General features: G+C 41.5%; 1 long non-coding RNA gene across 1 annotated transcript; it reads right to left on the bottom strand.

Annotated features, from left to right (window-relative positions):
* Positions 1-52,746: 52,746 nt before the first annotated feature.
* Positions 52,747-107,911, bottom strand: LOC122477481. Its single transcript, XR_006295703.1, has 3 exons — positions 107,562-107,911; positions 68,131-68,260; positions 52,747-53,096 (listed from the first exon to the last, which is right to left on the bottom strand). It is a non-coding gene; the product is annotated as an uncharacterized LOC122477481 (long non-coding RNA).
* Positions 107,912-144,179: the final 36,268 nt, after the last annotated feature.

Below are 144,179 nucleotides of genomic sequence, written 5' to 3'. Positions count from 1 at the left end.
AATAAGGTATCATTTTAGAAAAGAAGCTTTTGTCTTCGTGTAGGGACAGAAAATGTTCCCCCAAATGCTCCCTTTACATTTATAAGGAGGGTCTTCTCTCTTAGGAACTTCAGACAAACCACCCTTACCATGGAGACTTCCCCGGGAGGGGCCATAGTCTAGAAGCCACTGTAACTAGAAGCTCAAGCAGCCAGAGAGATGCTCCCCATTTCTCAGTAACTTCTGTATCGGTGTTGTGCTTGGAGAAGTAGGGGTGAGGATGTTCCTTCCAGCCCCAAACTCCCTGTTTCTATGTAGACCAACTGCCGTGCGGTTTGGCAGAACCTTGCTTATATGAGAACTCAGCCACACTTTCCTAGTTTAAAAGTTCCAGAGACCCAAGTAAGGTAAGCAAGCAGACAAAACCTCAACAACATCAAGTCCTTGCACCCAATGCAGTAAGCCAATAAGTGGTCCCCCCCACCCCCATGTAGCCAGCACAGTAAACTAAGTCCACACCCCTTGGTTGAAATTCTCTGAAATTGAGATTATCAGCTAGTAAACTTGTTGCCTGCCATTATCAAACCACCTTGATAAACTCACCCACCCTTTAAGTATGACTAGCACTGGACCAGGAAAGCTGGGTATAGGCCATGAATGAGCCAAGACTACTTAACTGAAATAAAAATTCCACACCTTAAGCTCTCTTCTGAAGAGTTTAATTTAAAAAGAAAATTAGCACAGAGGCAAACATAAACGAAGAGGCAAGGTTATTGCATGCATTTAGCACCAGATTTATCAACGGAATCATAATTAGAAGCCCTGCCACTGAAATAATACAATTTGATGCTACATTTATTCTTGAGAGATATTGATCGTCCCTAAAGAAACAAAGCTAACCTCAATAACGTCACCAAGTATTTTGGAAACTCAGTTTCACTCCTACAAATGGATTTATTTATTTTCCCTGGTTGAGAGTGGGTGGGTACAACCGGTTCCTGAAATAGAATTTATGGTGCAGGCACTGAGAACAGTGACATTTTTTTTAAGTTTATTTATTTTGAGGGGTGGGGGGAGGGAACAGGTGAACAGGGGAGGGGCAGAGAGAGAATCGTAAGCAGGCTCCACACCATCAGTGCGGAGCCTGACATGGGGCTCGATGGGACAAACCATAAGTTCATGACCTGAGCCGAGTTTAAGAGTCGGGACTGTCAACTGACTGAGCCACCCAGGTGCCCCGAGATGGTGCCATTTTTAATCCTTTGGAATTCCTGGGCACCACTTTGGGCGCAGGAAGGATTGAAAATCATTTTGCAACAATAAAATAAAACGTTTGAATTTTCTGCTTTTTCCTAGTTATTGCAATCCCTTGCATCTGGAAAACTTTCACTGATCCAAATGAAAGATAGTTCCAAAGAATCATTTGAGGTTGCTGAGATAGTTCATAGCTTAAATACCAAAAAGGAGGGCAGCCAGTGGAAGCAGGTGGGGAGTACCATGGAAGATAGGAAGCCCGTCTTCATGAAGAGCATTACAAGGGTATGGTTAGTACAAAATGATCAGTGCTGATGATGAGCCATCTCCCAAGAGGAAGAAACCATTCTTTTTTATGATCCATGAATAACAAGGCCAATCTGGAACCAGCAGCCTTTTCCACAATTGGTGCAGATGTCTCCACGTTAGACTCTGGGGCTGGCACGTCTATCGGCAGTGTTTATCTTTCCCTATCATGGAAAAGGGTACCTGTTTCTGGAGCGTGTGAGCCCTCGACTCGTGTGCATTATATTAAGTGATATTTGGGGGCCTGATCTTATGAATAATCCACAGGTATTTGGTGCACACCTGCTATGTGCCAGGCACCATAAGGTGGCAGGGAAGAAAGCACTGTCTCTGTGCTCAGGGGAGAGACAGATTATAAAGTAACGAACAACTCCATGTGTATGCCATGAACGAGACTTAGGATAATGGGGATGCTACTTTAGCAAGGGTGGCCAGGAAAGGTGACCCTGGTGAATGAGGTGGAATGTGAGCAGGCCGCTGAATGGAGCGAGGGGCAAGTCCTGCCAAATACGTGACTTCCAGGCAAAAGAGGATTTGGAGAAAGAGTAGGCCAGGCAAAGACACTGAGGAACGTGCTTCTTGGGTTCAAAGCAATTTGGAATGTTTCTTATTTTATCCTTCAGTGCCGTTGAAGACCTCCCTTTGTTCACACAGAACACTATTTGCTTTGGGTGTTTAATACCTTAGTCCATGATTTGAGATGCCCAACTCAAAGAAGTGAATGTTGAAGAATTTCATTGCACATTATACAGCTGGGGATTCCTCCATTAAAATGACACGGCCATTTGGACAGCTGACTGATCTCTTACTTTTAATAACATTTTCCAAAAAACTTATTGATTGATACTTTCCCCTCAGCATTTTGTATACTTTTTTGTGTGATGCCCGAATCATTAATATAACCAGTACCATTTAGGGGTGCCTGGGTGGCTCAGTCAGTGAAAAGACTGACTTTGGCTCAGGTCATGATCTCATGGTCTATGAGTTCAAGCCCCGTGTCAGGCTCTGTGCTGACAGCTCAGAGCCTAGAGCTGCTTCCAATTCTCTGTGTCTCCTTTTCTCTCTGCCCCTTCCCTGCTCATGCTCTGTCTCTCTCTATCTCTCTTTTTTTTTAAGTTTATTTATTCATTTTGAGAGAGAGAGACAGACAGAGAGAGAGAGTGGGACAGAGGCAGAGAGACAGGGAGAGAGAGAATCCCAAGCAGACTCCACATCATATCAGCACAAGGTCCAATGCGGGACTCGAACCCACAAACCACAAGATCGTGACCTAAGCAGAAGTTGGACACTTAACTGACTGAGCCACCCAGGCACCCTACTCTGTCTCTCTCTTAAAAAATTAAAAAAAAAAAAACAACTGTAGTATTTAATTTATAATAGTAAAGCAATCATAGTATTTTAGGTTAGAAAATGTATGACTTTCAGGATTCCTGTCATAGGAAAGAGAAACAGGTAAAGATTAGAAACAGGTAAGCAAAGGACATATGATTTATGAATGCAGAATTGTTCAGTCAAGATGAAATGCATATATATTGATTTAAAAGCTTTTTAATTTTTTGAAGTTTTTAAGTGAATAGCTCATCTTTCTTAATTCATGCTGTAGCAGTTTTATCTGCTAGATTAGAATTCATAAAAAGAAACTAAATGTCATTAGTATTTCTTTATAATGAGTATCTTGACTAAATGGTAAGGGGCAAGCAACGGTGTCTTCCTGGGCCTTAGCATTGTGGTATGTAAATACACACACACACACACACACACACACACACACATACACCCCTCCTGTAATTAACAACACAATTGATTAATAACACCACTCTAGGGGCACCTGGGTGGCTCAGTCAGTCGAATGTCCAACTTCAGCTCAGGTCATGATCTCGCGGTTCGTGAGTTGGAACTCACATCAGGCTCCGTGCTGCCAGCTCAGAGCCTAGAACCTGCTTTAGATTCTGTGTCTCCTCTCCCTGCCGCTCCCCGACTCATGCTCTGTCTGTCTCTCTCTCTCTCTCAAAAATACATAAACATTAAAAAATTAAAAAAAAATAACACCACTCTATGCTGACGTTATACTCTTAACCAGACAAGAAGCTTTTCTCTTTTTCCTAATCTAACCCTCAAACAATACCTCTGGGCAATGTCAGTACCATGCCCATGTTATTATCAAATTCTCTTTTTAAAGTAACGTAGACATTCTGAAACATGCTGACTTTGCGTGTGTGTATTCATGTATTCAGTCTAGTCATCAAATATTCATTGAATACCTACATCGTGCCTCTTCCACTCCCATCTGTTCTGCTGAAGGAAAATGATATAAGTACAACTTTTTGCAAATCGCCTTGAGATGGACTTCAAGATGGCTGCCCATTCTTTGTCTTCTCCCATCAAAAAATGGAGGTTATGGGGCGCCTGGGTGGCTCAGTCGGTTGAGTGTCCAACTTCGGCTCAGGTCATGATCTCACAGCTTGTGAGTTCAAGCCCTGTGTCAGGCTCTGTGCTGACAGTTCAGAGCCTGGAGCCTGCTTTGGATTCTGTGTGTGTGTGTGTCTCTCTCTGCCCCTAACCCACTCACATTCTGTCTCTGTCTGTCTCAAAAATAAATAAACATTAAAAAAAAATTTTTTTTTTTAATGGAGGTTATTTCTCCTTCCTTGAGTCTGCTTTACTGTGACTGCTTTAACCAACAGAATGCAGCAGAAGCCAGGCTTTCCCAATTTCAGACCTGGCTTTTCAGAGCACTGCCAGTTACCATTTCCTCCCTCTTAGAACCCCAAAACCACTATGTATGAAGCCCCTCTCCTCTTCTGGAGAGACTTCTTGGAGAAGGCAGTTGGAGAGGAGAGGTGCTGAAACTAATTGGCAATCCCAGTCCAGTGTTCCAGCTCAGCCTCCTGATGACTCTAGGCTCGGCATTATCTGACGACAACCATGAGAATTCCCAAGGAAGGCCCACAGAAGAGCTGCATACCTGAGCCCAGTCAACCCAAAGAACTGAGACAGAATGAAAGCGCTGCTGTTTTAAGCCCCTATGTTTAGGGACAGCTTATTATACAGTCATAACTAAACAAGTCTCAGTGGAATTTGAGGGCTCACCCATGGGACACTCCCACACACACACTGCACTCGGAATATTTCTGAGGTCAATTTTCCAGAAGAGGCAACGTACAGCCAGATGATTGCAAAGGTCCTGCCTTTTTCCAGAAAAGAGGCACTAAAAAGAATTCATTCCCCTCCCTCCAGTCATGAACTGGTCATTCTGGGAGCTAGACAAAGGCAGCCCATTAAATATCCCCTGAGAGGGCGCCGGGGCAACTCACTCGGTGGGAAGAGGCCATGCAATGTCATGGCCAAGGCACAGCCAGTGTCTCTAGAGGTAGATGTTTCCGGTTTAGCTCCACTGCACCGCAGGGCTCACCCATAGCTCATCACCATCCATCTCCCTAAACACAACCAGACCGATGATAACCACCCGATACCCTAGAGAGCCACCAGAGTTGCCTTTCTTTCTGACGTACAAATCAGACTGTATCACTTCCATCTTCAAGATCATCAATATTGCCTCCTCTACCCATCCCCCTGCTCCATGCTCCTCAGCAAGATAGAACAGACTTTTCATATCCTCATGTATTAGTTTCTTGTGGTGGTCACAACAAATTACCATAAACTTTATGGCTTGAAACAACAGAAATGTATTCTCTCAGTTTCAGAGGCCAGGAGTCTGAAGTAAAGGGAGAACCCTTCTACGGGAGAATCTTTCCTTGCTTCTTCCAGTTTCTGATATCTCCAGGTATCCCTCAGTTTGTGGCTACATCACTCCAATCTCTGCCTCTGTCTTCACATGGCCTTTTCTGTGTGTCTGTGTTCTCCTCTTCGTTTTTATTTATTGACTTTTCCACCCTCCCCCCATGCCCCTGCTTCTTATAAGGACCCTTATTACTGGATGTAGGACCCACCTGGGTAATCCAATATAATCTCATTTTGAAATCCTTCATCTATTCACTTCTGCAAAGACCCCTTTTCCAAATAAGGTCAGATCCACATGTTCCAGGTGGAAATATCTTTTGGGGGGGGGGCACCATTTAATCGACTATACGCCACTTCCCCATGTCATTTCTTTCTCTCCATTGTCCCTGGCCCAGGGCATGCTGTGATCTGGACGCTCTTTGCCACTTGGACTTCCCACGACACACTGTGTTCATTTGCATTTCTACATGAGAGTAATAACGTGCCAGTGCCCTTCTGACTAGAATGCCATTGGCTACATGCCTTGGCAGAAGAAAAAGTCTTTGGGGCCAGTTCAGATGTCACCTCTTCCATACAATCTTCTTAATACCTCACAGGCAAAATTAGCCACTCCTCACTTTCCACGGCACATTGTCCAGGGTCTTACGTGGTCCTAGCTAAGGGCTTAATAGATACTTACTGAACTAGCTGGGTCAAGCTTAGCTTATGAATGGATGCATGTAGGTTCTATACCCATCTATCAGGTAGGTTACTGGCATTTTATTCCTTGGGGTTCACAAGGCTTTCTAATCTTTAAAGTCCTTTTTTAAAACAGATATGTATCTAACACTTTATGCCACTGTCAGTTAATACCCTGGGGGTATTATTAACAGCTGGGAGAGAGGACCCCTCTCAGGAAGTAGACATTGAGGATAGATGCTTAAGCAGATGGTGACAAAATGCTCACCAATATTCCCTTTTTTGGGCATTCTGGAAAACCGTATTTCTAAGCTTTCCTTACATTTAAGTTTGGACCATGAGATTAATTCTCGTCAACAAAAAAGAAGACAAGAGTGAGATATTCCATTTCTAGGTCTGTCCACTAAATTCTCCCAAGAAACCACTGGCTTTCTCTTGCCTCCATCTGTATGGCTAGAAATGAGGACAAGATCACAGAACTCTATGATGCAAGGAGCTCAGATTCCTGAGACACTATTTGGAAAGAGAAACATAAAGGAGAGATATCCAACCTGCATTAGACTATAACTGAACAAGAAATACATTTTTTTAAGTTTATTTGTTTATTTTGAGAGAACGTGTTCGGTTGCACGTGCTTGCCTATGGGGGAGGGGCAGAGAGACAGAGAGAAAATCCCAAGCAGGCTCTGCAATGTTAGCACAAAGCCCAATGTGGGGCTCGATCTCACAGACTGTGAGATCATGACCTGAACTGAAATCAAGAGTTGGACATTTAACCAACAGCCACCCAGGCACCCCAAGAAATACATTTTTATGTTGTTACATGCATCAGCTAGGCTTTGTTAGGTTATGCTGTGGTAACTGCTCCCAAAGTCTCAGTAGCTTACGACAACAGATGTTTATTTGTACTTCATATTACATGATAACTGCTTTTTGGCTATGGCGGTGCTCCTTACATTTTATTTATTTCAGAATCCAGGCTGAAGGAGCCACTCCCATTTGGGAGAAAATGAGCCAACAGCAGAGCTGCCAAGCAAGGCTCTTCAACCTTCTGCTCAGATATGGCAGCCATTGCATTTGCTTGCATTCCATTGGCCAAAGCTGCTCATGTGGCCCAGCCTCAGTTACGAGGGTGGGAACTCTACTCACCCCTCATCCCGCAAAACTCATAGGTTGAAGCCATAACCATCGATGTGACTTTATTTGACCTTTATTATGGCCTTTAAAGAGGTAATTAAGGATAAATGAAGCCATAAAGGCAGGGTCCTAATCTGGTAAGACGGGTGCCCTTATACCAGGCAGAGACACCAGGAGTAGGTCATATGAGGACACAGTGAGAAGGTGGCCACTTGCAAACAAATGAGAGAGGCCTCAGGGGAACCCAAACTTGCCAGCACCTTGATCTTGGACATCTAACCTCCAGAACTGTGAAACAAATAAATGTCTGTTGTTTAAGCCACTCAATCTGTGGCATTTTGTTGTGGCGGCTCTAGCAACCTAAAACACCCCCACAGAGGGGCATTACAAGTTACATGGTGATGGATGAGCATGACAGTCTTCTTACAAAGTAGGAGACTAAACAAACAATAGGGGACAATTAAACCATCTACTACATCATGCCACTAAAATCACGGGATGTTTGTTAAAGCAGTGAGTTAGTATTACCCTGACTTTTCAAATGCCCCAACAGGTCCAGATCAACACATGGAGAAAGGTAGTTTGGGGGGCACCAACAGCAAAACATTCTTTTCTCCATTTGTCCAGGGCTGACTCTGCTCCTAAACCTTATAGAATGAGCTGCTGTCCCAGTGGAAGAGATGGGTGTCATAGCTATAGCACTTTGTCCCTGGAACCTAATTTCAATTCATTGAGTTCTATTGTGTTTGCCAAATAGGAATAATGCTGCTTCTCAGGGTTGCTGTGAAAGGTAAATGAGAGAAAATCCTACCACACAGTAGGTTTTCAGCAAATGTTATTTTCCTCTCTTCCTACAGTCTTCTTAGGAACTGAAGAAATCCATCCTGAAGGGAATTTAAAGCTTAATATGTATCAGTTTTATCAAAAGAGCCATTTTCCTTTGTTCCATAAATCATTATTTCAAATCAGAGCTCATCTTACAGGACTAATTACTGTACAGAAGATACCGTGATTAATTGTTTGGGGACTGGAGAGAGTGGAGATGGGAAAGGAAGAAGGGAGGCTGTTGGAGCCAACCTTCAGGCAAGAAGAAAGGTTCATTGCATTTATTTAATAGGCCACTATGCAGCTGACTGGTGTTTACTTGTCATAACAACACTGGCATTTAAATAAAGATGTTAGCATTAATCATCAATTGTGATTGAAGCCCATAGCTACTGCAAAAGCTGAAAACATGCTTCGCTTTTTTCTCTCCCTTATTTTCCGGCTGGTCTCAGCCATACAGAATCTCAATGGTCCAGAAGAAAAATACTCTGTTTTTATTAGAAACAAAAAGAGGAGGGTGGCTTTGGAAATTATAGGAATATAGATGGTGGGAAGGAGGAGAGTTTGGTGTGTTTGTGTAATGTTTCATAAAATGATGCCAGCTGTATTGTTTTTAATTCAGGAATTATAGGCCTAAAAAGAGATTTACTCACTAATAAATATCCATTTCCTTATTCTTCATCGCCACATTGTCCTTCAGTCATTCAGTGCTCATTCCGGAAGAGTTTAATATGTATCCTGCAGAAAGTATGCAAAGCCATCAAGGATCCTGAGCTGTGTACCATGTACGAACAGATAATCTCTGAAGAGAAGCAAGGAGGATGGAAGGCCTGTCTGAAAAGATGCTCTCTCTGTTCAGGCTTTAAAACCTAGAGAATTGACTAGAGTGATGTGGCTTCAATGACTAGCCTTGAATTAGAAACATGAACTAGTTTTCATGGTGAAATTCCTGACGAGGGTAGCATTTTCTCTGAACAGTCGTCCCCAAATGCAACTCTTGAAGTAGGAAGGAATTGTCGTTGGATCGATCCCTGCAATGGTAACTGTCAAGCATGATTTTATGGAGCCCACTATTGACTCTAACTCCCTAAGAATTCTGTGAAACATTCCAGCCAGACCAATCCTCCCTCCATAGCACCCATGATCTCACCCAGCCCGCCTGACCCTTGTGCACAGCCTCCCACCATCCATGGGGGCTCTCCTCCCCACCAACCAATCTATTAGACTGATAGATTCTCAAGGACTCACCAGTAATTCATAACAGATATTTGTGTAGTCTCGATTATTTGCTCTTGAGATTTTGCCATATAACTAAAACATTTGCCTGGAACAGCGATCCTCAACTGGGGGAGAGTTGGCATCTAAGGGGACATATGTAAGACAACACCAATTGAAAGGGGATTTAAAAAGTGGTAGGAGGTGAGAGAAGAAGGGCAGTGCCATGTTTGATCCAGGACCAACAATTTCATGGTAGTCAACTTCTTTGGTCTATTCAGATTTGCCTCGTTGTGACAGTATGGTGGCCAGAGCTCTGTAACATTTTCACAGAATAATGTCTTAAAGCATTCTGTTTTTCTCCTCTGTTAAACTTTCTCCTCTGTTAAAGAAGAAAGTTTTTGCCCAGCCTCAGCTCCAATGGTTCCCTCAGTTCACACTGGCCAGGACTGAATCACTTGCCCAGGTCCATGCCTTAGCGGCAAGAGAGGCTGGGAACACAGGTATCTGGTATTTTAGTGGGAGGGTGTGTGTTATATAGCAAGAAAGAGAATGTGGGACGTTCCACAAGACGGAACAGGACAGTGCTTTCACTGCCTGGTCCTCTCTACATGGAACTCACAGCCTATTGCAGAGAGAATCCGATTAGCACAGGGTAGCACTGGTGGCTGACAGCAGCTGCCAATTAAAGTTAGAACGTAAGGATGAGTGGAGACACCTGGGTAGCTTAGGCAGTTATGTGTCCAACTTTGGCTCAGCTCACGATCTCATGGTTCGGGAGTTCAAGCCCCACATTGGGCTCTCTTCTGTCAGTGCAGAACCTGCTTTGGTCCTCTGACACTCTGTCTCAAAAGTAAATAAACATTAAAAAAATTTAAAAAAGAATGTAAGGATGGGGGTTTTGGTCCAACATGACAATATAGGAAGACTCTAAAACCACTTCCTCCACAGAATACACCAAAGTACACCTATATAAAAAAACAATTCCTCCTGCAGAAGAGCTGAGAGCTGACTGAACAGTTTCCGAACAACCAAAGAGAGAGAATAGTTTCTCAAATAAACCACTAAACCAGCCTTAAAAGAAACATTAAAGGGACTTCTTAAGTGGAAAAGAAATGTCCATAATTAGACATAAAAAAAACTGTGAATGGAAAGATGTAAAATATGACAACATATACGTAAAATGTGGAGGAGAAAGTAAAAAGGGAAAAGAAGAAAAAAACAGAAAGAAAGAAATGTTTTTTCCTTGTGTTTTTTCTGTCCTTATTTTTATTTATTTTTTTAGAATGTGTTTGAACTTAAATGACCATCAATTTAATATAGACTGCTATTTACTTAGGATGTTGTATACGAACCACATGGTAACCACAAATCCAAAATCGACAATAGATTCACAAAAAAGAAAGAGAAAGAAAGTCAAATATAACACTATAGAAACTCATCAATCACAAAGAAAGAAAGAAAAGAAGAACAAAGAATTATAAAAACAACCAGAAAACACATAACAAAATGACGATAAGTACATACTTACCAATAATTTTTTTTAATGTCTATTTATTTGAGACAGAGAGAGTGCAAGCTGGAGAGGGGCAGAGAGAGAGAGGATGCCAAGCAGACTGTGCACTGTCAGTGCAGAGCCTGATGTGGGGCTCGATCTCATGAACCATGAAATTATGACCTGAGCTGAAGTCAGATGCTTAACCGACTAAGCCACCAAGGCAACCCTCAATACTTATTTAAATGTAAATGGCCTAAATGCTCCAATCAAAAGACACAGGGTAGCAGAATGGATTAAAAACAAGACTCATCTATATGCTGCCTACAGGAGACCCACCTCAGACCTAAAGGCACATAAAGACTAAAAAGTGAAGAGAAAGAAAAACTTTCACCATGCAAATGGAAGCAAAAAAAAAAAAAAAAAAAAAGGTCAAGGTGACAATGTTTATATCAGACAAAATAGATTTTAAAACAAAGACTGTAACAAGAGACAACAAAAGGGGCATCACATAATGAAAAAGGGATCAATCCAACAGGAGGACATGGTAAATTGTAAATATTGTACAATTTACAATTGTAAATATTTATGCACCCAACACTAGAGAACCTAAAAAATAAAACAAATATTAACAGACATAAAGAGAGAAAATGATGGTAAGACAATAATACTTAGGGAACTTTAACACCCCACTCACATCAATGGATAGATTATCTAGACAGGAAATCATGTCTTTGAATGACACACTGGACCAGATGGACATAACAGATATATATGGAATATTTCATCCAAAAACAACAGAATACACATTCTTTTCAAGTGCACGTGGAACATTCTCCAGAAGAAATCACATATTAGGCCACAAAACAAGCCTCAATAAATTTAAGAAGATAGAAATCATATGCATCTTTTCTGAACATAATTGTATGAAACTACAAATAAATCACAAGAAAAAACTGGAAAAAACACAAATACATGGAGACTAAACAACATGACACTAAACAACCAACGGGCCAATGAAGCAATCAAAGAAGAAATAAAAAAAAAAATACATGGAGAGAAATGAAAATGGAAACATAACACATAACAGTCCAAAATCTTTGGGACACAGCAAAAGCATTACTTAGAGGGAAGTATATAGTGATACAGGCTTACCTCAAAATACAAGAAAAAGCTCAATTAAACAATCTAATCTTACACACCTAAATGAACCAGAGAAAGAACAAACAAATCCAAGATAAATAGAAGAAAGTAAATAATAAATATCAGAGCAGAAATAAATGACATTGATACTAAAAAAAAAAAATAAAAATTAATGAAACCTTGGTTGAAAAGATGAAAGCCCTTAACAAGACTTACCAAGAAAAAAAAGAAAAAAGGTCCTAATAAATATTTTTAGAAATGAGAGGAAATAATAACTGACATCACAGAAATACAAAGTATAAGAGAATATTATGAAAAATTATATACCAAAAAATTAGACAACCTAGACGAATTGGATAAATTCCTAGAAACATACAATCTTCTAAAAGTGCATTAGAAAGAAATAGAAAATTTGAACAGACTGATTACAACTAACAAAACTGAATTGGTAATCAAAAAAGTACCAAAATATAAAAGTCCAAAACCAAACAGATTCACAGGTGAATTCTACCAAACATATAAAGAAAAGTTAATACCTATTCTGTTTAAACTATACCAAAAAATAGAAAAGGAAAGCTACATTCTACGAGGCCAACAGCATCCTGATACCAAAACCAGACAGACACCACAAAAAAAGAAACTATAGACCAATATCCCTGATGAACACAGATGCAAATTCCTTAGCAGAATATCACCAAACCACATACACAATACATTAGAAAGATCATTCACCATGATCAGGTGGGATTTATTCCAGAGATACAAAAAAAGTTCAAGATTCACAAATCAATCAACATGATACATCATATCAACAAAACAAAGGATAAAAATCACATGATCATCTCAATAGATGCATAAAAAGCCTCTGACAAAATTCAACATGCATTCATGATAAAAACTCTCAACAAAGTAGAGTGAGAGGAAACATACCTCAACCTAATAAAGGCCATATATGAAAGACCCATAACTACCATCATACTCAATGGTGAAAAATGGAGAGTTTTCTCTCTAAGATTAGGAATAAGACAAGGACATCCACTCTTGCCAACTTTATTCAACAGAGTACTGGAAGTCTTACCCACAGCAATCAGGCAAGAAAATGAAATAAAAGGCATCGATATTGGTAATGAAGAAGTTAAACTGTCACTATATGCAGATGATGTGATACTATACATAGAAAATCCTAGACTCCACCAAGAAACTACTAGAAGTAATAAATGAATTCAGTAAAGATACAGGATACAAATTTAATACTCATAAATAGGTAGCATTTCAATAAACTAATAACAAAGTAGCAGAAAGAGAAATTAAGAAAACAATCCCAGGGGTACCTAGCTGGCTCAGTTGGAGGAACATGCACCTCTTGATTTTGGGGTCATGAATTCAAGCCCCACAATGGGTGTAGAGATTACTAAAAATAAATAAATGAATAAACTTAAAAAAGAAAGAAAGAAAGAAAAACAATCCCATTTACAATAGCACCAAAAAGAATAACATACCTAGGAATAAAAACCAAAAATGTGAAAGACCTATACTCTGAAAACTATAATACATTGATGAAAGAAATGGAAGATGACACAAACATATGGAAAGATATTCCACGCTCATGGATTGGAAGAATTTATATTGTTAAAATGTCCATACTACCCAAAGCAATCTACAGATTCAACGCAGTCCCTATCAAAATACCAAATAGCATTTTTCACAGAACTGGAATAATACTAAAATTTGTATGGAACCACGGAAGACCCCAAATAGCCAAAGCAATCTTCAGAAAAAAGAACTAAGCTGGAGGTATCACAATTCCAGATATACCACAAAGCTGTAATCATCAAAACAGTATGGTACTGGCAAAAAATATGCACATAGTTCACCAGAACAGAGAGCCAAGAAATAAACCCACGCTTATATGGTCAATTAATCTATAACAAAGAAGTCAAGAGTATACAATGGGGAAAAGACAGTCTCTTCAATAAATGGTGCTGGGAAAACTGGACAACTACATATAAAAGAATGAAACTGGAGAGCATCTAACACTATACTCAAAAAACAAACTCAAAACGGATTAATGACCTAAATGTACAATCTGAAACCACAAAAATCCTAGAAGAGAACACAGGCAGTAATTTCTCTGACATTGACTATAGCAACATCTTTCTAGATATGTCTGCTAAGGCAAGGGAAATAAAAGCAAAAATAAACTATTGAGACTACATCAAAATAAAAAGTGTTTGCACAGCAAAGGAAACAATAAACAAGACAAAAAGACAACCTACTAAATGGTAGAAGATATTTTCAAATGATATTCGTGATAAGGGGTTAATTTCAAAAATATATAAAGAATTTATACAACCCAACACCAAAAAAAAAAAAAAAATTCTGATTAAAAAGTGGGCAGGGGACCTAAATAGACATTTTCTAAAGAAGACATACAGGGGCGCCTGGGTGGCGCAGTCGGTTAAGCGTCCGACTTCAACCAGGTCACGATCTCACGGTCTGTGAGTTCGAGCCCCGCATCGGGCTCTGGGCTGATGGCTCAGAGCCTGGAGCCTGTTTCTGATTCTGTGTCTCCCTCTCTCTCTGCCCCTCCCCCGTTCATGCTCTGTCTCTCTCTGTCCCAAAAATAAATAAACGTTGAAAAAAAAAAAAAAAGAAGACATACAGATGGCCAACAGACACACAAAAAGATGCTCAGTCTCACTAATCATCAGGTAAATGCACATCAGGTAAAACCACAATGAGCTATCACCTTACACCTGTTAGAATAGCTAAACTAGAAAAGACAAGAAATAAAAATTGTTGGCAAGGATGTGGAGAAAAAGGAACCCTTGTGCACTGTTGGTGGGAATATAAATTGGTACAGCCATGGTGGAAAACAGTATGCAGGTTCCTCAAAAAAATAAAAACAGAAATACCATATTATCCAATAATTACACTATTGAGTATTTACCTCTCCAAAATAAAAATGCTAATTCAAAAAGATATATGCATCCCTATGTTTATTGCACCATTATTTACAATAGCTAACATATGAAAGCAACCTAAATGTCCATAAATAGATGAATGGATAAAGGGGTGCCTGGGTGGCTCAGTTGGTGAAGTGTCCAACTTCAGCTGAGGTCATGATCTCACAGTTCATGGGTTTGAGTCCCACGTCAGGCTCTGTGTTGACAGCTCAGAGCCTGGAGCCTGCTTTGGATTCTGTGTCTCCCTCTCTCTTTGCCCCTCCCCTGCTCACACTCTGTCTCTCTCTCTCTCAAAAATAAATAAATATTAATAGATGAATGAATAAGAAAGATGTGGGGTATGTGTATGTATATACACATATATTGGGGCGCCTGGGTGGCGCAGTCGGTTAAGCGTCCGACTTCAGCCAGGTCACGATCTCGCGGTCTGTGAGTTCGAGCCCCGCGTCAGGCTCTGGGCTGATGGCTCAGAGCCTGGAGCCTGCTTCCGATTCTGTGTCTCCCTCTCTCTCTGCCCCTCCCCTGTTCATACTCTCTCTCTCTGTCCCAAAAATAAATAAAAAGTTGAAAAAAAAATTTAGAAACACATATATTTACATATATACATATAAATATAATGGAATGTTACACAGCCATAAAAAAGGATGAGAACACGCCATTTGAGATGACATGAAAGGACCTAGAGGGTATTATGCTAAGTAAAATAAGTCAGCCTGAGAAAGACAAATACCATATGATTTCACTCATAAGTAGAATCAGAAAAAAATGAATAAACAAAGCAGAATCTGACCTATAAACACAGAAAACAAACTGATGGTCACTGGTGGGTAGGAGGGGAGGTTGGACAAAACAGATGAAGGGGAGTGGGAGATACTACAGCCTTCCAGTTATGGAATGAATAAATCATGGGAATAAAAGGTACAGTATAAGAAATATAGCTGATATTGTAATAGCAATATTTCCAGACAGATGGTAGCTACACTTGTGGTAAACATAGAATGATGTATAAACCTATCAAATCGCTAAGTCGTATACCTGAAACTAATATAATATTGTGCATCAACTATACACAAATAAAAAAAAATAGGGGTACCTGGCTGGCTCAGTTGGTGGAGCGTGCGACTCTTGACCTTGGGATTGTGGGTTCAAACCCTACACTGGGTGTAGAGATTACTTAAAAATAAAATCTTTAAAAAAGAAGGAAGGAAGGAAGGAAGGAAGGAAGGAAGGAAGGAAGGAAGGAGAGAGAAAGAGAAACACAAAACAGGAGCAGTCAGTGCTATCTGGAGAGGTTAAGGAAGGCTTCTTGGAAGATGCATGCCTGACCCCCATCTCCCCACATGTGATTCACCCCCAAGATTTATCAACATCCCTCTCTCCTTTACTTCCAGACTTTCAGCCTTAGTTCACAATTACATCATCTCCTTTTTCCCTTTCTGATTGTTGGACCCTCACTTTAATTCATCTTCCACAATATCACCATACTTATCTTTTCAAAACTTAGATGTGATGTCAAAATCCTTTGTTGGCTCCTTATTTTTTAAAAATATTTATTTATTTTGAGAGGGAGGGAGAGAGAGCGAGTGCATGTGTGAGCAGGGGAGAAGCAGAGAGAGAGGGAGAGAGAAGCCCAAGCAGGCCCCGTGCTGATAGTGCATAGAGCCTGATGCCACCAGGCTCCACCTCACAGTTGTGACATCATGACCTGAGCTGAAATCAGGAGTCAGATGCTTAACTGACTGAGCCACCCAGGTCCCCCTCTTTATTTGTTTTTATAAAATAAAATCTGGCCTCCTTAGTGTGGCATGCAAGGCACACTGCACAGTCTTTCTTCACCTGCCTTCCTAATTTCACCTTCTGCTTTCCCTTTTTCCACACACAAGGTGGGCAATTTGCCATTACTTCAATGTGGCACAAAATTTCATGCCTCCGTGCCTTTGCACAGCCTGAATACCCTGCCTCCCCATCCACTTCCCTTCTTCACTTGTTAAAATTTATCACTCTAGGTCCAACTTAACTGCCACCATTTCCATGAAGCTTTCTCAATCTCTGTGTCAGAATTTGCTGCCTCCTCGGGGAGTTCAGAAAGTTCCATTGAACCTCTACTGAGGTTCCTATTGTATACTTCCTGTGGGTGAAGTATTTATAAAAGAATTACATATGATAAACTCATTTAATCCTCACAGCAGCCCTCTTATAACTATTATCCCCATTTTACAGATGGGGATGCTGAGGCACAGTGATCTTTAGGAACTCTTCTTGGTTTCAAACCCAGTTAGGCTGACTCTAGAGATGAGTTCATGATTTCTACACTAGTGCTGTCCAATGGAACTCTGTGATAATGGACATGGTATATATATCTCTGTTCTCCAACATGGTAGCCACTAACCACATGTGGCTATTAAGCACTTGTAATGGGGCCATTGTGATGAAGGAACTGGAATCTTAATTTTATTTCATTTTAATTAATTTCATTTACATGTAAACAGCCGCATGTGGCTCTTGGTTACCATACTGGACAACACAGTTCTACATCATATTCATCTCCATATGAGGGCAGGGACTACAGCTTGTTCAGAATCCACTTTTGATGTTTGTTAGATTGAAACAGGCCTATTTCCTTTTTGGCCAGAAAAATGTAGGCCAGTTTTTTCTACCCCTACAACTGAGAGACAAGACCATTTTCCCGAGTTCCCATTTTGTAGCGTATGTGGAACAATCCCTATTATTGTAAAATCTGCTCAACCACTCTAACTGAAAATGCTTCTCAAAAAATTGTTTTATTACTTTTGATATTACAAGCAACTTCATGCAGCTTAGAGAAGAATCTGACCTCTGTGTTCACAAATACAATTCCACTTATTGACAATTCTTAGTTATATTTATAGATCAACAATAACATTTATAATGTCAGCACAATGTGCCTCAGAATAAGAAATAAAAGTTAACTACAGTAAAGACAAGCAAATCTTAAAAGCTATTTGTGTTGTGTTGCTATAAAGCTCTTTTTTTCTTTTATCCCTAAAAATACATACATCCTGGGGCACCTGGGTGGCTCAGTCAGTTGAGTGTCCAACTTTGACTCAGGTCATGATCTCACAGTTTGTGAGTTTGAGCCCCATGTCGGGCTTTAAGCTGATAGCTCAGAGCCTGGAGCCTGCTTCAGATTCTGTGTCTCCCTCTCCCTCTGCCTCTCCTCTGTTCGTGCTCTGTGTCTCTCTCTCAAAAATAAATAAACATTAAAAAAAAAAAAACATGCATCCTGGGGCACCTGGGTGATTCAGTCAGTTAAGCATCTGACTCTTGATTCTGGCTCAGGTCATGATCTCACAGTTCCATGGGTTTGAGCCCCGCATCATGCTCTGAGCTGACAACGTGGAGCCTGCTTGGGATTCTCTCTCCCCCTCTCTATCCCTCCCCCTCTTGTGCACGTGCAGATGCACACACATTCTCTCTCAAAATAAATAAACTTTTTAAAAAGTATAAAAAAAATATGCCCTATGTAGATTTATGCTTAAAAACGTTGGCAGATATCTGTATCAAGAAGTTACATTAATATAAATTTCTGAACATTATTCACAACTCAGTGTAAAATATCTAAGTGACAAAGGCAATATATATTTTGTCTATGTCATGTTATTTAACATATACCTTTTAAAAAGTTTATTTTTCTCCCCCATTTGGCACAGTGTGCAGAGAATGATAATATCCATGGAAATAATTTTCCCATATGTTTAGTCACCAGATGCTACAGTTTAAAGAACACACGGGGTTGTTTGTGTGTTTGGGGTTTTGTTTTCTTTCCCAGGGAGAGAAGAGAGCCTGGCAACAAAGTGGTATGTTCAAAGTTGTAAAGAATTTTCAAATAATTCAAGGGATTACGGTCTTAAACCTATACAATATAAGCCCACGACCGGATACTAATTGGTTTTGCTTAGATGAGGGGTTGCAAAGTGGTGGCCCTTGAATGTGTTTTATTCTGCTTACACAATGTTTTTTCAGAAATGTATATTTGAATGCTTTCAGATAGGACTTGCATGTTCAAATATTCCATTGTTCCCATTATCCCTTCTTTTACATCTGCTTGGTATTCCTATCTCCGTTACCTGCCTGGATCCCCATAGACACTGGAGTTTGCAACCCGGGGTTAGGCAGCATTCCACAACAGGAACTCAGAGTGCTCAAGCACTTTCCAAAATGTCATATTCCTACCTAGTTATGTTCAAATGACATCATAATTGAAAGACACTGTGCAATGTGCTGTTCACTTTACCATGGTAGATGTATTAATCCCTTAAACAAAAAGGACACATTCCCTTTATGCATCTATGAACCATTTATAAACTTGGAGAAATTAGTTCATCCAGGAAATACTTATGGATTACAGAGCTGTATTTATGGGATACGGAGGTGTAGACCTGTGTTCTTCAAGACCTGTGTATTAGCAGCTCTCATAATCTACTGTAGTTAAAATGATTATAATTGCCAAATCTAAAAATACTGTCATTCTCTTTCCTCCATATATGTTTTTCTCCAGAGTTTGTTGAGCATCCCATTGAAATGGGAAACTTGACCTGGGTTCACACCCTGCCTCTGCTCACTCACTCTATCTACCATCTTCGGCCCTGTCCTTCTTCTCCCATTCTATTTCATATCTTTGAGAAAATTCTTGATCTTCATTCTACAGGAAGTATTGAAACAAAATCAGATTTCACCAGCAAATATTGTATTTCTCCTTATTTGCCAAAAGGAAAATGATATTTAAAATTTTAATTCCAGAAAACCATATATAGTATACTTGGAAGTTTTACTGAATGATGAACAATGCATCCAATATCAACTAGTGTTCCTCTAAGACCTGGTTTTCTGGAAGAGATCTTCAAGTTGGAGAGTCCATGTATTAGTCAGGGTTCTCCAGAGAAACAGAACCAATAGGATATAGAGAGATACATATAAGAGGAGATTTATAATAGGAATTGGCTCATGTGGTTATAGAGGTCAAGAATTTGCTCTTGCTGCACCTTTTTGTTCCATTTAGGCCTCCAGTGGATTGGATGATGCTCACCCTCATTGAGGAAGGCAGATCTTCTTTACTCAGTATACCGGTTTCAACGCAGATCTCTTCCAGAAACACCCCCACAGACGCAATTCAAAATAATGTTTCATTAGCTACCTGAGTATCCCTTAGCCTAGTCAAGTTGACACAAAATTAACCATCACGGCCTAATACCTTATAGAGGAGGAAGGACTATCAGTGATCATGAAATTACTCTAGAAACACCTAGACCAGAGATTCACAACCCTCACCGTCTGTCAAAATGACCATGACCCAGAGGGGGCAGGACTTTATTTTTACATACTAATGCCTGGGCCCCACTCCAGAGAATCTGGGGTAAGATGGCAAGCACTGGTACTTTGTCAACTTCCTACATGATCAGTGTGCAGCCAGCATGGACGACCTCAGGTCCAAACCAACACTCCTCCAAGTACTGTGTTCAGACAGTCAGCATTACCATCATAGGGCATGCTTAGAAAATGGGAATTTCTGACTGTACACCCTAAAAAGCAACAGAATTAGGATCTCTGGGGCCAGGGTTCAGGAATCTGCATATTCCCAGCTCCCTCTGAAATATGTAAGCCCAATAAAGACTGTGAGCCACAGGCTAGACAAAAGTACAGCACTACAAGGGCAACTGGCTTTGGAGGCAGATACAGATATTAAGTCCAACTTGGCCATGGGCCCCCTGTAAGTGTCAGTTTCTTAACCTTTAGCATTAGTTGTTTTTTTTTTAAAGTTTATTTATTTATTTTGAGGGGGGAGGGGCATATGGAGAGAGAGCTGTCAGCACAGAGCCTGATGCAGAACTCAATCTCATAACCATGAGATCATGACCTGAGCCCAAAATCACAAGTCAGGCATTTAAATGACCGAGCCACCCAGGTGCCCTAGTTTCTTTATCTCTAAAATGGAGTAGTGGTAATGACTTCAGATAGAAATGAAATAATATGAAGTAATAACACTATAGCATCCAGTCCTATATCTGGGGCAGAGTTCATGTTCCATTAATTCCCTTCCCTCTTTTGCTACTATCTAGAAGAAGCCTCTTTTTAAAGTAAACTCTATAGATGCTGGAGAGGATGTGGAGAAATGAGAACCCTCTTACACTGTTGGCAGGAATGCAAACTGGTGCAGCCACTCTGGAAAACAGGTGGAGGTTCCTCAAAAAATTAAAAACAGATCTACCCTATGACCCAGCAATAGCACTGCTAGGAATTTACCCAAGGGATACAAGAGTGCTGATGCATAGGGGCACTTGTACCCCAATGTTTATAGCAGCACTTTCAACAATAGCCAAACTATGGAAAGAGCCTAAATGTCCATCAATTGATGAATGGATTAAGAAGTTGTGGTTTATATACACAATGGAATACTATTTGGCAATGAGGAAGAATGAAACGTGGCCTTTTGTAGCAACGGTGGATGGAAGTGGAGACTGTTATGCTAAGTGAAATAAGTCAGGCAGAGAAAGACAGATACCATATGTTTTCACTCATATGTGGATCCTGAGAAACTTAACAGAAGATCATGGGGGAGGGGAAAGGGGAAAAAAAGTTACAGAGAGGGAAGGAGGCAAACCATAAGAGACTCTTAAAAACTGAGAATAAACTGAGGGTTGATGGGGGGTGGGAAGGAGGGGAAAGTGGGTGATGGGCATTGAGGAGGGCACCTGTTGGGATGAGCACTGGATGTTGTATGGAAATCAATTTGACAATAAATTTCATACAAAAAAACAATAAAGTAAACTCTACCCTCAACATCGGGCTCGAACTCACGACTCTGAGATCAAGAGTCACATGCTCTACCAACTGAGCCAGCTAGGTGCCCCAGAAGCTTCTTGTTTTGTAATCTCATTTATTCTGCTATATCAGAAAATAAGCAATTTGGGGGCACCTGGGTGGCTCAGTCGGTTGAGCGTCTGACTTCGGCTCAGGTCATGATCTCACGGCTCGTGAGTTCGAGCCCCACATCGGCGGCCTCTGTGCTGACAGCTCGGAGCCTGGAGCCTGCTTCGGATTCTGTGTCTCCCTCTCTCTGCCCCTCTTCTGCTCATGCTCCGTCTCTGTCTCTGTCTCTGTCTCTGTCTCTGTCTCTGTCTCTCTCAAAAATAAATTAACATTCAAAAAATTAAAAAAAAAAGAATTAAAAAAAAAGAAAGAAAATACGCAATTTGTTGTCATGTCCTACAATTGTGATTGGATAACAGAGTACCTCCACATATAAAAATATTACAAGAATTGATGGGGCATTTTAAAGTAGTCTGTTCGACCAAAAGGAAATCCTCAGGCAGAGTCCCAAATCTTGTTTTGTCATCATGTATACATAGGATTTTTTTTTCTCCATAGGTCAGAATAAGTTCACTAGCTTGTCAGACCAATGGACTCATCTGTCAAGTGGCGTTTTTGTCCTCAGAAGAATCTGAGCCTTTATATTTCTTTTATGTGTTATTATCCCAACAAGCCATTTGCTATGGAACCTACAAGAGCAGCAGTAAACTAAAATTATCTGTTCATTGTATCAGTCATTTAGAGGGAAGACAAGGAGGAAAATATATTTCTGGTAAGTGATCTCCTTTTTGATTTCTGAGAAAAGGACAATACAATTTGTCCTTTTTGTTAAGCAGGAGTTTCCATTTTCGAGGGTAACATCTTAAGGCTAAACTACGAAGAAAGATGTGAGGCCAATCTGGTTTTATTAAAACTTTGAAACAAAGAAGCAAAGAGTAAGACAAGAATCTGGGAGTAGCTCACAGAAACTCACTTTCTCCCTAACTACCAGCTTCAATGGAGAAGGCCAAGGGGCATGTTCTTCCTCTTTGGGAGGAAGAAAAATCAGCTTCTGCAGCTCAAACAGCCAGTGAAAGCTTTTCCCTCTCCGTACTGTTAATCTCTTCCTGATAACCAGCCAGTCCGTTAAACCCACAAACGGAGCCCGAATATCTCCTCCGCGCTACCACCAAAGCACCCTGAGGGAAAGTATATAGGTCTTCCCGGCCCATCTTCTCTTCTCTGGCCAAATCTGGCTGTGGCACCACTTTGCCTCATCTTGGCTCTTTCCTCTTATGGCTTACATTTCTCCTGGCTCAATAACACTCACTCGTAAAGCAACTGGACAGAAGTCCCAGCCCTCTCTCCTACCATTATCATCACAGTATCTCTCAGTTCTCAAGAGGATGCTTCCCCTGTGTCCACAAAAATGTCTGCCAGCTATAATCCAACTAAGATATCTACCCCGTCCTTCTTTCTTGTTTTTGTGAACCTGGTCTCCATCCCCTGTCGCCAAAAGTCTCCCTGCTGCCAGCACATATCAGGCCCCACCAAAATTAAACCACAGTCTCTCTCTGGATGCTCTCCAAAGTGCCAGAATGGAATTGGAGTCCATTCAGAAGGACAGAGAAGTCCTTTGCCACAACACGGTGCCATACTTTGGCAGTTAGCACCCCAAAGCTTCTGCAATTGGGCTCAGGGTCTCCTAAAGTACTTGAATGACTTTGTTAGCCTTGGCACCTATATTGCTTTCACTGCAGGGATTTCAAAACCAGCCCAAGTTGCCATCCTAACCTCTTTCATCCTTCTTCCTCTCTACCTGTCACCCTCCCTGAACAGTATATCTTACCTCTCTGTTACCAAATATACGTATGGAGATACACAAAGGCAGTGTTTGAATTGAGGGAGGGGAAAGTCGATGTTATTATCTACAGCAGAGACTGGCAAACCATGGCCCAATAGGCCAAATCAGGCCTACTACCTGTTTCTGTAAATAACGTTGTATCGGAACACACCTGTGCTTATTCCTCCACATATTGTCTATGGTTGCTTTTGCACTACAGCAGCAGACTTGACTGGTTGAGAGAGACCGTAAAGCCTAGCATATTTCCTATTTGTCCCTTTACAGGAAGTGTTTGCTGACCCTTGTGCTAGACTAACAACAAGCCAAAAATATGCTGTTACAACATTTAAACAGAACAGACAGTCCCTCTACAGGGATTCTTGGCAGACTTTATTTGAGGGCTACATTTTCACTTCTTTTTAACAGCAAAATAAACTACATTGCTTTAAAAATAATGATGAAAATGGTTGATTCTGAATGTCTATTATGGATGTTTAATATTAAATAACAAAAGACAAACGCTTAAGTCCTACCAGGCATCACCCTGTGTCTTAACATGTCGCATACCTATGAAGAAGGCTTGATACTTTGGTAGGAGTATCATATTACAAATGCAAAGGTGTGTGTTCTATTACTATATTATTAAATTTGTGTGTTTATGCTTATGCAATGTTGGAAGGTGGGTATTAATGAGATAATACATTTACACAGTGGTATATGGTTTACAATGCTCCTTCCTGATTTATCCATTTTGGTGAATACAGCAACCCTCTGAGGTGGGAAGAAAGAGAATTATTAGCATTTTAACCATGAAGAAACTGAGTCCCATGGGCTGAAGGGGTTTGTTTACAATCATGTAATTAATGAGAAGAGAAGCTTCACATCTTTAATATTAAGATTTCTTGAAATGGACATATCAAAAATTACAGTCCCAAGTTTCGAAATTTTTTGTCTTGGAAGTTGAACAGGTAAGCAGAAAATCAGTAGTGACATAAAAGCCTTGACCAACATTATCAACCAACTTGATAGGATGGTCATTTATAGAACCTTCCATCCAACAACAAAAGGATACACATACTTTTAAAGTATGTAAGAATATTCACCAAAATAGACCATATTCTGGGACACAAGTCTCAGTAATTTTTAGATGATTGATTAAAAAGTATGTTCTCTGACTATGACAAAACAACACTAGAAATCAATAAGATAGATACTGGGAAAATCTCTCACATATTTCGTTAGGCAGCACCATCCCAAATAACTCGTAGGTTGAAGGAAAAAATCACAATGGAGGTCAGAAAATATTTTAAATTAAATTTTGAAAGTGAAGATACAACATATCAAAATTTGTGGGATGAAGCTAAAGCAGTGATTAGAGGGAGAATTGTACCATTAAATAAATACATTAACAAAAGAAGAAAGATCTCAAATCAGTATTGTAAGTTTCCACTCCAGGAAACCTGGCAGTAGAGGGGGAGGGGGGCAGAGCAAAGCAAATGAAACCCAAAGCAAGTAAAAGGAAATAATAAACTAAAAAAGAATGGAAATCAATTAAATAGAAAATAGACAATAAATAAATTCAATGAAACCATTACTGAGAAGTTAAATAAAATTGAAAAAAAGTTAGCCAGACTGATCAAGACAATAAGGGAATACAAATATTAACAATATCAGGAATGAAAAAGGAGATATCACCATAGATCCTACAGACATTAAAGGATATTACAGGATTATCATGACCAATGTTATAGCAATATATTTCAAAACTTGGATAAAATGGAAAAATCCCTTGAAAGACACAAACTACCAAAGCTCACTCAAGACGAAATGGAAGAGCAATTTGTAGTTTAAAAACCTTTGCCAAAAAGAAAGCCTCAGTGGAGGGAATTATAGGAGCCCAGTGCAGGCTTCTCTAAGATGAGCCACTTTGGCATAAAGATTATTCCAAATTGAAAGTAATCAAAACCCAGCAGATTCAGGAAAAGCTCTCTGCTTGCCCCTCAACTGCCTACATTTACATTGGAAAGGAGAACCTGTGCTAGGACGACAGCTATTAACAGACTCTCTCCTTTACCTAAGAGACTTATCTGCATAACAGGGCAAACTTTGTTTTGTAAAACATCTCTCACCTTTCAGTTAATTTCCTAACTCCCCTTTGTATACTCTGACTACACCTCTCCTTAGCTTATATAAGCCTCAAGTTGCCTCATTTTATTCAGAATTTTATGTCTGTGTGATTCCCCACACATATACCTATGAAATTAGATTGTCTCTTGTTTGTTTTTTTTTAAAGAAACCTTCCCCCCAAATAAACTCTAGACCCAGATAGCTTCAATGGTGACTTCTACCTAACACTTGGAGAAGAAACAAGACAATTACACATGAACTTTTCCAAAAACTAGAAGATAGGGGAATGTTTCCAACTAACTTTTTGAGGTTAACATTACTCTGATACCAAAATAAACAAAGATAGTACAAGAAAAAAAAAAACCCCTAGAGACAAATATCACTTATTGTTAGGGAAAAATCTGTTACATGATGGCCAACAGGACTGATAAGGGAATTTCAGTCCCTGCCTGAAGACTTCCCTTCCAGATTCTTGTTCCCACCCAGTTTGCCTCAGGAACCAAGTTACTACTGTTGGGAAAGTAAGTAAAGTTCTGCACCATAAGGTGGCTGACAGGACTAAAACCAGCTCTAGTTCCCAGCTTAGAGACTCCTCTTCCGGGTTCTTCCTGCCCTGTTTGCCACGCGCGAAAGCCTCCACGAATGAGGAAGATGACGCTATAAATTACCCTTCCCACCTGCATTCGGGGCTCAGATCTCTAGAGAATGATCTCCTCTGAGCCCACCGGTGTAAAATAAACCTCCTTCCTTCCAAGATCTCCGAGCGCCACTTGGTTCTCCTGCCGGGTGATCCAGACCAGTTTCCGCAATATTATGAACACAGATAGGAGATTCTTAATAAAATGTTAGTAAATCAAATACAGCAATATAAAGAAGTATAACATATCTTGACCAAGTAGGGTTTATTCTAGGAATGTAAGATCTAACATTAAAAAAACTAATCAATGTAAAAGCAAGACCTTCAGTGATAGCACAGTAAAGCAGTCAGCAAATCTCCTCCCAAAATCCAATTAGAAAACTGGACAATTGCCCAGGACAACCATTTTCAAAGCTCTCAAAATCAGCCAAAGGAAGGAAAAAAAATTGAGAGATATTTATTCATGAGAAACTGGTAAACTTTGAGTAGAATAATAGGAGCCATTGGCATTCTTGCCTGGAACGGATCACACACACCCCGATCTACTCACCCAGATTATTAAGCGAGACAGTAATACACTGTAGTAGTATCAGGTGGGTTTGGTTGTATAAAACAAAACACTTATTGCTAGATGGAGCTGCCTTGATCTGGAGCAGAAGGTGGAAAACCCATGACCAACAGTGGTATTGTCAGTAAAAATTACAAGTATGGTAGGAAACCAAGACGGAAAGTCCACAGCTATATTACCCTATAAACCCACTGAGAGTGAGTGACAGTCCAGCTGGAAAGCCAGAAATTTAACGGAGAGATCCGAAAAATTAAGGTGCGTAGAGGGGCTAGAATTGTGTACAAGCACGGGGACAATCTAAGTGGGTCTAAGCTCTCCATACATCCCTAGATGACCAGGAAGCTGCTTGCACATGCAGAGAAGGCCTAAGTGAACCCGGCCAAAAATTAAACAAGATTGAAAACTACCTAGACTCTGAAAGTGTTTCCATACACGCACACATATCCATCAGCAGAAAGTTGAATCCTTACTGACATAGGTTGTTCTAGCACAATTTCTATCCAATCACTGACTGAAAGCAAAGCTATATAGACAAAAGAGTGACTCATAGGAAGCCAAGTTAAAAATAAATGGGGTGCCAAGGGTGTCCATAGAGCATGCAACTCTTGATGTCAGGGTTGTGAGTTCAAGCCCCACATTGAGCATAAAATAAATAAATATATACATACATACAAAAATATAGACAAGCATTGGCGAGGATGTGAAGAAAAAGGCACCCTCCTGTTCTGTTGGTGGGAATGCAAACTGGGACAGCCACTGGGGAAAACAGTATGGAGGCTCCTCAAAAAGTTAAAAATAGAATTACCACATGATACAGTAACCATGTTACTGGGTATTTACTAAAAACATTCAAAAACACTAATTCAAAGAGATACATGCACCTCTATATTTATAGCAGCGCTATTTACAATAGCCAAATTATGGAAGCACCCATCAATAGATGAATGGATAAAGAAGATGTGGTACATATACACAATGGAATATTATTCAGCCATAAAAAAAACAATGAAATCTTGCCATTTACAACAACATGGATGGAGCTACAGAGTGTAATGCTAAGCAAAATAAATCAGTCAGAGAAACAGAAATACCATATGATTTCACTTGTATGTAGAATATAAGAACCAAAACAAACGAGCAAAGGAAAAAAGAGTAACAGAAGCCAAGAAACAGACTCTTAACTATTGAGAACTGATGGTTACCACAGAGGAGGAAGGTGGTGGGATGGACACAATAGGTGATGGGGATTAAGGAGTGCACTGAGTGATGTATGGAATTGTTGAGTCACTACATTTTACACCTGAAACTAATATAACATGTTAATGACATTGGAATGAAAATAAAAGTTTTAAAAAAGTAAAATAAAAATAAAAATAAAACTGGGGTGCCTGGGTGGCTCAGCCAATTGAGCATCTGACTTCGGCTCAGATCATGATGTAATGGTTAGTGGGTTCGAGCCCTGGGTCAGGTTCTGTGCTGACTGCTCAGAGCCTGGAGCCTGCTTCAGATTCTGTGTCTTCCTCTCACTCTGCCCCTTCCCCGCTCATGCTCTGTCTCTCTCTCAAAAATAAATAAACGTTTAAAAAATAAAAATAAAAATAAAACTTAGAAGTGAAAAAACAAAACAACAGAGACATTGCAGCCACAAACAAGGGAAATAACAGGGGAGGAAAAGATTCCACAGATCACAGCAATGCAAAGTTTTGCTTTAGCAAAGCAAGTTACTAAATAAAATAAAGCTAAAAAAGATAAATTAGCAAAAACAAAAACCCTAAGAGCAAAAAATAGGGAACCCATAGTTTCTACAGTATATTACCTAAAACATCTAGCTCCCAATCCAGGCTGCAACAACAACAAAATGAGACCTACAAAGAAATAGGAAAGTATAACCCATACACAGGAAAACAAAAGGAGTTTAAAAAAAGGGGGGTGGGTGGGTTGAGGCTCTGATTGGGTCCAGATGCTAGATTCAGTGAAGATTTCAAAGCAGTTATTATAAATGTGCTCAGTGAATTAAGAAAAACCATGTTTATTTAAGAATTAAACAAAAATGTAATGACTATGACTCAAAAAATGGGGAATTATCAATATAGCAATAGAAATCATATTAAGAATAACCAAATAAAAACTCTGGAGTTGAAAAGTACAATGACAGAAATGATAAATTTGCTAGATGGTCTTAGCAGCAGACTTGAGATGGCAGAAGAAAGCATTAATAAACTTGAAAATAGATCAGTAGAATTATCCAATCTGAATAAAGAGAGAAAAAAATGGAAGAAAAAATTAGCCAAGTATCAGAGACTTGTGGAACAATATCAAGTGTACCAATGTACATGGAATGGGAGTACCAGAAGGAAATGAAAGAGAGAAATAAATAGAATATTTGAAGAAGTAATTATTGCAACCTTCCCAAAGTTGAAAATACACATTAATCTAGAGACCCAACAAGGTGAACAAAACCCAAATCAGATAACAGACAAAGAGATCTGTACCTAAACACACCATAGTCAAACTGTTAAAGGCCACAGAAGAAGAAAAATCTTGAAAGCGGCAAGAGAAAAACAACTCACTAGAGTAGGAATAAAATAACAAAAAGCTGACTTCTTATCATAAATAATGAAGACTAGAAAGCAGTGAGATAATATATTTAAAGTACAAAAAGAAAACTATAAACTAAGAATTCAAATTTGGCAAAATTAACCTTCAAAATGAGAGGGAACTAACCACATTGATTTGACATTCCAGAAAAGGCAAGATCGTGGGGACAAACTGAAAGCCAGTGTTTGCCAGGATCAGAGGATTGGGGGACAGGATTAATTGCAAGGAACCTTTCAGAGTGATGTACATACTCTGTATCTTGAATTTGATGGCTGTTACATGACTGTACATAAAATGTACATTTAAAATTGGTGAATTTTGTTTGTAAATTACACCTTAATAAAACTTATTTAAAAAGAAAAATCAGCTTCTATTCAGAAGCTTTCTCTGTGCCTTACAAAATAGAGTCCATAATGCCAGCTTTTGCTCCAATAACTTCTAGTCGATACCTCTGTTGTTATACTTGACTCACTGTATCAAAATTATCTATTTAAAGGCGATATCTCCTACTTGTTTCTAAGATCCTTTGTGGTTAAGAGCACATAGTATCAATCTTAACATCCCCAATATGTAGCACAGAATCTGATGAATAGTCAGCATTCAAATATAAGTGTTGTAAGACTAGGGGCGCCTGGGTGGCTCAGTCGGTTAAGTGTCGGCTCAGGTCATGATGTCGCAGTCCATGAGTTTGAGCCCCACGTTGGGCTCTGTGCTGACAGCTCAGAGCCTGGAGCCTGTTTCAGATTCTGTGTCTCCCCTTCTCTCTCTCACCCTTTCCCGTTCATACTCTGTCTCTCTCTGTCTCAAAAATAAATAAACATTAAAAAAAAAAAAGACTAGAGACCAAGTCTGGGCTAATTCAGGGCTCTCTTTAGTAGGCAAAACTTGCTTCTGCAAAATGGAGTATATGGGTAATTTGCCTGAAGAACACAACAGAAGCTGAATCAATAAGAAATGTTTCTTTTTTTTTAATTTTTTTAAAACGTTTATTCATTTTTGAGAGACACAGAGAGACAGAGCGTGAATGGGGGAAGGGCAGAGAGAGAGGGAGACACAGAATCTGAAGCAGGATCCAGGCTCCGAGCTGTCAGCACAGAGCCTGACATGGGGCTCGAACTCACAGACCGTGAGATCATGACTTTAGCTGAAGTCGGAAGCCCAACTGACTGAGCCACCGAGGCAACCCCAATAAGAAATGTTTCTTATTAAGGAAAAGAATTATTAACAATGTGAAAAACAAATATATTTTATTATCTCAAAATAAAGGAAGGCAGGGAGTTGCTGGTTTGCTGCCTTAAATCAACAAAATCACCAAGGTCTCAGGATTATTGTTACTTTTCCATTTCACAATCTTCAGCATTTTCCCTTAGTTTGTAACCTCGTAGTTTCAAGAGGGATGTTGCAAATCCAAGCATCACATAACCACATTCAAGGCAGGAAGAAGGGGGAAAGTGCAGTGCCGAGGAGGTGCTCTTCTAAACTCTCTTTTTTCAGGCAGTAGACTCTCTCCTGGATATCCCTCAGCAGTCTTCCCCGTAAGACTGTCTGCTTGGCCAAAAGTCACCGAACAGCCTAGTTTGCAGGAGGGGGTGGAAAAGGGAGTATTTGTCCAAGGGAAATGGAATGACCATGCACTTATTTAGACCACCAGTTTAGAGCACCGGTTTAGATTCATCTTCCAGGGGGTGGGAATGTATATTGCCACCTAAATAAAATCGAGTTGCCGGTGGCAAGAGGAAAGGGGAAACGTGATTATGGGTAGAACTAACTTTGCCACAGAAAGAAATAGGAAAAAAATACAGTCTTGCTATTTGAGGAGCTCCTTCCATTATCACCAAAAATAGATTTATTCTCTACATGTCGATATTACGTTGTATCTTTAAAAATAATCATATTATAAAAGCTCCAGAGCTTATGGGGACAAGGTCAAGACTTCAGAATCCTAACATTAAAGTGAGCACAGTAATCAAAGGTCATTGTTGATATTCCTAAAAGGTGGCTGATGAGTATTGACCTCCCATGGGTCTGGGAAATCAAGGCTGACGCAGTCAATTCCAACTTGCTTCCTGAGAAGGGTGAAAGTGAGGACCAAGACAGGAAATTCGATATTGACTTCAGCTAATTGTGTAAAAACCACTTGACTCAATGATGGTTGGACAGAATTGAATGCTAAATTTAAAACCCAAATCAAGCTCTTATCTTCCTTGCAGCCAACATTTTAACAGTGTCCCTTGCCCTTCAATTGAAAAGGTCAAGGATCAACAGGATTTGGTGAAAGAGACAAATACCCTTCCTTCACCTCAAACTTAGTGGCAAAGTCTCTCCTCAGTTTCCTGAGTTCAGTGGGTAAAGCAGCACTTTATGAAGACTACCTTTCATGATGGAGGGTTCTGTCTGCTTTTTCTAGAAAGACACTGTGAGACATAAAAGTGACAATGCTTTAAGCCAGATGATGACTATTTATATCCACCTATTTGAAAACGAAAGACAGAGGGGATAAATGTAACCGTTTCAAAATAAATGAACAATGCTTCTGCAATATCCAGATGTTTCACTTAATAGTCTCAAAATTGGACTCAAAACAGCAGGATATATTAAAACTCAAATAGCATAGGAATTAAAATAACAGTAATTGTTAAAAAGACAACTTGTAGGGCTACAAAGAAAATTCTATGGAATTTTGGCTGGAGAACATAAACTCTAAATTTACAACTATGATTCAAGTATTGGGATTCTAATATAATATAATGACTTTTAAATTTGTAACTTAAACATTTCTTGGGGCGCCTGGATGGCTCAGTCGGTTAAGCATCCGACTTTGGCTCAGGTCATGATCTCACAGTCTGTGAGTTTGAGCCCCGCGTCGGGCTCTGTGCTGACAGCTCAGAGCCTGGAGCCTGCTTTGGATCCTGTGTCTCCCTCTCTCTCTCTGTCCCTCCCCTGCTCATGCTCTCTCAATCTCTCTCTCTCTCTCTCTCTCTCTCTCTCTCTCTCTCTCTCTCCCTTAAAAATAAATAAACGTTAAAAAAATTATTTACTTCAAACAAGAAAGCATGGAACTTAAAAGGTGGAACTTGAACAAAATGGAATTGTGATTTGGATTTAAATCGGAGAGGAGGAGGTAGGGCCTTAAAAATGAAGAGTGGGTTTCCAAGTGGTTTATTAATCAGCCTCATTATTTGCTGGATGTTCTGGCTCAAGGACTTTAGACTACATGTAAGCATTGTTTGCTTCAATTTGCTCTTCAAAGTTTGATTCAATTTTTCTTCAAAAAAGTATTATATATTAGCATAAATATTAAAGTTAAAAATATCACAGTTTAGAAAACTAGGGCAATATATTCCATTTTGGGGTTGAAGTCTATGCTCAATACTGACATATAAACATGCACCACTTATCTTTCCCAGCATTTTTCATTTATTAGAAAGCTTTGGAAAGTGGCCAGTGGTAGATAAGACTAGTAATCACCCTCAAAGACTGTAGACAAAATAAAAAATGGCAGCTCTTCCTGCCCAATGCCACTTCATCCTTCCAAATCCTGCCTTTCTCAGTTTCCTTTCTATAGGCCTCCAAGAACACCCTGCCTATTGACTTCATTCTTCCCGTAACTCGGGCCCGAAACTTCAGAGTTACCCTTGACCCACACCATATCTTCACCCCATCAGCAAATCCCATTAGCCCCGTATTTACAACATGTCCAGAATGTACCCATCTCCCGTAAGCTCCCCAGCTAAGCACAGTGGTGTGCCAGTCTGCCTCAGCACTCCCCTGGGTGACTGCAACAACCTCCCAACCAGTCTTCTGGCCCTCCTCGCCTTTGCTCTTGGCTCAGCCATTCATTTTCCTTCTGGGAATTCTCCCTCACGGTTGAGTGTGAGAGGAAAGTAAGAGGCTACCACCGTTTCCATGCCAATTCCATTCTAAGAGATAATTTCCCATGCCAAGTGTCAGCAGCCACAGAGCAGATTCCTAGGAATTGTATTTTTCTGAGGGGTGAGTTAAGTAACAAATCTCACTGAAAGGCAATTTGATACTCTGTCAAATTATTACATCTTTCATATAGTATTGCTTACAACTGGATGAAAAAGCAAAAGAGAAACAAGGAACTCAGCTCATGGCAGACCTGAAAGAAAATTGTTCAGAAACCTGGACCCCTGAATCAATGACTATTTTTCCAAAGACCACGCATCTGGATAATTCTTTAATACCCAACACTTTTATATTATTGTGAGATTGTGATAATAGGAGAAAATGATTCAAGGAAATATGATGCTATGCTGATAGTGAATAACAAAGTGATGGGAAGGAAAGAATACCGTCCATTTAGAATTGGGCATTCTATTGTTGGCGCAAAATGACCCAGTAGGCAGTGTAAAAATTCCTTCACGTGATAGTCCATTTCAGTGAATGTGTACCTATATTCAAAACTCCTTATAAATATGAAAGTATTATTGGGTAACTCAGTGATCATGGCTAAGTAACCAATATTTATTCTATTACCTATCATTTAAACCTTAGTCCTTAACTCTCATGAGAAGAGAAAGTGGGGTGGCAATAAAAGGCAAAAACAAGAAAGAGAAGGAGGGCTGGCCCCACAAAGCGTCAGCTGCAAGTCGACATTGCTCCTGAGTCACAGCAATTGAAAATAAGATTAGGATTGATGCCAGGTTTTAGTCTACAATAAACCCTTCAACCATTTTCCTCTGTACTAACAAATTATTCTACAACGTTCCTCTTGCTACAGTCACCAGTCACATCCTGAAAAGAAGCAAATACAGTCTCAATCACCCAAGTGCATTCTAGGCATGAAAAATTAGGATGCTACAGAGAGGAATGTAGAGTATATTGCCATTAGCTGCTAGCATCACACAAAATGTCCCACAAATTTATAGTTCCCACATCATGCATTCCTCAATAACCTCTTCAAATTTGTTTTGATGGAAAAGCCACTTGGTAGTTTTTATGAGGCTATTGCACAAACATAAGTCTTTAAGGTAGTTAGATGCTATATTCACTAAAGAGTGGAGGGTATATCAAGCAACCTTCAAACCCTCACTTGGACACCCAAAGCAGTCTTCCCATTTCAAAGGCAAGTCCATCTTCCTATTTACTCAAGCTTCAACCTTGGAGACATCCTTCACTCACTGGTACTCTCACAGTCCACATACGTTTGGTCAGGAAATCCTGTCGGTCCTACTTTCAACTTATTTCCAGAATTCAACTCTTCTCTCTACCTTGGGAGCTTTCATCTTGTCTGACTCTCCCATAGTCTCTCACTTGGATTAGTGATGGTTATCTCTTAGGCTCCTCCCGGGAGAGGCCGAGGCTGCTGGTCCAGGGACCACACTTGGGTACTGAGGCTCTAGAGTGTGCTTCAAACTGAAGGATATATGAGAGGAGGAGAGAGACTAGAAAAGAGGAGAGCATCCCTACATGCAGCAAGTGAGAGAAAGCACTGGGGACAGACCAAGCAAGTGAAGTCTCCTGCCTGCCAGCCTCTCTTTCTTCCACCTCTGCCCCCGGGAGTTTGTTCTCAAGACAGCAGTCAGGGTCCTATCACTCATAGCTCCAAACTCTCAGGAGGCTGCCATTTCAGAATGAAAGTCAGTCATTACAATGACTCATCTGGACCTATCACCACCCTGATCTTCTTTCTTGCTGTGCCCTCTCCCCACCCCCCATTCAGTCACAAGGGCCTCTTCCTTTTTGCTTCAGTCTCTGGCTGCTCCACCCCGAGGCCTTCTCACTGGTTATTCTTTGCTTAGAATGTTCTCTCCCATTATCTGCATGGGCTAAATCCTTCACTTCCTTCAGGACTTGATGCAAATGAAATCTTCTCAGGAAGGCCTACCCTGAGCACCCAACTCCTCAAGGAGCCCTCACCTGTCTCTCTCACCCTCTCGCCCTTCCACCACTTGTGACCCCCCTTACTCTGTTCTAGTTTTCCCACAGCACTTAGTCTAACATACTAAACAATGTACATATTTATTACCTTAATCACTTATGGCCTGACTTCTGCACCAGAGTACAAGTAATGTGGCTGTAGGAATTTTTTTGAGCTTCATTCATTGATGTATTCCCATTGCCTAACATAGCGCATGGAACATAGCAGGTGCCCAATGAATCTATGTTGAATGAATGAAAGCAGTCACCGGAGATAATAACATCTCTTACCTTCGGAAAAGGCATTCATCATGACAGGAAACATCTCAACAGAAAATTGCCTTAAAAAAAAAAAAGTGTTCTGGTAATATACACACACGCACAGAAGTCAACAACAGTACACTGAAGGCCACATACCCAATATCCAGCTTCAACAATTATCAACACGTGACCACTCTTGTTTTACATACACCTCCACCCATTTCCCCCAGCAGATTATTTTAAAGCCGGTCCCAGGAATCATATCATTCATTTGTAAATATATCAGTGTTACCTCTAAAATATAAGGACCATTATCACCTCCAACAAATTTAGACAACCCCACCATCACTACCAACCCCAGCCCCAGGAAACCAGTGATCTAATTTATGTCACTCTAGATTAGCTTCATCTGTTCTAGAATTTCCTGTAAATAAAATCATACTGTATGTTCTCTTTTGTGTCTAGCTTCCTTTGCTCAGCATAATGTTTTTGCAGTTCCTCCATGGTTCATACCATATCTTAAAGTAGAAAGCTGCAACAATAATTATCAAGGTTTTTGAGGAAAGTAAGGTGGGGTGAATATTAAACAATTTATACTCAGATTAATTCAAATACTGAATTTAGTAGTTTCCAAATCTCCAACCACAAGACCGGTTTAAATCCTCGCTACTCCAGGGGCGCCCGGGTGGCGCGGTCGGTTAAGCGTCCGATTTCAGCCAGGTCACGATCTCGCGGTCCGTGAGTTCGAGCCCCGCGTCGGGCTCTGAGCTGATGGCTCAGAGCCTGGAGCCTGTTTCCGATTCTGTGTCTCCCTCTCTCTCTGCCCCTCCCCTGTTCATGCTCTGTCTCTCTCTGTCCCAAAAAAACAAATAAACGTTGAAAAAAAAAAATCCTCACTACTCCAAGTGTGGTCTGTCCCAGGGACTGGTAAAACATCAGCATCCCTGTGGAACTTGCTAGAAATGCAGAGTCCTAGGTCCTGTCCCAGACTTACTGAATGGGCATCTGCATTTTAACAAAATGCCCAGGCAATTAGTGAGCACCTTCCGGTTTTTGAAGCACCTGTTAAAATACTCTTAGGAGGAGGGGCTCAGTAATGCAGTCGTCACGTCGCACTCTGGCTATTGTGCCTGGGTTCAGCTGGAGCACATTTCACTGCTGCTGGTCACTCGACATAAACTAAGCAACGACTCCTAATATCAGCTTGGCCTCTTTACAGACATCAGTTTGGCACTAGAAGGTGGAAAGACAAGGAGGGAATACTGCAGTAGAAAGGAACGAATGTAGTCAAGTTTGAATTCCCTTTTTAAAAATTTGTTAATGTTTATTTATTTTTGAGAGGTGGGGAGGAACAGAGGGAGAGAGGGAGACACAGAATCCAAACAGGCTCCAGGCTCTGAGCTGTCAGCACAGAGCCCCACGCGGGGCTCGAACTCACAGACTGTGAGATCATGACCTGAGCTGAAGTCAGATGCTTAACCGACTGAGTCACCCAGGCGCCCCTGAATTCTCTCTTAAAAACACATATGCCTCTGAGATCAGGGAAAGCTAATTGGATTATCTAAACTCCAATAGCCTAAAGAGCTCAAGAAGGATATCTGTGCAATTGCACAAGGGAAATCAGTCAGAACCCAATGGCTGGAAGTCCAAAATTGAGAAATCACATCGAAGAGCATCAATAAGGAATAGTTCCTCTAAAAGAGAGGACCCTTCAGCTCTCACGCATTCATCTAAACCAGAAGGGTAGCTTGATTAGAGGGCATTGGAAAATACTGGATCTTGGAACCTAGTGCAACAGCCCTGTGCTAATTTTCAGTCTATTCCAGTGGATCTCCACCAACCAGAGGCAATTTTGTCAGCCAGGGCACATTTGGCAATGTCTGGAGACATTTTTGGTCGTTACAACTAGGGGGTGCTACAGGTGTGGAGAGGACAGAAGCCAAGGATGCCATTCAACATCCTCCAATGCACAGGACAGCCCCACAGCAGAGAATCATCTGTCCCTAAATATCAATTAGTGCCGCTGTTAAGAAACCACGCTCTACTATAATCTGTTATACAAGCAAGGACAAGAATCATCTTGTCCAAATCAACCATTCAGGAATCTTTGCAGTCCTTTGAGTTCATATTTCTGGGGGGAAGCTCTAAGACCTTTCACCAATGAACCTCCCTGAGCCCCCAGCTCTCACATCCAGCCTGGGTCCAGCCATCAGACAGGTGACTCCACTTGCTTGGTCTGTCCCCAGTGCCCTCTCTCACATGCTCCATCTAGACTGCTCCATACCTATTCACAGCCAAGAATACCCTGCTCTTTTCTAGTCCCTCTCCTCTTCTCAAATATCCTTCTCTTTGAAGCACACTTAAGAGCCCTGCTCCCCAAATGCAGTCCCTGCACCAACAATATCATAATCCCCGGGGAAGAGCCTCTTACAAGATGCAGAAGCTGTACCCCTACCCAGGTGTACTGAGTTAGAACCTCCATTTTAACACCATGCCCAGGGGAGTCTCACACACATCAAAGTCTGAGATGTGCCGTTCTATGCTAGCGCAGTGATTCTAGAATTTGGCCGTGCACTGGAATCTTGTGGGGAACTTTAAAAACACTGATGCTTGGGCTTCACCTCCACAGAGCCTGATGTAATCAGTCTGGGGTTCACGCCAGGCATTGGGATGTCTACAACTTTCCATAAGATTCTAATGTTTGGCCCAGGTTGAGAACCACTACTCTGGATTAATCATTCTTCTTATGGTTGATACTGACTACTTTCAATTATACATTTCACAACCTGTAGAAGACCTGATATATATGTCAGTATATATGTATACTGTATACATTTCACAACCTGTAGAAGACCTGATATATATGTCAGTATAATGTAGCAGTCAAGAGCTTGGCTTGGGGATTAAACTCCCTGGGTTTGAATTCCAACTGTCATTTACTGATTATGTGATCCTGGAAAAGTTATTTAATCTCTTCGTGCTTCGGCTTCTCCAGATGCACATGGGAATAACTACCTCATATGAGAAGGCTTCCCATCAGTCAGGGTTCAATCAGAGAAGCAGAGCCAGTAGGAGATTTTGTGTGTGTGTGTGTGTGTGTGTGTGTGTGTGTGTGTGTGTATTTTACAAGGAATTGGTTTATGCAGTTGTGAAGGCTGCTTATGAGACCCGCTGTCTGTAGTGTAGGCAGTCAGGAAGGGAGGATCATAAGCAGGGTGCAGGCCCACGGGCACAAGCTTCAGCTGGTCCATAACATCTCTGACTCAGGGAAGCATAAGCTCTCTTTTAAAGACCTTCCAGGGGCGCCTGGGTGGCGCAGTCGGTTAAGCATCCGACTTCAGCCAGGTCACGATCTCGCGCTCCGTGAGTTCGAGCCCCGCGTCAGGCTCTGGGCTGATGGCTCGGAGCCTGGAGCCTGCTTCCGATTCTGTGTCTCCCTCTCTCTCTGCCCCTCCCCCGTTCATGCTCTGTCTCTCTCTGTCCCAAAAATAAATAAACGTTGAAAAAAAAAAAAAAAGACCTTCCAGGTGGCTAAGTCAGGCCCACCCAGGATAACTGCCCTTTGATTAACTTAAAATCAACTGATTGTGTGTCTTGATCACATCTTGAAAATCTTTTCACTGCAGCATCGAGACTAGTGTTTGAATAACTGGGATAAGACTTATGTGCTACAAAACAGTCACTGTGTCCCTTTCTTCCTTTGACGCCTTTGAGAATACCCCTGGTAGCCTGCCCTAACCAGAAGTACAATTCCCTTGAAGGGAACCCTTGGACTATAGTGGAGCCTAGCCAAGTTGACACATCTAAAGCTATCACAGAGTTAAATGCATTACCATATCCAACTCACTGAGGACAGCACCTCATTCATAGCACTCAGTTAGTGATTACTGTCTTTTTTTAAAAAATTTTTTCTTTTTTTTTTTAATGTTTATTTTTGAGAGAGACAGAGCACAAGCAGGGGAGAGGCAGAGAGAGAGGGAGACACAGAATCCAAAGCAGGCTCCAGGCTCTGAGCTGTCAGCACAGAGCCCGACGTGGGGCTCAACCCCAGGAACTGTGAGATCATGACCTGAGCTGAAGTCGGCCGCTTAACGTACTGAGCCACCCAGGTGCCCCTGCCCTTTCTTTAACTGTGAAAAGTCCCTTCAGTTTCACCATCTCGGAACTCAATTATTGAACAGAGTAAATCCATTCTCTGCACAGCAGGTTTTTATGTACTTACTCATTCTTACGGCTCTGGTTGTATCCTAGTGCACATGTGTCTTTGTGCTTATCCTGTCTTCCTTGCAACTCATGTGGGAGTGAAGGAGCGGGTGGTTGTCAGAGCCTCATGGCCTTCAACAGGCCAAGACTGGGAGACGGCTCACACACCCAAGGAGGACTGTAAAATGATTGCCCTGGCACTTGAATTACAACCGGTAAAAAGAAAATCATGGGCCCAAAATAGTATCACTTAAGGCCCCAAGTCAGTAAACTGAGACTTAATACCTAACCTAAGTCCAGTCTTAACCCCCACGCCCCAGGAATGTAACCTTTAACCCGTCAACATGGAATATTCCAATCAGTACTTGGAAATTTACTGACAGACCCCTTCCGTTCCCCTTAGAAGGGCAACCTTGCCTAACCAATGCATTCCTCACTAATACATTTCTTTTTTTTTTAATGCCTTATCTCTGCCTTTAAAAACCTTTCTTTTGTTTAGCTCAGTGGAGGTATCCTCTACTTGCTAAATGGGATGCTGACCAATTCACAAATCATTTAATAAAACAATTAAATTTCCAAATTTACTTGTTTGAATTCTGTTTAACAAAAGCAAGTGAGCACACTGTTGAAAGACCATCATCAGAGCAGAAAGGCTATACTGTTTCACGTGGCAAAGACCTTGGGTGTACTGTGAGTATGAAAGCTATATATTTCGATAGGTTCTGAGGAAGGATTTTAACACCAAAGCCAAAATAAGAAAGAAAGAAAGAAAGAAAGAAAGAAAGAAAGAAAGAAAGAAAAAGAAAAAGAGGGGGCAGGTAGGGAGGGAGGGAAAGGAAGGAAGGGAAAAGAAAGGAAAGGAAAAAGAAAGGAAGAGAAGAGAGGAGAAGAGAAGAGGAAAGGAAAAGAAAAGAGAAAAGAAAAGATGAAGCAAGTGCACGGGAGAGTGAGGGCAAGAGTACACAAGTGTGCAAGCATGCAAAGGGAAGAGGGGGACAGGAAGATAGCTACAGCTCCAGAAAAAAAGGGCCGTGTCATTTCTGACTAACTAGGCAGCATCTGAAAAATCTCTATCCCATATACATACATATATACACCTGCTATGTATACATGTGCACAAACACAATCACACTCAACCGTTTACACTTAAAGCCATCGAGTCCTCTGATAAAGCACAAAAATAACTGTTAGACTGTCATAGAATATATTCATTAATTCGCTTAAGTCATCCATTCATTCACTCATTCCTTCATTCATCAAATAATGAACAAGTACCTACTATGTGCCAGAAACTGTTCTGGGAGCTGGGGATATGACAGCGAACAAGACAGTTTCTACCCTCATAAAAATTCTAACATTACCAAATAATATTTATCAAATATGTATTAAATGCCAGTTATTGGGCTATGAATCCCTTTACACGTATTTTCCCATTTACCCCTCACAGCAATCATATGAAGACAGAAAATTATTATTCCCAGTTTCCGGATGACAACCTTGAAACTTATCAAGTAACTTACCCAAAGAAAGCGAAAGCATGTAGATTTTCCTCCAGACACGGTAATCACACTACCTAAGCTAGCTCACACTGCACTGTCAGCGTCAGATGGCAAGTGTTAACCTGCCCAGCGGTGGCACGAAGTGCTGACCGGGCCAAAGCAAACATAAATATTGCTCTCTTTACTCCAAGATGGAAAGATTCTGGAGCTTTTGTCCTTGGCCCCTTCTTCCCTCAGCCCCCGGGTCTAGGAAGAGGAGTGCCCTTGCCTGCACTTGCTCCTCATTCCTGGAAAGGGAACAACAAGGAGGAAATTGCCTTTCCATCCCACGCACAGCTGTCGGAAAGGAGCTCCGGCAGGCGCCAAGCTCTCCCGGACGCGGGAATCCAGGAGGAGCCCTGCCCTGTCCCCTGCTCCTTGCTTTGGCTGGCCCGCCTCGGGATGAGCTTCGTCCACATGCCACCTGTTATGTGCGGCTCAAGGTCTGGCCCGGGCTCCCCTTCAGTCCCCGAAGAGCACTCTCTGCTCTGGGTGGAGACCTAGAAGCAGAGGGAAGACAAGTCTAAAAGGGAAAGCAGAAAAAATGCTGGACTGCACTCTCTGAGCAACAGCCCTTGGAGACACTTCAAGAGGCAGCTGCCCAACTGGCAAGGTCTGTGTCAGGCAGCTGTGTGCCCAGGAACAGGGAGCAGGGCACATACGGCAGAGCAGGGTCTCGCCATCTGTCACATGCCCGTGCCAGCCTCTTCACTTTAGGCAAGGTGGGAGTGGGAGGCATCAGGAGAGAAGCAGCCGCTCACCAAGCTGAGCCACATGCCTCGGCTTCCCTCAAACAATCTCTTCCTCTAAACACTTAGACTCCTTCACAGCTGCTATACGGCACTTGCCAGTGTATACGGTCCTGTAATTAAGAGCACGGAGTTTGGAGTCGGAAAACCCTAGGTTTTAATTCAGCCCCACCATGGACGAGTGTGGGTCTCTAAGCATCAGTCTGCTCTTTTATAAAATGTAAATTATAATAATTACCCTTCAGAGCTATTGTGAGAATTAAATTCAATAATAATTTTAAAGAGCTAAGGGAAGTGCTTCAAAAAATATATATAACAGGTATTAAGTAAAACAAAACCTTTGTCGTGCTGAGTCAAGTCTCAGATGGTAAGACATTCTTATTTCATAACTAGGTCTTCTGTTTTCAGTTTTGGAAGTAAAAGGCGCATAAGATCTTTTCAGCACAATTTGATGTGCATTCAGAGCCCCTGGGGATCCTGGGAAAAGGCAGATTCTGGTTCAACAAATCTGGGGTGGAGCCTGAGAGTCCGCATTTCCGGCGAGCTCCCGGTTTTGATGCTGTCGGTCCAGGGGCCACACTTGGTGTAACAAAGTTCTGGGAAAACAGCTATGGGACCTTGGGCAAGCCATCTCACTTCTCTAGGCTTCAGCTTTCTAAGCTGCAAAAATTTTAAAGTGTATCTGGATCATTTCACACTCCTACCACACTATCCTGTTGCGACAGATTATCTGCAAAAATGGCTGCCAACAGTTCCCCCCTCCCTACCTGTCCTTCTGGGGTGTGACTTTACTGCTGCTCCCAGTGAGAGGTGGAGCCCCTCCCCTTAAATCTGACTTGTCCTGTGACCTGTTCGGACAATGACAATGTGGCAGAAGTAAAGCTATGTGACTTCTAAGTCTAGGACTGAGGAAGCCTGGCAGTTTTCTTTTGTCTTCTTAGAACCCAGCTGCCATGTAAACAAGGTTGAGCCAAGGGCATCTGGGTAGCTCAGTCGGTTAAGCGACTGACTCTTGATTTTAGCTCAGGTCATGATCTCACAGTTTGTGAGTTCGAGCCCCACACTGGGCTCCACACTGCCACTGCCAGTGTAGAGACTGCTTGGAATTCTCTCTCCTCCCTCTCTCTCTGCCTTGTCCCCATTTGCACTACTTCTCTCAAAATAAATAAATAAACTTAAAAAAAAAAAAAAAAAGCCTGAGACAGACTGCTGAGTGGGAAAGAGGGAGAGGACTAGTTAGCCCTCAGCTCTAGGCACTGTAGCTGAGATGCCAGGCATGTGAGCGTATCCATCTTGGACATTCCAGCCCCAGCTGACCTCCTGGCTTTCACAAGTGACCCCAGATAAGAGCTCCTGCAGCCAATGAACCACCGTGCTAAGCCCCGTCCACAGAAATTACAAAAAAATAATAAGTCTCTGCTGTTTTAAGCTATTACGTTTTGGGTGGTTCATTACACAGCAATTGATAGCAAATATACATGTTCTGCTTGCATAGGAGATAACAGAAATTTTAAAAGCCAAAACACTTGAAAGAACTATTACAGAGGGGTGCCCGGGTGGCTCAGACAGTCAAGCGTCCGACTTCGGCTCAGGTCATGATCTCGCAGTTCACGGATTTGAGGCCTGCGTTGGGCTCCGTGCTGAAAGCTCAGAGCCTGGAGCCTGCTTCAGATTTTGCGTCTTCCTCTCTCTCTGCCCCTCCCTCACTCACACTCTGTCTCTCTCTCTCTCTCTGTCTCTCAAAAATAATACACATTAAAAAAATTTTTTTAAAGAACTATATAGAAACATGCCTACCAACTAGAAGGCAGAATATATACAAAATCTGACTCACACATTTGGAGTAGATCTTCTTCATGAAAACCTCTTTTCTGTATTCAATTCCATTTAATACATATTTATTTAGAGCTGGTGGATAAGGTGAGAAAAGTTGGAGACATAATTCTAAGAAACTTGCAATAGATTTGGGAATACTAGTATTTTACAAAGAAAACAACTAGAAAATATGCTTCAATCAATAATAGTGCACTAAACATATATTTGGGAATCAAAATATTTTAACATCAAAAACAAAATTCTGGGGCACCTGGGTAGCTCTGTCAGTTAAGCATCCAACTTCGGCTCAGGTCATGACTTCATGGTTTGTGAGTTCAAGCTCTGCGTGGGGCTCTGTGCTGACAGCTGGGAGCCTGGAACCTGCTTTGGATTCTGTGTCTCCCTGTTTCTCTGCCCTTCCCCTGCTCACATTCTGTCTCTCTCTCCCTCAAAACTAAATAAACATTAAAAAATTACAAAAACAAATTCTATGGACACCTAGAAAAAGTTCAGTTAGTATATTCTGGAGTTATCAGGGAACAGTCCCATAGAGGAAGTTCAACTTAAACATAGATAAATGGAGAAGTAAAAACAAGTGTGTAATGACTGAGCAATGGTGATCACATCTGGTAGAGAAAACTGAAAAAAGTCAGCCCTACCGATAAATACATCCTAGAAAGTTCTCCAAGTCCTTTATACAGAGGATGACAATTTTAAATAGATTCTTAAAATTATGAATTGCTATGGCACATGGCATATATTATTTCACTAACCTAGTGAATTGGGAGGATCAAGGATATTATAGAATATATTCTCCAGAAAGAGAAACAGTAGAATTTCAGAGATGTCATGGAGGTAAAAATTGTGAAGGTGTAGTGGTAAAGCCAAAAGACGACTACATAGAACTTTGAGGTGAAAGGCGTACACACACTAGAATTGGGAAATAAAGGATTTGATGTACGTAGTAATCACCTTTAGGCCTCTCATCCACATATCAGTCATAATGTGCTTCATTTGGGAAAATATGCTGTATGAAATGGTTGCTATTTGTCATGTGAAACCTCAGAATTAACATTTTCCAATAATATTCCAATAAAATGAGTTTAATATTTAAGAATAAGATGCAAGAAAATATAAAATCATACTTATTTTTATCATATTTATAAGCATTTCCTGTAAGGAAATTATACACTTACAAATCATGTTTTAACTTTACTGGATAATCAATCAATCAATCTACTTTTTTAGAACAAGAAATTAATCTTGTAGGCAACTTCTCAAAACTCCATTTATCTACGTTATCATTTTGCTACCTCTTTCCCCATGAAAACTCAAGGGGAACAAAACACTCCTGATACACTAGTAATGTGAGACCTCAGAACAGTACCCATTACAGATGAAAGTTTCAATCAAAAATCATAGTTGAGGGGCACCTGGGTGGCTCACTAGGTTGAGCATCTGACTCTTGATTTCGGCCTGGGTCAGGGTCTCTAAGTTTGTCGGTTTGAGCCTCACATCAGGATCTGTGCTGACAGCCCAGAGCCTGCTTGGGATTCTCTCTCTCCCTCTCTGCACCTCCCATGTGCTCTCTCTCTTTCTCCAAATAAATAAATAAACTTAAAAAAAAATCCTAGTCAAGTGTCTACATTTTCACAAAGAGAAGACCAGCTTAGTAATGGTATAATGTTATGGCTCCACTAGCATATAGATCAGTGCCAGGTACAGTGTTAGTAAATAGAGTCATTAAATGAATGAATGTCAACGTGTGCATGCTTTCTCCAAAAAGGAGACATGTGAACACAGACGTGAATGATGAAACATTCCGGGAGAAGGGAACGATTTGCACAAAATGCTGAGTCAGAAAGGAAGGGTGATATTAAGAAATGATTATCACATGACAACAAAAATAGAGAAATAGAATAGTTAAAAATAGAGAAATAGAATAAGCAAAAAAGAAAAAGTAAACAACAAAAAATGAAAGATGTGATTACTGGAGCTGGCATTGTGTGTGAGTGTGCGTGCACGTTCCCTGCTTCGGGGTTTTGAGTTTTGTATTAGAAAGGGGAGACGGTATCCCCCCAGCAAATATATTAAACACACAGAACTTCCAACCCATTAGCCTCAGTCTCCTGGGAGGATTGTGTTCAATCCCATCAGCAATTATCTGTAATACAGGATAACCATCTTTACCTGAGAGTAGGCTCTGAAAGGGCAAAGCACAGTCCTTGTCCGAGAAGGGTCCTTCAAGTACATGTTGAATTGCCTGGAGAAGGACCTTCTGACATCTCTGTTTGCTTTTCAAAGCACTGAGTTTGTCTGTGCTTTGTAACCAGAATAAAAGTGGGGGGGGGCGGTTGTCTAAATCGATCTCCTCTCTGTAATTCCAACATGTTTCCCAGCTGTTTCCTTCTAGAAATCCACTTTACTCAAAGAGTAGAAGACTCCCTAATTACCATCTTTAAAAACCTCAGAAAATAGAAGTGCATACTGGAGGAAAATTATGAATGGGGAGTACAAATCAGTGGGGTTTGAATCATTGATTACTGTTGGATACACCTTCTTGATGTGCATGAGAAAAGCTGAGAAACTAACAAATATGATTCCTCAGGGACGTATGCATCCTGTAGAGTAAGGCACCCTCTAAGCTGAGCATCTCACAAGGGCACTTTGGTTTTATAAGCATTTGGCCATAAATTCATCCCAGCCGCTGAAAGTTCAGATGGAATAATAAATCATGTAAATGAGCCTCAATAAGATGTTTTTTTTTTTTTTTTCAAAGTAGGCTCCACGCCCAACATGGGGCTAGAACTCATGACTCTGAGATTAAGAGTCGTGTGCTCTACTGACTGAGCCAGCCAAGTGTCCCTCAATAAGATTTTGCTTTATTTGGGTATATATTCAACTCAAAACTTTGAAATAATTGCTTTTGTACATAATTAAGTTTATTGTATAGAGATAATTCATTGAGCAGCACTTCTAAGCTTTTTTGGGCGGGGACGAAGTCATATGCCTCTTTGAAGAACTGAAGAAAGCAATGGGCCCTTTAACAGAGAAGAATCCCCCCCCCCCAGAAGAATTCTTAAATAGATAAGAATCTACATCAGGGGGCGCCTGAGTGGCTCAGTCAGTTAAACATCTTACTCTTGATTTCAGCTCAGGTCATGATCTCACAGTTTGTGAGTTCAAGCCCTGCATTGGACTCTGCACTGACAGCACAGAACCTGCTTGGGATTCTCTCTCTCTGCCCCACCCAGGGGGTCTTTCTCAAAATAAATAAATAAACTTAAAAAAAAAGACATCAATTCAAAGGAAATTTTTATAATATTAGTAATTCATTAGTAAATGAATTTTATATACAAAGAATGTATGTATTGTAATATAATATATATTAGATCTGTTAGAAATTTATTTGAAGATTTGCTGTGCAATATGGAGCTGAGAATGAATAAAGACAAACACATTCTTCCTCCTCTTTACTCTTAGTGTCTAACATAACACCAGTCAATAAAACTGAGTATACTCAAGAAGTCTTTAAATAGCAGAGGTGTGTATCCCGGAATTATCAAATGGAAAAGGAAATAAGTCACATTTTTAGTTGAGTACGTGTAATTCTTTGTTATATGTAAACAAGTAGAGCCACTGTAATTTTAAAGGTGAAATTAATTGACATGAGATGCAGACCATCCAAGCTGTCATGACAGCTCCAAAAATGAGTGGGCACTCAGCTCAGAATGACCAAAAGTCCTTTATGAGCTGTGGACAATGGTTAGCACGCAATTCCCGGTCATGGGTAGTTTGCCTGCCAGATGGTACCTGAACCTACCCTTTTGCCTCCCCACTTTTGACTCACACCTTATCCCAGACCCACCACAGGGAGATGAGGCCTTATGATGGAGAAAGGACAACCACTTGTTTATTTCCTGGTTGTCAGAACAGTCGGAATTTTAATGTTTTGGTTTGGGGGGCCACATCAACGTATTCATGGTAGCATGAATACGTACCTGAGTCACAGCAGCTTTAACAACACAGCCGGGTTAAAACTATTTCATTAAAAGAATCCCTTCAAAATACCACGTGCCCGTTTATGCTGTCCAAAGTCAAACCCAAGAATTTGGCCTATGTCATTCCAATTATTGCCAGTTCATCGATAACTGGCTTCAGAACATACTCCTTTTGGGGCGCCTGGGTGGCTCAGTCGGTTAAACATCCAACTTCGGCTCAGGCCATGATCTCACAGTCCATGAGTTTGAGCCCCATGTCAGGCACAATGCTGACAGCTCACAGCCTGGAGCCTGCTTCAGATTCTGTGTCTTCCTCTCTCTCTCTCTGCCCCTCCCCCCTCGTACTCTCTCACTCTCTCTCTCTCTCAAAACTAAATAAACATTAAAAAAATTTTTTAAAAAAGAACATACTTCTTTTCAAAGTCACTGATGACTGCTTTACAACTCTGCCCGTGTATATATATGTACTGTAAGATTCAGCACCCTGAGCCACCCAGAATTTCTATTTGTTTGCTTATGGCCATTCTCAAGCACCATAAGTACTTACAGAGGGTTAAGGAGCTAGCTCTCCCTGTAGACTTTCAGTGTTTTCAGAAGAGGGACCAGGTCTACTCTTTCTTTTCCATCTCCTCCCCATCCTAGAGCTTAGTATAATGTTCCACACGTCAGACACATCTGTTCATTGTAACACAGTCTCTTCTAGAAAGGTTAGAGAACCCTTTGCCAGGATGTCATAAAAAAGGAATCTGGGTGGATGAGCACCCTTGAGATTACAGCATAAGCTAGATGGATCCCTCCTCTTACAGAAAAACAAGTCTTAATGGCAAATCATTGAGAATTTGGGTGAAAAAAATTGGTTTTTTCCAGCTTTATTGACGTATCAAAAGATGGATTATTCAATCAACTTCTAAGGCTCCGATATCTATCTTTGTACCAGTGACCACCAATTTGAATTTTCAGCTCAGACTGGTCTTTATAGCACCTGTCTACTAGGCATTATTACCTCAGAGCCCCTTTACACTTCAAAACTGTCCAAAGCTTAGCTCATTTAGCCCTGAAAATATCAGCTCCACAAGAGCTGGGACTTGATTTTGTTCACTGTTGGATCCCCGGGACCTAAAATAGTGCCTATCAGGCAGGTGGATGATTTGTTGAATGAATTGGTGGTGAACGAATGAGTGAAAAGATCTTCCCAGGAGGGAGAGTCTGCCATTAATGCTACACATGCTACAAGTGTGTTCTCGAGCACTTGACAGTTAAGATCAAACCCTGTACTTCTTCCCATTATCCCACCCCTGCAGCCTCTTCTCGCTTTCATCAAATTGCTGTCTCTGCCGCCTCATCCCCCATGTGCCTCTAAATACGCCCAGAATCCACTATCATAAAACCAAATGTCCTTTTATTATACAAGGCTATCCAGAAACCTGTCCCCGGTCTCGGTTCTCCAGCCACACCTCACACTTCGTACTCTTGTCATCTTGGATACCCTAGGGCCCCCAACTTGCACTCACTTTCTCTCCTCTGTGCCTTTGTCAGGCAACGAGTGCCTTGCTGCCTCTGCCTAGCTCTCTCTTTTTTACCCTTTATTCGCACTGCGGGCACCACCTCCCCTATGGAGGTTTCTCGGTACCTTCCTCCTCCCAGGCGACGAGGCCAAGGGGTCTCATCATACCCTAATCCAGGACCCCCCCAGACTTTTTCAGGTCTTGGTACACATAGAAGACGGTTGAGGGTACAGGGACAAGGCTGCACATGGCCATAAACAACTGGCCCGGGCCTCGGGACCCCACAATCCTTGCGCAGCAATATCTGGGTACGCTTGTAACCCAGTCCCATCAGACCAGTACGGCATGCCACACCAGGTGTTAGCTCTTCTCTCAGCGTGCTGCGATCACTGCATTCACCCAAGTATTTGTGTTTGTCCCTCAGTGCACCTATGAACTCCTCAAGGGCCAAAAGCTGGTATTCTCATTTTTCATGTTTTAAATTATCACATAGTAAATTTGACTTTTCGACATACTGTTCCATATAAATGTTATCACATGTATAGGTTCTTATAACCATGACCAAAATTAGGATACAAAATAGCTCCATTACAGAAGGTACTTTCACACACTTCTCCAACCCCTAACCCCTGGCACCCATCGATCTGTTCTCTGTCACTATAGCTTTGTCTTTTTGAGAATGTCATATAAATGGAATCGTACAGTATATAACCTTTTGAAACTGGCTTCCTGCACTCAACATAATGCCTCTGACATTTATCCAAAACTGTTGTGTGTATCAATAGTTTGTTCTGGTTTTTTTGCCGAGTGGTATTTCATTGTGAGGATTTAACACGGTTCGTTTATCCATGCATCCGTTGAAGGACATCTGCGGTGTTTCCGGTTTAGGGCAATTCTGAATACAGCTCCTCTAAACTTTCGTGATAGTTTTTTTTCTGTGAACGTGAGTTTTCATTTCTCTAGGGGAAATATCCACGAGTGGGACTGTAGGGGTTTTACGGCAAATGTACATTTAGCTTTAGGAGAAGTTACCAAGTGCTCTCCAAAAGTGGCTCTACCATTTTGCGGGTACATCGTGCGGGCAATCCATGAGAGTTCCGGTCATTCCATACCCTGGCTAGCACTTGGCATTCTCAGTGTTATCCCTGTTTGCCATTCTAGTAGGTGAGGTTCCAAATGAATCCTTTTTCCTACTAGAAGATTAGGATCTTCCTGCCAGAAGATATAGCCAAATAACCTATAACTTTCTCTCAAACTTAAACTGAACCTGAACGCCTGTGATCCAGATTGTTTTTGAAAGGCTCCGCTATCACTGCTACTAATACGAATACTAAGAATGACCGTCGGTAATCAGATAACTGGCTGAGGCAGGCACTGTGCTAGGAGATGTTCCTACAATAACTAACTTAGCCCTCCATCCCCATGAGGTAGGCATTATCCTCATCTTACAGACATGAGGACTGAGGCTTAATGAAACTGACAAACTTGCCCAAAGCCATATAGGCAATAAATGAAGGCACCAGGGCACACAGCCAGGTCAGACCCGTTCCGGAAACCTGACCATTCTGTGTGGCTGCTCTACTGGGCAACCAGTTGCTCTTTAATCAACAACAAAAACAATCTCAAGTCGCTTTAATTTTAAAGGTTACAAACTTCAGGAAAGTCAATCATTCTCGTCCTCACTTCAGCCTTATGATAGCTTCTTCGGATCAGCAATGAGCAACGTGGAGAAGGGCTGCAGGGACCTCCCAGACGAGGGAGCCTGCGCTGCCTGACTGGACGACAGACTAAGGATTTTAGATCGTACTCCTGTGAAAAGTCAGCAGGCTCAAATGAGACTCGATTGAGGGAATTGGGCCAGCCTCACTTGTTGCTCTACGAAGACTGTCCCCACCTACTGAATCTCGAACCACATTTACATGGTTCTATACCTGAGAGCATCGTCCACTGCAGAAATGAGCTGAAGTTATAATAATGGTTGCTTTTTGTGTTGAGTCATAAAAATAAAATAGTATTTTATGTATAAAATTAAAATTAAAAATATATTAACTTGAATCATCTAATGACTAAGCACATCCAGGGATAACACGGAACTTCAGTCTTTAGAGACGTATCTAGCACTAATTCTAATAAAACGAGACACACTAGACTTTTCACTGGGTACATGGAGTTAAAAGTATGGCCAACAAACTATCCAACTGGAATTCAGTGGTTTGTCTTTAGTGTTCTGATTTAAAATATTCCTTATCCCTTTCATTATCTATTTTCTCCCAAACCTGTAAACAACATGCTTCAGTGAGCTCGGAGCCGAATCTATTTCGTTTCATGGTACTAATCAGACAAGCAAGAGCCACAAATCTCAGGATCCTGTCTTAAGCGGCTGTTCTCTTTAGCCTAAGTATATTCAATCATTTCATCTCTCAGGTATGAAATCGGGAAGAAAATGTGTGCACTACAAAGAAAAGCTGTCCAATGAAATTACATCATAAGCAAACAGTAGTTTTTGGGAGATCACTGTTGCTCGCTCCAAAACATCAGGCTGTTTCGTATGTTCTAGTCCCAAAGAATGACAACGTCACTTTCTAAATTTTCCTTACAACGAAAGGAAAGAGGTTTCATTTGCACCCATGCAAACTGTCAAAACTGTTTTAAAACACATAGTGCCACCAAGTGATTACTATTATGGAAAATGATGGCAACTCTAAACACATTTGGCTCAAAGTCCCAAGTGATAAAAGTCCAGGGTAATGAATTCTACCCATTTGGAGAGCTTCTCTCAACCTGTGGCAGTTCCTTTATAGGTGCCCCTTCACATAACGTTCTTATTGCAATGCTGCAACACTCGATAATCACAGAATCTTCCGAAAGAATATCATTTAAACAAACTCACAAGTACCAGTGATTAATGAGAAAGCACTGAATAGCACAATGACTGGAAACTTTCCAATTTGCATTCCAAAATGCATGCAGCACTGACAAATTTCAAGAATCTCAAAATACTTGAAACTTAGACGAAATCAAGAAAGAATTACATATTTCTATAAACCATCAGCCACTCATCAAGGATCTGCACTTTGTGTAAAATAGGTTTCCAAGGGAGAAACACTTATTTATCAAGACCACTGAAGATAAGCAATTAAATACAAACTAATTTGTATAGCCAACATAGCATTTTCTGCTTAACAATGAAAAGTTTTCATCTTGATAGATACATTTGTCATTGAGAAGACACCACTTTCAAAAGAAAATAAACACAGCACAACCCAATTTCTCTTGCAAAAAGTGCACAAGTGCAGTCAAAAGTTTACTGTGAGTGATAGCCGATTAGAATACCATATATAAGGATGAGCAGCTAAAATCAGTTTCTCTCTTCCCAAAAGCGTGCCTCTGGACATGTAGCCGTGAGGAAATAAACAGCCAGAGTAGTGTATGACGTTATGCTTTTCTTTTGCAGGATATTCCTGCCTCACCTCCAAATATTCTTTTTGTAAAAATTACAGTTACTGAGACAAAACTCAGAAGGATCTCATCGCTTTTCTATCAAAGGCATCATTTTTGTATAATTCTGACACATGGTTTTCAACCCTTGTCCAAATAAATCCATCCTACTGAAAACCAGGAGCTAATCTCAGGAAGCAATGACAGGACCCCTGCTATTTGTACTTGAGGACTGTTACTCACTGGCATGTATGTCCTCCTTCATCCTCTACTGCCTGGCCGAAGCCCCAGGGAATGGAAAAGGTCTGCCAAGTTTCTCCTTCAAGATCCTCGTCCATGGTAGGAAGGCAAAAAAGCCCACCTTTTCCTAAGGATGGAAAGAAAGAACTCTGTTCTTTATTCGTTTATAGGAAGAATGACCGTCTCGTAGCAAACAACTGCTAGGCAAGAAGAGTGAGAGAGGAAGGAGAGGAGGAATCAATGCTGAGAGGCCAATCATATTTCCTCACTCAGCTACTTGGAAACCAGATATGCTTAGACGATCACGTGTTTTGAGAGATTTGAGGATGCAAGAGAGGAGGAGCTCTGTCTTTTGTAAATTATTAACAGGGACTTTTTTTTTTTCCTGACCATGAGCAAAGATGTACAGGTTACCCATTTAAGAAAAAAGCAATCAGGTTTGCAATAGAGCACACAAACGGGCAAGTCAAGAAACAAGATTTCCGAAGTTTTGCCCACTGACCCCTATTGGCTCAAGACAACCCAGTGCAGTTAGAATCACAGTGGTGTCATACTGGGAAGGAACTGGCACCTTCTGAAGGTCTGAAGAGGTCATAACTGCAGTTTCAGCAATTTGCCTCTGACGAAAATGAGTATTTGCTCTTCCTCATCTGAGAACTCACTATGGGGTATTTTGCGCTATGAGCTGGAATAAAGCCACCTGCACACCATTCACACAGTTCTCTTAGATTTCAAAGTGCCGCTTAACTTCTCTCGTGGCTTTCCTGCATCTCATCCAAATTTGATATGTAACGTGTCTACCTTAATGCAGTTATTCCAAAGTTGCCAATTTTAACACTAGATCCTACCCAGTAATTTAAACTCAGTGGAAAAATCCCGATCTAGAAAGCTTTCAGAAAGCATTGGTTTCTCATGACAAAGACAGGGGACATGTGGGGCATATTGTGTTGAGCAGTGTGGAATGTCTCTTTCTCTCTAGAACAGGATTTCTCAGCCTCAGCATCATTGACATTTTGGGCTGGATACTTCTTTGTTATAGGGCAGCCCTGCACACTGGAGGTTGTTTAGCAGCGTCCCTGGCCTCCAACCACTAGAAGCCAATAGCATCTCCCCAGTTGTGATGACCAGAAATGTCTCTGGACACTGCCAAATATCCCCTTGAGGTAGAATCACCCCCGGTTGAAACTGCTGTTCTAGACCCATTGCTTTAGTGAAGTTGTTCAAAAGAGGAGGGATGCCATTTACATTTGAGATAGGCTCATGCCAAAGACCGGTGGCAGGCAAAGTCAAGTCAAAGTGGGTGAGCCACAGGACTCATATGCAGGTGGCCAATTTGATTTGTCCAAATTGACACACATTTTAAGTGGGGAATATCAAATCTCCATGGACTTTCGCTAAACTGCTCACTACCTGTGATGATTAATTCTGTGTCTCCCTGACTGGGCCGTGGGGTGCCCAGATATTTGGTTAAACATCATGTTACGTGTACCTGTGAGTGTGCATCTCAATGGGTTAACATTTGAACCAGTAGATGGAATAAAGGAATTTCCCTCGCCAGGGTGGGTGGGCCTGCACTCTGACTGGAACTTATACCATTGGTTCTCTTGGGTCTCCAGCTTACAGATGGCAGATGATGGGGTTTTCTCAGCCTCCATAATCGTGTGAACCAATTCCTTATAAGACAGCTCTATGAACCCTTGTCCAAATATATGTGTGTGTGTGCGTGGATGTATTCTATTGGTTCTGTTTCGAAACAACACACTACTATAGTTTGCAAGTCTCCCAAACCTGCTGTTTAAAATACACTAGGGGCGCCTGGGTGGTCTAGTCAGTTAAGCGTCCAGCTTCGACTCAGGTCATGATGTCACGGTCCGTGGGTTCAAGCCCCACGTCGGGCACTGTGCTGACAGCTCAGAGCCTGGAGCCTGCTTGGGATTCTGTGTCTCCCTCTCTCTCTGCCCCTTCTCCACTAGCGCACTCTCTCTCAAAAATAAATAAACATTAAATTTTTTTTAATATGCTAGTTTCTCCTTTGTTACATATTCTTCATTTTACCTCAGTTTCTGTCATCCCATTGCAAGTAGGGTTTGTTCTGGCAAACTATTCTGAGCAGATCTTTGACAGCCAAATCAAGGCAGAGATAATGAGGACATAGATTCCCTGCCTATTCGGGTAACCTTAACCAACCCAGTTGGGATGTTTCCTTATGAGCCTCATATTAGTGCAAAAAAAAAAAAGTCTTTTCAACTAAATACAATAACAGCAGTCTATTTAAATTCAACACTGAGAAAATGAGGCACGTGGTTTCAAAAGCAAAAGTGCAGTTCAAGTCCACAGGCGATGGCGGACATCTTCTCATTAAGAATGGCATGCCTAAGGGAGAAATCTTACAGACGGAAAGTTGTCTTGGGAGAAAGAACAGTGTTCAGAGCCTCAGAATTTCCTTTCTGAGTAGGAGCGGGTGTGATCCCAAGGAAGGCGAGTTGCTCACATGGTCAACTGTGTCTGCACGGCTGTCTGTCCACTCCAGGGCTTATTTTGGAAATTGGTGTGAAGGGGTCGGCTCCGAAGGGCTCAGGTTTGTGCTCGGAGGTTCCTATGAGAAAGTACTGAATAGGCAGGGAAAGAGAGGTGCATGCCCCATCTGCTTTGGGATAGGAAGGAGAAAAAGAGTTTTTAATAAAGCAGAATGGTGTTCGGAATCAGGGAAAACCACGTCCTCCTCTACGGACTGGATTACAGGAGGAGGAAGCTGTCTGCCTTGGGAAATGTCCAGGCTGCTCAATGTGACCTGGATGGGGGAAGGACACTCCAGTTACGCGCTGGGTCCTAGAAGCAGGGGCTTTAAGAAATAAATCTATTTCTAGCCTATTTCCCATATTTATTGTTTGGCTGTGTGCTGTGGATTTTTCTTTTCTTGGAAGCACTCATTTTTTAATAATGTCAAGAGTTACCACCTAGATTATTGCAGTTTTACATCATCGCTGGAGAGCAAGGATTAAACGCCTACTGAATGGTCTGCACGGTGGCAAATGTGAAAGACTCAGATCACATGGTGCTACCCTCGAAAAGCTTATATTCTAGGATTATGTAGAAAGATGGTAAATATCCAAGAGCAGCAGATTGGAAAATGTTCCTTTCATGTTTTCATTTGCTTTTACATCAAACTGGATTATTTTGCCTGCTTCAAAATACTAAGGTCAATTTAATTTTTTTTTTTCAACGTTTATTTATTTTTGCGACAGAGAGAGACAGAGCATGAACGGGGGAGGGGCAGAGAGAGAGGGAGACACAGAATCGGAAACAGGCTCCAGGCTCTGAGCCATCAGCCCAGAGCCCGATGCGGGGCTCGAACTCACGGACCGCGAGATCGTGACCTGGCTGAAGTCGGACGCTTAACCGACTGCGCCACCCAGGCGCCCCAAAATACTAAGGTCAATTTAAATTACTTATGAACATAATCATCTCTTTTGACTAGCCAATAGAAAAAGAAGTAAGCCTACTATTTTATAGTTGAGAAGATAATTACATAACACTCTAAGGAAGGTGTGGAAAATTATTTCAAGTCGTTCAGATAAAGTCCTTAATTTGGGGTCTGACATTCCAGGTCTGGCATTTCAGCACCACGATTTTCCACCTCCAAACATTTGTGTTTTTCCCTGTCCTCCATCAGAACACCAACTGCCTTCTTCCTGACCCAGATCAATCCTTCCTCAAACATGTGATTCACAGCTTACCTCCTATGATGTCTTCTACTTTCTCCAAGAGAATTAATGTCCCACTTCAGTACTTCTAAAGGACACAGTACCTCTATAAAAGCAGCTATCACGTTCTGCCGTAGGTTAGAGGTACTTGTGTACAATTTTGCCAAACTCACTTATAGTTCGTTCTAGTAGGCTTCTTGTAGATGCTTTAGCATTTTCTACATAGATGATTGTGGAACCTGCACATGAAATCAATTTCGCTTCTTCCTCTCCGAGTCCTTCTCTCCCCACTTCTTCCTCTTGTCTGAATGTACTTGTTGGAACCTCCAGTGCAATGTTGAATAGAAGTGGTGAGAAGGGGAAATCATTCTTAGGTACTAGAAAGAGCTGATAGGGGCGCCTCGGTGGCGCAGTCGGTTAAGCGTCTGACTTCAGCCAGGTCACGATCTCGCGGTCCGGGAGTTCGAGCCCCGCGTCAGGCTCTGGGCTGATGGCTCAGAGCCTGGAGCCTGTTTCCGATTCTGTGTCTCCCTCTCTCTCTGCCCCTCCCCCATTCATGCTCTGTCTCTCTCTGTCCCAAAAATAAATAAACGTTGAAAAAAAAATTTAGAAAGAGCTGATAAACAGGACTTTAACAAAGAAATATTTTTAAAGCCTGGTCTTCAACAGTGTGGGTGCAGAGAAAATATTTTTGTGTTTCTGCAGAGGTGGGGATTTCTGAATAAATCTTGCTGAAAACTTGGGATCCAGAGCTAAGAGCAGCCTTGGGAAGGTAATTTAGAACTGTATAGATAGAGAGAACTCTGGAGAGATTCACTTAACTCTGGAGGTATGTGTTAACATTGCAAGGGAAAAATGAGGCTCAGGGCCTTGGAGAGCCAGCGACATTCAGGCTTATCTGGTCCTTAAAAAGATTTAATCACATACTAAAAGGTTAGAGTGAGAACCCAGGATCCTTTCATCCCATCCCCAGGAGGCAAAATTTTATTCCCTCTTTTTGAGAGAAGCGAGGAGGCAGCTATTTCATTCTCCAGTATGTATGCAGAGAAAATCCATTCTTCTCCATTGCTCACCTATGGATCATCTGGCCCCTCACAGGACAGATTTTTCCACCTGACTTTCATTTTGAGGCCCCAGGGAGTAAGGTCTGGGACAAGAAGGGGCGGTCAATGCAATGATTGTTATGTAAATAACACTAATGACAGTCTGTCTCTGATTCAGAAACTTCGTGGACACAATCAGGATAAAATCAATGAGATGAATATTAAAAACCCAACAAAAAGACTCTGTGCTTTGCTTTCTGTCTCCTGCTGCAGGAGGCTGTGAAGAACAGGTCTTAATTTTCTGAAAATTGGTAAATGCCTTCAGGTCAAAAGCAGCTTCTGTGCTCATTTACCTGTCAGGTTTCTCCTTCATTTTTTTTTTCCTTCTTTTTTTTCTGTGATTAAATATACACAATATTCAATTTGCTGTTTTAACCATTTTTAAATGGACGACTCAGTGACATTAAGTACACTCACAATGCCATGCAGCCATCACCACTATCCATTTCCAGAACTTTTTCATCATCCCCAGAAGAAACTCTGTACCCCTTAAGCAACAACTCCCCAACTGCCCCTCCCCACAGCCCCTGGTCCTCTCTGTTCTACTTTCTGTCTCTATGAAATAGCCTATTCTAGGGATCTGGTATAAGTGAAGCCAGACAGTATTTGTTTTTTAGTGTTTGGCTTATTTTACTCAACAGAATGCCTTCAAAGTTCATCCATGTTGTAACATGTATGAGAATTTCATTCCTTTTTCATTTTTTTTAATGTTTATTTCTTTTTTGAGAGAGAGTGTGCGCGCGTGCGCGGGGGAGGGGCAGGGAGAGAGAGGGAGATGCAGAATCCGAAGCAGGCTCAAGGCTCTGAGCTGTCAGCACAGAGCCCGACGCGGGGCTCGAACCCCTGAACCTTGAGATCACGACCTGAGCCCAAGTCAGACCCTTAATCAAAGGAGCCACCCAGGCGCCCCCCTCGTTCCTTTTTGTAGATGAATAATATTCCACGGTATGGACAGACCACATTTTTATCCATTCATCTGCTGACAGACACTTGGGTTGTTTCCATCTTTTGGATATCGTGACAGATGCTGCTATGAATATTGGTGTACAAGTATGTTTGAGTTCCTACTTTCAGTTCTTTTGAATATACACCTAGGAGCGAAATCGCTGGATCATATGGTATTTCTCTGCTTAACTTTTTGAGAAACTGCCAAACTGTTTTCCACGGCAGCTACACCATTTTTCATTCCCACAGCGATGCCACAGCGGGTTTCAATTCACCACATTTTACACCATATTTTACATTTTCCTTCACTTTTGTGCTTTGGTCAGCTCTTCAGTAATTTTAAGCTTTCTAAAAAGATTTCATCCAGAGAATTGGTCTGAATAACTGACCCTGCCACTCTCAGAAAGAGGAGACCTCCTTTTACTTCCTCTGCAAACTTCCATGAGAGTACCACACAGATTTGGTAATACACCTCAAAGTAACATCATCGGCTCCCTCAAATACCAAACATACAGTGGAGTAAAACTTGACGATTTAATTGGCTTTACTGAACGATTCATGAATTGGGCAGCATCCCATCTAGTAAGTAGAAAGGAGCCCAAGGAGCTATACAAAATGGAAGGCGTTTATAGACGGAAGGGAGCAGCGATAAAGAGTGAGCAGATTACCTCACCTCCCTTTGGGGGACAGAAGAGGCTCTATGTGGCAGATTACCTCACTGGTACTAACCAGAAAACTCCAGACTGACCCGGTAAGACTACACTCCCAGGGAAGTCGGAAACTGCAGTTATGTTAGGTATTAAGCCCTGATTTGGTGACACGGGCCTAGCACAAGTGACTCCGTTTTGGGTTTATGGTTTTCTGCTTTCTTTTCTCTATAGCATCGGAGAAGACTTTTACTTTTGATAGAAAGCTTAGAACAAGTACATCTTTAATTTTACATTAAAATGTATATTATTTTGAATTCCTAGGTGCATTTTTAGTACTTCTCCATATACAGATTTCTGCCCTTCTCGTGTGGTTGACACACAGTTAACACAGAATGAGCATATTAACTCTAAAGATACATCATCTACAGCAGAAATGATTTTAAGTTGAAACCACCCTTTGGAGACCAGCCTGCTTATTGTTTCATAAAAACGTTTTTCTTGGGGCGCCTGGGGGGCTCAGTCGGTTGAGCATCCAACTTCGGCTCAGGTCATGATCTCACGGTGCTGACAGCTCAGAGCCTGGAGCCTGCTTCGGATTCTGTGTCTGCCCCCCAACTCTGCCCCACCCCTGCTTGTGCTCTGTCTCTCTCTGTCTTTCAAAACTGAATAAACATTAAAAAAATTTTTAAAAAACCATTTTTCTCTAGTAACAATAAAAGCTGACTTTAATGACAATTGAGGATGCGTTAGCACTACTTTCCTATTATCTAAATGCTGACGTTTATTTTTGTAGTTCTCTTCATTTTCTCTATCAAAGAGTTACGAAATATCACATCGCTTGCTGAGGATAAAACCAATCTTTTTCAACTTTGAACTTATAGCTAGAAATAATAGACCTAGGATGAGATTTTATCCTTCCTGCAGAAAGAAAAGGAAATGTCATTAAAAACATAAATTGATTACAATCTTCTGAAATTGAATAGGGAATTTTCATCCCAAACTCTCTGTCAATCTAAATGCTCCAATAATATTGGTCAAGGTTCAGATAAGTTAGCTATTAAGTAAATTAGCTTTGAACATACAAGTGGCATTCAAAAACCCGACTAGCCATGAAAGATTTAAGTTGAATTGTACCTGCAATGAAAAATGAGGAAAGGATTAGAAAAGCTCATTACTTAGAATTCACATAGCAATTCATATTTTCTATGCTTCTATAATCAGATGCAAGTCATTGCTCTAAAAGGCCCTGTGCATTTTTTAGTGGGCACCATTTTCCATAAAGCTCACAATGGCAGAATTTCTTATTTCCACCAATCTTTCTACCCCATCATTCATTTAATGTTTATTGAGCACCCAGAGTGAGCCAGGCACTGTGCGAGGCAATAGGGCTAGAGAAATCGATAACGTCTCGGCAAGTTCGCTGACTTTGGCACCTCCTTCCCCACAATGTTTGAAACTGCAACTTGCAGTTTTCTTGTACCCCGTTCTTGCCTCCTTGCCCCAGCTCTTTGAATTGATCATTCCTTATCTACCACCTCACACCCATCTACTAGTTGGTACTCAACATGTCTTTATCTCTAAGCATTGCTATTCAGGTCTGCCTCCCTCCCTCCCTCTATGCTCTATATCTTCTAAGCCAATCCCAATCACCCTCCTTTCCTCAGCCCTGGTGTTGGTCTAGGTGCAATGCCCACTGCTCCCAATGAGAACTGGGATTAAGGATGACCGATAAAAGACAGGACTCCCATTATATTTGAATTTCAAGTAAACAATGAATTTTTTTTAGTATAAGTATTCATTATGTAATACTTGAGATGGGATATACTTGCACTAAGCAATTATTTGACAGTATTTGAAATTGAGAAATAACTAGAGTTCCTGTATTTCTATTTGCTAAATCTGGTAACCCTAGTCCGGGTAAACAAGACACATTCCTCAAGGAACTGACCACCGTGAACCAATGCATGTGCTACTAGACGAATCACAATAGGACTTGCTTGGGACTGATCTTAGGGTGGATTCCCCCAGAAGCAAGCCCTGAGCTAAGGATCTGATTGCAAGTGGTTCATTTGGGAGGTGATGTAACAGAAGGAAGGGAAGAAGTCAATGCAGTGTACATTAACTAACCAGTTACTGCTTGTGGATAAGCAAGAACCTGCTTGAGAGATGTCTCCCCCAAGGAAAAAGGATGCTGCAATATCCTTCTTCAGTTCGCATTTGGCATTAATTGAGGACCACTCCTGAGGATCTGAATTCCCCAGCATTTGCAGCCAAGCATGTCTCGGCAGCCAGATGAAAGCCTCTGGCAGAGCGATAGTGAAAGCCTGCAGAAACGGTGAGTGCCAAGGGGATATGAACACGCACTGCCGTGACAGCATCTGCTATAGTGATATCTCTGGATCAGGAGCCCTATATAAACTGAGTTAATTTGGGAATCAAATGTAAGTCCAAAAAGCATGGCAAGCAAGAACCGGGAAAGACCTCAAAGATAATCTAGTCCAACTCCCCTATTTCACAAATCAGGGCGTTAAAGCTCAGAGAGTCACTTACCCAAAGGCAGAGTTACCTATTGACAGGTCTAAGATGCGGTTTCTATTATTGCCAGGTCACCATCAAGCACTGGTGGATGATGTGCAAAGAATTTTCACATTTCAGAGATGCCCGTGCAAGCACTCTACACCCAAGGAGGAAGGAGCTCTTTGAGTTTGGTTAGGAGAGGGGGTGTTGGGGAAGCACCAGAGTTATCTGGGAATTCTGCAGGCTCAGAAGGGCCACTCTCACTGTGAGCTGAAAATCCAGCCTCCTGCTTGGGGTTGGAAGACAGAGTAGGGTGGAACTTAGGAATTAGGGCCCTTGTACCTTGTCACTGACCTTTTTCTGCTCCCTACCCTCAGATCAGTGAGATGGAGGTGCCAGGCGTTCGCCAGAGCACAACAAGATCCCTTCTAAAACAAAACAAAACAAAACAAAATCCTCACATGGAGGAGGCCGGAGTTTCTCCAGGCAGTCAGGCTGAGCTCCCATCTCCATTCCCTCACTCCAGTATTCCCACAGAGGGGTCCCACATAAACCTTAGGGGTAGATGGAATCCTTGTTCTGATTCCCTCCCAAAGTCTCGTGTGAGAACCAAGTGGGATCATGGTGTGAAATCTCTAAATTGCTATAGATGTGCAATCTGTGAAAGATAACATATACCTGAGATATTCCAGCTCCTGGTATAGAACTGCCACATAGTACATGGTCAGGAAATGTTGAAAGAGGGAGGGACAGAGTCCCAGAATTGCAATTCATTGCTTATCCTCTCATAAAAGTTCAATGTATTCTATTTTTGTTGTTGTTCAGTCTGTTAGAAAGTCCTGACTACGTGATCTGATGGTGATGCTCATTTTCTGTGATCTGTGATGAAGCGTGCAGTCAACAGTAATTGGAGGAAGGCAAGCGGAAGGCAAGTATGAGGAGAAATACCCATTACAAGTTTCGTGACCTGAACAAAATCTTTGCAGGGCTGATGATCTTTCAAAGGGATCCACGAGGCTTTTATGTACTTAAGCACTTATAATTTAAGCCCAAACAAGAAAACCAATCAAGATAGAGTAATTGATTCTAACTTAACAAAGACAATTTTTGTTTCTTCCCAGACCAGAATTGTTCTCCTGCAACATGTAGCAGTGAATAATTTTCTTATCTGGACCATGAAAGACCTCACAGTAAGCCAAGCTGAGATTTTAATGTTATATTTAATGTTATTTTTTACTTCTTAGCTCAATATACCAGACCCCCACTTAAAGCATTATAGATTGTAAGCAAACCCACTTATCAGTTTCTTTACAAACTCTTGACTTTTACTTCAGCAGAGCCCTTGGCAAAAGCGGTGGGAAGGTACTAAGCAGCATAATACATCTACTCCTCCAAACATTTAAACACCAAACCAGAGAAATGAACTCAACCTGCAACATTCCGTATGTCTTTCAGATAAATGTGGCAAAACCTGTATCTCCATTTAATGAAAACACAGCTTCATGAAATCATGTTTTCTAAGAAGACAGTGAGGGTAACCTTAAGTCCATTCACTTTGAGTTTCTTTAGGAACATAGTATCTTACAATCTAGAAAATGTGGATATAAGCTTTGAGAAGGACCTTGGACATCACTGAGTCCATTCAACTCATTTTATGAATGACAAAATCAATGCCTGGAGAAGTTAAGTGGCATTCCCCAGCCCAGGGGTCAGCAAACTTTTCCTGTAAATGTCCAGAGGGTAAATATTTTAAGCTTTGTGGGCTATCTCATCTCTGTCACACCTACTCAACTCTGCCACTATAGTGTGAAAGGCAATACTTAAAAAAATGAGCATGACTGTGTTCCAATAAAACTTTATTTATAAAAACTGTGGTGGCCTGGACTTGGCCTATGAACCACAGTTTGTCAGACCCTGATCTAGGTAGCACAGCTGAATAATGTCAGAGCCAGATCAGACCCAACCCCCATGACTATGTTTATTTATTTATTCATCTAACTGATACCTATTAAGGGTCTACTGAGTACCAGACATAAGGCAGGATAGTAGGGAATTTAGGTACAGTTGGTTAACTCCAAATTCAGAGTGTAATATTTTGTCTTCAGGGATAAAATTTAGCAGACTCTATTAATTGTGTCTCAAGAAAACATCTCCAGTTGGAGATCAAGTTTCTGATCGTGGAAATTATCTATGGAACACAAAAATTTGATCTCCTTTAGAGCTAAGAGCATAATTCACCTGCAGTTGTGAAGGTCTCTGTTCTCAGACACATAAGTGGACTAATCACTTCATTACCAGAAATAAGTCATCAGGATTTCCAGGACAAGCATCCCTACCCAATCCTTAGGTCACAAGTATTACTTCCAGGGAGTTCTCACAGCATCCAGCTTACCCTACAATCAACCACCCCATCCTTCCTAATACAGCGTCTCTGCCAACTGATGTCATGGGGAGGAACTGTTTTCAGACACAAATGAAAAAACTAGATCCAAAGGCACAGGTTCAAGTGACGCAGAGGGACAGGAGAAATGTTGAATCTCTCCATAAATATTTACCAGCCCCCAAAACATCCTGGGGATATGGGGGGTGGACTGTAGAGACAAGATCCCATTCTAAGGGGCTTAGAATGTATGAGGGGGATTAAACAGATAGTGGTAAGTTCTGTGAAAATAAATAAATCAAAGAGAGCAATAGAACAGAAAGAGAAGAGAGAGTAACTGGGGGCTATAGAAAGAGGAGGGGGCTCTGTGAAATACAGTAATCAGGAAGGCCTCTTCAAGAAGGTATCCTTTGAACCAAATCTTGCATCATGACAAAGAGCTAGACTCATAGGGATCATGTCGGGTAAAGAGAACCACTGGTTCAAATGCCCTGAGACAGGAATCTGTTTGGTGTGTTCAGTGTGATTAGGCCAGAGCAGGGACAGTTGTGTGAGATGAGGTCAGAACAGAAGGCAGGGGTGGCTGCCAGTGGACAACGTGCCTACAAAGCAGAGACTGTGCTCCACAGGGTGTGGCCCAACACAATCCACTGGGGTGCAGGATAAAAATATCAGCACTTTTATTTAAATGCATTTTTTTGGTCTAAAATAATAGGAAAGAAATTAAGCTTTGCTAACAGGTCATATAAAGATTGTCAGTGGCACTCTCTCTCAGTGGGGATGTCTAAAGGCCATGAACCTGGTACGTTGCTGGAACTCTCCTGAGGGAAATGAGTTATCAAGGGGTCTGTCAGGCACCCGGAATACTTTTGTTCTGTTGCCGTTGATGTGGACCTTAAGCGGACCTAAGGTCCTAACGTGGACCTAAGTGAATTTACAGATTATATTCTCTACTTGTCAAGGACTGACACTAATGCAAATTACACAAGCATAATTGAAAAGTAAGAAAATAGAGTTTGGGGCGCCTGGGTGGCTTAGTCGGCTAAGCATCCAACTTCAGCTCAGGTTGTGATTTCACAGTTTGTGAGTTTGAGCCCCACATTGGGCTCTCTGCTGTCAGTGCAGAGCCAGCTTCCAATCCTCTGACCCCCTCTCTGCTTGCCCCTCCCCCACTCTGTCTCTCTCTCAAAAATAAATAAACATTAAAAAAACAAAAGAAAATAGGGGCACCTGGGTGGCTCAGTCGGTTAAGTGTCCGACTTCAGCTCTGGTCAGGATCTCACGGTTCTTGAGTTCGAGCCCTGCATCGGGCTCTGCGCTGAAACTGGCTCGAGCCTGTTTCAGATTCTGTGTCTCCCTCGCTCTCTGCCCCTCCCCCACTCGCACTCTGTCTCTCTGTCTCTCTCAAGATAAATAAATGTTAAAAATTTTTTTTAAAAAACAAGAGAAAATAGTTTACTTTTCTCTGTCACCTAGCATAAGCTCTTTAACAATGACAAGTCCTGAGTAAAAAATAATGATCTAATTCAATATTTTCAAAAGTGTGACTGCCACATTTCACATACTGATTCAGTATTTAGATATGTATCTATGGACATGTAAGTATTTACAAATATAGAGATATAGGTATATACACGAGATAAGAGTTTCTCAAAACAATACCTCTTAATTACGTACTCTAACATTTTCCCTTCTATTTTATTAAAAACTGGTATTAGTTACTATTACTATTATAACCCACGATAGGTTGTGATATGCAGTATTTGAAAAATACTCATGCAATCAGATCTGAGGAGAAATCAGCTACAGGACATCAAAATTAAAAAGACTCCCTACATATGAATTAATTAACATCCATTACTGTTAACCATCAATCGCACCACAAAAGTATATTTCTACCTGAGAAATTGGCTAATGGTGGCACAAAGTCATCAAAATTTGTGAAATCTTTTAAAATTAAATATCCAGACTATAAAAACACACCACTAGCATATTTTTTCAGTAAAAATAAAAACCATGAGGAAGCAGGCTAAGTGTCCATCGATAGATGAATGGATAAAGATGTGGGGGGAATATTACTCAGCCATAAAAAAGGAGTGAAATCTTGCTGTCTACAATGACATGAGACATGAATAGAACTAAAGAGTGTTACACTAAGCAAAATAAGTCAGAGAAAGACAAATAACATCTGATTTTACTCATATGTGGAATTTAAGAAACAGAACAAAGGAAAAAAAAGAGAGAGAGACAAACCAAGAAACAGCCTCTTAACTACAGAAAACACACTGATGGTCACCAGGGGGGCAGCAGGTGGGGAGGTGCTATGGGGGAACAGGCGATGCAGATTAAGGAGTCCGCTTGTGATGAACACTGGGTCGATGCACAGAATCGCCGAATCACTATATTGCACACCTGGAACTAATGTAACACTGTATGTTAAGTATATTGGAATTAAAACTTTTAAAAAACCATGAGACAACATTCAGTCCATTACTTTACAAAACTTTACTAAACTTGATGCTGTCTGGATTTCCGGGACCCATGAACTGAGAACTACGCTTTTCACCCTGCTTCTCCTGCTATCGCCTAAATTCAATGTTTGCAGTCCTTCATTACTCCCAACTACTTGCCTAGAAACTGAACCTTCCTGGTGAAGTCCTTCTTCCAAAAGCAAGTAGTTGATGGACCTAAGATCTCGTAAGACCAGGCCGCATAGTAGTCATTCCTATGCCAAAGCCTTGTATGAATCAGCGCATTCTGATTCAGCTTCCTCTACAATCTGGATATCCTTTCAGAAGAATCAAATGTGTGAAAGAAGCTGGTGTTTTCCAATCGTCACTCAGTACACCAGTTATACAATCTGCCCTGGTTAAGAGAATTTTCCTTGGAGAGAGATAACAAACCTGGACTCGTTATACCAGATACATGAAGCTCAGCCGGTGTCTTAACCTCTCTATGCCTCAGTTTCCATATTCATAAAATGCTGAAAATAATTAATCTTATTATAAGGATTGGTTGGAAAACCTATGGAGCACACCTTAGTACAATGTTCAGCATAGAATGAGTACGCCCTAGGCTGTGACTGTCACCATTACTGTTGTCACAGTCGCCTTTTCTATGCAGACCGAGTTCTGTGTTAGCACACCTTCATATGTCCCGTACAACTACAAAGCACATAGATGTGCTTTGTAATCAAGTCGCTGATGAACGGATAAAGAAGATGTGGTATATACATATATCCATCCCCCCCCCACACACACACACTGGAATATTACTCGGCAATCAAAAAGAATGAAATCTTGCCACTTGCAACAAAGCGGATGGAACGAGTGTATTATCCCGAGCAAAATAAGTCAGTCACCGAAAGACAGATGTCCTATGATTTCACTCATATGTGGAATTTAAGAAACACTGCAGATGACCATAGGGGAAGGGAAGGAAAAATAAGATAAAAACAGAGAGGGAGGCAAACCATAAGAGACTCTTAAATACAGAGAACAAACTGAGGGCTGCTGGAGGAGAGGTGGGTAAGGGGTTCGGCTAGACAGGTGAAGGGCATTAAGGAGGGTGCTTGTTGGGAGGAGCACTGGGTGTTGTACATAAGTGATGAATCACTCAATTCTCTTCCTGAAATCAACATTACACTATATGTTAACTTGAATTTCAAATAACTAAAAATAAATAAATGAATAAATAAAAAATAATCAAGTCGCACATTTCCACATTCATGAATAAGAAAACAATACCATTCTAATTATATTTGCAAGGAAACCAAAAACTTCTTTGACTCACATCTGCACTGCTGTCTTGGCGACTTTGTTTTCACAGCCCCTAGATCAATTTTCAGAATGACTATACTCACCTGTATTTTTCCAAAATGAAGATGAAATAGAAGGGCAGGGTTTGGAGTCTTGCATTTTATTTTCCATTCTCTGGGTAAAGTTAGGTCACCAAGCCACTTATTTTTTTTTCTTGGTCTCTTTTCCATCCACCTATGAGATAAATGATATCTGGTTTTGATTATCTTCTTCATACAAAATGTGTTACAGATTTTTAAAGAACAGTATAATCCACTCCCTTTTACTCATGGCAAGAACTCATCTCCTGAAAATGTCACAAACAGATGTTCTTTTGACTTTTCCTATCTCTACTAAATTTAAATAATGATTAACTTTATGAAACTACTCGTAACAATGAATAATAAAGTTTCTTCCACATTTTTCTACACAGGCACAGACATTTACTAGAGAAAAAGTCCATTTTACAACCCAAGGAAACACATTTTACTATAAACAGAACTTAAGAATGCCAACAAAATCAGAGTGAGAAGGTCAATGGAAAATGTCCATTAAACTCTTCAATTCTGGAATGCAGCTTTGTTCTTAGGGGATTAGCAGATGAATGGAAGTCTCCATGGATAAATGAGGCACTGATTCTCTATGAAGTTCCCAGAGCAACAAAAGAATGACAGGATGGTTTTGCATACAAAGACAATAGGCCTGGCTGCTTTGGCCAAAAGCTCCCAATTCTCCAGTTGTGCACACGACTCAAAAACAACTGGCCATTTTCCCCTCACTTCTACTTACCCTGTTCATGGTCTTGGCGTATTCTTGTGGGGTCTAGTGTCCCGCAGATGGCTTCCTCCGTCCTGGGCCTTCCGCTGTGTCTGACCACCCATTTAGCGCTGCCACTGCAATGGCCTTCAAGGGCCGTCAGTCCTCTCCCAGACTCCTCTCTTCTTCCTCCCTCATTCCTTCATTCTTGTTAACTTTCTGAGCAGTCTTTGTTTATTTATGGCACATATTCCCAGTAGAAGTTATTTTCACAGACTCATGCAATGTGTGCAACATGCCAAGGCCGCGGTATGTGTGGGAATCCAGTTTTCCCTCCCTGCCTCTGCTTGGCAGCCTATTGTCTCCTCCTGTTAGCACCTGCAGCAAAGTCACAGCCTAAAGTTGTGACAGTACCATGATATCCAAGGCAACCAACGGCGAGGTCCTTAACATAGAATTATTTCAATGCAAGACCAAGCATAACCCAAAGCTGAGTAACAGGCAAACAGAGCGCATGCTTTAACACATGTCTTTATTAATACTGAATGGAGTCAAAGTAATTTTTGGCCACCACGAGAGTTCTTTCATGAATTATACAAAGAAAGAACATACAAATTAAGAAATTGTACAGCCATGCCATAATTCCTGACAAAATGTATTAAAAGGATACCGAGGAGAAAAAATAATGGAGAAAATAATTTCTAAGCTGTCTTTGTCAAACACTTAACACGTTAGTTTTTTTTCTAAGTCAGAAGCGCTGAACTAGAGGCAAGAATTAGTGTTATTATGTAATAATAGTTAATGACTGAACTATGAAATAATCTGTGTCACCATTCCTGTAAGTCAAAATGTTTTTTTTAATGTTTATTTATTCATTGTGAGAGAGAGAGAGAGAGAGAGAGAGAGAGAGAGAGAGAGAGAGAGAGAGAAAGCATGAGTTGAGGAAGGGCAGAGAGAGAGGGGGAGAGAGCAAATTCCAAGCAGGCTCTGCACTGTAAGCACAGAGCCTGATGCAGGTCTCAATCCCACGAACCGTTGAGATCATGACCTGAGCTGAAACCAAGAGTCGTTGAGATCATGACCTGAGCTGAAACCAAGAGTCGGCTGCTCAACTGATTGACCCACCACGGTGCCCCAATAAGTCAAAACTATTAAGTGACTCTCGCTGCCAACACCCAGGGTAACCTAGGGGGGTGCTAACAGACCTCTATAATTGCCACCAGTTCCATCAAAGGGTCTTCAAATATCTACGTGATCTAAATAAAAGCAGTGTGCTTGCCATACAAACACATCTTCGAGACAATTTCCCAAGTCCTACACCTCCAACCAGGTTGCTACCCTTAAACACCTTGATTTAGTCCTGGTCCTTTATCTAAGGAGCAGGAATCAAGCCAAGATTAAATATATGAGCATTTTCGGGGCGCCTGGGTGGCGCAGTCGGTTAAGCGGCCGACTTCAGCCAGGTCACGATCTCGTGGTCCGTGAGTTCGAGCCCCGCGTCGGGCTCTGGGCTGATGGCTCAGGGCCTGGAGCCTGTTTCCGATTCTGTGTCTCCCTCTCTCTCTGCCCCTCCCCCATTCATGCTCTGTCTCTCTCTGTCTCAAAAATAAACGTTAAAAAAAAATTTTAAAGAAAATATATGACCATTTTGTTAATAGAAATGCCACGCAAAGGGAAATAACAGATGGGGTCAGGCAAGGTTAAGAGAGCTGACAGACCCACCTTTACTGTCTAAGGAAGCTTCAGCAAAGCTGTCTGGGAGTTCTTAATCCAAGGTCAACCAACAAAAGAGTTTGTGTCCTGAAACAGCATGCTTCAGTGTCCCCACTCAGTCATTGCTGGGGAGCAGCCCATGGGAGGCAAGAACTACAATGGATTCCAGAGGGCGGAGGCTGGGGTCCTGGGACAATTGTCCCCCCCACCCCCGCACCCCTGCCCCCGTGCAGGAGGCCTATGAGGTGCATTCTCAGGGCTCGTATACCACTGCTACGTAGAAATTCAAAAGTTTATACCTGTGCAAGAAATCTTGAGTTTGGCACCCAAAGTTTCCCTGATCTCCGCATAACTCATGTGTAACCTTAGTTTCTGGCACTTTCTTTGTTGGCACTTTCACATTAGTCTAAGCAACCTCTTGGTCTTCATATCAGTCCCGCTGGTGACCAAAATGCTTTCCTTCATACTATTTCCTCCCTGTAATACTTTTCCCACCTCAAAACCTCTTTTTAAGATCTTACCTACTCTGTAAGGTCATTCTGAAATGCCAACCCAACGTTAAGACCATCTTCAAAACTCCTGCCTCCACCCCATCTACTTAACTGCTACCCTAGTGGAAACGTTCTTTCCCTCCTTAGAACATCCATGGAACTTCATATACTCTTGTACTTAGAGTATTAAGCACTTTCTACTTGCTCTAGTTCTTACAAGTTTTATCTCCATAGCAAATCCCAAGGAGGAATGTCCACATTTCAAGTGTGTCTTCCCATACTATTGTGCAAAAGATAAACTGAAAAAAGCAAATGAATTAACGACAGACAAATTCTGGCCTGGTGCATATCTATTGATCCAGGCCTAAAAATAAGGCCTAAAGACCATTTTTATTTCTTATTTTCATGTTTGTATTGATTATTCATTTATTTATTTTTAATTTTATTTAAATCCAAGTTAGTTAACATATAGTGTAGTATTGGTTTCAGGAGTAGAATTTAGTGATTCCTCACTTATATACAATACCCAGGGCTCATCACAACAAGTGCCCTCCTTAGTACCCATCACCCATTTAGCCCATCCCTTGTGTTGACTTTAAAAAAAAAAAAATTATAGGATAACAGGAACTATCAAACCCAAGGTAATAGTGATTCTAAAACTCAAGGCAAAAAAAAACCCAACTACCTGGGAAAGGACATCAGCACTGCTGTAGTCATAGAGAATCCACACAGTATAATTAGCTGACATAGGAAACTGACCCAATAAATGAATATTTTGTGAGACTGAAACATAAAATCTTATTAAACAAGGAGGCTGTTAAACTGAGGAGGCTCTAATGCCATGGCCTACAAAAGCAAACCAAAATCTAAGTCTCTAAATGCCTCACAGTTATAAAATCAAAACGCTAAGGGTAACCCATCACAAACAGCCACCTAGGCTTAGAGTGACAGCCCATCAATAATCTCCATACTTTGCTTCCATCTTTTCTTCACAAAAAATCTCTCCCCGAGCTCCTGTGAAAAGAATGCTTCTAACCACTTCTAGTTTGGTGCAGCGCGATTCGAATTGATTTTTGCTCAGATAAACTCTACAGTGTTTTAATATGCCTCAGTTTATCTTTTACCAGTTCCAGAGCAATGAGAAACCAAACACGGAAAGCAAACATGAGCCCCTGGAGCATGCTGCTTTCCTGCTGCCTGTGGAGACGGTGAGCAAGTCCTACTCGGATCCTGGATCCAGGTTCCACAGCTTTCGCGTTATGAGCTTTCCCACTTTATTTCAACATTTCTACTTCCGGACTGGGTTCAAAACTGCTGGAAATGGACTGGGTCGGACTTAAAAACTGGACTGGGTCTGGAGTCAGACTAGGTCTGACTTAAATGAACCGGTGCCCACGTGAGGCCTCAGGTGAATAAAACTTTCTTTTAAGACTGAACAAGTAGGTTAACCTTACCAAAGATAATCTTCAATTATACTGGCTTCAGTGGGAAACTTTTACCCATTTTAGGTAATCTTATCAATTTACAAGGTGCCCTGATAACAAGGGTCTCAGCCAGACACTCGCTATAAAGAGTAGAGGGAAAATTATTCTTCTTCCTCTATAATTTCTGCTGGCCAGGATAAGACCAGCTGGGACACCTCACTCGCAATGCAGCCATGAAGAAGGCATTCTGGGAAAACTGGCAGAAGTCAGCACAAGGTAAGAATTCTTACCAAAGTCAGCCCTCCCAGATGACTGTCTGTGGTGCCTGGTCAAGATAAGAAGGTAAATTTCACATTTTCCCTTCCTTTCCAAATTTGGATCAGCAGAAAAAAAACATGGGTTATCCATCCTTTCTCAAACAAGGATAACTATTGCCTTCTTGTTTGTCTCATTTTGTACCCTGAGAACTTAGCTAGGCAACTGTCAGATTAGGGGCCCCCAAAAGATGGCTGAACATAAATCTGTGTTACACCCTATTTGTGGCCAGATAAGGCTGGGCAGAAATGCAGATGGCATTCCATTTGCAGCTAGGGTCCTACCAACTGTTACAATACCCCAGCAATTGCGGCTCTCAGGGGGACTGTCCAGGTCTTTCTCTCTATTGGGTATTTTTCACAGTGGCTCTGGATTTGGGTAAATAGTATCATCTGCACCTCTTTGAGAACCCCTCTTAGCTCCATGGGGTGGTTCAATACTGCCAGAAATATTTACTGTTTGCTCCAGCTGAAACCTGACAAGATACTCAAAAGGATTTTTTTAGGTAGCTCTGTGGTCATAAATTAGCCAAATTGGAAGCTGATATGCAGAGCCTGATAAGAACTTTTTTTAGGCCTTCTCCCCTAAGCTAAAACGAAACTATTTACCCAGAAGAAAGAAAAGCATTGTAAAGGCACTGTGGAAGGATTTACTAAAATGTTGTAAAGAAACCCAGCTGTAAATCTAGAACATACAAATCGTTTGATTTGTTGCAGATCTTCTCCCTGATACAAAGAAGCAAATGGAGGCTCCCGTACTTTGATGGCTGGGTCAGGGGCTACACATTCAGATTGCAACCTTATTCTTTGAAGAATTAAAAACAAATGTACTCATCTTACAGTATCAGTCTTTCTAAGAACAGACATGCAGCTCTAGAAACAATACAAAGCCCAGCTATCCTCTCTACCAATCCCCCTCTATCCATCTCAAAGGCTTGCAGATATTGTAAAAGATTTGGATTCAGACAGCAAAAGCCCTTCTTGGAGAAACTTACATCCTTTCTCTGTGCCTTTGAGATGTAGATGTTCCACCTGGTTTTCTCTAGGAACTCAGAGCCATCTTTTTTAACGTTTATTTATTTACTGAGAGACAGAGCGAGAGAGAGCATGAGTGGAGGAGGGGCAGAGAGAGAGGGAGACACAGAATCTGAAGCAGGCTCCAGGCTCTGAGCCGTCAGCACACAACCCACCCAACCCAGGGCTCAAACCCATGAACTACGAGATCATACCTGAACTTAAGTCAGACACTCAACCCACTGAGCCACCCAGGTGCCCCGGAACTCAGAGCCATCTTAAAATGCAAACTTCAGGAAGATAATTCTAATTAAAGAAAAAAAGAAGAAGCTATTTGATGTCTATCAAGTGATGAATGGATAAAGAAGATGTGGTATAATAGCAGTGAGCCTAGTTGGCTCACTTGGTTAAGCATCCAACTCTTGATGCTGACTTGGGTCGTGATCTCACAGTTGTGACATGGAGCCCCCTGTCGGGCTCTGCCCTGAATGTGGGGCCTGCTTGGGATTTTCTCTTTCTCTCCCTCTGCCCCCCTCCCCAGCTCATGTGCTCTCTCTCTCTCAAAATAAATAAACATTAAAAAAAAAAAGATGTGGTGCGCACGTGCACATGCACACACACACAATTGAATATTACTCAGCCATCAAAAAGAATGAAATCTTGCCATTTGTAACAACATAGATGGAGCTAGAGTGTATTATGTTAAGTGAAATAAGTCAGAGAAAGACAAATACCATGTGATTTCACTCATATGCGGAATGTAAGAAACAGATGAACATGGGAGGTGGGAGAGAGAGGGAAACAAATCATAAGAGACTCTTAACGATAGAGAACAGGGGCGCCTGGGTGGCTCAGTCGGTTAAGTGTCCCACTTCAGCTCAGGTCATGATCTCGTGGTTCGTGGGTTCAAGCCCTCTGTTGGGCTCTGTGCTGACAGCTCAGAGCCTGGAGCCTGCTTCGGATTCTCTGTCTCCCTCTGTCTCTGCCCCTCTCCCACTTGGACTCTGTCTCTCAAAAATAAACATTAATAACAATAATAATAATACAGATAGAGAACAAACTGAGGGTTGATGGAGGGAGGTGGGTGGGGGATAGGCTAGATGGGTAATGGGTATTAAGGAGGACAATTGTTATGATGAGCATTGGGTGTTGTCTGTAAGTGATGAATCACTAAATTCTAATCCTGAAACCAATACTGCACTGTAGGTTAACTAACTAGAATTTAAATAAAAATTTGAAAAAAAAAAGAAGCTATTTGAAAATTAGGTAAATGAAAAATCTTAAAAGTCTTTTTCACAAATATTAGTAAAAGCTTTAGCCACCTGAGCAAGCAAACTTATTCTATCTGCCAGAAACACAATTTATATACAACCATTCTTTTATAAAGTTCTGCATTATCATACCTAATTGCTAAAATGTTATCTTACATTTTTATAGCACCTCTTTTCATCTTTTATTATTTTTATTGTTTCAAATTTTTCTGTATTTTTTAAAAGATTTTTTTTTTAAGTAATTTCTACACCCAGCGTGGAGCTTGAACTTACAACCCCAAGATCAAGAGTCACACACTCTGCCAACTGAGCCAGCCAGGTGCCCCAAAATTTATCTGTATTTAAAAACAAATTTTTAATGTTTATTTATTTTCAAGAGAGAAAGAGACACAGTGTAAGTGGGGGAGAGGCAGAGAGAGAGGGAGACACAGAATCTGAAGCAGGTTCAGCACAGAGCCCAACGCAGGGCTCTAATTCACAAGCTGTGAGATCATGACCTGAGCTGAAGTCAGATGCTCAACCAACTGAGCCACCCAGGTATCCCATGTATTTTTAATTTAAGTATAGCTGATATATAATATTTCAGGTATACAACATAGTGATATGACAATTATGAACATTATGAAATGCTCACCACAATAAGTGCAGTTACCATCTGTCAGTATACAAAGTTATTACATTGACTAAATTCTGTACCCATACTTTCTATCCTCATGACTAATTTATTTTATAACTGGAAGCTTTATAACTTGGAAGCCCCTAATCTCCTGTACCTATTTCGTCTATTTCCTTCCCTGCCTCCTGCCAAATACCAGTTTGTTCTCTATATTTGTGAATCTGTTTCTATTTTTGTTTTGTTATTGTTTCTTTGTTTTGTTTTTTAGATTCCACATACAAGTGATTTCATATGGTATTTGTCTTTCTCTTACATTTCCCTTAGCACAATACCCTCTAGGTCCATCCATATTGTCACAAATGATAGTATTTTTTTTTTAATGTTTACTTATTTTTGGGAGACAGAGAGACAGAGTGCAAGCAGGGGAGGGGCAGAGAGAGAGGGACACACAGAGTCCGAAGCAGGCTCCAGGCCCCGAGTTGTCAGCACAGAGTCTGATGCGGGGCTTGAACCCACAAAGCACGGGATCATGACCTGGCCTGAAGTCAGACACCCAACCGACTGAGCCAACCTGGTGCCCCATAAATGGCAGTACTTTACTCTTTTTTTGTGGCTGAGTAATATTCCATTGTGTATATACACCATATCTTCTTTATTCACTTTTTTAAAGATTTTTAAAAGTAATATCTACACCCAATGTGGGGCTCAAACTTACAACCCCAAGATCAAGAGTCACATGCTCTATGGACTGAGCCAGCCGGGCGCCCTATTCATGTTTTAATGGATACTTGGGTTGCTTCCATATCTTGGCTATTATAAATAATGCTGCAATAAACATAGAGGTGTATGTATCTCTTCAAATTAGTGTTTTCATTTTCGTTGGGTAAATACCCAGAAGTGAAATTATTGGGCCATATGGTAGGTCTTATTTTTAGTTTTTTATGGAAACTCCATACTGTTTTCCAGAGTAGCTGTGCCAATTTACATTCCCACCAACAGAGGATGAGGGTTCCCTCTTCTCCACATCCTTGCCAGTGTTTGTTATTTCTTGTCTTTTTGGGACTAGCCATTCTGACTGGTGTTAGGTGATATCTCATTATGGTTTTGATTTGCAAATTTCTCTAATGATTGGTGAGGTTGAGCATCTTTGTATGTGTCTGTTGGTCTCATGGCTAAAATTTTTAAAAATGAAAGCTATAAGATTTCTGTGTATGTCTATGTATGTTACAGATATATGATATTTTTCTACCTCCAGATGATATTGCCAAAATTAATTTGTAAAGGGCTTTCTTTAATAGGCTTAAAGTCAAAAGGTATTTACATAAATCATTATACTCTCAGAAATATAGGAACTAACTCAAATGGTTTTCAAGTACAAAGTGATCTAGGATAATCTTTGGTAAATAGAAATTAGTTTAAGTGTGTTAGTTTAATTAAAATAAGCACGCCTTTAGAGTCAACAGCATTAAATATAATACTTTTGTTCTACCTAGGTTTACTAAAAGTGAATAAGCTCATATTAGTTCTGTTACAGAATATGTCAGCAAGAATGATGTTTAGCTGTTTAATGCCTTATAAAATTTTCATAAGTAATTTAAACATAATTAAGAATAAGTAAATTAAATATATGTAAGGAAGATAAAGGTTTATAAATGCACTTTTCAATAATAATTATGCCTAATGATATATCTACCAAAAAACAGCTTCCCAAATCCAAGGGGTGGGAGGATATGCAAAACAGGTGAAGGAGATTAAAAGGTATAAACTTCCAATTATAAAGTAAGACACAGGGATGAAAAGTATGGCATAGGAAATATAGCCAGTAATATTGTGATAATTTTGTATGGCAACAGATTGTAACTACACTTGTGGTGAGCACTTCATAATGTTACTATTGTTGAATCACTGTTGTACTCCTGAAACTAATATTACCTGCCAACAGTACAATTAAAAATAAAAATAGAAAGATGGGGTGCCTGGGTGGCTCAGTCAGTTTGGCGGCTGACTCTGGCTCAGGTCATGATCTCGCGGCTCATGAGTTCGAGCCCTGCATTGGGCTCTGTGCTGTCAGCTCAGGGCCTGGAGCCTGCTACGAATTCTGTGTCTCCCTTTTTCTCTGCCCCTCCCCCACTCATTCTCTCTCTCTCCCTCTCTCCCTCTCTCTCAATCTCTCTCTCAAAAATAAACAGTTAAAAAAATAAAAATAAAAATAAATATAAATAAAAATAAAAAGATAATGCAAACAAATCTATATAGTATATTAAGAAAACAATGAAATGAAGAACTCAAGCCATTTTTTTTTTAATTTTTTTTTTCAATGTTTATTTATTTTTGGGATAGAGAGAGACAGAGCATGAACAGGGGAGGGGCAGAGAGAGAGGGAGACACAGAATCGGAAACAGGCTCCAGGCTCCAAGCCATCAGCCCAAAGCCTGACGTGGGGCTCGAACTCACGGACCGCGAGATCATGACCTGGCTGAAGTCGGACGCTTAACCGACTGCGCCACCCAAGCGCCCCACAAGCCATTTTTATAGTATGAATTGTGGTACAATTTTGTTACGTGTTTTATGTATATATTTTTATTTGCCAAAACTCATCTGTTCTATTACTTTAGTGGTGGAAAAAAATTATTTTTAAGATACAAAACAAATGTAAAATTATGTATATAATTATCAATAATACAGTAAAACCTTGGATTGTAACTTGTTCTGTGAGTGTTCTGCAAGACAAGAAAACATTTCTAATAAATTTTAACTTAATAAATGAGCGATATCTTGCAATACGAGTAGTATGTGACACTGAATGTCACATGATCACAACTGGGCCAATGGTTCTTGAAATTCACTTTGATATACAAGTGTTTTGGATTACAAGCATGTTTCCAAAACAAATTATGCTTGAAAGCTAAGGTTTTACCATATATGTATTCTTGGCAATTATATATGTATGTTTCTCTGTGGGTTATGTGTGTGTGTGTGTGTGTATACACGTATGTATTTGTGTGTACATATATTGGTACACATTTCTTTTTTATTTATTTACACCCAACGTGGGGCTCAAACTCATGACCCTGAGACCAAGAGTCACATGCTCTACCCACTGAGCCAGACAGGCACCCCTAATAGTACATATTTCATAGACTCAATATGAAAATTAAATATAAAGTGCTTGGAACATAAAAAACACTATAGATTTGAGGCACCTGGGTGGCTTAGTCAGTTGAGCGTACAGTTCTGGATCTCAGCTCAGGTCATGATCTCACAGTGTGTGGGTTCGAGCCCCACGTCGGGCTCTACACTGACCGAGTGGAGCCTGCTTGGAATTCTTTCTCCCTCTCTTTCTCTCTGCCCATACCCCATCTGTGCTCTCTCTCTCTCTCTCTTTCAAAAATAAATAAATAAACTTAAAAAAAAACACTGTAGATTTTGTTAATATTATGATTATGAATGATTAATACATTTTGAGGGGTCAAAAAAGATAGTTTTCAAAATCTTTTTAGTAACTCGAAACCTGAAGGTTATACTGAGATAAGCTAAATGAGGGTTATTCACTGACTATCTTAGTCATTCCAAATATGATAAAATACTAAAACAGCAAATACTGAACATGGGTTTATCCACTTTTGCCTTTCTTTTACAGAGGAACTAAATATATTGGGATCTATTAGTAAATACCTTTTGTGCCACACTGAAAATTTTACTATGAGAAAGAAGGTACTTCTAGAAATTGTGAAATGTATTTATAAATTTCCCGAATCCATAGAATGCTAGTGTAACAGACAGTCACATCGCTGACTTCTTAGTTTTCACAAGGAATAAAGGATCCTAAGGGGTAAGAATTCTAATCAACATAATTAGTAATTACAACTACTTGGGAATAATAAGGGTGCAAGGAAACCACTGGGTCTGTCTGTAACCTGAACCGGGCCCTGAACTCTCCTAGTTTCCTCAAATGTCTGGCTACAACCCTCCAGACTGACATTTCCCATTTTCTCCCACCCTTCTGACTTGGAATCACTAAGCACAAAGACTGCCCTGGAATCTCCCTGGAAGAAACCATCCTAGGTCCTTCTCACTGCCGACACCACAGCCAAACTTCAGGGACTGGAACCCTGGGTCCACATCTCCCCATTAAAAAGGGCTCCCCCAGACTCCTGGAACCACACACCGGCTGCAGACCTAGAATTAAAGTTGACTAGGGAGGTTCCTCCCCAGAAGCAGATGGCATCTTGAGGTGGACAGTTCCTCCAAGATCATGGCTCAAGAAGATCTTCAGCTCCAATATGAAACCTTTATTCCTTTTGCCTTTCTGCTACTTGCCTCTCCTCCCTGTGAATGCACAGGAAGATGATGCTCTTTAACTCTGGCAACGATCACTGAACGTACTGCTAAGGCCATAGCTACACAACAAAGTCTCTGGACTTTCTTGCTAAGATGGTTTCAGATAATAGAACTGCTTTAGCTTACTTCTTGGCTGAAAAAGGAGGAGCTTGTGCCACAGCAAATACCTCCCACAAGACCTGGATCAACACCTCTGGTGTTGCAGCAAATATGATAAATTAACACATCAGCCACTTGGCTAAAGCAGGTTGATGTCCCTTCTTTGATTTATCTGATACCCATTGATTTGGCTCATGGGGGCCCTAGTAAGGAGTATACTTCAATCTTTTGGTATTATCCTTATAATAAGTCATCATTTTAGTCCTCTAGTATGCTATTTTCTCTCTAAGATCTTAAATGCATGTTCACAGCCATCAGCAGTACATCAGATGGTTTCACTGGGCTTAGAGAACCAGAAACAAGATGATTAATGAGATGAACAGCAAAAACATTTCTTTCATGGATCTGACATCATAACCTAGGAGTTTCACAGTGAGACAAGAACAACTTAACTCTGATGGTGGTTAAGAATAGTACTAATACTGGGGCGCCTGGGTGGCTCAGTCAGGTAACTGTCAGGCTCTTGATTTTGGCTCAGGTCATGATCTCATAGTTCGTGAGTTTGAGCCCCATGTTGGGCTCCACACTGATAACGCTGGGCCTGCTTGGGATTCTCTTTCTCTCTCTGCCCCTGACCCCCTCTCTCAAGATAAATAAATAAACTGTATATAAAAAAAGTAGCATTAATACCGAGAACCACGTGGCTGGCTAGTTGGTGGAGCATGTGGCTCTTGTTCTCGGGCTCGTGGATTTGAGCCCCGTGTTGGGCGTGGAGTTTACTTCAAAAAGATGTTAAAAACGAGAAAAAAAAAGAGTACCACCAATACCAAGACATGTTCAATCTGTCATTCTGAGAGGATGACCAAAAGGAGAAATTGTTAAATTAATGAAACAAGGAGGTCATTAGACTGAGGTGGCTGTCATAATGTGGCAGGCTATGGAAGGAAACCAAAATCTAGGCCTATAAAACCAAAACACTAAGGATAACCAAGCACAAACAGCCACTAGGCTTTGAGGTACAGCCATTCAATAATTTCCTTACTTTGCTACGTTGCTTCCTCCTTTGCTCTACAGAAGTACCCCCGCCCCCCCCCCCACCCCGCCCCGCAAGCTCCTGTTGGCGAAGGGCTCCTAACCACTTTCAGTTTGGTGCTTCCCAATTCCAACTGATGTTTGCTCAAAGTCTTAAAATTGTTAATATGCCTCAGTTTATCTTTGAACAATCCTACTAAAACCCCTTCAGCTATCTATGTCCTTTTTATCTCTATATCACACATCTTAGCTCTCAGTCTCCATCTTCTGTTGGGCCTTTGGCTCTTGTTCAGCTTTGTACCAAATCCACAATTAATACAAAGAAATCAAATCATTAAATGGCTTGAATTTGCTTAAGAGTCTCAAAGCAAAGATGTAACTGTTGTTGTATTGTTTTTAAAATTAAATCCTTTGAGAAAGTATTTCAGTTGAATTCAAGAGTATCAGACTCAAAAGAAAATCTCCAAATTAATTCTACTCTTCTGTAAATAGAGAACCTTGTAAACTTTTCAATAAAAGAATAATCAGTAGTAAATGAAGATCAATCAATCCCTACCTTCAAGATAACCTTACCTTCCGATAACCAGGAATTTGAGTTTAATAGAAAGCCCTTAAAACTCAGCTCACCATACCTGAAGCAATGAACAAACCATCTATCCCTAACTTGGTTTAGAGAAAATCCAACTGCTTTATAAAATTATCTCTTTCATGCGTTCATTTATAATCAGGTTTCAAGAACCTCATAAGATGCTTTCAAGGCAGAAATGTTTTCTCCAAGAAAATTCGTCTTTTTTAAATATCATTCAAGTGTGATTGTCACAGAGCCCTTAGGGAACTGACACACTGAGGGAAAAGAACACATCACCATTAGCTAGTCAGGTACCAACTGGCTCTAAGTTGCCGACTCTGTTTCCTGGAAAAACCAAGTATGTCTGAGCAAACAGAACATTGATGATTATCGGGCGACATTCTCTGGTATCAATATACTGCTTGCAAGGGATGAATCAGGATTACAAATACCACCTGAGGCATGGAGTGGTTCAAGCACACAGTCCAGATACACTCTGGAAGAAGCTGAACTTTAGACCAACATCCCATAGAAAATCCTCAAACAGAAAGTTCTTCAATCTCAAGAAGGTGATCAACCTGAGAAATAGTAACCACATGTAGTACGTTTGCACAGAATAAAACAGACAGCCCAGAACTACAGCAACACATTCTTGGAGAGAAAACAATAAATTGAGAAACTATTATTTCCACAATATATGCCTATTCTTGTAGCTGTCAGGTGCTCTGGCAAATGTGTTCTTAATTTTACACTGTCCCAAGAAGTATCCTTGTTGCATTTAATTGCTAATTTGAGTCATTAAGTCAACCATAATTCTTGGAAGTTTGCAACACAGGAGGCAAAAGTCAAGCAAAGTCAATAGAAGTGACAGTCCAAATCCTTTCGAATATAAAGACCAGACAAAGCACACAGACGATAGGAATATATCTCCAAAGAAGGAGAAGGACGCAGTCAGAGTGAAAACATCAAGAAACAGAAGGGATTATTTCATTTGAAGTGGCAGCAGCAGCAGCTAGCCTAAACTTGATGGTAAGCCAGCTGATGTAACAAGGGCAGACGCAGTGTGGTAGATAACTCCAAAAGCAAAACTCTTAGGGTGCAGTCAGTAGAGGATGTGACTCTTGATCTTGGGGTTGTATGTTTGAGCCCCATGTTGGGTGTACAGATTGCTTAAAAATAAAATCTTTATTATTTATTTATTTAAAAAATTTTTTAAAGGTTTATTTATTTCTGAGAGAGAGAGCACGAGCGGGGAAGGGGGAGAGAGAGAGAAAGAGAGACAGAGACAGGATCCAAAAGCAGGGTCCAGGCTCTAAGCTATCAGCACAGAGCAGGACACAGGGCTTGAACCAACAAACTGCAAGATCATGACCTGAGCTGAAGTTGAACACTCAACCAACTGAGCCACCCAGGCACCCCAATAAACATTTATTTTAAACAAGGAGTTTTGCTGGGGCACCTGGGTGGCTCAGTCGGTTAAGCATCCGACTTGGGCTCAGGTCATGATCTCACGGTTCATGAGTTTGAGCCCCGCATCAGGCTCTGTGCTGCCAGCTCGGAGCCTGGAGCCTGCTTCAGATTCTGTGTCTCCCTCTCCCTCTTCTCCTCCCCTGCTCACACACTGTCTCTCTCTCAAAAGTAAATAAAAATTAAAAATAATTTTTTAACAAAGAGTTTTGTTTTTAATTTTTTTTAACGTTTATTTATTATTGAGAAACAGAGACAGAGCATGGGCATGGTTCTCAAGAAGCAAAGATAAGGGGAGACACAGAATCCGAAGCAGGCTCCAGGCTCCGAGCTGTCACCACAGAGCCCGACGCGGGGCTCAAACTCACGAGCTGTGAGATCGTGACCTGGGCCGAAGTCTGACGCCCAACCGACTGAGCCACCCAGGTGCCCCATATTTTTGCTTTTTAAAAAAAAAAAAAAAAAGATTTTATTATGGGGGCACCTGGGTGGCTCAGTCGGTTGAGCATCCGACTTCGGCCCAGGTCACGATCTCACAGCTCGTGAGTTCGAGCCCCGCGTCGGGCTCTGTGGTGACAGCTCGGAGCCTGGAGCCTGCTTCGGATTCTGTGTCTCCCTCTGTCTCTACCTGTCCCCTGCTGGTGCTCTGTGTCTGTCTCTCTCTCTCTCCAATGTTTATTTTTGGGAGAGAGAGAGCGTGCGTGCATATTGGAAAGGGGCAGAGAGAGACAGAGACAGAGGATCCGAAGCAGGCTCTGCACTGTCAGTGTAGGGCCCCAAGTGGGGCTCAAACTCACAAACCATGAGATCATGACTGGAGCCGAAGTTGGACACTGAAACATCAGCTGGATGACTGAGCCACCCAGGCACCCCAAAATGTTTATTTATTTTGAGAGAGAGAGAGAGAGAGAGAGAGAGAGCGAGCATGGGAAGGGCAGAGAGAGAGGGAGACAGAGGATCTGAAGTGGGCTCTGTGCTGACAGCAGAGAGCCTGATGCAGGGCTGGAACTCACGGACCACAAGATCATGACATGAGTCAAAGTCTAATGCTTAACAGACTGAGCTACCCAGGCACCCCAGCAAAACTCTTAAAATACATGGAGAAAACAATTTTAGTAATTCTTCCCTGACCTTCAACATTATTTCTAAAGAAGTGATAAATTGAATAATAAAGCAGTCTAAACTATCTAGCTTCTAAAACATTAAAAGGCAAAAATTCAAAGTCTTATAAAGAGGTCTTCCTTACTTTATGCAAAATGAAGGAATTCTGTTGTCCTAACATGGATTTTATTTTTTGTAATTACTATGGAAAATGTCCACCTCATCTCAAGACTTTCTCTGAAAATGATCAATTCCAAGTTCAAATCTCAAAATGATCAATTCCAAGTTCAAAGGAACAAAAGTAAATATATTTTGCAAAATTTTGTCATGTGAAAACCTGAAATTTCTTTTTAACACTGCATGACAAAGCCTCAAAACATTACATAATGCTATGCTTTGCCTCTTTGTGCTTCCTACTTTTACTTATTATCAACTTCATACTGCAGAGAATAAAAATTGATATCCTGGATAATTATGTCCTTGTCTGCCAGTATAGTCTGCCACATTTACTTCCCATGTGCAGTAAATGAATAATTTTTTAATTAAATAAATGTCAAATAGCTTAGTTCAGGCATGGGAATGGCCTTACTAAGCCTCTGTTGTGTACACAAATGTTGAAGAACACTTTGAGGAAGAAATAATATTTTCATACCTTCAACTGTTTATTAAAACCAGGGAGAGGAAAAAATAAATTATTTTGACAGCTACATTTTTAAGGATTTCTGCAAGTATAATATTTGCTTTCGTAATAATCTGCATCATAAATATGCATCTCCTTGTTAAATTTACCTTAGGAGAATAGAAAGAAGCCTCATTTACACAAGGGTATCATAAACATTCAAAGTACATTTCACAGGCTACTTTACAGTCTGAATCAACTTCATAAGAGTTTCCTGGTAAGTATTCTTTTAAAGTACATATGGAAAAAAAAGTACACATGAAACATTCCACAGGATAGACTATAGACTGGGCCACCAAATAAGTCACAATAGGGGCACCCGGAGGGCTCAGTTGGTTGGGTGTCTGACTTCGTTCGGCTCAGGTCACCGTCTCACCATTCGTGAGTTCAAGCCCCGCGTCGGGCTCTGTGCTGACAGCTCAGAGCCTGGAGCCTGCTTCGGATACTGTGTCTCCCTCTCTCTCTGCCCTTCCCCTGCTTGCACTCTGTCTCTCCCTCTCTCAAAAATAATAAACATAAAAAAATGTTTTTAAAGTCACAATAAATTTGAAAAGTGTGAAGGTGTACAAATGGTGTTCTCACCATAGACTCTGAGAAAATGGAGTGGGTCCATTTTACTAATGAAGCCTGGTGATTCCTCCTACTCATATAGAAGTCATTCCCAAATAGAAGGTATAACTATGTGCCCCAAATGGCACGAAATGCCCAAACGAGAATATCCACTTTTCAGGCAACTGGGCTGGCCTCTTATTTTCAGCTAATACACAATGAAGAAGGAAGTCTTGCAACTGGACCACAACAACTCTTTTCTTAGCCATACCAGATGAAAGGATTTCATTAACTTCCTTGTGATAAAGAATCAGAAGTTGAGAACAGAACCTTACTGTATATCTGTTAGAATTGGGGTTTTTTTTGTATATATTTATACCTGCTATTATAGGTAAACTATATATAATTTGCATTCCAAGGTATGAGTTTAGCCATTCTTGAAAATTTCTACTGTCATCATACCTAAGCTAAACCCAAGTATTTCCCCAAATCCTTTGTTAACAAAATCCATAAGAAGAGTTCAAAAATTAAATATTTATTTTTTTAGTTCTTTCTATCCAGAATACATAAAGAACTCTTACAACTCAATAAAAACAAGTCAATTTAAAAACTGAATGAAAGATAGAGGCACATGGGTGGCTCAGTCAGTTCAGTGTCCAACTCTGTTTTTAAATTTTTTTAATGTTCATTTATTTTTGAGAGAGAGAGAGAGGGAGAAAGAGAGAGTGGGAGTGGGGGAGGGGCATAGAGAGAGAGGGAGACACAGAATCCGAAGCAGGCTCCAGGCTCCGAGCTGTCAGCACAGAGCCCGACTCGGGGCTTGAACTCACAGACTGTGAGATTATGACCTAAGCCGATGACGGACGCTTAACCGCCCCAAGCACCCAACTCGTGATCTCAGCTCAGGTCATGATCTCACGGTTCTTGAGATAGAGCCCCGTATTGAGCTCTGTACTGACAACATGGAGCCTGCTTGGGATCTCTCTCTCCCTCTCTCTCTCTCTCAAAATAAATAAACAGAACATTAAACAAAGTAAAAATGAGTAAAAGACATAAATAGTCATTTTACCAAGAAAGACACACAAATAAATAATAAGCACATGAAAGGATGTACATCACCAGTCACTTGGAGAAACTAGAACACTTATATACTTCTGGGGAGGATAAAAAATGGTACAGCCACTTTGTAAAACAGTTTGGCAGTTTCTTTAAAAATTAAATTTATCATACAAACCAGCAAGCCTACTCCCAGGAATCTACCCAAGAGAAATGAAAACATATGTCCACAGAAACACTTGCAGGTGAATGTTCATAGCAGCGTTCTTCATACTAGTCACAAAATATATTAGTGCCCATCAACTGCTGACTCCATGAACACAATGTGATGCACCCACACAATGGAGTGGTGCTTGGCGATAAAAACAAACTACTGACACATGCTACAATATGGATGAAACTCAAAAATTATGCTAAATAAAAGAAGCAAGATGCAAAAGACTGTATCTTATATGATTCCGTGTATATGAAATTTCAGAAAGGCAACTCCATTCTAGAGATAGAAGACAGATCAGTGTTTGCCTGGGCCTGGTTGGGGCGGGGGTGGGGGCATAGGGCTAGGACTTGCCTACTAATGGGCTCAAGGAAAATGTTGAGGGTAATGGGAAAATCCTAAAAGAAGATTGGGATAATGGTTATACAACTCTGTAAATTTACTAAAATTAAAAGAAAACCACTCGGTCAATTTAATCCAAAATCTTTATTTAAAAATAAGAAAATTGCCTTCTTCAGCCCATAAAAATGTCTGAATATCCTTCTAGTACCTTTGCTTTGTGTCTTGTATTTGAACTCTGATATTGCTTTCTAACTTTTCATGTTGAGGGTCCTATTTCCCATAAGATGAAGTAAATATGAGGCAAGAATTTGTGACAAATTATTGATGAGTTAATTTGAACTAAACTTACTTGGTTTAAGTTCATCAGAATAAGCGTGGTGAAACCGAGCCATTCTCCTGAATCAGATCAAACATAGTGGCTTTTCTACTCCTTAATGACTCAGCTTGTATCATGAAGAATTCTGCAAACATACACAAGAATACTTATATCCAGGGACAAACAAAAAGGAGACTCTAGGATAAAAACAAGAAACAACCGGTGCCTGGGTGGCTCAGTAGGTTAAGCATCCGACTCTTGATTTCAGCTCCGATCATGATCTCAAGGTTCGTTGGATCGAGCCCCGTGTCAGGCTCCACACTGACAGCACAGAGCCTACTTGGGATCTCGCTCTCCCTCTCTGCCTCTCTCTCTCTCTCTCTCTCTCTCTCTAAATAAATAAGTAAATAAAGTTAAAAAAAGAAACAAAAAAAAAACCCCAAACCACAAGCTGTAATCTCATTGTGGATTAATATTCATTTCTGCTTTTCATCATTAGCAGCATGGAGAGTTCTACATGTAAAATGAGGGGACGTGCCAGATGAGCTCTAAGCTTCCTTCCAGTTTTTTTTTTAATTTTTTTTCAACGTTTATTTATTTTTGGGACGGAGAGAGACAGAACATGAACGGGGGAGGGTCAGAGAGAGAGGGAGACACAGAATCGGAAACAGGGTCCAGGCTCTGAGCCATCAGCCCAGAGCCCAACGTGGGGCTCGAACTCCTGGACCGCGAGATCGTGACCTGGCTGAAGTCGGACGCTTAACCGACTGCGCCACCCAGGCGCCCCGCTTCCTTCCAGTTCTAACATAAATCATGACCCCCTATTATTCCTGACTATTATTTATCATTTCTACCCATTATCACCTAGTTCTGTAGTAGCTGAGCATAAATCTATTTTTGTCACACTATTCTTTTACCAAGAATAAATCCTTAGGAAAGTAAGATTTTTTTTTTCAAATCCAGAATAGAAGACACAAAATCTCAGCTTTTTAAAAGCTGAATCCAGGAACATTTCAAAATAGCTTTCTCAAAATCCAACATCGACATAAAGATTTGAGATTCCTAACGTAAAGCATTAACCAGTAGGATTTTTTAAAAATAAAACAGAAATGCATTGAAATACAACTCTTTTTTTTTTCAGTTTAAAAATGAACTCAAAGATAAACTAAAATATAATTCATAGTCAGAAATAGAATTTATAGTCAGAAATAGAATTCATCGTCACAAACGTATATCCAGTCCAACATGGCCATGGGCTGGCAGGATGCTTTAATTGTACCCGGAAAGGCTGGGAGAAAAGTCATTTATTATTTTAAGGACTAAAGTTAGGAATTGTTGGGCTCACATCTTTTTATTTGACATCTCCTGGCATTAAGGAGTGAGTAGGACAATAGAAAAATGGAAAAGTGGTTCTCTCTGAGGGATGGAATGGGGGATATTATTGAAACATGGATGTGGATTTCGACTTTTTGCTTTGCTTTTTTGGACTGTCAGACATTTTTGTCATGCACATATACTTCTTTTACGTTTCAAAACCTAGTAAAAATTATTCAAGAACAGAGAACTTTTCCATTTCCTCATATGTATGTCCCTTGAAAGAAAGGAGGGCCATAGCAATAATGAACTTGAAAAAGCCTAATTTTAAATTCCACAGCCCACCAGGTGTGTATTTGTCTTAAGCCTTCACCGGAGCATAATTGTTAGGTTTATCTGTCTCCTCCCTAAACAGTGAGCAACTCTATAATCGGTTCTTAGTCTCATTTATCGCTTTCTCTGTGGTGCCGAACACATGCTTGGTATCTATTAGTTATTCAATACGTGTTGATTAAGCAAAACTAAAGCGTTGATGTTTTGCCTCTCCAGCTCCCATCTTTGTGATCTTTAGTGAGTCAACTTCGCACAGAGTAGGAATGATAGAACTACCTCACAGGGATGTTAATTAAATGACACAATATGTAGAAAGAACTTAGCACAGTGCCTGCTATATAGCAGTATCCACTCCCCTCGCCTCTTCTTTTAACACAAATTTCTTCCCAATGAGGAAGAGTAATAATTTTTACAAGATAGAAAAAAAATCAGCAGTCCTTTTTCTGAGTTTTAAATGCCACTTTGAAGGCCACAAAGATGGACCAGATAAAACATTAGCTTTGGTATGTGTTTCAGGAGTCCTAAGACCACTCATACCTTCAGTGATTTGCTAGAAGGACTCACAGGATTCAGAAAGAGTTGCACTCAGGGTGATAGCGTATTACAGCAATCACCAAGGGGGAAGGACTCATCAGGAGGTGTCTAGAGAAACCCGGGCCCACGTTTCCTGCTCACCCCCCAGCAGCGGGAAGGAATGTGTTCCTCTAGCAATGGCATGCAGGGACATGTACCCAGTGTCCCACCCCGTGAAGTCTTCTTGAGACTCAGAGTTCAAGGTCTTCTTGGGAGTTTGCCACATCAGCATAATGACCCAGGACAACTGCCAAACTGCCAGGTTTCCAGAAGGGAGGAGGTGTTTCGTGCCCACCACTTGAGAATGTTCCCAAACGCAAAGTTCCCAGGTGCCAGCCAAGGGCCAGCCTTGGAAAGAAGGCAGCCTCAGGCTTCCTGCACACATGGCAAGTGACAGACTGGGAAAAGAGGGCAGAAGCTTCAGGAAAGAAGAATAGTAAGAACTGGGGAAAGCAGAGAAAGGACGAAATAGGGGAAAGGAAAGAGAGAAAATGAAGTAAAGGAAAGAAGGCGGGAAAAGGAAGAGGGAGGGCAGGAAGAAGAGAAAATAATCCCCGGGCTCACCCCATGTGGCTTCCTACCCCAGCCACCTGGCCCTCCAGCTCCCTGGCTGGGCTCTGCTCCTCCCAAAGCCCCAGCTCACTCTCCACTTCCTCAGATGCCACAATGCTGCCTTGTATATGCTACTTTCATCCCCTGATTTTAGAAATATACATATACATATACATATACGTATATATATACGTGTAAATATAGCTGTTCCCTTTACCCTGCTGGCTTGGTGTAATCTGGCTGCTTTGATAAGGAGAAAAAAGGATGAGGGAGGGAAAGCCCAATAGTGAGGAGATTAAATAGGAAAAGGCATTTGAGTTAAATGGAACAAGATGGCAATAAGAGGCTCCCAGAGCCCCTCCGAACTTTGAAAGAAATATATAGCCCGTCTGGCTTTCGAAGACAAGAAACACTGGGAAAATATGGCACAATGGGCTCTTTTGAATGCACAGTTGACCCTTGAACAATGTGGGCATCAGAGGCACTGACCCCTCACCATGCAGTAGAAAATCTGCGGATAACTTTTGACTCACTACTAATAACCTGCTGTTGACCAGGAGCCTTACAGATAACATATGTTGATTAACACATAGTTTTCATGTGTACTGTATACTATATTCTTAAGCTAAAGCAAGCTAGAGAAAAGATAACATTATTAAGAAAATCATAAGGAAAATACATTTATAGTACTGTACTGTAAAATATCTACATATAAGTGGACCCATGCAGCTCAAACGAGTGTTGTTCAAGGGTCAGCTGTACTTGTAAATTATGGTGGCCTCCTTGACTTCTGAGAGGTCATTGGTTACTTCTCTCATTTAAATACCTAGAACAAGTTTTTTTCAAAAAGTTAAAAGACACTAGGGTTTTATTGTTCCAACCCTCCCTTTTTTTTTGACTTTATGAGTTCATAAAAAGGAAAAGAAGATAAGCAAGCTATTTCTTGCCCTAGTACTTTTGTAATTGAAAAATATAACAGATCCTTTTCTCCTTTTCTCACATTTTGTATTTTAAAAATTGCTGTCAGACTAAGGCTTTGCCAAGTTTCAACCCTAAGTGAAATCTTACCAAGAAAACTGAAAGATATATAAAAAGCAGATGGATTATAGGTATAATCATACCGCCTACACACATGTTATGGTTTTTTTAAACAAGTTCATCTCTCTTGTGTTAAATGTATAATATTAATTATACTTATGTACTGAAATATATATCCTTCTATCATTCCATTTTCACATTATCAAGGTTTCACTTTCATAAAAATATATATGTATACATCTGGATAAAAACAGATCTTCTACGCAAGAGAAGAAATTAGAAAGAACATGATACCTTTCCATCTTCAGTTACCTAGAAGTCTACCCCATGGAAAAAGAAGAAGATATTTTGACAAGCCCAGAGAATACAGGCTGAACAAATAGAAGACAATTTTCATGAGGCACATTAAACTCACTTAAGGAAAAACTTGGTATCTGCTATCAGTTAGTTCCTCTTAGACAAAGAATGGCTACCCCATTTATAATTGTCAAGTGAAGGGCATTGTCACTGAGAGAGCTCAAGAATGCCGATATTAGTAAGACTCTGAGAAATCAGCGGAGAGCCAATGGAAGGACTGGACAGAAGAGTGAGCAAAGAGATTCCCAAAGAGCCCAAAGACAAAGATTGGTTACAAAGAATGAATTGGGAGACTGGGAAATCTTATTGACATGGACAGATTCCAAAAGCCTTGTGAGAGGGTCAAGTTGCCCAACATAACTAAAGAGTTCTGAAGTTGAAGTTTAGCATAAACAGAGAAAGGAACTGCAACTGGATGGAGAGAAAGGGATTGAGCCCCAAGAGAAAACTTAAGGGTCGGCAAAGAGAGGCCAGGTTAGGCTAGACGATGTGGAAGTAACAAATTAGCCCTGGAATCTTGGTGGTTTAACACAACAAAGTTTATTTTCTGCTCAAAATACACGTTCTAGGGTGCCTGGGTGGTTCAGTCAGTTAAGCATCCAACTCTTGATTTCGGCTCAGGTCACAGTCTCAACGTTCATGGGATCGAGCCCTGCATTGGGCTCTGCGCTGACTCTGTACTGACAGCATGGAGACTGGTCTCTGCCCTGCCCTCCCTCCCTCCCTCTCCCTCTCTCTCTCTGTGTCTCTCAAAATAAATAAACGTTACCAAAAAAATACATGTTCCAAAGCAGGTAGGTAGGGAGCTCTGTTTCCCAGAGTAATTCTGAGGTCCAGGCTCACAGAGGTCTGTCTCATGCTTTATAGCTGCTTCCACCGTATCACAGAGGCTCCAATTTCTCTGAATATAAGAAACAGGAAAAGGCAGGAGCACATGGACTCTTAAGTGACCGAGAACTAAAGTGAGGCGTCACTTCTTCTCCTAAGCTCCTTGGAGCTTAGTCATATGCTCCAGCCCAATTATGAGGGAGGCTAGGAAATGCAGGGAAGGAAATGGACTTCAGTGAGCTCAGTTATTGGAGGGTGCACTGCCCACAGCCGAGATAAAACCCTTTCCAGGCAGAGATGCCACACACATTCTTTACCTCAGCTTATTACCTTATAAGGCTTTCCTTGCCAGCCATTAAGTAAGTTCTGAATTTCTGACATGGTAGATTACCATTGTTTGAGCATTCAAACAGAAGCTGGGAAATGGCCAAAACCCAAAACACTGACAACACCACATGTGGGCAAGGATGTGGAGCAACAGGAACTCTCCCATTCATTGCTGGTGGGAATGCAAAATGGTACAGCCACTTTGGAAGACAGCTTGGCAGTTTCGTACAAAATTATAAATACTCTTACCATATAATCCAGCGATTGTGTTCCTTGGTATTTACCCAAATGAATCGAAAACTTATGCCCATACAAAAACCTGCACATAGATGTTTACAGCAGCTTTATCTAAAATTGCTAAAATTGGAAGCAACCAAGATGGCCTTCGGTAGGCGAATGGATCCATAAACAGTAGTATATTCAGACAATGGAATATTACTTGGCACTAAAATGAAAGGAGGTTCTTCCATGGCTTTTTATAGCTGGGTGATAATGATGTATCAATATAGGTTCATCAATTGTAACAAATGTACCACTCTAGTTGGGGGGTGTTGATAGTGGGTGATGCTACAGAAGTATGCAAGCAGGGGGTATATGGGAATTCTCTGTGCTTTCCCCTCAATTTTTCTGTGAATCTAAAAGGCTCTCAGAAAAGTTTATTAATAAAAAAAGTAGGGATGTTCTTCATCAATAAGGCAGTAGAAGGGATGTATTTATTCGGTACAAAGTGAATCAGACGACCTCTTTTTTTTTATTTATTTATTTTTTTATTTTTTAAACGTTTTTTTTTTTTAATTTATTTTTGGGACAGAGAGAGACAGAGCATGAACAGGGGAGGGGCAGAGAGAGAGAGGGAGACACAGAATCAGAAACAGGCTCCAGGCTCTGAGTCATCCGCCCAGAGCCTGACGCGGGGCTCGAACTCACGGACCGCGAGATCGTGACCTGGCTGAAGTCGGACGCTTAACCGACTGTGCCACCCAGGCGCCCCCAGATGACCTCTTAAAGTCCCTTCCAACCCTGAGGTTCCCTGATTTCTATGCCCTGTTTGATATTGAGAGACCACTGACTCTCAGGACAAAAAGGGATTTTAAAGGTCATCCAATGGATGAATTCTTTTCTCTGTGGCATGACTGCTGAAAGGTCATCTAATCTATGCTGGACGATCTTCAGAGAATGGAAATTTGGTGCCTCTTTGATGAACTCTTTCAATACCTCCTCAAATCACCCTGAGAGTCATCTTAGCATTGAACCAACCTGTCTCCCCATAATTCCCACTCTTTAGATATATCAACGGGAATCAGAAAGATAGCAGTAAGTGTCTGGAGGCAAATCTAATATCTATTCAACAGAAATCCCACCAGTAAATGTGAAGCCCTTGCCTTACAGGTAGACTTTTCAAGAAAATGAAGCAGGGATCAGGGAAAACCAGACAGCAAGCTAGACTCACAGTGACCTTGAGGTCCTAAAGGACAGAGGCAGGACCTCACTTTAGGTGCTTGTAAGGTTATCACTGTGTAGGGCCACAGGCAAATATGGGCAAAGAGCACATTCATTTGTTCTTTGGGAGGGTCATCGTCCTATTGACGACTATTGAGCCTATTTCAACTAAACATTGCTGTATCATTCCTTCTCCAAAAGGTTCTTTTAAATTGATTATAGACAGAAGGATCTATCTTCTAACAAGTTCACAGCCTTACTTAGAAAATATAAAAGAATTTTGCCAAATCAAGGGGATACTGCTCATTCCTTATTTTGCTTGGTATTCCTTAGAAATCTATACTAAATACTCTTGCTTTGATGCTTTCCTCTTCCTTGCCTTAAAAAAAACATTCTCTTAATGTTTATTTATTTTTGAGAGACAGACAGACAGAGTGCGAGCAGGGTAGAGCAGAGAGAGAGGGTGACACAGAATCCAGGGCAGGCTCGACGTGGGACTCGAGCCCACGAACCGTGAGATCATAACCTGAGCAGAAGTCAGATGCTCAACAAACTGAGCCACCCAGGTGCCCCCCCCCCCCCCGCCCCACCTTCCTTGTCTTGACCTTCTTTGTCTCCGGCCTATCTTCTCTCAACCTCCTTCACTGGATTCTCTCCCCTTCCTTCTAACAGTGGTGGTTTTCCCAAAGCCCAGTCCCCAGCCTTGCTAATAAAACACCTTTGCTGAGCAATCTATCCACTCCCATGCCTGTATCTACACTTACATGTTGATGCATCCCAAATGCCTATCTCCCCAAGAGCTTCTCTCCTGCACTCCCAATTCACCTCTACCTAAACAGGGCACGGATGCCAAGAGTATGGGTGCTCACAATGGATCCCATTGTCATTTACTCCCCTGTTCATGCATTTTCAACTTGGCACCATATTTACCCAGTCTCCACACCTGGGAAATCAGAAGTCGTCCTGTACTCCTCCCTCTCCATGAACTTTCATAATCCAGGCATGAAGTCCCATCAACTCTATCTTCAGGCAGTTCTAAAATCTGCCTCTTCCTCCCATCCTCATCACCAACAACATGGTTCATCGTCTCTCGCTTGGGACTACTGTAACATCCTGCTTTAAGTTTTACATATTTCGTTATACTATACTACAGTTTTAGTGCTTTTATAATGCAAAACAAATTTCTTCACTCGATCTTATCCTGTTCCAGTCTAGCTCCCTACAAGCTGCTAACTGAAACTATTACAGGTATTTGATCATCTGGTAGTTGCCACAGTATCTCTAGATAGTATGCTTTATGTCACAACTTCTTGGTTTATCAAAATAAAATTTCTATTCATTTTCTGCTACTCTAAATGAGATTTAACCTATCTCTCTGACTCCCAAATCTCCAGGAGCCCTTCTTCCCCAAATTCTGTACATACCCAAATATAAGGCAAGATTTTTCCTCAAAATTATCCCATCATAAATAAAGTCCTAAAAAAATAAAATCAAGTCCCTATTAAGATTTTCATATTACAGGCAGTAGGCAGTCTCTCAATTACTCAATTACTTACTTTTGAACAACAAAGTGCTATTTGGGGAAGATACATTAACCTGAAATGACCTCAATCAAACTCAGCTTCAATGCTTATAGAGGTCACTTGACATGATGGGGGAAGGTAAATAAATTTAACACAGATTGAGTCACCATTTCTGGAGAAATGACTTCAAACTACAGTTCTGGGTACCCCAGCGTATAAGCCTTTTTAAAATATCAGTTTATTACAATACATTAAATGCATACGTTGTGAAGCTTACTACAATGAATGGGTATGTGTGAATCATGATAAACTCTCTAATGGCAGCATCATGCTCAGATTCAAAAAACGCTGCTATCAAACTGAGTGGAGGCGAATATGGCACTGTCTTCAAGTGGCTCTTGATGAAGGAGAAATGAATGTCGATGTGCATATGTGGAGTTTGAAAAAAATTGTATCATGAAATGTGAGTGAAAAAGAACAGTTCTGTATATTTTATATAGCATGAGATTTAAAACATATAGATATAATTAAAGTTCAATTAAATATTGTCAGTAGACATTTGGCTATTTAAACTCCTTCCCTGATTATTGTATATTCAAGTTAAGGGGCGCCTGCGCGACTTAGTTAGTTGAGCATCTGATTTTGGCTCAGGTCATGATCTCACCACGGTTTGTGAGTTCAAGCCCTACATCGGGCTCTGTGTTGACAGCTCAGAGCCTGGAGCCTGCTTTGGATTCTGGGTCTCCCTTTCTCTCTGCCCCTCCCCTGCTTGCTCGCTCGCTCTCTCTCTCAAAAAAGTAAATAAACATAAAAAAAATGTTTAAATATTGTATATTCAAGTTGAAAAAAAAAAGAGTTGTTTTCAACTCTCTCATTTGGGAGAAGGATGTCTTCACTTATAATCAGGGCCCACTTAGCTCTGGGCATATATTGCGGTTATACCTCCAGATCGAGACCTCCACTGGTCAGTGCTGCTAGTAAGTACACTTCTGTTTCTCTGTTCCATGTTCTGTCCACCAAAGGCCCCATCACTTGTCTCTTCATTCTGTAAAAGAAGCAGTAACGCCCTCTCCTTTCCCCTCTGCTGACCCTTCACTGTCCCCACCAGCCTGATTCCATAACAAAACTCATCTGTGATTTGCCCAGCAAGCGTCGCAAACTGTTGGCCCCTGAGTGAACAACGACATAGACGTTTTTTCGTTTAATTTAAATGGAAATTTATAAATTAGATTCCTAGTATTTTAAGCTGAGGAATCTCACCTGTAACTGAAGTACTATTTTCTTATTTCTTTTGTGCTTCATTGTTTTGCCTTCTGAATTTCATGACCATCACCTTGGCCTGTTCAGTCATCTAGCTGCCTGGAGACAGACTAGAATTCATTAAAGAAAAAATCTGAAGAGAAAACCCAAGGAAATATTAATCTCCTGGTCTTCAAAATCAGGCTTATAAAGCAGGACACTAATCCTCCAAAACGAGCTCTTTGCTTGAGAGACGATTTTCTAAATTACTTTATGTCCCTCTTTAGTCTGCTAAGGATCAAGCTTTGAGGACCGAGCCTCACAGACTTCTACAGTAGCCTGACAGTAGGCAATCCATCTCAGCCAGCTGGACACGCGCTACGGCAGTCAGAGGACGTTACAAGGAGGGTCACTATACAGCCCAGTTTGGCTTGCACAGTCCCAGGTTACACTTGTCCATTCATCCCACCCACGCAGTGCCTCCTTTCAACTCTCAAATGTGTTCCAGGTCACGTGATACATTTTATGGGCCATCCTGGTTCTAATGGAAGTAAAGGGGCAGCCCTCTGTGATGGTTAATTTTATACATCAACTTGACTGGGCCACGTGGTGTTCAGCTATTTGGTCCAACGCTATTCTCAGAATTTCTGGGAGGGTGTTTTGGAGCAAGGTTAACACTTAAACTGGTAGACTAAGTAGAGCAGATGGCCCTCCTTAATGTGGTTAGGCCTTGTCCAATCAATGCAAGGCTTGAAGACAACAAAAAGGCTGACCCTTCCCCAAGTAAGAGAGAACTCTTCTGGCCTGATAGCTTTCAAACCGGGACATTGGCTTTTTCACGGCTGTGGACTCTAACTGAAACACTGGCTCTTCCTGGGTCTTGAGCCTGCTAGCCTTCAGACTGGAACTACACTGTTGATTCTCCTGATTCTTAGTCCTTTGGATTCAGACTTGAACCACATCATTGTCTCTCCTGGGTCTCTAGCCTGCCAAGTCACCCTATAGATCTTGGGATTTGTCAGCCTCCATAATTGCATTAGACAACTCCTTAGAGTAAATACCTTTACACACACACACACACACACACACACACACACACACATACACACACACACATACACCCTACTGGTTCTGTTTTCCTGAAGAACCCTAACTATTACACCCTCCTGCCTTGTGATCTGAGGAACTGTGAGAAAGAAAGAGAGAAAAAAGCAGGAGAGCCAAGTGCAGAGTTCGGTCTCCTGACTTCTTTATCTTGTGCCTGGCAAAGGAGAGACATCATGGACAAATGTGGGAGAATAGAGAGAATCTACAAGTCTGAGAGGAAGCTTCCTCACCCCACTCTGCAGTGCAATCATATCACCTTGCCTGATAACCAAGTCATGCAAGAGAAGACCCTGAAATTCAGCTTGCTCAAGTTGCCCTGGGTTCCAACATGGAAAACAGCGGAGTATCTAGATGTAGAGTTTGCTAAAGAGAATGGCCGTAGTGGGGGTAAGGTGGTAGCCACTGGAGATTCTATAGAAGACCACTTAAGTCAAGACTGCTACGGTCTCAATGTTTGTGACCTGCCCCCAAATCATATGTTAAAACCTCAACCCCCAAAGGTGATGGTATTAGGAGGGTCTTTGGGGTGATTAGATCATGAGGCTGGAACCTTTATGAATGAGATTAGTGCCCTTATAAAGAGATCTCACAGGGCTCCCTAGCCTCTGCTACCATGTGAGGATACAATGAGAAGTCTGTGACCCAGAAGAGGACCCTCATGTGACCATACTGGCACCTGTATCTTGGACTTCCAGTTCCCAGAACTGTGAGAAATAAACTTTTGTTGTTATAAGATACCCAGTCTTTGGTATTTTATTAGAGCAGCCCAAATGGACTAAGGGCCAAATGAAAGTCAGGGTCAGACCACAGATGAATCTGCAGTGACAACAGAGGGAGATCTAAGGCCAAAGCAGCCAGAGCCACACAAGACCCTCACGAGCCAAGAGTGGCCACATCACCAATTTTCCCATCAAAGAAGTGAGCCCAGAAGAAGATCCAAAGAGCCTGACTCTTCCCTCCTGCCAGGAGGTTACAAAAGTTACACCCTGCCCCACCAACCTCAGTGCTATTCTAGGGAGAAAAGAAGTAGGAGACTGAGTATTTTTATATTAGTTTGAACCAGAACCACATTAGTTGCCAATTTTCAACCATTTGTTAAAATGGTTGAAATCATCCATAAAATATGATAATAACATATGTTTCAAACTATATAAAAACCTTACAACTCAATAATAAAAAGACCTAACCCATTTTTAAAAGTAGGTAAAGGATTTAAATAGACATTTCTCCAAAGTAGATATACAAATGGCCAATAAGCACATAAGAAGATGTTCAACCTAAGCCATGAAGGAAAAAAATCAAAACCACAATAAGATACCACTTCATACTCACTAGGATGGCTATAATCAAAAAGACAATGACAAGAGTTGGCAAAGAGGGGGAGAAACTGGAACCCTCATTCACTGCTGAAGGGAATGTTAATTGGTACAACTGCTTTGAAAAACAGTTGGGCGGCTCCTCAAAAAGTTAAACACAAAGTTCCTATTTCACCCAGCAATTTCACTCCTAGGTATATACCTAAGAGAAGCAAAAAGGTATGTCTACATAAAGACTTATACGTGAACATTCATAACAGCATTATTCATAATAGCCAAAAAGTGGAAACAACTCAAATGTCCATCAACTCACAGGTAAACAGGATGTGGTCTAGCCACATACAATGCAATACTATTCTGACATAAAAAAGAATGAAGTATTGATACATGTTACACACGGATAATTGCTAAAAAACACTGTACTAAATGAAAGAAGCCAATCACAAAGAGCCACATACCGCATGATTCCATTTATAGGAGATGTCTAGGGCACACAAATCCATAGACGCAGAAAGTAGATTAGTGGTGGCCAGGCGCTGGGGTGAGGAGAGTGGCTACTAATGGGTATGGGTTTTTTGTTTTTGTTTTTGTTTTTTTTTGAGGTGATGAAATGTTCTAGAATTAGATGGTGGCAATTGTTGTACAACTTTAGGAATATACTAAAAACCACTGAATTATAAACTTTCAAAGGTGAATTTTATGGCATTTGAATTATACCTTAATACTTTAGAAAAGAAGAAAACAACATTTCCTAAAATTTCAGAGTGCAGTAACACTTACACAAGATTGACGCTCAGGTGTTGCTGGTATCTTCTTATGGTTTTTCCCTAATGAGAGGAAGGAAGTGGGGAGAGGCCAAAATTATGGACTATATAAATAAGCTTAATTTCTTCATATCTACAATGTGGTGTGAAAGGGATTCTCTGACCCTGTGATACACATCAAGATCCAGCTTTCTGGAGTGCCTGGCTGGCTCAGTCGGTGGAGCGTGTGACTTCTGATCTCAGGATTGTGAGTTCAAGCCCCACGTTGGGTGCAGAGATTACTTAGAAATAAAATCTACTAAAGAAAAAAAAAAAGATCCAGCTTTCTCCTTCTCTTGAAATGTCTTTATCTGGTAACAGGGGTCGGTCATCCTGTATGAAAACAACCCTCTTAGTCCAGCAGCAGCTCACTTTAAATTGGCTACTTGCTCTCCAGGTTGTCTTGAGCTCTTTCCTAACCAACATCACTCACTCACATTGCCTATCTAGCTCTGAATATATTTGAATTTGTGATTCCTGGTAAAGTAGTCAATTTCCAGTAAAAAAAAATTTTTAATGTTTATTTTTGAGAGAGAGAGGGAGGGAGAGAGACAGAGAGACAGAGAGAGAACGATCAGAGAAGGGGCAGAGAGAAAGGGAGACAGAGGATCTGAAGCAGGCTCTGTGCTAAGAGCAGAGAGCCCAATGTGGGGCTCGAACTCATGAACTGTGAGATCATGACCTGAGCCGAAGTCAGACGCTTAACCAACTGAGCCACTCCCCTTAAAAAAATTTTTTTGAGAGTAATCTTTACACCCAATGTGGGGCTCAAACTCAAGACCCTGACATCAAGAGTTGCCTGCTTAGCCGACTGAGCCAACCAGGCACCCCTAAATGAGTCAATTTTAAGTGTTATTGAAAGCAGTGTTTACATTTGTTTCAGTTAGGAATATGTTTAGCTGCAAATAACAAACATCTAAATAACAGTACCTTTAACGAATAGGGGTTTTGCCTTTCATAAATCAAGAAGTTTGGAAGTAGGTAGCTGCTCAAGTTGGATCAAAAGTCCAGGGGCGCCTGGGTGGCGCAGTCGGTTAAGCGTCCGACTTCAGCCAGGTCACGATCTCGCGGCCCGTGAGTTTGAGCCCCGCGTCAGGCTCTGGGCTGACGGCTCAGAGCCTGGAGCCTGTTTGCGATTCTGTGTCTCCCTCTCTCTCTCTGCCCCTCCCCCGTTCATGCTCTGTCTCTCTCTGTCCCAAAAATAAATAAATGTTGAAAAAAAAATTAAAAAAAAAAAAGTCCAATGACAATGAGATCTCAATGTTCAGAGGCTACTGGCTGTCTACCAAATATCTATTTTCTCTTTTCTGTATTACTTGAACCCTGAGATTATTTGAAGGGATAATGTGACGAGCTAAAAATGACATTTCCTGTTTCCTTTACAACTAGGAGTATTTGAGATAGTCCTGGTCAATGCGATGTAAGTAAAAGTCACTGAAGGGGACTTCCAGGAAGGCAATTTTAGGGGTTTGCATATACCTTCTTTTCTCTTTGCTCTCCCCCTTCTTTATGCCCCAAATGAACATACGACGGCTAGAATTCTGACAGCCCTTTTGAGAACAGGAGGACAAGGATGTCAAAGCATAGAGTCAAAAGGAGTATGGGTCCCTAGTTATATCATGTAACTACCATAACAGTCTTAGACAACCCACTCCGGACTAATACAGCCATACTTTAAGCCACCTTTTTATGGGATTTTATTACTAGCGGCTGAATGCAATTTCTGATTCATATACTGTCAATGTACCTATAACTCCTCTGGCCTTTTCATTAAAGTATTAAAATTGCTTATTACAAGAATATGGAGAGGGGAAAGGATCTGTCACAGGCACAGCTTTCCTGTTCAGTTAAAGGAAGGGTAAGCACTGGGGCATTATTCAGAAACTGAATGGACTTCTTAACCAGTTGTGGTTGAGGTCAGGAGTACACTAACTCTTCACTGAATAGGTACTACCACACTTCCTGTTAAGGAAGGGTTGCTAGTTGGAACAAATAAAGATGGTGTCTCTGCAGAACATCCCCTGGAACTCACAATTTGCCACTGATGTTCTAGTTCAGGTTCTTTGTTGTTGTTGTTGTTGTTGTTGTTGTTGTTGTCGTTAAGTTTTATGTATCTAGAGAGAGAGAGAGCACACAGGTGCACGTGCAAGCAGAGGAGGGGCAGAGAGAGAGAGAGAAAGAGAGAATCCCGAGCTCCGGTGGGGCTTGATCTCAAGAATCGTAAGATCATGACCTGAGCTGAAATCAAGAGTCAGACGCTTAACCAACCGAGCCACCCAGATACCCCCTAGTTCAGGTTCTTTAATTCCATGTTTCCAGCTACCCTGTGCTGTGGAATAAGTCAGTTTTCTTATCCACTTCCCTCTATCCAAACGAAAGCAAAACTCTTGTCTGAATAGTTCATGTGGACATGGCTATTCAATAACATACAGGTTCATCCAAATCACAATACCAAAGCTATGGAAACAACCTAAATGTCCAGGGATGGATGGATGGATAGAGAAAGTGTGGTCGATCCATACAATGGAATGTTATTCAGCCTTTAAAAAGAAGGAAATTCTACCATTTGTTACAACATAAATGAACCTGGAGGACATTCTGCTAAGTGAAATGAGCCAGTCACAGAAGGGCAAATACTTTATGATTCCGCTTATATGAGGAACTTAGAGTAGTTAAACTCATAAAAGCAGAGAGTAGAAGAGTGGTTGCCAGGGGCTGGGGGAGGGGGAAATGGCAAAATCCTACTCAACGGGTATAAAGATTCGATTCTGCAAGATGAGTGAGCTCTAGAGACCTGCGGTACGACACTGTGCCTACAGTCAACACTACTGCAACGTGCACTTCAAAATTTGTTAAGAGGGTGGATCTCATGTTAGATGTTCTTACTGCAATAAAAGAAATTTTTTCATACACACGCATCCAGAGAACTAGAAAAATTACATATTTACGTGTGCATATGCATACGTATAATTTCCCCCTAACGAAGACACAACCTTTCTACATTCTTGTGGCAAACGACCCACTCCAAGAATGCGTGCTTTTGAAGGCCCAGTTTGAGCCATGCTGTCCTACGTGGTTAATGACCCCCCTCTTACTCCTTTCTCTGAACCTTGCATGTGCCTCTCTCGCCGTGCTTGCCATTTTGTAACGCACTTCTTTGTTTTCTCATCTCTTTCCTACTTGTCTGGGAGCCTTTTAAGGTCAGCAACTGCTCTTCTCTATTTCCTTACAGATAAATCTAATTACTTAACACTGGATGGAATGTTCTATAAATACTGGTTGCTCTGAATGAAGCTCTAGATAAAACTCATCACACTTTGAAGGAGGCCCATCAGTATGACAAATTTGAAATTATCTTTACTTGCAATTTGTACGATACACAAAAAAGGAAAATCCATTAAAAAGCACTCGAGTCTTTAAGAACTTGACTTTGATGGCAAAGAGCAAGGAAAGCATGTTGTTCCCCTTGACAGGTATTTATTATTTATCCTTCCTATCAGAACCCATAGATTTTGTTTATCCTTCCTGCTCAATCACCACCAAGAGGTGTAATGGTTGTGAAAGGTCCCTAATGTCTTTGGCACCCTCCTTTCAGCCTCCTATTTTAGGGTAGAACCGATGAGCTCATTTACAGAAAGGCTTGCCAGGCTCTGCATATGGTTTGTAATATAAATAGATCACATCTCAGGCATATCAGCAAGATAGAGGAGGCCTGCCTTCCCCAAAGTCTGCTGAAGTAGAAATTCTCACCTAAAAAAGTACGTAAGCCACCTCTACTTTCTACTTCTCGGGGAATTTAAGGATGTGTTGTGTGAAAATTTCAGTCTTTGGCAAACTTAGATGAATCTTGGACCATCCAAAAATAAAATATTCCAAGACTAAAGGCTAAATGGTAATCCTGTTTAATTTCAGACTTTCACCTGTCATTGGGCTGCATGACTGCATATTTATTAAGATCAATTCAGGTTCACGATCTGGGTTATAACCTATTGCATTAGCCTAAACATACAGTGATTTGATTCTGCTTGGTCATTTATAAATAAAACCTCCTAATTCGGTTTACTCGTGATAGGAGTCTCCATTGAAATAAAAAATAAAATAAAAATGAATCTACGACAAAACAAAAGGATCCAGAGATGCGCAATAGTCACAAACAGGCGCTTTTCAATCTATTTTAAAATCTCATTCTTTGGGGTTTTAATACTTTTTTATTTGACATAGTTTAAGACAAGAAGTTGCAAAAACAATATAGAGTTCTGTGTACCTGCAGCCAGCCAGCTTCCCCAAATGAGAACATCTTCCATAATTATAGTACACTGTCAAAACCAGAAATTGACATTGATAGAATACTGTTAACTAATAACCTTAATTGCATTTCACTCTTTTGCTATCCTGTTTTCGGGGTGGGGATTCAGGGTCTAGTTCTATGTAATTTTATTACATGTTTAGACATGTGTAACCACCACCACAACCAGGATACATGTTATTATTTTAAAACATTTATGAAAGCCCAACTAGGCACTAGACACTGTTAGGCAATTTTACATAATAACATCATGACGTAAACTTACGATCTCCTTTTTGGAATGAGAACACATATAAAAAAAAAGGAGAAAGCATACATCTCCCCTTGTTTTGGTCCTTTACCATCAGGCATGTGCCTAACGGGAACTCTTGTCTGATGACATCAATTTCAGTATGAGGGACTGATTTTTAAAATCTTTATATTGGGCCTTCATTAAGTCATAGCTCTTCAATTTTCAAATGTATAAAAAGAAAGTTCACACAAGTTCACACGTCTTCACTTTTTTTTTTTTTTTTTTACTACCGTTAGACACGAAATGAGTGAAGAGATCACAAAACAAAGAGGATCCATCCTGCACCTCAGGACAGCAAAAGCCCCAGGTCTTAAGTCCCTTTTGCTTTCCCTCAAAACCATAGCAACTCTATTTCTGTTCTTGCTTTTCTCCTGCACCCAGACAATAACATTTTTATCCTCTGAGGATTATTTCTAAAAATAAAATCAGAAAGAAGAAGAAACACAGAAAGGTCTCTATCTTTGGTTTGTAAATGTTACTTTTAACCTGCTATTTAGTTTAGTTCCCCTACCAGAAAACACTCTGTCCACCGCACTGTCTTCAGGCTCCGTGCAGTTAGAAAATGTATGACCTTAATGCTCCATGTGCCCTTGTCCCTTCTACTACCACTGGGGGTCCCAGGAAGGAAACATGGTGGAGCTCAGCGGGGGGCTCAGCCCTGAGCTATGGGCCATTACCTCCACCTCTGCCTTTCATCAACTATTACACCAAGTCCAGCCTAAACAGCTGGGGACTCACAGCTGGGTTTTTCTCCTACTTCACCGGCCATTCCTCTCAATCCCTTTTCCCGTCTTGTCCTCTTCTTTCTGACCTCCAAAGCTGTGGACCTTTGGGACCACCCTCAGCCTTTTCCTTAAGACAGTGATTCTCTCTTAACCAAGGGTGATTTTCACCCCACGGGACATGTGGCAGTGTCTGGAGCCATTTTAGGTAGTCACAGCTGGGGGTGGGGTGGGTAGAGGCCAGGGATTCTGCTAGACACCCTACGCTGTAGACCGTAGGATGGGACAGCCCCCACGACAAAGAATTATCCCCATCCCAGGTGTTAATAGTGCCAAGGTTATGAAATTTTGCCCTAAAAGCTCTTACTCAATGCTATGATATACCCAGATCAGTGCACATGCCAACCACTTCTAAATACAATCTGTAGTCCTGCCTCGCCCTGCCAATCCCAGGTTCTTACATGCAACTGTCTCCGGTTATGTCTATTACGGCCTCAAACTTAACTTGTCCACAACCAAACTACTGCTGGCATACACGAACGTGCTTCTCCCCCCCCCGTCTTCCCCACGTGGACGATGGCATCGTCCAAGGAATTGTCTTAGATTTCAATCCCAATTTTATGGAAATCGTTTGGTGCAGGCATACTATGTGTAGAATCAAAGAACAGTGGAGCTGTTAGGGGTATGTCTCATTCAGGAGATGAGGCGAGTGAGACCCAGAAGTTCTTGAGATGTACCTACATGTCTACATTAAACTTGATGGCACAGTCAGAATGAGGAGTATCGTTTCCTACGGCTTCTGTGTCCTAAAGGATTTAATAACCTTTCCTGTAGATGACTTGACTTCCTCAGGTAAAAGACACAGCTCAGTTGCTTCTACTTGTTTTTAGAAGTCATTGCTAGATACACACTTTTGTGGAGGGCAGGGCCCGGCCAACTACAGCCTATGGGCCAAACCTGGGCTGTCTCCTGCTTTGGGCCTTTAGTATGTATGGCCCGTGAACAGAATGACTTTACCATTTTTTGAATAGTTGGGGGGGGGGGGAATTCCAAAGGACAATGATAACTCATGATATGTGAAAATTATGTTAAAAACAAATCTTAGTGGGCGTAAATAAAGTTTTATCAGAGCATGGCATATTCATTCGTTGCCGTATCGTCTATGGCTACCTACGTGCTCCACCAGCAGAAACGAGTAGTTGCAACACATACCATGTGGCCGACAAACTGAAAATACTATCTGGCCCTTTACTGAAAAAGTTTGCTGACCCCGGCATACTGATACGGGCTCAAATTTTAGAGTTTAGAGACAAATAACATAGATTTCAAGTTCACCTCAGCTGGCAATGTGATGTTTGAATATGATCCAACATGTGTGAGCCTCACGTTGAATGAGAATAATAATACTTTCCTTTAAGGATTGTCAGGAGTATGAGAAGTAATGCCTGTAAAGGTTTGGAGCATAGTAGGAACCACTATATAAATCCAATAAGAAGAAGAAGCAATATTAACACAAACTTTACCCCTCAAAATTCTCCCTTTGATATGCTTTGAGTTCCTATGTCAAATGCCTTTTCCTAAAATCCAGGCAAATACACAACTTGAAACGGCTGTCCTGGTCCCTTTCATCCATTAGTTGGGTGGTGACAGAACAAGTTCTCATCACATCATGTTTTGAGAGCAAACTGGAGGAAGGTTAATATCTTAATAATTCAAATGTCATTGTACCCAGTCGTGAATTCCCTGAGTAATTAGTTTCCTGGAAAACTGTCTCCTGAGTGATAAAGGTGACACTATCTGAAAAAGGAAATTATCATGACCTGCCCAATCCTCTCTCCAACTCTGTCTTCCCAAGAATGTCACAAAATAAGTTAACAGAAAATGGGGAACATTAAGTAAGTAATTAGCATGTAGAAACGGCCTCCAAGCTACCAGAACACCACTCTTCCAGATTTCCTGGAAGACACTCAGAGTGGCCACATAAACAAAGAACGGCCTTGATGTTTGATTGGCATCCCCACACGCTTCCAGGAGTAACAGACGGGAGCATGCCTGACACTCACCTTGCCTGTAGCCTCCATCGGGGCCTTGACCTCAGCCCTGGCCGCCTCCAGTCCTTCAGAAGATTCTGCCATCCCGGGTGGCTTTTCGGCCTCAGGCTTGTCTCCCGGCTTACATCTCATTCCTGGAGTGGAAAAGAGGTCAATTCTAGCTCTTTTTCTTTGTGCGACCCCATCCTTTTGCCCTCTTGCATCCTGCCATTTTCCCCTGCTCTCTAAGGTGGTTTCAGCTAGATAGTCACTTCAGCCTCCTTAGACTTTCTCTTCCTGCTGAACTGCCCTTTCTATGGTACTTTCTGGGATGATCCACATCTCTCACGAGTGACAAGACGTCATTTTGCTAATTAACATATGGCCTAATTATGGCTGTGTTACACTTTAGAAGACAGAATTAAAGTCTGAAGTGACCTAAGTAATTAGGAGGGGTAGACAGAGACAAATGAAAGCAGCAGCTATAACAGTGGGGGTGAGCAATGACTTGGCCATGTCCTAGGAGGCTGACAACAACTGGCCATGACTCAGGTGCATGGGCACCTTGGGATCGGCTCCAAGCAGGCTTCTGTTGTAAAAAGGGAGCATCCTATCTAGGACAATATGGGGTTTTCTTTCCTCCTGCTGCTCCTTACCCTCTCCTCCACCATCCCTGGTGCAGCAGTGGTATTCAATAAGAAAGAATATATGAACCAGAAAAAGTCATACCCACAAGGTTGAATTATCAAATGGTGCTACAGAAGAGACAGGACGGTGGGGGTGGGAGGAATGTGATAGGGGAATTGTTGTTCCTAAGTTGACATGGCTAGAAAGTGGTCCCTGCTCTGCTCGTAAGTCTGTCCTGGGATCAGCACAAACAAGCATGTGATGTGTGCATTGCGTGGGCTCCCCCAAAACTTCACTTTGGGTCAAGAATGTGAGTATAAGTCATTTCTTTAGGACATTTTGGAAACACTGGCAGGGAGTGAAAGAATGAGACAGGGAAGGGAAAAGAGTTGATAGAAGGTATGTTAGCAAGCAAGCTAGCACTGTGGAGCTCAAGCCAGCTGGGGAACCAGGGGAGACAGAGTACAACAGGGCTTGGCTCAACTTTCCCTGTAAGGGCAGAGAGTGAATATTTCAGGCTTTGGGAGCCACACATTGTCTGTCACAAAGGCTCAATTCTGCCACTGTAGACCAAAAGCATGGATAATACATAAACGAATGGGTATGGCGGTGTTCCAATAAAACATTAGTTACAAAACCAGGCAGCCACCCCAACGGCTATAGTTTATCAACTCCTTGCCATAGAATAGCGTTTCTCAAACTCCCATGATGAACTAATTCTTAAAAACTGCCCACTGTCTTTCTTACCGGGTGAGGAGGTTGGAACAGTTATCCACTGATACCCACCCACCATTTTCAAGGGCTGATCCCCCAGATATTGACTCCTGGTCTTTCTAGACTACCTGGCACATGGGCCAAGAACACCTCTGCAGTCTGAGAAGGTGGAGAAGCAAAGGGGCTCTCAATAGGAATCTGTAGGCATGTATGCCACGTATGGGAAGAGTGAGAACCAAGAGGTTGTGGACAAGGCACTGTCAGTGTTGCACCATTTTGATTGATAGGGTAGAAAGACCGCAGGCTTTGGAAGTAGAGAAATCGAGGTGAAAGTCCTGCTTCTGCCACTTAACCTCTGTCTTTCCCTTTCCTTATTCTAAAAATGCATATAATATGGTAAGTGTTGGGTTGAGTTTTGGGGATCTTCTTTGAAGATTTTTTTAGAGTAGTTGTAGGTTCACAGCAAAATTGAGAGGACGGTATAAAGAATTCCCTTATATCCTCTGCCCCACACACGCACAGCCTCCCTCATTTTTAACATCCCCACCAGAGTGGTACATTTGTTACAGATGATGAACTTACACTGACACATCGTCGTCACCCAAAGTCCATAGTTTACCACACAGTTCACCCTTGGTGTCGGACATTCTATAGGTTTTGACAAATGTATAATGACACGTATCTATTACTATAGTATCATACAGAGTAGTTCCACTATCCTAAAAGTTCTCTGTGCTCTGCCTATTCGTTCCCCACCCCCTCTGCCCCACTCCCTGGCAAACACTGACTTTTTTTTTTTTACTGTCTCTATAGTTTTGCCTTTTCCAGAGTGTCATATAGTTGGAATCCTACAGTATGGACCCTTTACAGATCAGCTTCTTTCACTTAGTAACGTGCATTGAAGATTCCTCCATAGCTTCTCATGGCTTGATAGCTCATTTCTTTCTAGTGCTGAATAATATTCTATTGTCTGCATGGACTGCTGTTTGTTTATCCATTTGCCTACTGAAAGACGTTTTGGTTGCTTCCAAGTTTGGGCAATTACAAATAAAGCTGCTGTCTATATGTGGTTGCAGGTTTTCGTGTGGACATAAGCTTTCAACTCCTTTGCATAAATACCAACAAATGCAAGTGCTGGATCATATGGTAAGAGTATACTTGATTTTATAAGAAACTGCCAAACTGTCTTCCAAAGTAGCTACAGCCCTTCACATCCCTACCAGTAATGAATGAGAAAGCTCCTGTTGCTCCACATTCTTGCCAGCATTTGGTGTTGCCACTGTTCCAGATTTTGGCCAAAGAGGCCTGTTGTTCTTTTCATTTGTATTTCCCTGATGACATACGATGTAGAGCATCTTTTTATATGTTTAGTTCACCATCTGCACACTGTCTCCAGTGATGTGTCTGTTAAGGTCCTTGGCCCATTTTTTAATTGGGTTGTTTTCTTATTGTTGAGTTTTAAGAGTTCTTTGTATATTTTGGATAGCAGTCCTTTATCAGATATGTCTTTTGCAAATATTTTCTCATTCTGGGTTGAGTTTTAAATGGCACAACAAGCCCTAGCATATGTGGAACATTTGGGCACATTAACAAGAGCTCAGTAATAACTCCTTCCCCAGAAAATTCCAAAATCACATAAAAAGTTAGAGCTAAAAGGGATCCAATGGATCATCTCCACGAACCACTATTTTTCTCCCGTATCCTCCATTTTACATCAACTGTACTCACTCACCCAGGTTAAGTGTGGTAAAGGTGGTGAGGATGAGTCACAAAGGAGATGGGGCTGCAACAGGAACCTGGGAAAATGAATGGGAGGATGAGGTCGAAATAGTAAATGTTTAGTAAGCACCTATTATATCCTAGGCTCCATAGGGTATACATTTAAAAAGAATGAACCGTCATTATGTTTAAAGAATTTATGGTTTGGGGGTGGGAGGGAGAGGAGGGTGGGTGATGGGTATTGAGGAGGGCACCTTTTGGGATGAGCACTGGGTGTTGTATGGAAACCAATTTGACAATAAATTTCATATATTAAAAAAAAAAAAGAATTTATGGTTTAATGAGGGTAGACCAAAAAAGTCCTAAGATGAACAGTGATATTCAATTGATGGCCTACTAAGTAGCAGGGATCTTCCTAGATTCTTTGTATACATCAGCTATAATCCAACTGACAACCATGCAAAGAAAACTGTTGACTTCGTTCCAAAGAGGAAAGTGATGCTCAAGGAGACGAGTGACTCACTCCAGGCCATCCAGCTAGTGAGAAGCAGAGCTGAGATTCAAGCCCAGGGCTGTCCGATTCCAAAGCTCACGGTCTTTGCATACCAAGCTGCTGAGGAAAAGCTTGTAAGACAAATCACACATCACGTCACTGTGAAAAGTGCAACCTGGACTGGGAAAAGGACACACAAAGACTTAAGATCAAAAACAATCAAGCTATGAGAAAACATAGCCTAATGTTATAACTTAAGTTGGTGAAAAATGGAAATAGGAAAAGTGGGACCACAAGATTGAGGGCTTTGACCGCATGCCTATGGGTTTTGAAGGGCTTTTCCAAGGCAACAGACACCAAAAACTCTCAATGGGATTTCCCCAGGAGCTAGAAACAATAAATTAAGACTCATCTGAAAATATTAATTAAAAAAATAAGTGAAAGTACAGTAAGTCCAAGAACTAATATAAAGTTATATGTCAACTATACCTCAAAGGAAAAACAAATTTTTTTTTAAAAAGTTTAAATGTTTAAAGTATGTACTATTTTAAAAAATAGTGTAGGTGCACCTGGCTGGCTGAGTCAGTAGAGCATGCAACTCTTGATCTCAGGGTTGTGAGTTTGAGCCCCATGCGGGGTGTAGAGATTACTTAAAAATAAAATCTTTAGGGGCACCTGGTGGCTCAGTGGGTTAAGCACCTGACTCTTGATTTCGGCTCAGGTCATGATCTCACAGTTTGGGAGTTCGAGGTCCATGTCGGGCTCTGTGCTGACAGCTCAGAGCCTGGATCCTGCTTCAGATTCTGTGTCTCCCTCTCTCTCTGCCCCTCCCCTTCCTCACATTCTGTCTCTCTCAAAAATAAATAAACATTCAAAATAAATAAATTGGAATGCAAGCTGGTGTAGCCACTCTGGAAAACAGTATGGAGGTTCCTCAAAAAACTAAAAATAGAATCACCCTACGACCCAGCAATTGCACTACAAGGCATTTATCTAAGGGATACAGGTGTGCTGTTTCGAAGGGACACATGCACCCCCATGTTTATAACAGCACTATCGACAATAGCCAAAGTATGGGAAGAGCCCAAATGGCCATTAATGAATGAATGGATAAAAAAGATGTGGTACACACACACACACACACACACACACACACACAATGGAGTATTACTCAGCAATCAAAAAGAATGAAATCTTGCCATTTGCAGCTATGTGGATGGAACTAGAGGGTATTATGCTTAGCGAAATTAGTCAGTCAGAGAAAGACAAATATCCTATGACTTCACTCACATGAGGACTTTAAGAGACAGAACAGATGAACATAAGGGAAGGGAAACAAAAATAATATAAAAACAGGGAGGGGGACAAAACAGAAGAGACTCATAAATATGGAGAACAGAGGGCTACTGGAGGGGGTGTGAGAGGGGGGATGGGCTAAATGGGGAAGGGGCACTAAGAAATCTACTTCTGAAATCATTGTTGCATTAGATGCTAACTAATTTGGATGTAAATTTAAAAAAATAAAATTAAACAAATAAATAAAAAGTAGAGGAGTTGATGCATAACAAAAAAAATAGACTCGTTTCTGAACTTAAATAAATAAATAAATAAAATCTTTAACAAAAAAAATTATTTTTTTAAGTATAATAAGGGAGAAGACTAGTCCTCACAGGAACTTAAATGTATTATAAAGCAACAAGAATTCAAGTAGTGCAGCAGTGGTTCAAGAACAGACAAAAGTTAATTAATACAAGAGGAGAATCAGTAGCCCAAAAACGAGCTTATTTTTTAATTGAAGATTTAATAATGCATGAAAAACAACAGAAGAGAAAAAATCATGTCACATATGCTGTTGGAAAAAATAGATTAGGAAAAAAGTATATTCTTATTTTGCGTCAGCTATCAAGTTAAATTTCATGTGGACTTAGGAGATTTTTTTTTAAGTTAACTACAAAAAAATTTGAAGAAATTCAAAGTCCGAATGTAATTTCTGATACAATAGCCTTAGAAAATAATGAAACCTATGAAAAAGGGAAAATACAGAAAGCATTTCACACATCTGATGTTCAAATGAAGGTGGAGTTAAGGAATGACAGTACTTCAGCCCCAGAGAATAAGATATGCCCATTCAAATAATTATAAAAGCTATAGCAACATAAAAAATATTTAGGCATGATATACTATGAGAAATATGACGTATTAGTTTTCTGTCGCTTCTGCAACACATTACCACAACTCTGCTGCTTGAAATGACACATATTTATTAGCTTACTATTTTGGACTTTAGACGACACAGGTCCTACTGAGCTAAAGTCAAGGTATCCAGCCAGGCTACCTTCTCTTCTGGAGACTGCACAAGAGAATCCATTGGCTTTTCACAACCTCTGGAGGGCACGCACATTCGTTGGCCCGCGGCCCTGCCCTCCTTCAAAGTCAGCAAAGGCCAGTTGAGTATTCCCGTCAAATTGCTCTGACTTCCCTCCAGTCACATTTCCCTCAGAGTCTCCTGCCTCTTTCTTCCACTTTAAAGGACTCTTGTGATTACACTGGACCCACCCAGATAATCCCGGATAATCTCCATATTTAAAGTCAACAATAAGCAGACTTTTTCCTGCTGCAACATTAATTTCCAAATTTTTATGTCACCTGACAAATTACCAGTCTCAAGGAATTAGGACATGAACATCTTTGAGAGTCCATTATTCCGCCAATCACATATGGTTTTCAACAGGTAGAAAAATATACATATATAAATATAACTATATAATAGGGCAGTGGGATGGTGGGTGAATATTTGCTATTCTATTTTCCAAACCCTTTATATTGTTTAATAATACTTCTATAATCTTCTTTTTAATTTTTTTTAATGTTTATTCATTTTTGAGAGAGAGACAGACAGCATGAGCAGGGGAGGGGCAGAGAGGGAGACAGAGAATCCAAAGCAGGCTTGAGGCTCTGAGTCGTCAGCACCGAGAATGATGCAGGGCTCGAACTCACAAACTGTGAGATCATAACCTGAGCTGAAGTCAGCCGCTTCACCGACTGTGCCACCCAGGCGCCTCTATAATCTTTTGCAGACAAACGAGTGGTGGCTGATGGGGGCAAAATCTGAGAAAGATTGGCTCAATTTCAGCCAGTGTGGTGCTGGGCTAGCACATTAACATGTATTACATTGCTGCAGTCCTTGCTTTCTTTCTGAATGTTTGTAGATTCCTCTCGGTCCGGGACCACCAGGTGCAGCCCTGACCCATCAGGGTGGTCAGCGACTCTTGCCAAATAACGTCCCACTATACCCAGCACGGGCACGCGCCCGCCATTCATTCTTCTGGGCCATTAAATCTCTGTGTGGAGCCTTCCTGTCACGGTGCTGTGCAGAGGTGATGCTCTGGCCTCCCACATGTTTGCCAGAAGACGCTGAGGAAGAGAGCTAGCCAAGGTGGGAGCTGAGGGAAGTGAGTGGGAAGCAGGGAAGCAGGAAGGTAAGCAGATGTTTAGGCATTCGCCTTCTTTACATTTTTTCAGAACGAATGTTCTGGAGCAGAGCCAAGTAGTATTTCCATTCAGGGATGTACAGAGGAATATTTCAAGGCAGGCAAGTCACACTGGGGCAGGGGACGGCACAGAGCAGGTCACTGACTGGCAGGGACCAACCAGCAAGTCAAGGCTCAGGGGGGAGCCAGCTCTAACGGCCGCCATCACCTCCGACAAGACCGGAACAGGAGAAACAACCTCTCAGGGCTATCCGACCTTTGCTATTCACAGTTGGTGGCCCGGGGGCCACGGTGCAGCCGTCAGCTGGCACCATGTTAAAATGCAGATTCTGATACAGAGGCCTGCCGTGGGCCTGAGAATCTGTGAGAGTCTGCACTGTTAACAAACTACCAGCTGATGCCGATGCTGTCGGCCCATGGACCACACTCTGAACAGCAAGGTCGCCTGGGAATGAGCAAGAGCTACAAAGATTCATGTCCCACCTCCAACCTACAGAATCAGGAACATCCCCAGAGGCATTTTGGGTTTTTGCTTGTTTGTTTATTTTGGTGACCAGAATCTTTAATTCCCCCAAATGGGAAATCTTAATTATTTACCTACAGGGTTTATAAGCCCTTTTGTAAGGAAATAACAAAAACAAAAATCGACACGTCTCAACCATTTAATTTCGAGCACTAACTATACATTCTGTTTGATACCCGAGTGCAAAACATAAAAGGCCTCCCTCGGCTGTGGCTGGTCCTCATAATTGGCACAGCCATTAGGCTGACGTCTATGACAGGTCTTTTATGGATATATGTGGCTTCCATGAAGGGATCCTGGTAAAACATACCTTGCTTAGAAAGAAGTCCAAGCTTCAGCTACCCAGAGGATGTTTTTGCTCTGAAAGGGCAGCTGCGGACCTCGGAGCTTTCTGACACACTCTCTCAGACAGGACGGCGGGGGCTGCGGGTGCCGTCATCCTGCAGAGGCAGCAGGACCACCCCTGCACAAGCCCGGAGATGCCGAGAGGTAGGAGACACGGGAGGCAAGGCTTAGGAGGGAAACAGCAGAAACAGGGAAAATTATCTTAGTGCGCACAAACCCCTCTCCCAAGAGGAGCATGATCGATGCAAAGATGGCATCTGTAGCTACAGGAATTTCTTCCTTGTTTATGCTCCTTAATATTTGCTTACAATTTCCATATTTACCACCAACATGGTAATAAAGTTGGTACGCATGCATCTGTCTCCCCCTTCGAACTCTAAGAACCCACATCCTCAGAATCTTGTACGTGGGTGGAACTGAATAAGGAGCATTCTCAGTATGTATGCCAATCCATAAAATAGGTATTGAAAACATTACACAGGTAAACACATTTCCAGTTCACTTTTCAAAAGGTCTTAACAACTGGGTATGTAAGTGCCCTCCCGTTGAAATGGTGTTAATTTTTTTGTCTTTGCATATACTATTTTCTCTGCTGAAACAAACTGGGAAAAAAACAAACAAGTATTCAACATTTACTAAGAGAAAAACGTGTCTCTCTGGATTCGCCTGTCAAGGTGGAAAACTCTATGCAACATTGCATGTTCATCTGCGTCAACGTAAATCATAAATTACAAGTTGCATTTGCATTTGAGCTAATTTGCATTACTCTGACCTAGTCAGAAAGCTGGGATTCCGTTATGTGAAGCAAAATCATGGCTCTCCTGTTTAGGAGTTTGAGAAATCTATTTTATATCCAAAAGAGCCAATTGCTGACTATTAAATCTGTCCTAAACAATACCTCTGTAGAGGATGACTGATTTAAAATACAGTACAGGGACCGCCTGGGTGGCTATGTTGGTTAAGCCAACTTGATCTTGGCTTAGGTCATGATCTCACAATTTGTGAGTTTGAGCCCCGCATCAGGCTCTGTACTGACAGTGTGGACCCTGCTTGGGATTCTCTCTCTCCCTCTATCTCTCCCCCTCTCCTTCTCTCTCTCTCTCTCTCTCACACACACACATACACACACACACACACACACTCTAAATTAATTAATTAATTAATTAATTAATTTAAAATTCATGTTTAAAATTCTATGGGCCACCTGACTGGCTCAGTCAGTGGAGCATGTGACTCTTGATCTCAGGGTTGTGGGTTCGAGCCCCTTGCTGGGTGTAGAGATTACTTAAAAACATAAAATGTTTAAATTTTTTAACATGTATTCATTTTTGAGAGACAGAGTGTGAGTGGGGGAGGGGAAGAGAGAGAGGGAGACACAGAATCGGAAGGAGGCTCCATCCAGGCCCTGAGCTGTCAGCACAGAGCCCGAGGTGGGGCTCAAACTCCCGGACCGTGAGATCATGACCTGAGCTGAAGTCGGACGCCCAACCGATTGAGCCACCAGGCATCCCCAAAACATAAAATCTTTAAAATAATCTATTAAAACACTTAACAACTTTAAACTACAAAACTTGTCCTTAAGGAACATCTAATATACATAAATCAAATAATTAACATCACTTAGTAACACAGTTAACAATACTGTCAAGTGTTAGAATTTGAGGCACCCGAATTCGAAACAAGGGGAAAGGCTCCATCATTTTGCGGGAAAACAATTGCATCAGTCTTTTAATTAGACCAGAAGTAACGATACAACATGTATTTTGATAGAGAACCCACAGGTTTCAACAGCTCGGTTAAGCTGGGAAACACAACTGTGGCACCGAGAAAACGCACAGGGGACTGCACTTGTAGCTGCCCTGTTCTTCCCTCCTCCTTCTCCCCAGCTCAGTAAATGGTAACTCCCCGGGGTTTAGGACAAAAAACATGCAGCGATTGCTGATGCTTCCCCTTCTCTCGCATCCAAACCTTGAGAAAATTCTGTCACGTCTGTCTTCAGAGTATACCCAGAATGTTCTCCCCAACTTTCTTGCTATCACTCATGATTCTAGCTTGGATTATTACCATAATATTTAATCCTAAAGTATTCATTCGTTCAAATGTTCATCCATCCACCGGTCCAACAGCTACTGATAAACAATCACTTAAATCAGACATTTGGGTACTTAGGTACACAGAGATTGCCCTTTTGGCCTTTACAAGAGGAATTATTTCTGACCCATCCCGAATCTTCCTATGGTGCATTGTTCTAGGACATAACTGCCAGGTGCTAAACAGTCAATACTGAGAAAATTGATGGCTAGGTAGAATCATTTTTCAAGTTGGGATTCTAGTACTTTACTTCTAAACCAGATTAAATTGGAGCATGTCACTGATATGTCATTAAGTTATCCTGATAGATCACTCTAAATGGTTTTTGACATAGAACTCAGAAGGAATAAAAAGAATTGGATGACATTACTATATTAAAATTCTTTTTGCTCCTATCAACTTGAATGAACAAGATGTTCTGCCCTTTACATAACTAAAAATAAAAGAGGGGCACCTTGGTGGCTCAGTCGGTTAAGCATCTGACTCTTGATTTCAGCTCAGGTCATGATCTCAGGGTTCATGAGATAGAACCCCATGTTGGGCTCTGTGTTGACAGCAGGGAGCCTGCTTGGGATTCTCTCTCTCCCTCTCCTTCTCTCTTTCTGCCCCTCCCCTGCTCACGCATGCCCTCACATGCCTGCTCTTTCTCTCTCAAAATAAGTAAATATTAAAAAAATAAATAAAAATAGGGGCGCCTGGGGGGCTCAGTTGGTTAAGCATCTGGCTTTGGCTCAGGTCATGATTTCACAGTTGGTGAGTTTGAGCCCCACACTGGGGTCTGTGCTGACAGCTCAGAGCCTGGAGCCTGCTTCAGATACTGTCTTCCTCTCTCTCTGCTCCCACCCTGCTCGCACTCTGTCTCTCTCTCTCAAAAAACAAATAAATATTTAAAATATTTTTTAAATAAATAAAAATAAAAGAGAAAGAACTGATGTTGAACTCTTGTCAGATTCTAGCAATGAATACTATCTATCCATGGAAACTTAAGCTAAATGATAAAAAGCCCCATCTCATTAAGAAATACATTGTAATCAAATATTACTTTCATAGTTATTCAAAATTGGGATATTTATACTTTTAATTAGCTATATACTAGTAATAGTTATACAGGTTTCCCTCACTATCCGAAAGTAGAGCATTCCTATGAAACTTTCATAAGCCGAAAGGGCATAAAGTGAAGAAGCAATTACCATTAATTTACATTGAAAAACTTGTGAGTGTGCCCAGACCCAAAACAACCACTTCTCTTAGGCTTTTCTGATACCTTAGAACATATCTCGCCAATAGATGCACAAAATAGATGAAGATATAGCAGAGTTGCTATTCAAAAGCTATGGCTGCTTGATGCTGAGATGCTGAGTGTTATTCCTGGGGAAGGAGCCTGGTGGCGCCACTCTCCCTCGGCATGAACCCTGCTGGGGGCGGGCAGCTGAGGCTATTTTCTCTTTTCACCTTATTAGTAAAAGCAAAAATCCTCTTGGGATTTCTTTCGGTTAGCAAAAACAAGTGCTAATGTAGGTCTTTTGAAAAGCAAAGTGGCATAACGCACACTTTCAAAAAGCAGAGGATACTTGTAATGATTACAAAAAAAATGTTTCTCTGGATTGACTTAACATTTAGAACTTTACGACCGCAAGATATGCAATAAATTTAAATACACACACATTTTTGCTGCAGGAAAGAATGATAACCAGTAAGACTTTCATTCCTGAAACCACACTACATAAGAGTAGAATTCTGTAGGTCAGGGCTTCTCAGCACAGCACTAAGAACGTTTTGGGCTGGTTAATTCCTTGTTGTTGGGGGTTGCCTTATGCACTGTAGGATGTTTTGCAATACCCCTGGCCTCTTCCCACTAGATGCCAGTAGCCTCCACCCCGTAGTTATGACACCAAAAATGTCTTCAGATATTGCCAAATGTCCCCCAGGAAGCACTAGTCCCTGAATCAGAACCACTGCTATAAAGGATAGAATAGCAATACAATATAAAGCTTTGACTATCAAAGAGCTAGTTCGCTTTTTTTAAGTGGTTGACAGGTATGAAAATAATTCCGTTGCATACATTTACGCAAGAGGGTAAAATAACATTTTATAATGCACTGGAAATTATGTTATTTGCCATTATTTAAACTTATGGGAAGAACTTTAAATGTTAGCTTCAAATCCATTAACCAAAAGCATCCTGATTTTAAAAATTAGGTGGGTAAGGTACATTGACATTCACTTACTAGTCTTTTTTTGAAACCCTAATAAAGTACTTTAAAACACTCTTGAGTTTATCTCCTATGGCTCTAATCCTTTTTCCCCCCTTGAGGAACGTATTAAGTTCTTGAAGGCTACCTTCTTGACAAAAATGTAGAAAACTGAAATGAAAAAAAGTATCAGGGCTTTTCAACAAATGTAAAATATTTAGATACAAAGCAAATATTTTTCAAGATTCAATTTGTATAGACTAGTAACCCTTTTTTACTTCCACTCTCCAAATAACACCTATTCAATTCCAAAGGTTTGGAAGACTAGTTTTTTAAAAAAATTTTTAATGTTTGTCTATTTTTGAGAGAGAGAGAGAGAGAGAGAGCAAGCCCTAGGCGGGGCTTGAACTCACTGAACGTGAGATCATGACCTGAACAGAAGTCAGACACTTAACGGACTGAGCCACCCAGGAGCCCCTGGAAACAGAATAGTTTAAGAAGTCCAAAGAACTTTTCCATACATCTTTTCCTTAAACCTGTTACACTCACCTAAATAGTGTCTCACTAAGCCCTAATTCTCTCAGCTCAGTTTACTGGCAAGAATGCCAATGGAATAATTCATTCTAGCCAAAAAATACAAATGTATGTAGTGCTTTTATTGTCTTAAAGCGGTTCCACATAAGTTATCTAATATTAATTGAACCTAACTACAGAACAGGTAGAAAAGATGTTAGGGGTAAGAAAGTCGCTTAGTTTGCAATTCAGTAGCATTTACCAGAGCTGACATCTCCAGACCAATTACACCAAACTCTTCTTCTTCTTTTTTTTTTTTTTTAACGAAATCCTCATCTAAGTTTCTGCTCATAACTTCACAAGGTCTGGAGTTTTGAGGTGCCTGAAGGCAGATTAAATCAACCTACTGCCCAACATGGCAGAAAATCTTCAGTTGTAGCAGCCAAGTTTCTTAGTCACTTTGTACAAGGCTTTGAACACTAAATCTTCCCATCTATATTCACTGAGATATCATTCAAATCACATTAAAAATCACTTTAAATTTTGATATATTATCCAGATGTCCTAAGGTTGTTCTCAAAGTTTGAATCCTTCCATCACGAAGGACACAACATTAACCTCAACAGGGCTTCTCAAAAGGATGGCCCTCCCTTTTACAATCAAATAGCTGTGGACAACCATACAGATAATCGATTTTGATAATCCAATATAGATCCTTCTCATTCAGCGTCAGTAGAGCTGATCTACATGCCAGTTACTAGGGTCTTCTAAAAACCATTGTTGTATCCCTAAAATTAACTCAGTTAAGGCCCAGATGATGAATACCGTGTCAAGAATTACTTGTTCCTCAAAATAACAACTACTCCCATTTTAACTACTGTAGCGCTAAAGTAACAAAATGCGTTGTAATTATATATTCGCAGCTACTGCTAGAGTCCAGGTCCCCTAAAACTTATACCAGAGCGGGGCGCCGTACTTCAATATTTCTGAGGGTTGGGTTTTTTTTTTTTTCCTCTTTTTTTTTTCTCAGTGTGGCGTGAATCCGACCTAAACTGACCGTGTGGAGCGCCAGGCGCCCACGGCTCCCCAAGGCTACCGCCACAGAAAGGGTTCGGGGGCCCGCGGGGCCGGCCGGAACCCGGAAGGCGGGGGCGAGGGGGCGGCGAGGGGGCGGAGCGGGGGCGCCTGCTGCTCCTCAGGGACCCTCAGGGATCGCGCCGGGAAATTCCCGTCGCCGGAAACAAGGAGCCGGCTGCAGAGCCCGGCTGGGAATGCAGGCGGGGAGAGAAGCAGACCTACACTTGCTTTTTTTCGTGCCCACTGAGGGAAACTTAAGATGTCTCCACGGATACGTCAGACGCCACAACGCATGCCTTTCCCACGCTCTGCGCAGGCTCGTCCTTGACCCAGAGGCTCCGCCCCGCTCCGCCCCGGGCGCAGGCCGTGATGACGTATCCGGCGCAGCAAGGACGTGCCCGCCCGTGCTGCGCGCGCCGGCTGGAGGGGAGGAGCTGCAAGAGACTTCCGCAATTGGCTTCTCTTTTTTTCCCCCCTTAAAGGACCCCTCGCCCAATAGTGAGAGACGGGCCCTAGTAAAACTCGAGAATCGTAAAAGATTAACTATTACTAAAAGGCATTTCGCCACCAGAGCTCGCGAGGTTATCCCTCCTTCAGAAGCTCGCGCTCCGGTCCCAAGGAGCCGCCCCCCGAGACCGCCCCGCCAACCCGCGCTTTAGCTTTCCGGGCAGCTTCCAAACGCGCGTGCTCCGCCCCGCCTCATCAACCCAGCCAGCTCGCCCCCTGGCCCCCCTCCCTCTTCCTGGGAAACCGGCGCGTGGGAACTGGGGTGAGCGGCCTTAGGGAGCGCCGGCACCTCCTCTTTCCTAGCTTCCTACACTGTTGCTTTTCGGTGTGAGATCTTCCGGCTTCTCTCTCCTTCCGTGCGTTCCTCTTTCTCTCTCCGTAGAGCGCCTGCTCGCTCAGCAGGCGGCCCCCGCAACTCTCGCTCCCCGCTAATCTCTTTTATAAGCCTTCCAGGTGATTCCGATGCATGCTCAAGTTTGAGAACCACTGGTCTAAGGACCCCGAGCCTTCACAAATCCAATTCCTGTCTCCCCCAACCAGTATCTAGAAGGGGGATCTTGGGACAGACGCCACCGACCCCATGGCCAAAGGGTGAACACGGAGCAAGAGAGGACAAATGAACCTCCCCTTCTCTCAGGGCCAACATGCTGTTGGAGCAAGTGTCAAGCAGCAGTTCCCCTCTACAGCACCCCCACATACTGCTGTGTCACTAAAATATTAGAGCAGTTTCACCATAGCTGTGTAATATAGCCTCACTTCTCCCTCCTCTCCTGTTCGTATAAATCTGGGAAAGAGGTGTGCCATTGGCCACTTCAGAGCATGGAGTGTGTATGTGAGATTATGTCACATGGGTGATGTGATCAATTTTGGGTGCTCCAAGTGAAAAGGGATTGGGAGCCACTGATCCATAAACAGTGATCCTCCAGCAGGGCAGCTGCTCAGACTTTAATGGGCATATCCCCAGGAGACCTTGTAAAAGTGCAGGTTCTGCTTCAGTAAGTCTGGGGTGGGGCCGAAGATTGTGCATTGTAAATAAACTCCCAGAGGATACTGATACAGTTGGTCCCTGGATCACGTTTGAGTAGCAAGGTATTGCAGTACACCCAATTCCCAGTGTTCCTGGCTTTGAGAAAGATACCTGGGTATAGGGTGATCAGCCGTTCCGCTTTGCCTGGGATTGAGGGTGGTGCCAGGATGGTGTTCCTGGTTTTCCTTGCTAAAACCAGGAAAGTTCCAGACAAAACCAGGAAGAATTGGTCCTCCAACCTAGATGCCTGACAGTCAGTAGTCAGGGAGCAAAAGGCAAGCTGACACCCTGCCAGCAGCAGCCCCCCACCGCCCGCCAGCATTCACATTCCTCAGGTATTCCTGGCCGCCCAGGAACAAAGGAAAGGGAAAAACCAACGGTTAACTGATAAAGATCTCAGTCGTGCAGGCCAGGAGTCTCCATCCGTTTACAAATATCTTAGTAAGTTATAAGAAGAAGACAATCTTATCAATAGCCTAATCTCCAGAAACCTACAGACTCAGTTTCCTGAGCCCTAGCATCACCCTCCCCTCCACAGTGATGTCGGGAACAAAGGCCAGAAGGAAGTGGTAGGTTAAATTAAATTTCCTTACAACCTGCAGCCCATTGACAGATACTTGAGATAGGCCGAGTGTAACAGCCTTCCAGGAGTTCCTTACTGTTACAATGTTAATACCTTACCAGAGGGAAAACAACCTTAGCCTGACAATAGTGAGGCCTCAGGTAGCTATAGGAATCCTCTTTAGCATATCAAGGTCCTTTTGGAGGCCTCCCTTTTGCCTTTATCTCTCCCCAAACTCATAGTATATAACCAGTCATTCTTCACGACTCCAGGGCTGCTCTTTCTACTTACGGGTCCTGTCCCCACGCTTTAATACAATCACATTTTTGCACCAAAGATGTCTCAAGAATTCTTTCATGGCCATCAGCTCTGGACCCCCACCCCCCAACACCACTCCAAAACCCCGTCATCACGTTTACTAGAGAGAACGATTCTTGTCAAGTATACCCTACCCCCGACTAATCTCTAACTGATCACAACTCTTTTTGCCTGTAACAGAGCCTAGACTTGGCCTCCTTAGGATCCTTCTCAACACTGAGTTCCAGCAACAACTACGAAACAATTAACATTGGCAAAGAAAACTGTAAGGGTTAAATTGTAGTGTAGGGCTAACCTGTAGCCTTGAGAAATAACAGCTTTGTTTTGACACTAGGTTAAGAGATTAACAGCCTTGTCCTATCAATCAAGGGAACAAAAGTTCAAGGAAAATCAACTGGATTAGTGTTTGATTGGATTGGGGCAAGGGCATGTCTGAACTGTTTCCACCCCCATCTGGGAACTATTTCTTTGTTCCCAGGTGATGATAAGACAATGTGGTCGGCTATAAAAACTCTGTACCCCAGCTGTTCCAGGCCACACTCTGATCAAGAGTGTGGGTCGGCCTTGCCTCTCATTGCAATAAACTTTGTTGTGACTGTCACTGGTGCCCGTAGCATTCTGTTTCAAGAGTTGTGTGGATGCAACAAAACGAAACCTATTTCCAAATATTAAAAGGAAAATCACAGGCCCCAAATGGAGCCACTTAGGCCCAAACACTAAACCATGGCTTAGTACCTAACCTAATTGCAATTTCCACCTTCCCCAGAAATGTAGTCCAAAACTGGTCAGTCGGGAAATTTCCCCATAAGCACCAATGAGGTAATCTGTCACATGGCCCTCTTCATCCCCCACCAAAGATACAGCAGGTAATCTACATGCTAATATCTTCTGGTCTTAACCCTAAGAGAAAGTAGCCTTGCCTGGAATAATGTTTTTTTGTTTGTTTTGCCAATAATTTCCTTGCCTCACCTTCTTTTCCATAGACACCTTCCATCTTGTAGAACTACCCTACGACCCAACAATTGCACTACTAGGCATTTATCCACGGGATACAGGTGTGCTGCTTCAAAGGGACACATGCACCCCCATGTTTATAGCAGTGCTATCGACAATAGCCAAAGTATGGAAAGAGCCCAAATGTTCATCGACAGATGAATGGATAAAGAAGATGTGGTATCTGTGGGGTGTGTATATATATACACACACACACACACACCATATATATGTATACATATACATACCATATACCATATACATATATACATATATGCATATGTATACACATATACATACATACACCCAATGGAGTATTATTCAGCAATCAAAAAGAATGAAATCTTGCCATTTGCAGCTACGTGGATGGAACTAGAGGATATTATGCTAAGCGAAATTAGAGAAAGACAAATACCATATGACTTCACTCATGAGGAATTTAAGATACAAAACAGATGAACATAAGAGAAGGAAAGCAAAAATATAAAAACAAGGAGGGGGACAAAACATGAGACTCTTAAATACAGAGAACAAATTGAGGGTTGCTGGAGGGGTTGTGAGTTGGAGGCGTGGGCTAAATGGCTAAAGGGCACTAAGGAATCTACTCCTGAAATCATTCTTGCACTATATGCTAACTAATTTGGATGAAAATTAAAAAAGAAAGTAACAAAGAAAGAAACCTTCCATTTTGTACATCTCTTCAGAGCAACCCCTCTATTTGCTGGATGGGATGCTGCCCCATTCGTGAATGGTTTCATAAAGCCAAATGGGTCTTCAAATTTACTCCATTGGATTTTTGTTCTTTGGCAACTGAAGTTGGAACTAGAAGTAAAAGAAGGGGTTGCATTGCTTATTGCTCTCTCCACAGAAATGATAGACATGATGATGATGGTGATGGTGATAACTCCGCAAACCTTGGTGTGTATTAAGGGGGAGAGGGGTCATTTTTTATATTTGTGTGGCAGTAAATGGAGGTGGGAATAACCCATCCAGATCACAATGATTGGTTATAAATGCAGCCTGGCATACTGGAAAATTCATATTTAGGAAAACACAGGTTAGGGTCTGAACCAGTGACGTAATTGCCAGGAGCCTCTCCCATCTGAAGGCTTGATGGGGAAGAATCCACCTCCAAGCTTACTCAAGTGATTGTTGACAAGATTTACCTCCTCAAGGGCTGTTGGACGGAGAGCCTCAGGTCATCAGTGGCAGTTGGCCAGAGGTCACCCTTTGTTCCTTGCCACTTTGGCCTCATCCAGTTTGCTTCATTCAGAGATGGCCCATGAGGTGAGTCAAAGAGAGTGTGACTATTTTGTAAATAAGTCTTATAATACCAGAAGGACATCCAGTCACTTTTGCTGTATTCTGTTGGTTAGAAGCATATCACTAGGTTCAGCCCATACTCAAAGGGAGGAACTTACACAAAGGCATGACCACCAGGAGCTGGAGATCATTGAAGACATCTTAGAGACCACCTACTACAGATATCTCTTACTGAAATTACTGTTTCCATTCCTGCTTCTAAAAATGAAAGCACAACTACTCTTCTGTCACACCATTCAAGGAATAAAAAGAAAAGATGTGTACTTTATTTGTTGTCATGGTGCCATATCAAGACAATAAGGTTGTTAGAGTTAAAAAAAAAAAAACAACTAGGGTTGTTAGGGGAGCAACCATGGAAACATCAGTCAGTGTGTAGTTTAGGGAAATGTTTGCAAGTTGGCCTTTTGTCTTTGTTCATGCACAATCCATGAAACCTCCTCTTAGTTGTTACATAGTCTTCCCTGACTTCCCAACTTTGCTAAAATCTCAACTCCTCTGAAAGTGTTCCATGATTAACCCTCTCCAGTTCCAACCACTCTATTCATTGAATAACTTCAAATAACTCATGAATAATGGTATCTATATGTCAAGAGTCAGCTATGTCGCTTGAGAATGCCTTCTCCCCATGAGTGTCAAACATTTTCATATTATGGACTGTGGCCACCAAAATCATTGGCATTGAAAATAAAAACAGAGTTGGAAAGGATCTTAGGAATTATCTCTTTACTAGTTCTCAACCTTGACCGAATATTTGGAATCACCAAGGGGGACTTTTCAAAATCTTGATGTCCAGTGCACATCCCAAAACAGTTATATTAGAATCTCTAGGGGTAGGACTCAAAACATTAGTGTTTTTAAATCTCCCCAGTACTATAATCAAGATTTAGAACCATTGCTCTATTTTAGAAAACAGATGTCCAGGAGGTAGATTGACTTTCCAAAGATGACACAGCTAAATAGTAGCAGAACCACCAGCACTGTGCTTTCTTTAGAGCTGGTACTAAAGGACTAAATTCTATGCTGGGTATGATCCAAAGCGTGGTCCCAACTTTGGCTGCCTAATAGAGGCACATGGAAGCCTATTAAAATACAAATTCCTGTCCCCACCCCAACAGAGATTCTGATGTAAATTTTTATGAAGACTGCCAGGTGATTCCATTTTTTTTAAGATTTTATTTTTAAGTAATCTCTACACCAAATGTGATGCTCGAACTCAGAACCCTGAGATCAAAAGTTGCACTCTCTACCAACTGAGCCAGCCAGGCATCCCTCATCAGGTTATTCTAATGTGTAGCTAGGGTTGAGAACTAATGCTGTAAAATTTTAGCATATGTGTTATATTTCTTAACCACAGACCACAAAGTAGGAGGATGTGTCTCCTTCATGTCCAAAGGATGAATGAAGTCATATCACTGAATTCTTAATATCCGGAAGGAAAATGTGGAATAGACATAATACATTAAAACTATCCCCAACTTACGGGAATTCCTCTCTGAAGAATGAGGAAGAATTCCAACAACATGCTTCATTGTGTAAAGCCTTAATACCAGAAGAAAATATAACACTGATCATGTGAGAATCAATCCAAGGCATAACTTAAGGGAATTTGTGAAACGAATATTATTTTAACTATGAGATGTTCGAAGGTAATGGGAACTGCAGATATGCTCCTAGGAACCTTGAGTGAGTCAGGATGAAGACTTATTAAGGAATGAGGATGTGGAAATGCCCAAATTGGGATTCAACCAAGGAAAGTGTATTAGGTATCTATTGCTACATAAGAAATTACCCTAAAAATAAGCAGTTTAAAAATGTTTATTATCTTACAGTTTCTGTGAGTAAGGAACTTGGAAGCAACTTAGGGGACTGGTTCTGGTTCAAGGTCTCTCATGAGACTGCGGTCATGATATTAGTTGGGATATAGTCATACAGTCATCTGAAAGTTTCACTGGGGCTGAAGGATCTATTTCCAAAAAGGCTTATATGGTAGACAAGTTGATGCTGGCAACTGGTAGGAGGCCTCAGTTCCTTGCTACATGAACTTCTTCAAAGGGCTGCTTCCATGCCCTTATGACATGACAGTTGCCTTTCTCCAGAATGAGCAATTTAAGAGTGGGCAAGGAGGAAGCCTCAGGCCATTTAATTAATTAACTCATTAATTATTTTAGTTCCAGTATAGTTAACATATGATATTGTATTAGTTTCAAGTGTATAATATAGTGATTCAACAATTCCATTTATTTCCCAGTGTTCATCATAAGTGTGCTCTTTTTTTTATGCTTTTATATATTTTAGATTTTTTTTTTATTCTTAAGTAATCTATACCCAACATGGGGCTTGAACTCACAGCCCTGAGATCAGGAGTTGCACACTCTACTGATTAAGCCAGCTGGGCACCCCACCCCCCCTTTTTAAAGTAAGCTCTACACCCAGTGTGGGGCTTGAACTCACAACCCCAAGATCAAGAGCTGCATGCTTGAGACCTATCTATATGCTACATATATAATATAGATAGATAGATAGATAGATAGATAGATAGATAGATAGATAGAAGCAGCCCAAGTGTCCATTGATACACAAATGGATAAAGAGGTTATATATATATATATATATATATATATATATATATATATGGCTATTGTAAATAATGCTGCTAATAAACATAGGGTGCATATATTCCTTTGAATTAGTGTTTCTGTATTCTTGGGATAAATACCCAGTAGGGTGATTAGTAGATCATAGGGTAGTTCCATTTTTAAATTTTTGAGGAACCTTCATACTGTCTTCTACAGCAGCTACACAGGTTTGCTTTCCCTCCAAATATGCACAAAGGTTCCTTCTCCACATCCTCACCAAACACTTGTTGTTTCTTGAGCTTTTGATTTTAGCCATTCTGACAGGTGTGATACCTCATTGTAGTTTTGATTTGCATTTCCCTGATGATGAGTGATGTTGAGCATCTTTTACCCACATGCCTTTTATGATGTAGTCTCAGAAGTCATGTATCATCACTTACACCTTTATCTATTAGAAGCAAGACACTTAGTCAAGGCCACACTCAAGGGGAGAGGAATTAGACTCCACTTATTGAATAATGTGTCAAAGAGTTTGTGGACATATTTTAAATCATCACATAAGGTGGGGTGCCTGGGTGGCTCAGTCGATTGGGCATCTGACTCTTGATTTCAGCTCAGGTCATGATCCCAGGGTCGTGGGTTCGAGCCCCACATCAGGCTTTGCGCTGAGCATGGAAAAGACAAGACTTGGGTTATCCACCATGATGTGGAGAACAAAGGCAAAGGAAAAAATTAAATTTCCTCACAACTTACAGCCCATTGACAAGTCCTTGAAACAGGCAGAGGAACCTTCCTCTAGGAACTCAACTGCCTCGAGGTTGACACTCTACTAATGGCAAAAGGCAATCTTAACATTATCCCAACCTCCAGGATCCTGTAAGTCTCCTTTAACATATAGAAATTCCTTTGGAAACTCCCTTTATTTCTACTCCCCGCACCCCCCAACCCCCGCACAAGATGTATGTTAGCAATCATACCCCAAGCATATGGCCCACTGATATACATCTGAAGGGTCTCATGGCTGAGGTTTTACTAAACGGTAATAAATGACCTTTTCCTAACAACAGCTAAGCCCTCAAGGTCCCAGAAACTTTGTTTCCAAATTCTTTAGAGACTTACACTATCCTTAACCTCCTCTCAACCTGAAAGTACATAATCAGCCACCCCTCACAACACCAGTGCAGCTCTTTCTGCCTAGGGGTCCTGTCCCCATGCTTTAATGAAACCACCCTTTTGCACCGAAGATGTCTCAAGAATTCTTTCTTGACCATTTGCTCTGAACCTCAACATTTTCACATCACACCACTAGGTATATTTGCTGCCTGGATCTAAGCGAAAGACTCCCATTCCCTCTTTATCATTTCTATTGAAACTAAGCCATAACTTTATGCCTATGGCATATGGTAGACATTGTTTATCTTCAAGTAAGCAGGAGTAGGTATTTTCATTATACGGAGCATTGAATATATATAGTTATTTATGACAAGATTTGTGATAAATGGTATTACTTTTGAAAAATTAGACTTTATTATAAAACATATTGGTTCCAAATAACCTAATTGTCAAATACCTGCTCAATATTATTGTGATGGTTAAATTTTATGTGTCAACTTGTCTAGGCTATTGTCGGTGGAATGGTCAAACGCTAGTTTAGTGAAGGTATTTTGTACATGTGATTAACATCTACAATCGGCTGTCTTTAAGTAAAGGAGATTACTCTCCAATATGTGGGTGGGCCTTATCCAATCAGTTGAAGGCATTAAGACCAAAAACAGGTTTCCCAGAGATGGAATTCTGCCTTAAGACTGTAATAGAGCAGTCTTGCCTGAGTTTCCAGCCTGCTAGTCTGCCATACGCATTTAGAACTTAGGACTACAACATCAACTTCTGAGTTTCCAGCCTGCCCTATAGATTTCAGATTTGCCAAACCCTACAATCACACGGGCCAACTTCTTACAATAAAAATTTTTATTTTTTATTTGAAAGAGAGAGAGAGCACGAGCCAGAGAGAGGGGCAGATAGAGAAGGAGTGAGAGAATCTTCAGCAGGCTCCACGCTCAGCACGGAGCCTGATGCGGGACTTGATCCCATGACCGTGGGATCATGACCTGAGCTGAAATCAAGAGTCAGATGCTCAACTGACTGAGTCACTCAGGTGCCCCTAAAATAAAGTTTTTAAATGTATGTATGTATGTATGTACGTACACATATAGACACACACATATACATATACATACACATATACCCTATTGGTTCTGTTTTTCTAGAAAACCTGACCAATATAGCTACTTATTCACATATATCATGTAGGTAAAAATTAAGAAGAAAATTACATTTAATGAATGAGAATATCCTTGGTGCTCCTCTTTTTTTCTATAGCTTTATTTAAAAAAAATTTTTTTAATGTTTATTTATTTTTGAGAAAGAGAGAGCACGAGCGGGGGAGGGGCAGAGAGAAAGGGAGACACAGAATCCGAAGCAGGCTCCAGGCTCCAAGCGGTCAGCACAGAGCCCGTCGCGGGGCTCGAACTCACGAACTGTGACATCATGACCTGAGCCGAAGTCGGACGCTGAACCGACTGAGCCACCCAGGCGCCCCTACTTCATAATTCTTTCTGATGAAGGACAGAAGGAAGAATAGAGGAAGGAATTTCCATGTGCAAACCGAACTTTTCTGGAGTTTCTGCTTGGAAATAGAGATGGAAGTCATCTATAACAGCTGGCCTTGCTGCTGATAAAGACCGTTCTCAGCACCTCTTGGAGGGTTCACCATGTGCCACTCATAAAAGAAAAGGGCTGATGAGTTCTGCATAGAAGCTGAGGGAAGAGATTTCCAAAACCGGAACTATTTCCAGAGACAATATGCCATTGATAAGAAATTATTTCAAATTGCGAAATGCATCTGTGTAAAAGAAATGCATGTAAAAACCTGCACATTCTTTTGTTAGCAAAACTGAATTCAGCTAGATAGATAATCTTTCCCATATTATTACAAAGCGGGTTTTACATTAATTAGCAAGCTCTCCCAACAGAATGAAAGGCAGCTGATTTTCCAAATCACTTGCTTACTAATACATGATTGCAATTTAATAGGCCACTCTGAATAGCTTATTTTTAGGACATATGTTTTGCATGCCATTATTTTCACAAAGAACTGTTTTGTCATATAAATTGTTTTTCATGTCGCTGACAGATTTGTATGTAAGTAGTAAATAAGAAATACCTTCATAGAATCATAGGCCTAAAAGCAAAAACCATAAGTTTTTGAGAAATCAAAAGAAAATATCTTCTTGACCTTGTAGCAAGCAAAGACTTCTTTAAACAGGACCCAAAAAGCATTACCCAGAAAACAAAAAGTGATAAATGCGCTTCATCAAAATTAACTGCCTCTGCTCACCAAAAGTCACCTTAAAGAAAATGAAAAGGCAAGCCACAAACTTTGATCAGATTTGTAATAGTAATCCGTGAGGAAGTATGTGAATCTACATGATAAAAACAGCGCCTACAAATCAATAACAAAAAGACAAACAACTTAATATTTTAAATACACCTCACAAGAAAAGATAATAGATGGCCAATAAGCATATGAAAAGATACTCAGCATTATTAGTCATTAGGAGATGCAAATTAAAAGCACAATGAGTTACTGCTATAAACTCAATTAAATGGCTTAAATGAAAAGATTAGCATTAATAATAGTGATAGCTAGGGTGTGGAGCAACAGGAATTCGCACATATTGTTGGTGGGGGTGAAAAATGGCGTGTGATATATTTGGAAAACAGTCTTGATGCTTTCTTTTTTCATGACCTGAGCGGAAATCAAGAGTCAGACACTAAATCGACTGGGCCACTCAGGGGCCCCAGTTTTCACACTTTCTTATAAATCTTCCATGCTCTTACTCCAAAGTATTCCACTCCTAGGTAGTTTTGCAGTTGAAATGAAAACATATGTTTACACAAAGACATATGTAAATGTTCACAGGAACTTTACTCGTGGTAGCCAAAAACTGGAAACTAACTTCCATCAACAAATGAGATGATCAAATTGCAGTATATTCATACCATGTTATGTTAGTCAGAAATAAAAAGGAACAAACTAATGATACACGCGACAACACGAATGAATTTCAAAATCGGTATGCCGAGTGAACAAAGCCAGATGTGAAAGAGTACATATAGTATGGTTCTTTTTACATCAAGTTCTAGGACAGACAAAGCTTCTATAGTGAAGAAATCAAACAGTGGTCACCTAGGATTGGAGGCAGAAAGCTTGGAGGTAGATCTGGATGGAAAGGGACATGAGGGAACTTTCTGGGGAGACAGAAATATTCCCTCCCCATCTTGACTGAGGATATGGGTACATGGATGCATTCCTTTGTCAAAACTCAGTGAACTGTGCACTTAAGATCTTTGCATTTCACTGCCTGCACATCATGCCTCAGTAGAAATGTCTTCCTCATGGGTAACATACATTGCTGCTTCCATGTTTTCCCCACTCATAAGAAATTTTCCAGAATCTTAGAGTTAAGATTATAGAATGTAAGTTAGATTTTTTCCCCCAAAGGTTCCACATAGAGCAATATCCTAAGAAACTACAGCAAGTGTTCTAGCACTGTTTTACTAACATTTACTTTCCATGAAAGAGGCCAGATGTCGTAAGAAGTGGCTAGCATTTTCCACTATTTCTGCGGGGTCTAATAACATGGAGAGTAGCAGGCACAAGGTCACACAAGGAAGAGCAGACAGCGTTCTCTGCAGCTCACCTGTACTCATCAATGTGGTCTCACCAGCCCCACATGTCTTACATCTGTGTTCTATCGTGACAGCTGCACAGCTCTCCATCACCTGCTGTGGGGCTCTGTGGCCAGGTGGCCATGGTCCCCTCTGAAAATGTTGTTGGCTCTGTGGTTCCCTAAGCCTCTCCAGTGACCCCCTCTTTGGACAATCCCAACAGGCCTCAAGCAGCACATGGGTGCATTCCATCACTTACAAAAAAGACTCCTACTTTTGGTCCCCTCTCCCCAGAACTGTGACATATGTCCATGAACCGCAATGGGGGGGGGGGGGACAGTTGAGAGCATGCAAGGAACTCTGCTTACAATGGTCTCTCTATTCTGCCTAGTCCCAAATCCCTAATCTTATCCTCACTGGTCTCTGAACTGTGAAGTCTTGACCTCTCCCCAGCCCACCTCTAACCCTTTGGCCCTGCTACTGAAGGGCAACTTCAAGGAGTTTGAACCTCAGCTGCTTCCACGTTGGCTTGGACCTTAAATAAACCATGTGGCTCTCAGCATCCCATGTTCCACCCCACAGATTCCAAACCCCCGTCTGTAGGGGACCAACACTTCACTACCACCCATCACTCTGGACAGAAGTTGAGAGATGATGTGTAACGAGCAGGAACACAGTGATGAGAAAGCTAATATTTGGGAACGGTTCAAAGAACTGAAAGGTTAGCAGGTTTATAAATCACTTTTTCATATTTTTAAAAGCAGTTGAAAAAATTCGTACCTTACATAACAATTTGGGCATACTGGAGTTTTGATACACTGAAATCTCTTCATTTCTCAATTTGGTTTTTTGAGGTGTATTTCTGAATGGAAATTTTCTTTACAATTTTTTTTTTTTAAGTAGGCTCCACGCCCAATACGGGGCTTGAACTCATGACCCTGAGATCAAGAGTCACATGCTCTACCGACTGAGCCAGCCAGGCACCCCATGGAAATTTCCTTTAAACTGCTACAATTCTACACACTCAAGCTTAGGAGATAATAATGCATTTTCATAAATAGTGTACTAGATCAGGAAGACGACAAGTTTTTCTGTTATCTGATAAAAGCATTTTCTTTCAGATACATTTATTGACCCTGAACCAACTTACTGTCTAAAAATAAAGAGGCCCTGGGGTACCTGGGTGGCTCGGTCGGATAAGCGTCCAACTTCGGCTCAGGTCATGATCTCGTGGTTTGTGGGTTCGAGCATCACGTCGGGCTCTGTGCTGACAGCTCGGAGCCTGGAGCCTGCTTCGGATTCTGTGTCTCCCCCTCTCTCTGCCCCTCCTCTGCTCACACTGTCTCTCTCAAAAATAAATAAACATTAAAAAAATATTTTTTAATAAATAAAAAGGAAGAGGCCCTGTTTTGGTCTTCTACCCATCTGAGTTTAGGAACTAACTTTAGCTTATAGAAAAGCCAAGTAGCACATCTTCATAGACTGAAGTAGAAAGAATAGTTTCTGCAAAATTAAGTATGCATCACACTTGAAAACGCTGATGTTGAAGAGAAACTTAGACACTCTAAGGAAAGTCTTTTGTCCCAGGCTGAAATGTAACAGACTGAAGTTCAATTTAGAAGGCTGGGACTATAATCTATTACTTTTCACCCTAGCCGCTGCACTGTTAAAATGGAAGATGTGGCTAATCAATTACACCAGCTGAGGTGGAATACTGCATAGCGCGTAATCTCTGAAGCTTAAAAGAAAATCCGTTTACAAAAATTCAGAGATACATCAAAATGACAAGGGGAATAAAAGTGCCTTCATTTTCAATTAGCACCAGCCAGAGTTTCAGAAAGCTGTAACATCCTTATTCCCCTTTTCTTTACCTCTTCTAACATCTTCCAATTTGATCATAAACATGTCGTGGAAACAGAATTGATGGGATGTTTACAAAACAGATGTTTTCAAGGGATGCTAATAATATATTTAAACCTAAGGTCTGCCTTTCCAAAGGGACATAAATTACAAGTGACAGAAAACAAGGTACACGAGAACGCATTAAAACACGTAGCACACGGCAGACAAAATCATGAGAGATATTGTCTAGTGGGTATTTACTGAGCACCCACTGCATGATATAAAGTTCCCAAATTTGTCCTGAAGAATTAATATGCTTTCACTCTGTCAAATTATGGTCTGCCTGTTGAGAAGATGACTCAAAATAAAAGTATAATATGTCACCACGCTCAGAACCAACAGGGGAAGAAACAAGAATATTCAGGATACTATCTTCTTATGAATGAAAGAAGAATCATATATGTGGGCATGCGTGTGTGTGTGTGTGTGTGTATGTGTATAAATACACACACATCTTAATAATGACAAAGTGCTTTTGCTTAATTTCAATACGGATGAAATATGCGAGTGTCTTCCAGTGTGAGTGCCCTCGGAAAGGGAACTCTGGTTTGCTAGCCGTACAGAGGTCTGACGATTGTTAATGCTTTGTTCTTCTCTTTTCTTTCTTTGCTTCTCTGCCTGGACCTATTTCTCAGACCAAATAGAGATTTTTGACCTAGAACTTCACCCAGCACATAGCAGGAGGCTAATGTTACTGCTTTGGGTAGCCCAGTCTCAGCGTCACTACGGCCACTGGGTCAGTCGGTGGTTCTCGGTCAGGGCTGACCCTGTACTGCTAGGGACGTTTGGCAATGTCTGGAGATATTTTGGATTGACCCAACTGGGGGAGGGATGCTATTAGCATGTATTTATTAGAGGCCACAGATGCGGCTAAATTTCCTACTATGCGTAGGCCAGCCCGCCATGACAAAGAATGATCCCGTCCAAAATGCCAGTAGTGCTGAGTCTGAGAAACTCTGCTCTAGTGTCCGTATAACTAGTGAGGGACAACTAGGCCTACTGTGTCACTGGCTCACTGCTAAGCAATCTGATTTTGGGATTTTAGATGCAGAGGGTTGAATTAAGCAACTTCCCCAGTGTATGGCACATTTTCATCATCGAACTTTACAAGGCCTCATTTTATTTATTTTCTATCCCCCTTCCCCTATTCCACCATTCTAATGTATGTGATGTGTATCCTTTGTATTTCGCATATGACCTTATCCAGCAGTGTGTTTGTGTACATGTATTTTATGTTACATGCGCTGCATTGGGATCTAGACCCAGAACATTCTCTGACTTTTTTTTTTCACGCAGCATTGGTTTTAAGATCTACCCATGTTGCTGTGTGCAAATCCAGCGTGGTCCTGACTGCTAAGAGGTATTCCAGACTATACTTTCATCATGGTTTACTAATAACGCCCCCCCCCACCCACGCAACGCCAATGGTGGCATTTCCAATGCTCCTCTACTACAAATGTCATAAGAAACATCTTCTAAAATGCTCCTTATGTATCTGCGGGAGAATTTCCGCGAGACATACATCCAGGGGAGAGATTACTCAGTGCTATTTCAGATATTATCACAATAGATCTTCTAAGAGGTGATGTGAGCTAGGCATCATTGCTTTCCACGGGAGACAGGGAAACCAAAGCTTCGAGGGATTATGTACTTGGCCCAAGGTTACCCAGCAAAGCTAGCATTCAAATGTCTGTATTTTCTGAAGTTCCCACCTTACTTTCTCCTTAGAAACTTCTAGATACAGAAGAGAATGAAGCCCAGAGAAGAACTAGCACTGAGAGAAGGGAGACACATTCTAGAGTCTTCCGCCTTTCCCCAGATGAAGTGTCTTCCTTGCCAGCCTTTTATTTTTCCCCAGGATCTTCAGTAGCAAATCTCAGAAGGTAACGGGGAGGATAACGGGGACTGAAGGCCTGAGGCTCAAGCCCAAAGGAGACTTCACAAAGAAATTCCAAATGTTTCCCAGTGTGTGAAAGTCTTCCCCATGCATTCTTTTATTCATTTTCAAGTATTAATGAATCAGCTACCAAGCAAAACCTATCATCTGGGGGACTCTGTTCCTATGTGTGACTCTCACATCACAAGCAGATAGTGCCTGCGCTCGGAATGCTGGGCCTCAGGGAAAGAAGACAGATAGGAGGGCTGACAGCAGGGCTGGGCTCAGCTTCTGTCCACGAGCCCCCACTGCACAGGACACAGCAAGGACAGCGGGGTGGCTGGGATCCCTCCACTTGACAGCACAACTTCCTGGTCCCCAAACAATACGTCAAGGGAACATGCAACTAAAGCTTAAAAAGTCATTGGATGATGGAGGGAAGGTTGGTAACCATCATTATTTTCACATATCTTCCTGTTGAATCACATTTAGAGGCTTCAAAACTGGATATGTCTTTGGACTCAGGCAGGCATAGGTAGAAGAGAGGGCCAGTGCAAAGAGCCCCAGCCTGGGGACCAGGGAACACCAGACTGGGTCCAAGTGCAATTATTGATCTGCTGAGCAATTGTGAGCCGCCCACCTTCTCTGGGTCTCACCGCCCTCCCCTGAGAATGAGGTGAGGTTTCAGATTATATTCCAGTGTGCCTTAAGGGTCAGCGAGGGTCCCTTAGGGGCCCCTTGGGATGAGAGGGGGGTCAGTAATGGGAGCTCCAGTATCTGCCCGCTTTGCCCAGTTTTATACATTGACTCTGCCTGTAAGAATTCATCGTTTTACCACAAAGAGTTCTAACACTAGAGAAACATTTTGAAAAATAATTATTCATGATGATTTTAAAACTGCTCAGTGCTAGACATTCTCTGCTGCTGTGACTCATTTTACTTCTCTTGACCTTACAGCTCTGGCTTCCCTTAGCTTTCCCTCCCCTATAAAACAAAAAAATTGAAGGAGGAATCATGTTGGAGTGGACAGGACCAACTTCTTCAATAGCCACAGTAAGTCCAGGGCCCACAATATGTTTAGAGGTCCGTGAAAATTATTTTAATTGATTTCGAAAACAGAAGAGGGACACCTGGCCGGCTCAGTCGGTAGAGCATGTGACTCTAGACCTCAGTGTGGTGAATTCAAGCCCCACAATGGGTGTGGAGCTCACTTAAAAAAATGGGGGGCACCTGGCTAGCTCAGTTAGTTGGTGAAGCATGTGATTCTTGGTCTCAGAGTTGTGAGTTCAAGCCCCACGTTGGGTGTAGAGATTACTTAAAGATAAAATATTTTTAAAAATAGGAAGAAAAAATATATAGTAATGTACCTATAATAATAAATCCAGCCTGGATTATATATGTCTTTATGTCAAAATGATGGTAAAATATAATAATTGTTAATATGTACATATATATGTATATATATACACTTTTTTTTTTTCCAGAGGATGGGGTTCATCAGGGCATCATCAGCTGTGGCAGTGGAAAATACATGGTCTTTGGGAGACAGACAGATCTGGTTGAAATTCCTGCTTTCCCCTTATTGTTATCCGTGGTATTCATGCCTGTGTCTCAATCTCTTCATCTGCTAAATGGGAACAGAGATCCCTCCAGGAGTTGTTGGAAGGCTGAAATGAGCATGCGTGTTAGGCTGTGGCTCAGCACGTGCTAAACTGACGGCAGTTCTCTCCTCCCATTCTCTCCATACAAGCTCCCAGTCAGATGGCATCGGCAGACATTCCAGGGGCCACTTCATCAAGATTTGCACCTTGACCTTGTTCTAAGCTTCTAAAACTCTCCTCCTTGCTTTGTTCTCTCTGGGCGAGGGATTAAACAGGAATCATATTATGGTCTCAGAGCTAGCTACCTGGGGCTTCTCTGTGGAAAAATCCCAATTTTGACAGAAATAAATTGAGGTTGGGGCGCCTGGGTGGCGCAGTCGGTTAAGCGTCTGACTTCGGCTCAGGGCATGATCTCACAGTAGTGAGTTCGAGCCCCACGTCGGGCTCTGGGCTGACAGCTCAGAGCCTGGAGCCTGCTTCAGATTCTGTGTCTCCCTCTCTCTTTGACCCTCCCCCGTTCATGCTCTGTCTCTCTCTGCCTCAAAAATAAATAAGACATTAAAAAAAACTTTTTTTTAAAAGAAATAAATTGAGGTAAACGAATAAGCCACAGCCTGGACCTCACCCTTTCTTATTTTTATCCCCAACAGTGGAGAGGTAGCCAGACTTGACAAGACAAATAGAAATTAACACAATGTATAGTGTGATTGACATAAAAACTCTGTCCCTAGAAAGGTGCAAAGAAATCAAGTTTTCATCCATCAAACTGTGTTTACCTTTCAAATACACACAAAAGCTTATACACTTAAAGATGATTATTTGCTGTTTTAATTAAAAAACAGGAATATAACACTAACAAAACCATTCAAGTTAAAAGCATACTAAAAATAAAGCAGAATTGATAGGAAGCTTTACAGCTATGGAAATACTATGAAGAACTCTAGTCAGAAAGTGAACTAGAATTCACTTTATTGATTGATTGATTAATTGATTGATTGACTTAGAGAAGGAATGCACGTGAACAGGAGGGGCAGAGAGGGAGAGAATCCCAAGCAGGGCTCCACACTGTCATCATGGAGCCCAAGGCAGGGCTCAAACTCACGAACCATGAGATCATGACCTGAGCTGAAACCAAGAGTCAGACGCTTAACCGACTGAGCCACCCTGGTGCCCGCCCCCCGCCTGCAGAATTCACTTTAGAAACTGTGCAAATGTGGGGCGCCTGAGTGGCTCAGTCAGTTGAGCATCTGACTTCGGCTCTGGTCATGATCTTACAGTTCATGAGTTCGAGCCCCGTTTTGGGCTCTGTGCTGACAGCTCGGAGCCTGGAGCCTGCTTCAGATTCTGTGTCTCCCTTTCTCTCCGTCCCTCCCGTGCTCATGCTCTGCCTCTGTCTCAAAAATAAATAAAAACATTAAAAATTTTTAAAAAATAGAAACCATGTAATAGAAAACATGTCTGTGGGGGGGGGAGTGCGGGGTGGAGAGAGAGAGAAAGAGAGATTAATAGGCACATATACACGTAATCAGTTAAAAAAAATTAGGGTACAAGGATGACCCAGGAACCCACCCCCACTCCCATCTGGGTCACCTGGACTATGAAGTGGTTGGGATCACGGTTTACGGAAAAAGGATGCTTCTGCTCTTTCTCCCAGTGAAAGGGGCGTCACCTCGACTCAGCTTCCCATAGGCCCACTGAAGTTGCCATGGACTCCAGAAGCCTCAGGTCCCAGGTAGCTAGCGTTTCCAGACAAGTCCTGCAAACATCTGGCTATCAAATCTAGACTTCCCAGTGCCAACCTCTGGATTACTCCACCCTTGACACGCTCGCTCTCACACTCTCCCGGAAGAACGAAAACTCACGAGGGGCAGGGCAGTTCCACTAGAACGTGGATCCGATGCATAGACAGCAAGAAGCCTTAACTTGAACATTCCCTTCTGTGGAATATTGGGAGGATGGGGTGCCCGTGCCTCTCATCTCTTTTCTTACTTCATACTATGTAACATATAATCTATTCCAAATCTTGACGGATGACCCATAGGCAGCCAAAGGTAATACCTGCATGACAGATGTAAGCTGAAATAGTGCTGTGATCACATCTGGGTGGCAGGGCTGTAGGCAATGGCTATTTTCTTTTTACTATTCTGACTGCAAATTTCCTACGTTACCCTTAGAGCGGAGTGGGGGATGATGGTTATCTCAAATGAACTTGAAGCCACCCAAATAGTTGCCCCTCAAAAGAAACAAATCTACTTGATGATTTGGTCTGGAATTAACCACTGGTTCCTTTAAAGATGTAATCTATGGGATGCCGACTTTAAGGGAAGCCTAATCTCTGCTCTCAATTTATCACCCTAAATGTTGCCAAAAGCAAAACCAGTGCATGTCTCTTCAGTTTAGAAGGTGACAGTCTCTGTTACAAAGAGTCTTCCTTAGAAAATGTCTTGTTGCATCTTTACAAGGTTGCTTTCCCTCTAGGACTTTCAGGGAAAACTATCCTTGTGAGAAATAATAAATCAAGCTAAATAAAATATGGCCTACAAATGGATTTATACTTCCATTTACGAGAATGGATGGTGGCTGTAGATGAATCAAAGTCACCTCATTTAATTCATTGTCCTAACAAGTATGGTTATCTGCCTTCCCAGCCTACAAGAAACAAAAGGAGCAGGGGCGCCTGGGTGGCTCTGTTGGTTAAGCCTCCCGACTTCAGCTCAGGTCATGACCTCGCGGTTTGTGAGTTTGAGCCCCGCGTCGGACTCTGTGCTGACAGTTCAGAGCCCAGAGCCTGCTTCGGATTCTGTGTCTCCCTCTCTCTCTGCCCCTCTCCTGCTCGTGCTCTGTCTCTCTCTGTCTCAAAAATAAACATTAAAAACAATTTTCTTTTAAAGAGATAAAAGAAGTAAAATAGGAGACGGATGGAGAGAGAAGGTTCGGAGATGTAGACTGTAAGGCTGGTGGTGGTGGTGGTGAGCAGAGGGAAACCAATGGCTGCCTGACCCAGAGGGTAGAGAAGAAGACGTATCAAGAATTGTTTTTAAAGTAGACCTAAAATTTTCAAAATATTCTGAGGTACTATTGGACCGGACCAAAAAAAAAAAAAAAAAGTTGAGTTTTTTTTATGAACAGCACCTAACACATAGTAGGCACATCACGAATGTTTGTCGTACAAGTATTGAATGGATAAATAACACAGATCTCTGACAGGAATCCAGTCAAATGGTGACCAGACTTTACTGTTGCCAGGAGAAATCATTTTCTTCCTTTCCTTCCTGCCTTCCTTCCTTCCTTTTTTTATTAAACATTGTATTTTTTAGTAATCTCGATACCCAATGTGGGGCTCAAACTCACAACCCCAAGATCAAGTCTCATGCTCCCCTGATTGAGCCAGTCAGGTGGCCCTACATATTCTTTTTGGCAAGCGATTTAGAAAAATATATCAAGGCTTAAAAATGCCCATAATTTTGGATTCAGCAATTATAGTTTTATGAATCTGATCTAAAAAATAGTGGCCCAGTCAGTTGAGCGTCCAACTCTTGATCTCAGCTCAGGTTATGATCTCACGGTCGGTTTGTGAGATTGAGCCCCATGTTGGTCTCTGTGCTAATAGTGAGGAGCTTGCTTGGGATTCTCTCTCCTTCTCTCTCTGCCTCTCCCTTCCTCGATGTATGCATACTCTCTCAAAATAAATAAACATTTTTTTAAGTTAAAAATTAAAAAAAATTTTTTTTAAATAGTCTTGGGGCACATGGGTGGCTCAGTCAGTTAAGCATCTGACTTCGGCTCAGGTCATGATCTCAGGGTTCACGAGTTCAAGCCCCACATCTGGCTCTGCACTGACAGCACAGAGCCTGCTTGGGATTCTCTCTCTCTCTCTCTCTCTCTCTCTGCCCCTCCCCCACTTGTGTGCGCACTCTCTCGCTCTCTCTCAAAATAAATAAATAAACTTAAAAAAATAGTCTTAAAGCCATAAAAAGGCTTATTGCAAAAATATTTCCAATTGACAGGCTATTGGGAGTAACATTGTAAAAAATCAAATTTCCAACAAAGAATGGTCACATGAACTCAGTGGAATATTACACAACCAGTAACATGATGTTCAGGACAACTAGTAAAAGTATAAGAAAATGCTCCAAAGTTTTCATACTTATCTCCACTCATCCATCTATCTGTACACATATGTATACATATGTGCATGAATGTATATATGTATACAAAAGCCTACATATGATAGGATTATAATTCTAAGTATAAAGAATGACTATTATTTCCTATACCAACTGTACCACAGAGTAATTAAATAGCTGTTAAAGAAAAGTTTCTCTTTTTTTTTTTTTAATTTTTTTTTTTCAACATTTATTTATTTTTGGGACAGAGAGAGACAGAGCATGAACGGGGGAGGGGCAGAGAGAGAGGGAGACACAGAATCGGAAACAGGCTCCAGGCTCTGAGCCATCAGCCCAGAGCCCGACGCGGGGCTCGAACTCACGGACCACGAGATCATGACCTGGCTGAAGTCGGACACTTAACCGACTGCGCCACCCAGGCGCCCCGAAAAGTTTCTCTTTATAGAAGTATCCCAGCTAGGGGCACCTGAGTGGCCCAGTCGGTTAAGCGTCCAACTTCAGCTCAGGTCATGATCTCAGTTTGTGGGTTCGAGCCCTGCATCAGGCTCTGTGCTGACAGCTCAGAGTCTGGAGCCTGCTTCAGATTCTGTGTCTCCCTCTCTCTCTCTGCCCCTCCCCTGTTCATGTTCTGTCTCTGTCTCAAAAATAAATAAACATTTAAAAATTAAAAAAAAAAAGAAGTATCCCAGCTAATATATGAAGATCGAATGAAAGAATTAGAATAACACTGAATGAGTCACCTTTGTTGAGTTAACAAATTACCCCAGAACATGGAGGCTTAAAACAACACAGTTTCTGTGGATCAAGAATTCAGGAGTGGCTGAGCTAGGGGTTCTGGCTCTGGACCTTCCAGGGGGTGCAGTCAAGATGCCAGCTGGAGCTACAGCCATCTGAAGACTTGACTTCCAAGGGGCTATTGGCAGAAGGCCTCAGTTCCTTCCCACATGGTCCTCATGACATGGCTGCCGGCTTTGCTCAAAGTGGCCCAAGTAAGAGGGGGGCAGAAGCTACACTGCTTTTGACGACTTCACCTCAAAAATGGCATACTGTTCCTTTTCTCATATTCTATTGGTCATTCACTACAATCCTCCCTGATACAATGCGGGAGGATATCACTTAAGGGCAGGAATACAAGGAGGCAGGGAACACTGGGGGGCGGGGGAGGGTCTTAGAGGCTGGCTACAACAGACACCATCTTCCAACTCCCAATGAGTGAATGGATCTATACCATCATCACCAATGGCTGCTGACATCACAACAAGGAGACAACCAGACCGGGAGTGCCACTTGATATAAGTAACAACAGCAGCTATGAAGTAGTCT

Source organism: Prionailurus bengalensis, chromosome X, assembly GCF_016509475.1.
Source record: "Prionailurus bengalensis isolate Pbe53 chromosome X, Fcat_Pben_1.1_paternal_pri, whole genome shotgun sequence".
Taxonomy (NCBI): domain Eukaryota; kingdom Metazoa; phylum Chordata; class Mammalia; order Carnivora; family Felidae; genus Prionailurus; species Prionailurus bengalensis.
Note: the sequence above shows the minus strand (reverse complement) of the source record. Positions and strands in the feature narration are given on the sequence as shown.